Source organism: Urocitellus parryii, chromosome 2, assembly GCF_045843805.1.
Source record: "Urocitellus parryii isolate mUroPar1 chromosome 2, mUroPar1.hap1, whole genome shotgun sequence".
Taxonomy (NCBI): Eukaryota; Metazoa; Chordata; class Mammalia; order Rodentia; family Sciuridae; genus Urocitellus; species Urocitellus parryii.
The window spans coordinates 88,565,786-88,709,964 of record NC_135532.1 but is presented as its reverse complement, the minus strand read 5'-3'; the positions used below and the strand labels follow the sequence as shown (position 1 = coordinate 88,709,964).

General features: G+C 37.4%; 1 protein-coding gene across 1 annotated transcript; it reads left to right on the top strand.

Moving 5' to 3' along the window:
• Positions 1-58,245: 58,245 nt before the first annotated feature.
• On the top strand, positions 58,246-106,751 carry LOC144253383 (potassium-transporting ATPase alpha chain 2-like). Its single transcript, XM_077795485.1, is given in 18 exon segments — positions 58,246-58,312; positions 63,259-63,317; positions 88,935-89,132; positions 90,431-90,629; positions 90,789-90,898; positions 92,319-92,453; positions 96,633-96,825; positions 98,991-99,166; positions 99,871-100,007; positions 101,874-102,022; positions 102,744-102,914; positions 103,003-103,157; positions 104,683-104,806; positions 104,997-105,142; positions 105,589-105,722; positions 105,871-105,972; positions 106,399-106,490; positions 106,723-106,751. Coding segments are annotated over 18 exon segments (2,376 nt in total).
• Positions 106,752-144,179: the final 37,428 nt, after the last annotated feature.

Here is a 144,179-nt window from a genome sequence, read left to right as displayed (position 1 = left end):
CTCATCATCTATTTTACCTCTGAATATTCTTGCATTGTCTCACGCTTGAGCTTTTGGGGGGCACCTCATACTAAACCCTCACAGTTGTGGTCAGATTCAGGCCTGCTATAGGAAGGGGTAGACTTTCTGGTTACTCTGTCTTAAACAAAGTCAACCAAAATTAAACCTTGGGGAAAAGAAGAATTGATCCCAGAGGCCATCTAGAGGTAGGGCCAATTGAAGATCACTTTGTTCATATGAGCAATTTTAAGATTTTTCAACAATTTATACCTATTGCTTAAGAGCAAAGAGTTTAGAGTGGAATGGGCATGGGTTAGGAACTTACCACTACTTGTTACGATTATTCAGTATTGTTGAACCTCAGTTTTCCCATCTAAAATTATGAAGGCACTAATTATAATTAGTATGTTAGATATTATAAACATTCAACAAGGTAACTAATATTGGTTTGTGGCTGAAAACCTATTCCAAAGCTTTCTGCTGACCTTAGAAACAAGCAAAATATACTGATTAAATGTTTTTTTTTTTTTTATGTGTTTGAATCTCTTTGATTTTTCCATTTAGAATAGTCAGTATTTTACTTGTAGTCCCGAGTTGAAATTTGATGGTTAAAATGGAGATAAATGAGTAAATGGGAGAATAAATGTAAATGGCACCATAATTGTCTTAGGTATGGATTAAATTCACAGCAGAACTGTTGGCTTGAGGTAATTAAAAAAGTATTTAAGAGTTAGGAATTCTTTTTTATCTTGTAAATATCACTCAGTGGGTTGATTTAATTATAAAAACAGAAGTTTTGCAATCAGCATTATCTCCCCCCATAATTTACTTCTGTTGGCATTTTAAAGAAGGGCACCAAGTTTATCCTGCTGGACAATTATCATAGAACTAGCCAGAGTTGGAAAGGAAAGTAGTTCTGACACTTGGTTAAAGATACATACATAAAGACAACGGCCATGGACATCCATTATAAAATAGAAGTCTAGGCATACTTTCATGGTCTGACATGCTCATTTTCCACTCCTTTTCCACACAATGATGCTCTTATAATTTAAAATGGTTTGGAAAAGGAAAGAGTGAAAAGGAAATAATAGATGACTCTCCGAATCCCATAAAAAAATGAAGCTTAGATCTCAGAATGATTGTTGGTGACAAGAACACCAGTAAGAGTATAGCTTTTAAAGATGCATCATTATCTTTACTTACTTGCTTAATATAAAAATATTTTTTGTGGAAAAGAGAAAGGCATCCATTAAAAATGATGGCCTTTTAATAGATCTAAGCAAGTTAAATCTTATTTAAGCCATTTAAACTTCAAAGATACCAGCAAAAAAAATTTTATTGATTGTTTAGTGTTATAATAAGCAATGTATTTTCTGTCATATTTATGACTTGGTACAGGATTCAGAGATATATACATGTCAGGGATGGGAAGGACTTTAAAAGCCATCTATTTCAATAGTGTATGTGCAATGTGTTTTTATGTTTTCTATTCTGTGTAAATTAGAATGCCATACCAGGCTTCTTCTTTTGTTCTCTCTCTCTCTCTCTCTCTCTCTCTCTCTCTCTCTCCATACACACATACAATTTCTATATCCATTATATTGTACTTGCTACAAAATTTTACTACTGTAAAGCATTGTAGAAGTTTACACTGGAGGTTTATTTTCTGTCATATGACTTGGTCATATAGTTTATACCAAATCTTTGATTAGGAGTAGACATCCAATTACAGCAGTGGTTTTGTACATATTTCAGAATTTCATTTTATTGCCACAGTGATTGGCAACAGGCAGGGATGCCAGATGCCTTGACAATCTTGCTCAAAAAAGAATCATACTGCTTCTCATAAAATATTTGAATGACTCATTGGATTTGTGTGTAAGTGTGAAACATGTTTATAATTGTCTGAGTTCAGATTTAATTTCATTTTACTTATAAGCACAAAGTGTGGTTTCCACAGTTCTAGTATACTCTGAGTTTTCCAGGAAGACAACTCATGCGAATTGACAGTGTTTTGCTTTAGTTTGCTAAGAACTTCTCCAAGAGATGCTCAGCATTTGAGAAAATGACATGCCCAAAGGCAGCACTGTTTGTGGCATTTAAGTTAAGAATACAAAACAGACATTCATTGTGCATGCAAGCTGTGCTGGTGCATTTCCATGACTCTAATTGTGGGTTCAAGCATCTGGATACTTTGATATGTCCTTTAATATGGTTTTGAAGTGGTTTTTATATTGAAAAGCATATACTTTTATTTGCTATAATGAATATTCTTTTTATGTCTCTTATTATTAAACTTATTGACCTTAGATATTATGTTGATTTTTAAATTATGTGTATAGATAGGTTGTACTTCCCATAAATTTTAATCCATAGATGATATATAACTTGGTATAACTTATAATAGTTAAAAGGGAACTGACAAGACATAGTAATAAAATGAGGAGGATTTGTCTTGGATACAGCTGAGAAGATCTGATATAGAAGGTGGTCCTCTGTGGGGTCTCACTATAACTTCTAACACAATTAGAATTATGGGCAATGCATTACTTCTGTGTCATTGTGCAGTAGTATTGCCACAAACTTAGTGGCACATGTGTCATCTCACAGTGTCTTGGATCAGGGTTTAGCTGGAATCTCTGAAAGGCTGCAATCAAGACATGACAAGGGCTACAGTCTAATCTCTAAGCTAGACTGTGGAAGAATCTGCTTCCTGCCCGATGGGGTCTTGTCAGAATGTCCATCCCTGAGGCCTGTGGGACTTTGGACCTCAGTTCTTACTATTTGCTGTCTGTAGGCCATGGGAACCTCTCCAATATGGCCACTTGCTTCAGTGTGTCTACTAAGGGAGACAGTCTGTAGGCAGGACAGACATTGAAATCTTATGGAAGACAATCACGCAATTAACATCAGCATTGTTGTATTCCATTGGTGAGAATCAAGTTACAGATCCTAGCCCTACTCACAGGCAGGGGATTCCCTAAAGACATAACTCTGAGAATACAGGGATAACTGGGGGACATTAAAGGGTTTGTTTAACAGAGCCAGCTTTCAGTGGCAGTGTTGGGTAGAGGGGATAAACTCTTTGGATGTAAGTGGTGGCTAATAGATTTTATACTATTAATTTTTATAGTATTATAGTATTATTATAGTGTAATTCTAAGCTTATTTTTCTTGTCATTTTGAAGCCCATTATACTCAGGGAAGAGAGAAAACTAGCCTACTAGAACAGAATCTGCTTACTTCTTAGGTAACAATGTCCTTGCTAATATCAGGTATGTATATATGATGGAGCTTTCTATGGTGTTAAAGTACAGTGACACAGAAGTAAATTTTCTTAATTTCATGCAGTTCAAGGTTTTTTTTCATCCACATGACCCAACTAGTTCCTGGGTTGTTTAAAGTTTGAGCCAGGGTCAGATCTGGAAGAGGGAGAGAACATTTTAAAAGCCCAATACAGCCACTATGTAAGTATTTATTGAATATCTCATGTGCTTGTCATTGTTATATACACAGGCAGAGGCTGAGATTCTGCTGCCACAAAGTTTATGGTATATACTGGAATACATACATGTTGAACTAATCTAAGGTCTGAAGTCACTATATTAGCCTTTGGGGGTCTTCTGTAAGAAGGGTGGAATAGTCTATGTGGGAAAAATATGGGTAGAACACATATTCTTTTGGAAGAACACAGCTATTGATTAAAATTACACTTCCGTTGTGTGATCAGTACTAATACTACTGATTCTCTATTTCTGCAAGCAAAAAACTGGGTCTAACATCTTTACCTCACAGATTTTTTTTTGTGATGATATAAAAGCATCCAGTGCATATGGGTTTGAATATGAAATCCCTTTATTCTTTCTCACCCTTCAATAAAGCGGACCATTATAAATTATCTATGCTATTTTGCTACTCAACCTGCTCCACAAAGTTATATAAAAGTAAAAAAATGCCAAATATTTAAATAATCACATGGAATACAATGTCTTCAGTTATGTATGGTTCATCTATATGTTGTCATTATAAGGACCCACAATCATTCTCAAGAGTTTCTTCTTTATTACTTTACAGTGGTAGCACATTCTAATTGCCCAGTGACACAAAAGTCTTAAATGACTCAAAGGAGTATTTCTGCTTGATAGTATTAATAATGCTATCTTTGAAAATACATGAATATACTTAGCCATTTTGAACTAATCTAAGGTATGAAGTCACAAAGATCATGCTGGTGGAAGGATGGACGGTGAGTGGAGTCCACAAACATGTATCAACTTAGAAAATCCACTTACTTATTTTTAATGCTATCTCATTCATTCAAAACACTTCTAGGTTTCTGTTCCAGGTTCTGAGTACTCGGAGAATACTTAAAGATTACGCATGTAATGTTTGATAAATCCAGATGATAAATTTCTCTGGGGAAGTGTGACTTTTTTTTAGAGGTCATCCTTTTATCTGAAGCAAAAGCAGAGGAGCCCAATTAAGTAATTTTATTCATTAAGAACTTGTGCAATAATTTCTACTTTCTCTTTCAGTAGGCAGTGAGGAAAGTAGGTTAATATGAAATGAAATATTCTTATATCCTGCTGTTCAGTAGGTCAGAGGGTATTGGAAACGTCACTTAACATCTCTGTTGTTTTGAAATTCCCATTTTCCATGACTTGAATTCTTTGATATAAAGAAATTCTATTCATTACAGGAATGCTTTACAATTTAAATTTGTATTTAAATGCCTTACAATTTATATTTGACTAGAGGGACTCTGTAGAATTTGTGATTCAGTATTTCTTGGCATCTTTGTTGGGTGTGTATTTAATTTGTCTATATGCCTGTCTCTCTTGTTAGCTTATAGTCCCCAGAGAGAGAGGTCCTCAGTTTGTGCATTTACCAGTTGATCAGTAAGTGATTTCTTAGTTATTACTTAGATTTTGAGAATTAAAAGACTCCTATTTCCTACTGATACCCACATTCACATATTAATAATAATATATCATCTTGGTTTTTGTTTCTTTGAAATATGAGGAATGCTTTCCTACAAATTTCAAGGGCAGCCCATTTGGCCCTAGCAATTATTTCTTTTGAGATCTTGTGCAAAATAAACTTCAGTATTTTGATACCTTTTGGGCCTTTAAGGGAGTAATACATAAAGAAAGCTACAAGTCAAAGAAATTGTGAAAACTCTCTTTAGGAATCAATGTGGTAGTTATAGTTCTTGAAGTGTTCTAACCAAAGAGCCAACAAGCATCCCTAATCTCTGATAGAGAAAGCAGCTCCCATAAGGAAGTGTATGTGTGCCACTGCATCCTGACCCAGAGCCAGGGCTCTGCCTGAGCTTCAGTTCCCACAAGACACCTTCATGCACTTTCCCGTTTTCCCACCTCCAAGCCAGTGATCACTCCCTTCTTTCTGCCTTTATTTCCTGTCCTAATTGCATTAAGTTAGTTATCTGTGAAGTATACCTGAAAATAACAAGAACACCCTAAGCTCATCTGAAGCACCTAGCATATGGGGGTAGTCTTGTATTTATTTTATATTTTCCCAATTTATGGCTTACTATTTAATTCTTTATAATTTCTCATGGAATACATAGATTGGCCATTACATTTACTCAATTTTGTGTGTATTTGGGATAATGCAGTTGACATTTTTTTTCCATTGTCTTAGGAAGTCAATGATACCATTGACTAGAACCAAAAAGAAGACAAGACTGAGGACTTTAGTAGGAATTGCTAAAAGGAAGGAAATAGAGTATAAATGAAAAAGGGGGCTTTATAAAGTAATTTTAGAGTAACTATACCTTTGTGAAGTGTGCCACTTTACCACCTTATTTACCAAAGCATGGAGGATATGGAGTTTTTTGGTGATCTAATCTCAAGTAAATAAGGAACAAATAAAAAGAAATTATGTCTTTCTTTCTAAAATATGTTGTCAGCAACTGAATTTAATGCAAACCAATAGATGCAGATTCTTGGAGCACAGTGTGATTTTGATAAGGTCCAACTAAGTATCAAGTCAGAAATGGACATCACATGCTATGAAGTTATCCATTCTAAACAAATGAATTTAAGATAATTGGCTTCTAAAATATTTTTAGGTATCTCAGAAGGTATAGTTGTGGGAAGAACAATGCAGTAATTGAATAGATTCTGAAGAATATGATAGTAGAACAAGAATCTGGAATGTAAGGACATAAGGTCCCATTGTTTATAAAATAGATTTAGATGCAGAGGAGATCATGGTGTGGAAAACCTTCAGAACCACTGCATAATAAAAAATCCTCACAGCCAAATTTTAAGCGATTTTTTTTGTTATAAAGAGAGTTGACTTAATAAATTCCTGATGAGAATTTGGTTTATTCAAATAAAACGTCCATATTCATTTTGAGAGAAAAGATGATGCCCACAGGTTCACCCTACATTGGCAAATATGTATGATGAATAGGTAAGGACAGAAGTGCCAATAAGGAGCAGGAGACCGTTTTCACCATCAGCATCCAGAGTCATGCCTATCAGCAGAGTCACCTGGGTAGTCATGCTCTGACCTTTGCAAGTCCCAGGGAAACTCAAGTCTTTCTTATGCAACTCTGCTTTGTGGTTGAAACATATTAAATAAATTTACCAAACATATTTCCTAGTTTTTGTTCCCAAGCTGACATCAAATTCCTGGGCTCAAGTGATTCTCTTGCTTCAGTCTCCTGAGTAGCTGAAACAACAGGTGTATGCCATTCTGCTCTGGATCCTACAAAGCATATTTTCAATATGCCTTTATATTATTAAGGGTTCTTGAATTTCTGAGATGATAAATTAGGGCTAATTTGTTAAGAGTAGAAAGTAATACCCATAATATCATCTGGTTGAGCTGGAGTCGGAGCATATACCAAGAGAGGGGATATACCTAGAAACTTGACTGGTTATTTGAAATAATAAACATAGTTTCATTAGTAAATGCAATTGTTTTGGCTTGGGAGATGAGTAATAATTAGTGAGAAAATAAATATCAAATATTCATTTATATTCCTCAGGAAGGCAGAATATTAAAAATTTTTTCCAAGTCTGGACGTAATTGAACAGCTGTGCCAACCTTAATTTAGCATCACTTGGGGACTACCAAAAATAATAGTGTGGAAGAATATTTTAAGGTTTTGTTTGTGTGGTAGAAGAAAAATATTCTCATTATTAATGGTATGGAAAAATGTAGAAACTTAGAGTGAAGTAAATAACTACCCACTATTTAATCTCCAGAGATGATCATTGACAATAATTTATTGTATTTTCTTCCAGGTTTATTGCTTACATAATTAAATATAGGTATTTATGTCTTAAATATATGTGAAATAATTAAGTTTTTGTGTGATTACAAAATAAATTCAAGTTCAGTTTTTGAGAAGCGTAAGGTGACTATGAGAAATGTATAGAGCATTAGATTTCTAGAAAACAGTAAAAATATTTGAAGCTACTGACAATTGAGCTTTATAAATGAGTAAGAACATCAGCTCCAGCCATAAATTAATTGGATTCCTTTGAATGTGTGTTCCATGTGTATCTCACAACTAACTCTGGAGTCATCTTTTAAAGAGAGGCCTCAGATATATTCTGAGAGGGAGCAGCATTCTAATAGGTGGTTAGTGTGAAATAGGCATCATCAATGACTTGCATGTCTGCTCTGGGCCACTGTTCTTGGCTCTGGAAAGCCAATGAAATGAGGAACCTATCACCAAGCTTTTGGCTCTTCTTGTCTGTTAACCCTAAACAAAAAAACTCAGACCTCAGTGGGCTTTTCTTTCTGCTGTGGATTCCACGGAGATATTCTCGGTCTAGTGAATCACAGTCCCACCTCTTGGATTTTCATTCTCTCTGATTGATTTCTGCACAATAGTTTGCCTCTTTTCCTATCATGGTAATTACTTAGGAGAGACTTCCATATTTTCTTGGGTTTAGATCTGCTTGGGAAAGAAAAGTTAATCAGCAAAGGGATTTCTTTGGTATGTTCCATATAATACGAGGAGGACTCCTGTTGGCTAGTTTTATCTGTAACTCCTGTTACAGAGAAGGCTGAAAGTAAGCCTCCAGATGAGTGAGATAGCAGACCATTTCCCCATGATACAGCCCCACAATCTGTGAGACAAAATTAGTAATGACAATCATCCACAGAAGATAAGACAAAGACAGACTGAATGTAAAGCATTTTAGAAGGTTCCAGGTCTTCATGGAATGTTGGGGAGCAGGAGGGAGAGAGAATGCAGCCCTATATAATGAATACATTAGATAAATTTTCAATTATCATTATTTGGATTTTATTCCCCAACTTGGGAATACATATTTAGGGATGGTGTGAATATTAGGTAGAGTGGAAATCATTGAACCCTTAGTTGAAAGCTACCCCAGTTTCTGGCTTGCCCTCTAATTATACATGTAGAAAAGATCACTGCCAGCAGTGCTAGCAATAAGGACAGAGATGTTTGAGACAAAATTAAGAGGGTAGCCCAGAAATTGGAGCAGTCCTAAGTTGAATCTTCAAAATGATTAAGCTTTAGAAAATATGAATTCTGAGACGTTAGGGCTTTTGGGTCATGTTAATGATGGGAGTCAAATATGTGAAAGATTGTTATTGGGAGGATGCTGACCATTTTGTCTCAACTAAACTGGGGATAGAAATAGATATAGATATAAAATAGCAGTGTATGGAATTTAGATTAGGTAAAGAAAATATGTTCTGATAATCATACTTGTTTTTTTTTTTTTATTGGTCGTTCATAACATTACATAGTTCTTAATACATCATATTACACGGTTTGATTCAAGTGGATTATGAACTCCCGCTTTTACCCCGTATACAAATTGCTGTATCACATCAGTTACCCTTCCATTGATTGACATATTGCCTTTCTAGTGTCTGATGTATTCTGCTGTCTGTCCTATTGTCTACTATCCCCCCTCCCCTCCCCTCCCCTCCCCTCCCCTTTTCTCTCTCTACCCCTTCTACTGTAGATCATGTCTTCCATTTGTATTCTCTTGACTTACCCCTCCTTACCTCTTATATGACATTTTGTATAACCCTGAGGATCGCCTTCCATTTCCATGCAATTTCCCTTCTCACTCCCTTTCCCTCCCACCTCTCATCCCAGTTTACTGTAAATATTCTTCTCAAGCTCTTCGTCCCTACCCTGTCCTTGTTTACACCCCTTATATCAAAGGAGTCATTTGGTATTTGTTTTTTAAAGATTGACTAGCTTCACTTAGCATAATCTGCTCTAATGCCATCCATTTCCCTCCAAATTCTATAATTTTGTCATTTTTTAATGCAGAGTAATACTCCATAGTGTATAAATGCCACATTTTTTTTATCCATTCATCTATTGAAGGGCATCTAGGCTGGTTCCACAGTCTTGCTATCGTGAATTGAGCTGCTATGAACATCGATGTAGCAGTGTCCCTGTAGCATGCTCTTGTTAGGGCTTTAGGGAATAGACCGAGAAGGGGAATAGCTGGGTCAAATGGTGGTTCCATTCCCAGCTTTCCAAGAAATCTCCATACTGATTTCCAAATTGGCTGCACCAATTTGCAGTCCCACCAGCAATGAACAAGAGTGCCCTTTTCCCCGCATCCTCTCCAGCACTTATTGTTGTTTGACTTCCTAATGGCTGCCAGTCTTACTGGAGTGAGATGGTATCTTAGGGTAGTTTTGATTTGCATTTCTCTGACTGCTAGCGATGGTGAGCATTTTTTCATGTACTTGTTGATTGATTGTATGTCCTCCTCTGAGAAGTGTCTGTTCAGGTCCTTGGCCCATTTATTGATTGGGTTATTTGTTATCTTATTGTCTAATTTTTTGAGTTCTTTGTATATTCTGGTTATTAGGGCTCTATCTGAAGTGTGTGGAGTAAAGATTTGTTCCCAGGATGTAGGCTCCCTATTTATCTCTCTTATTGTTTCTTTTGCTGAGAAAAAACTTTTTAGTTTGAGTAAGTCCCATTTGTTGATTCTATTTGTTAACTCTAGCGCTATGGGTGTCCTATTGAGGAATTTGGAGCCCGATCCCACAGCGTGTAGATCATAACCAACTTTTTCTTCTATCAGATGCCGTGTCTCTGATTTAATATCAAGCTCCTTGATCCATTTTGAGTTAACTTTTGTGCACGGCGAGAGATAGGGATTCAGATTCATTTTGGTGCAAATGGATTTCCAGTTTTCCCAGCACCATTTGTTGAAGATGCTATCCTTCCTCCATTGCATGCTTTTAGCCCCTTTATCAAAAATAAGATAGTTGTAGTTTTGTGGATTGGTTACTGTGTCCTCTATTCTGTACCATTGGTCCACCCGCCTGTTTTGGTACCAGTACCATGCTGTTTTTGTTACTATTGCTCTGTAGTATAGTTTGAAGTCTGGTATCGCTATACCGCCTGATTCACACTTCCTGCTTAGTATTGTTTTTGCTATTCTGGGTCTTTTATTATTCCATATGAATTTCATGATTCTTTTATCTATTTCTACAAGATATGCTGTTGGGATTTTGATTGGCATTGCATTGAACTTATAGAGAACTTTTGGTAATATCGCCATTTTGATGATGTTAGTTCTGCCTATCCATGAGCAGGGTATGTTTTTCCATCTTCTAAGGTCTTCTTCTATGTCTTTCTTTAGGGTTCTGTAATTTTCATTGTATAAATCTTTCACCTCTTTTGTTAGGTTGATTCCCAAGTATTTTATTTTTTGGGGGGATATTGTGAATGGAGTAGTTGTCCTCATTTCCGTTTCAGAGGATTTGTCGCTGATATACAGGAATGCCTTTGATTTATGCGTGTTGATCTTATATCCTGCCACTTTGCTGAATTCATTTATTAGCTCTAATAGCTTCTTTGTAGACCCTTTTGGGTCTGCTAGGTATAGAATCATATCATCTGCAAATAGTGATAATTTAATTTCTTCTTTTCCTATTTTTATGCCTTTAATTTCTTTTGACTGTCTAATTGCTCTGGCCAGTGTTTCGAGGACTATGTTGAACAGAAGTGGTGAGAGAGGGCATCCCTGTCTTGTACCAGATCTTAGAGGGAATGCCTTCAATTTTTCTCCATTCAGAATGATGCTGGCCTGTGGCTTATCATAGATTGCTTTTACAATGTTGAGGTATGATCCTGTTATCCCTAATTTTTCTAGCGTTTTGAACATAAAGGGATGCTGTACTTTGTCGAATGCTTTTTCTGCATCTATTGAGATGATCATATGGTTCTTATTTTTAAGTCTATTGATGTGGTGAATAACATTTATTGATTTCCGTATATTAAACCAGCCTTGCATCCCAGGGATGAATCCTACTTGATCATGATGTATAATTTTTTTGATATGTATTTGAATCCGATTCGCCAGAATTTTATTGAGGATTTTTGCATCAAGGTTCATTAGAGATATTGGTCTGTAGTTTTCTTTCTTTGAAGTGTCTTTGTCTAGTTTCGGAATCAGGGTGATGTTGGCCTCGTAGAACGAATTTGGAAGTTCTCCCTCTTTTTCTATTTCCTGAAATAGCTTGAAAAGTATTGGTGTTAGTTCCTCTTTAAAGGTTTTGTAAAACTCTGCTGTATACCCATCCGGTCCTGGGCTTTTCTTAGTTGGTAGTCTTTTGATGGTTTCTTCTATTTCCTCTATTGTTATTGGTCTGTTTAGGTTGTCTATATCCTCCTGGCTCAATCTGGGCAGATCATAGGACTCAAGGAATTTATCTATGCCTTCACTATCTTCTATTTTATTGGAGTATAAGGATTCAAAGTAATTTCTGATTATCTTCTGTATTTCTGAAGTGTCTGTTGTGATATTGCCTTTTTCATCCCGTATGCTAGTAATTTGGGTTCTCTCTCTTCTTCTCTTCGTTAGCATGGCTAAGGGTCTGTCAATTTTATTTATTTTTTCAAAGAACCAGCTTTTAGTTTTGTCAATTTTTTCAATTGTTTCTTTTGTTTCAATTTCATTAATTTCTGCTCTGATTTTAATTATTTCTTGCCTTCTACTTCTTTTGCTGTTGTTTTGCTCTTCTTTTTCTAGGATTTTGAGATGAAGTATGAGATCATTTATTTGTTGGTTTTTTCTTTTTTTGAGGAATGAACTCCAAGCAATGAATTTTCCTCTTAGAACTGCTTTCAATGTGTCCCATAGATTCCGATATGTTGTGTCTGTGTTTTCATTTAACTCTAGGAATTTTTTAATTTCCTCCTTGATGTCTTCTAAAACCCATTGATCACTCAGCAACCTATTGTTCATTCTCCAGGTGATGCTTGCTTTTTCCTTTCTTCTTTTATCATTGATTTTCAGTTTCATTCCATTATGATCAGATAAGATGCATGGTATTATCTCTACCCCTTTGTATTGTCTAAGAGTTGCCCTGTGACATAGTATATGGTCTATTTTTGAGAAGGTTCCATGTGCTGCTGAGAAAAAAGTGTAGCTACTTGATGTTGGGTGGTATAGTCTATATATGTCAATTAAGTCTAGGTTGTTAATTGTGTTATTGAGTTCTATAGTTTCCTTATTTAACTTTTGTTTGGAAGATCTGTCCAGTGGTGAGAGAGGTGTGTTGAAGTCTCCCATGATTATTGTATGTTGGTCTATTAGACTCTTGAACTTGAGAAGAGTTTGCTTGATGAATACAGCTGCACCATTATTTGGGGCATATATATTTATGATTGTTATGTCTTGTTGGTGTATGGTTCCCTTGAGCAGTATGAAGTGTCCTTCTATATCCCTTTTGATTAGCTTTGGCTTGAAATCTATTTTATTAGATATGAGTATGGACACTCCTGCTTGTTTCCGCGGTCCATATGAGTGATATGATTTTTCCCAACCTTTCACCTTCAGTCTATGTATATCTTTTCCTATCAAATGTGTCTCCTGTAGACAGCATATTGTTGGGTCTTGTTTTTTGATCCATTCTACTAGCCTGTGTCTCTTAAATGGTGAGTTTAAGCCATTAACATTTAGGGTTATTATTGAGATATGGTTTGTTCTTCTATCCATATTTGTTTATTGATGTTACTAAACCTGATTTGTTATCCTCTTTGACTACTTTCCCCCCTTTACTGTCCTACCTCCCATTGTTGGTTTTCAATGTTGTTTTCCATTTCCTCTTCCTGTAATGTTTTGCCAAGGATTTTTTGAAGAGATGGTTTTCTAGCTGCGAATTCTTTTAACTTTTGTTTATTGTGGAAGGTTTTAATTTCATCTTCTAACCTGAAGCTTAATTTCGCCGGATACACGATTCTTGGTTGGAGCCCATTGTCTTTCAGTGTTTGAAATATGTTATTCCAGGATCTTCTAGCTTTCAGAGTCTGTGTTGAGAGATCAGCTGTTATCCTGATTGGTTTACCCCTAAATGTAATCTGCTTTCTTTCTCTTGCAGCTTTTAAAATTCTCTCCTTATTCTGTATGTTGGACATCTTCATTATAATGTGTCTAGGTGTGGATCTCTTATGATTTTGCACATTCGGCGTCCTGTAGGCTTCTAGGATTTGGGATTCTGTCTCAATCTTCAATTCTGGGAAGTTTTCTCGTATTATTTCACTGAATAGACTGTTTATTCCTTTGGAATGGAGCTCTGTGCCTTCCTGTATCCCAATGAGTCTTAAATTTGGTCTTTTGATATTGTCCCATAATTCTTGGATGTTCTGCTCATGGTTTCTTAGCAGACTTGCTGAGCTGTCTATGTTGTTTTCCAGTTGAAATACTTTGTCTTCATTGTCTGATGTTCTCTCTTCTAAGTGATCTACTCTGCTGGTAGTATTCTCAATTGAGTTTTTAAGTTGGTTTATTGTTTCCTGCATTTCTAGAATTTCAATTTGTTTGTTTTTTATTACCTCTATCTCCCTGTGAAATTGATCTTTTACTTCCTGGATTTGTTTGTCAATGTGATCTTTCATTGTCTGATTTTGCTGTCTCATGTCTTCCTTGAGACTCCAGATCATCTGAAGCATATATATCCTGAACTCTTTATCTGATATTCCATCTGTTGCAGCTATTACCTCTTCTAAAGTTGAGTTGACCTGCATTGCTTGTGGTCCTTTCTTTCCTTGTCTTTTCATACTGCTCGCGTTTCTTTCTGCTTGGTGCAACTGTTGTGTTTTGAAATTTACCCCCTATTTATTTATGTTGCTCTTGTATACTTGAAAAGTCTCCCTTGCAGGTGCGGGCGGCGGCTGTGCCCCTACTCCAATTGGGGTGACGTGTCTACCACGCTGGCGGCTCTCTGGGCCTGTTCCGGGAGTGGAAGGCGGCTCTGCTCTGTCCCTATTCCAATTGGGGTGTCGTGACTACAATGCTGGCAGGTCGCTGGGCCTGTTCCGGGCGTGGGCGGTGGGCTTGGCTGGCGGGATTCCACCTAATGGCAGTCCCTAACCTCCCTGCTTGCTAATTAATGGCTTCTCTGAGGCGCCACGCCTTCTGTAGCTGCGGGGCAGGCCGCGCGAATCAGTTGGCCTGGATCTCCGGGGTCCTGCTGCTGGCTGTTTTGATGTTACAAGCTGTTGGAGAGTGGTGGTGTATTCTTCAGCTTTCCCGGATGGTGGCCGCTGACTGCCTGGATGGAGTGTCCGCTTTTTTGATGTTGCACTCTGAAGGAGAGTGGCGGTGTATCCTTCAGCTTTCCCGGATTGTGGCCGCTGACTGCCTGGGTGGAGTGTCCGCTGTGGGGGATGGGACTGTACCGCTTCCTTCCCCTTCTGAGAACCTGTGCTCGGCCCAAGGGTCCGTGTGGGCTTGGCTGGTGGGATTCCACCTAATGGCCTTCCCTAACCTCCCTGCTTGCCAATTAATGGCTTCACTGAGGCGCCACTCCTTCTGTAGCCGCAGGGCAGGCCACGCGAATCAGTTGGCCTGGATCTCCGGGGCCCTGCTGCAGGCTGCTGGGATCCCTGGCACTCTATCACTTTGATTTTTTCTGCTTGCCCCTCCCCCAGCGCTGGCTAGCCAGGTTTCCTTTTGGCTGCTACTGGGAGGAGGGGTTGGAGGTCAGGTGTCTCTGGTTTCCCCCTAGTCTGTATGGAGGCTCAGCTTGATACTCCCTCTCCCGGCAAGCCTAGGAGAGATTTTATGCGAATTCCCGCTGTCTGGGGGGTGAGCTGAATGACACCGACCTGTTTTGATGTCGCACTCTGAAGGAGAGTGGCGGTGTATCCTTCAGCTTTCCCGGATGGTGGCCGCTGACTGCCTCGGCGGAGTGTCCGCTGTGGGGGATGGGACTGTACCGCTTCCTTCCCCTTCTGAGAACCTGTGCTCGGCCCAAGGGTCCGTGTGGGCTTGGCTGGTGGGATTCCACCTAATGGCCTTCCCTAACCTCCCTGCTTGCCAATTAATGGCTTCACTGAGGCGCCACGCCTTCTGTAGCCGCAGGGCAGGCCACGCGAATCAGTTGGCCTGGATCTCCGGGGCCCTGCTGCAGGCTGCTGGGATCCCTGGCACTCTATCACTTTGATTTTTTCTGCTTGCCCAATCATACTTGTTAAATGTTAGAATATATATCCCAAGTAGGTTGTCAAATCATTCCACTGAAATTATTCTAATCATTTGTATTTAGAAATATCAGGATAATGAACACACACACATATAAATATTAGGAAATATATATTTATGTGTATGTTTACATGTGCATACATGCACACACACAAGCTAAAAGATAGACTGTTGACCTCAATAGCCTTACTAAGCGTGTCCTTTTATTATTTTGGAACTCACAATCAAGTGCCTTTTAGATACTGTTGTAGAAGGCTTAAGTATGTGAACAATAGCCCAAAGCACTGGGCAGTATTAGTCACAAGTTTTACCCTATGTCAATACAGAAGGGGTTGCCTGCCATTTGGCAGAAGAAAAGATAATAGGCAGTGTTAAACCTTCTTTCTTTATTTTCCAAATTAGGACAGTTTGGAAGTTCACCATTTCCAATTTTTTTTTCTTTTGTTGACTGCAAAGAACGTCAAGTCAAGCCAGCAGCATGTTGCTGAGAGCAGCGGTGTGTTTCACCACTGACAACTTTCGGCTGGGCTTTTTGAGACTCCCAGGAATCTGAACTGTCTTCTCTTGTATAGGTCAGTGCAATTTTTTCTTCATTTTTTTTATTTTAAAAAGCAAAACAGGTCAATTACTTTTCAAATATTTACACCTTGTAAGTGGATAAAACTCCCAAATCTTTTTTTATTCACACAAAGGAAAACAATCAGCAACAGTAATCTATCAAAAGATAGTTTAAAAAGTTCTTAGATGCCCTAGGATCTTTTGGTAGGACATTTTATATATTCCTATCATTAATAAGTCTGTAATCAGCATTTTGTGTCTCTTTCCCATTGCTAAAAATTCCTTTTAGACTAACATTCATACTTCCTTCTGTTGAAAAGCATTAAAATGTGTGTAGAATATAAGAGGAAACCCTAAAGCTCTGTATTTACACAAAAGAAACTCAGGTTTATTACAGTGAAACATTTCATATTATTCCATTTCATATTCTTTCCAAAGGGAAAGCCTAGCCACAATAAATAGATGCCACAAAATTATAATAAAATGAAATGTTTAATAGTTGAAGTATAAGGCCTTATTATGATTATGTTCACTTGTAATAATACAACAAGAGCTAAAAAAAAATCTATGGATATCTTCAACCATTCCTCAGTTTAAACAAGAAGCCTAGACCTAGAAAAGTAGCATCATTTCCCAACTTATACAAATTCAGCATCTTTTTATAACATTATTCTAAATTGATTTTATTCCTCCACATAGATTGCTGTCACTTTTCTAAAATTAGTTTGTAGGTAGGTACACCCTTTATTAAGAGAACTTACTAACCACATAGTCTTAATTTGAAAAAAAAAATTTTCAAGTTCAAGTTCATGGACTGAATTAAACATGTGTCTACTTTTCCTTCCTGAATTCCATGGAAATTGCAGTAAAGGCAAAGAAAAGAATGTATTTCTGAACATAATAAGAAACCTATTCTGAGAGCTGAAACAGGAAGATGTGGCTTTTGATAAGGCTGAGGAGGCTTCAGGGAGGAGTTGGTCTGTGCATTCAGGTCAGCAGGTGTAGCAAGGGCAGGCTTACAAAGCTGAAAAACAGAAATCGAAGTGTTGACTACAAGTCTGAAGAAGGGTTCATGTTGAGATCTTTCCACACCCATGCATGTAACTACAGCTCTTACCCACAGAAGTAAAGCAGGAGACTCTCTCAGAGGAATCTACATAATCTGTATATGAGGCCTACACTTTCTAGTATGTTGGCTGGTAACCAAGCTTAACACTGTACCCTGGTTCTGGCAGTTGAAGAGACCTTTGCTGGTTTACGAATTTATGTGTAGGACCTAAAGCAAAGCACATCATGGAGAAAAAGTCTGGGAAGTAATAGACAGATTGCCAACAACTTGCATCAGTCAGCCCAATCATTCATACACTGGACAACAGAAACCAGCAATAGAAAATAAAAAATCAAAGTAAACAACCCTAGAACAGAATTTCTCAACCTTTGCACTATGGAGTTTATGGATTAGATTTTTTATTATTGTTATGGAGAGGTGTTCTGTATATTGCAGGATATTTAGCAGCATTTTTGGCCTCTATCCAGGAGATGCCAGTAGCATGCAATGCCACAGTGTGCAAAATGAGACAAAGATGCCTTGATATTTAGACAAAGATGTTGCCAAATCTCCTGAGGGACAAAATCAGCACTGGTTGCTAGCCATTGGAAGTCCACATCATTTATTGGAAAGTCCACACCATTAATTACATTTCCAATAAATGGTGTGGACTTCCAATGGAAATAGGAGAGATTTATCAAAGGGATATTTAAAAATATCCAAATTGATATCCTCAGAGATATTAAAGAAATTATAATCTCTAAAACAAAAAATTTCTGATATGAAAATGGAGACATCAAAATTAGAAACAATTCATAGAATATTAAAGTATAATTAACAAAATTTTGCAAAAAAAGAAATTCAAGGATGTTTTCCAGAAGGAAAAAGGAAAAAAAAGTAAAATATGAGAAAAGAAACAAAGAGAATCAATTTAGGAAGCCAAATTTTGTTTAACATGAGTTCTAAAAATCAAAGACAAAGAAGAAAAAATAATCTTGACATTTTCTAGAGTTGAAAAAATGAACATGTCCTCAATATGAAGGGGTAAAAATCATATTGAGAATGCTGAGTAATAAAAGACCCACAACCAGACCTATTCCAATGGTATTTTAGAATATCCCAGCTAATGAGAAGATCCTAAAGTTCTTTTTACTAGTGCATAATAATTTTAGAGAGAACTGGCACAAATAATTTCAACCCCCAGTATCTTCCCTTGCCCTAAAAGTTTTGAAAAAGAAAAAACATAAATAGACTTTCTGTCATGGGAATATAAATACTCAGGTTTTCAGTCTACATCTCAAAATGTCATAAGATAGTGGAACAGTGTCCTCAAAGTGAATACAGAAGCAACCCCAGTGTAGGTAGTCCCCAATTTATGGTGGTTCCATGGTGCAGAAATGAGGCCCATTCAGTAGAGACCCTAATTTGATTTGAGTTTGTTCTTTTCCCAGGCTAGTGCTATATCCTAAATGATCCTCCCCAGGGGTGCAGCTCCCTGGCAGCCAAAGGATCACAAGGGGTAACCATTGATGTTCTAGAGTGCACTGGTTGCTAAGTTGTTTGGTAGGTTAGGTGTATAAATTCACTTTTGTGTTGCAGTGTGTTTATCAAGTTATAATACCATTAAGTCAAAGAGCATTTGTTCCACGTGAAATCAGGAACTCAGAAATAGACCTAAATAAATACATGCTCAAGTGACTTTTGACAAAGGTACAGAAGCCCAGAAAAAAAGATTACATTTCCAATAAATGGTGCTGGACTTCCAATGGCAAACACAAAAACAAAACAAAACAAAACAAAAACAAAAAACATCTTTACCCGAGTCTCCTACCTTCCACAAAATCCAACTCAAAAGAGATCACTGACTTAAGTGTAAAATATGATACTCTAAATACCTTCAAAAAAAAGCAAGAGAAAACAAATCTTCCTGATCCAGGGCTGGACAAGGAATAGTATAATACATGTATAGAAAAACTAATAGATTGTGTTTCATAAAGTTAAAAAAATTGCCGTCCAAAAGACCCTTGGAAAGGATGAATAGATAAACTACATATTTGGAGAAAATATTTACAACCCCATGGTTGACCTAGGACTAGTATTTCCAAACTCAAGAGTAAACTAAAACCATTAAAAATATGTACAGAAGATGGGAAAAACACATAAGGTAATAATATTTCACCAAAGAGGATTTATAGGTGGTTAAAAAGTACATGAAAAGATACTAAAATTGTTAGACCTTAGGGAAATGTAAATTAAACCCACATGACCATCAGAATAGCTAAAATAAGAAGATGAGTGACAAAACCAAATGCTGGCAATGATGGGGAAAAACTGGATCACTCATACATTGCTGGTGGAATATAAAATTGTACAGACACTCTGGAAAAAATTTTGTCAATTTATAAAAATACTAAATGTTAAGCTACCATATAACTCGGCAATTGCATCCCTGTTCCAGAGAAATGAAAATCTATGTTCACATGAAAACTTGTACACAAATGTTCATATTCCAGTAACTCTATTTATAATAGTTGCTAACTATAAATAGCTCTGATGTCCTCCAATGAGGGAATGGGTAAGTACATGGTGATATATTGATATCATGGAAGAATACTCAGATAAAAAAAGAACTGGCTATTGATACAGGCAGTGATTAGGATGAGTTGCCCTGTGGTGAGAGAATTGCCCAGACAGAGAAAATGAGAAAGGCCAGTCCCCAAAGCTTATAACATGTATAATTGCGTTTTTGTAACATTTCTGAAACAGCAAGAGTAAAGAAATGCCAAACATACTTGTGGTTGCCAGGGATTAGCTAAAGGATGGCAGAGGGAGGGAGGGAGTTGTGGTTATAAAAATGCAACGTGAGGAATTGACGGTAAGAATGTCAGTCTCTTGAATATGATAGCATATTAGTTTTATAAGATGCTTCATTGGAGAAACTGGGTAAGGGATGCATGAGATGTATGTTATTTGTTACAATGGCCTATGAAGCTATAATTATCTCGAAATGAAAAGTTTAATTTAAAAATTTAATACCGCTTTATTTCATCATTTATCATTCTGCTCCTAGTTTAAATAGCAATTTCAGGATGCTCTACATAAGGAGTCTGTCAGCCACTGAAAACATTTCAGTTATCTATCTTGCCTTCTTTCAAAGTTCTTGTTTGGGTTCTGTTTTAGTGATCTCTTAGAAAAAAAATAGTACTAATGTAAATCTAGGTTCTCTTCCCTAATTTAGGGTAACTTTCCAATATCTGCAGATAATTTGACATATACATACATAAAATAATGTGAAATTCTTGCATAAAAGTACAGTAGTTTACAGGGAAAGTAGTTAATATATATTAGTAAATCAGTTCTTTGATTAAAGAAAATGACATTGAATTCAGATAAAAAACAAAATAAATTTAACATAAAAAGCACCACGTGTATCAAAAATTGAAAAAGTTTTTCCATTTCTCTCTAGGGATTGGGAAATGCCCCTTTATTTTTCTCTTGTGTTGCTATGTAACATTTAATTACTGGATCTTTAGCAGTCACGGAGATATAGAAAGTGTTGAAAGGCAAACTTCTAATAAATTTTATACTTTATCACTGCCTCCCTGGAAAACACAATTCAGGAAAGATATGAGTTTCTCTTAAATTAACAATTTATCCAATGTAGTTATGAATTCAACTGAACTTCTGTAAAACTTTTTATTATGGAATTTGTTTCCAAATACACACTTATATAAAATTTACTTGAAATAATCATTAATTTCTGGTAAATAGAATATTTTGGGTACAATAAAAATTCCCGCAAGTAATATTTTCTTTTGTACTGGGGATTGACCCAGCAGCACTTAACCAGTGAGCCACATCCCCAGACCTTTTATATTTTTTAGTTTAAGACAGGATCTCACTAAGTTGCTTCTGATTTTGAACTTGTGATCCTCCTGCCTCAGGCTTCCCAAGCCACTGGAATTGTAGGCATGTGCCACTGTGCCTGGCTAACACAAGTAATTTCAAAAGATGATTTAAAGGTATAATATTTAGAGTAGTGTGATATCAAACAAAGACTAGAGGGGAAGCACTGGGGGTGTAACTCTGGAAGAGTATTTGCTTAAAATGTGTGAGGCCCTGGATTTAAACCCAGAACCAAACAATCGACAAGAATAGAGGAGAAAATAACAATGAGAGTATAAATAGCTCAGAAAGAGACCCTTCTATGTATAAAAGCAATATACTATATTAATTTTTATGTTATTTGATTAACATTTTGATAAAGTTAATAATGTAACAAAGTGTATTAAATACTGTTGTATACTGTAGGAAAGAAAGAATCAATGAATCATTAAGTAGAAGATGTTGAAGCAAATGAATAACAATTTGGAAGATAATAAATTTAGACCTTGTTATTTTGTCATCCACCAGAATAAATTTCAGATGGATTTAAGGGTTAAATTTTCCCTCCTTCCACAAAAACCCTAACCCTCCCCCACACAGATATCTGGAGATAAATGTATTTCCCCTATAACAGAATCAAAGAAGTCTTTCAAAGCATTAAAATAAAGGGGGAAATGTAAAGAGAAATATTAATAATTTTGCTACACAAATGATAAATATTTTGTATGTTAAAATCACTAATGTATTAAATACTTCTGTTAGTGATATGTCCTAGAGGATAAAATATTAGGCATATTCATGGTCATATGTGATAAATCATGAATGAATCTTATATATCTAATATATTAAATATAAAATATCTTCCAAGTGAAGAAAGAAGTTAAAAGTAAAAGAGACATACATTGATAATTTATAAAATACTTTTAAACAATAAAAAATTTTGAAATATTCAACTACTTAGTAAATAAAGAAATATCAATTAAAATAAAATAACTTTTTCTACTATTAGAATGATCTTTTTATTTTTTAAAGACTAGTATCTAACCTGCACTCTAGAAAGAGTAGTTTGTTTAATATGACATATAGGAATATAAATTCTTTTGGAAAAAGTTTTTAGAAATAAAATCTTTGTGGCCTTAACATTATTTATTTTTCTTTTAAAATCAGAATGCATATAAAATCTGAGTACTAGTTTGTTACGGCAATATTTGTACTGATGCTACATGATTAATATTTCTATAACTAGCGGGAAATATAGAACAAAATGTTAAAGGCTTTTGTTATTTTGCAGCTAATGTTTACAAAATCCCTTTGCATGCAGTCAACGCTTTGCACACAAAGAAATTAATCCCAGTGTTCTTAATAATGAAGACAAATGATCATCAGTAGAGAAATGTTTAAATTACAACCTCACATACTCATAGAATTTTATTCAAGCCTTCTAATTATGTTTTTGAAATGTTTATTTTAATAATATGGAAAATAGTTATGGTATAATGCTGTGTGCTAAATGATTAAACAGTTGATATATGTTAAAAGCTGCAGAAAAATATGGTAAATTGTTAACAAAGTTCACCATTGAAATAATGATTTCATTTTCTTCCTTATTGTTTTAATACTCCAGGTTTTCAACTATAAACATCCAACAACCATAATCAGAAAAAAATTTTTTTTTTAAATTTCAGAAGGCTTATATATAGCACCAGAAACATTTGCAAACTTATTTAGCTAATGTAGTTAATAAAACTACAATAGTGTTTACAACACCAGCTTTGTCCTTGTCTGTAGTATTTTGGCACTTGTCTTGGATTCAGCATCATTAACTACCACAACTAAAAGATGCATTTATACAAAGGGAGAAATGGGAGTTTAAGGTCCCCTGTTTATGGTATGGAGTCTGACAGATTCTGATATGTTTGTGCATTGTATCTGTATTTTCATTTTCATTGATTTTTTGTTCTAAGATTTTTACTGCTAAAACCAGATCCCCAAAGAAGTCAGGATTTTTTTATTACCCACAACTTGGCAGGAGGCAGAATGTCTGCAATTACTCTTTCTGCTTCTAACTGACTTTGAATCCTGTCCTTTTGGCTTATGCACCTGGCTGTCAGCCAGGAGAAGGCAAAAAACTCTATCTGTTGGTTTTCAAATGTCATTTCCCCTTTGGCTTTGTTGATGGTAAAATTCTGCCTTTGCATCTGAAATTGGAAACTCTTCTAATCCTGAAGTCTGAGTGTAATTCATTGGAGGGCTTTCTCTTATCTGTGTCTAGGATCAACATTTAGTCTGATCTTCATTTATATCTCTGTGAACAACTCAAAGACTTTTACCTTTAGTTCAGTGCCCCAATTTTGTCCCTAGTTCTGCATGTGCTGTCATTAACTGTCAGTTCTTAATTATATCCACACGTGAATTAAGGCCAGAAGCAGCAGGATCTGGGTTTTCTCTTCCCCTTTGAGTGTCTGACCCTTAGATAGTTCTTCCTTCTGTTCAGTTTTGGTTGGCCCTCCGTTTAGATTTGTAGCCATACCCAGTCAAGACATTCTTTGGCATAGGAAGAAGGTAATTATTTCTGATGTGATCATTTTCCCAGCAGTTAGAATTCCCCTTTTATATATTTATTCACACTTACCCCACTGAAAGAATTAAAAGAAGAGCTGTTATGCTATTAATAGGAGTATTTTGCAATGTATATATGCTTAAAAGTTCACAGTGACTTTGATATGCCTATTCTTAATTCTCACAACACTTGCCACATGTTTTTGCTCATTTTTCACATGAAAAAACTGAAGTTTAATAAAGTTAATTTTCCCCCCAGGCTACCCAGCCAAGATTCACTAACTCTTCTCTCTCCAAATTCAGCATTCATTCACTAGACTAGAGCTACTTTGAATGACTATATGGAATTAATTTCAGTGGGATGTATTTTGAGGATAATGGTAATGCTTTCATCAACTTCCATAGGGCTTTTTCATTTTTATTTATTCACACACAGGTGTGTGTGTGTGTGTGTGTGTGTGTGTGTATCCCATTTTTGTGCAGATTTTTTTTTAAAGGAGAAGGAATCAAGTTCTCTGTAATCCTCCTAACCCCTATTTCTTAAAAATACAGTTCAAGCTCTTTAAGTAAGTAAAAACAACCTGGCTTCAAGCTACTGAACCATGCCCAACTATTGCCATTTACCTTTGTGCACACTGTAATACTACTGTATTGAATTTTCCCTTGCTGTCTGAACATGTTCTGCCTAATATGCCCTCATCTTTAATTGTCACCTGATTGGTGAGCTCCTACCTCAGCGGTTCTCATATTTCAGGTACAATAGATTCACTTGGAGGATTTGCTAAGATGTACATTCTTGAACTCCATCGCTACCATTCCTGATCTGGTTTGGGATCCCAGGAGTTGGATTTTTAAGCATTTGTCCCATCCCCTTGTGGTCCTATTGCTGCTACTTTGGCAACAAACCTTAAGAAGCATTATTCTGCTTATTCAGGAAGACCCCAACTGAATTGGTCTGCAAATACTTTTCTTGCTACAGGCATATTTAATTGTTCCTTCCTCTGTGCTTTTGTATCTGATCTGATATAACATGCCATATTTTTTGATAGCTGTGAGTGTCTTCTGTACTTCACTGTCTTCTTCCTTACAAGGGATAAGACTCGTTCTTCTTGTGTGTAGATCCTCATGGGCTAACATAATCTTAGGAACTCCCTGAGAATGTGAATGCATAAATAATGTTCATTCAAAGTCGCTTGTGTAGAATGAATTCTTTGTTTCACTGGTTTTCCTTTTGATTATGTCTTTGTTTCCACATCAAACTCTTCTCTTTCTGAGCAAACTGGAAAAGGAAAAGTAGTAACTACTATTTTCCAGGTCTCACCCCCCCCACACACACACCCACATCCACACACACATACACATATATACATTCACAGAGTAATTCTATGTCATGTTTATGACATCCCCATTTTAAAGATAAAGAAACTGAGGCTCAAAAAATTAAGCATTTTATTTATATTTTATGACTGTAACGTGGTGCAAAATAAGATCTGAATTTAGAATTTTCTTATTCCAAAACCTGTACCATTCTGTTGCCTCTAAAATTAGCTCTCATTTGTCTCATGACATGTTAAGGTGATGGGACAAGTGGCATATCTCCAGATAAAATAAAAGGTGACCTCCATGTTGGCAGGAGATGGTTTCTGCTGTCCTCTTTCTTCCTACTCTTTGCTTTTGGGTTCAATTCCTAAATTACTGTCAGTATTACAATCCTTCCTACCCTGTCTCTCCTTCATTTTCTGTAGATCATCAAAGAAGTAGCTCCAAATGTCTTCACTTACACAGCTTTTCCAAAACATGCTCATAATTCCTAGATCCATAAAGTTTATTTTCTTTCTTACACAAATAGAAGAATTAGGCAAAGATATGCTTAGAAGATGTTAAAAACATCTTCCTTATTACAAACTCATTTTTGATTTTTAGTAAGTAATTTTATTGGTAGCTGAGGAAAGTTGGAAATAATTTTCAAACATCATCAAGATTGAAAGTTTATTTTTGAATCTTTTTGTTTATGTATGCATTTTATATGTCATATCACCTTAATTCTCTCTTTGCTGATCTTTCTTTTCTTCCTTCCCAAAGAATTAAGTTCTCCTAGGAACGTTGAATTTTTCTTACCACAGGTTAGACAACATAGATGTGATTTGAAAGGTCATTTGGTCTTTTTTACACTGTTTTCAAAATGATTCTCTCCTTTGGAATAACAATGGATGCTCATTTAAATAATAAACAGATTTGAATTTGTTGGTAACCAATTCATTTTGTTCATTCATAAATGGAGATTTCATATTTCATATCCATTAGTGGGAAGCTAAAATGTATGGCCTTATATCATATGAACTTTTAGTTTAGGATCTTATATGTATTCATTTGAAAAAGACAAAATATGTCTTTTAAAAAGCAACAAATATATTTCAGTATTCTTTGTGTGTATATGGGGGGGTTGGCACTGTAGGATGAACTTTAAATTAGATGAAAGGAAGAGAATGCAAGATTTATTTTTAAATCTATATTGATCTAATTCCCAAGATTTTATTCCCAAGATTGCACAAATGGTATTATGCATTTGTGAATTCTCTTAGGTAATGCAGTACTGGTGGCTGCAATTTGGAAATAAAATTCTAAAGTGGTGTCCCAAGTCTCTTCTTTTCACATTATCTGTCCATTGGCTAAATTAGAATATCAGAGATTATTTATTTATTTGATGTATTCTCTATTTCCATTGTGTAAACCTCAGTCTACATGTGGATATATTTGTAAAATTTTCCAAGCTTAAGTTGAGTTATAGGAAAAAAAAGAGAAATATAAACAAAATCTACCAAAATTCATCCCCTATTTTTTAGAAGCACTCAACAAAGAAGCTTCCTATTCTGAAAACAAATAAAATTGGTTTAAAGTTATTATACTAGATCAGCTGGTGAATAGATCTAGTGAAAATAGAAGAGAAATAATTAGGAAGAATGTCTGAGGTAAACTGGAGACTGTTCTTTTTCCTGACTGGTCTTTGGTTTCTCTCCAAATCTTGATCTGGTATCTCTAATGGGCCTTGGAGGCAAGCACATGCTAGACAATTCATTGATTTTTGTTGTTTATACACATTCTGAGTCTACATGGTTGGCTTTGTTTTTCAGTTGCATTGAATGTAGAGTAAATTTGAAGCAGCAAGTGAGTGAGTGGTGAATCTAGACACAGTGAGAAACAGTTAAGAATGTTGTTTGAGATTCCTCACCAGTTAGAAAGGAAATGATGGGGCTGGGGATGTGGCTCAAGCGGTAATGCGCTCGCCTGGCATGAGCGGGGCGCTGGGTTCCATCCTCAGCACCACATAAAATAAAGATGTTGTGTCTGCCGAAAACTGAAAAATAAATATTAAAAAAAGTTTTCAGTTTTCTCTCTCTCTCTCAAAAAAAAAAAAGAAAGGAAATGATGCTGCTATGATGCCATGAAATTCTAAAATGTTAACAGACTGCTAAAATACCAAAAAAAAAAAAAAAGCAAAACTTGCAGAAGAAGTAATTGCGGCTTTTAAGGTTAAGCCACATGTTCAAGATGGTTCTGTTGAAAAGGTAAATTATATGTAAATAAAAATTGCTCATACAGTCGTAAAATAAAGCAAATGTGAATAATGTAAAAAAGAATGCTGTTTGATGACAAAGAACACAAAATTAGAAATAAGGGACAAACTAACATCACTAATATTGGCTTTATAGTCATGGTATTAGAGTAATTAAGTTATTAACTCTAACATTAATATTCTCATCCTCAGTTAGTAATAAGAAATAGATACCCCATACAAAAAAACCGAAGTAAGCTGAAAACACACTCAAGCCCCACCCCACCCCCCAAAAAAACCCAAACATATACACATGATATGGTAGAATTCATTATAAGGACACCTAAGAGCTCTCAAATTAAAAGCACTTTATTGTAAGTCAAGAGTTTTTCATTTCCACTGTAATCCCCTGATAGAGGTTTTAAGGATAGCATTATACTAAGACACTGGCAAAGTTTTCTTACAAATTGATGAGTATAAAAATCAGTGAACTTACAGAAAACAAATCTATCCTTTTGGTTGTCATGAGCTCTAGGACAGAGATTTTATCAGACATGATCAAAAAAATTGGACAGGTCATATAACAAGTTTGAACTTGCCAAAAAATTTTTATAGAAGAAACAGATGTCATCTTCTTTTGTAAACTACATCCTGAATATATCCCATCCTGACTGCTTCCCAGCATCTATGAACTCCCACTCCACCCCCTTTTCCCCTTCACGAGCAAGCCAACCTGCCTAGCTGTGTATTTTTAATCACTTTCTATAGCAGTCAAGAGTTCACCATCAGAGAACCTGTTGTAGTGCCTCTTATCTTTCGATGCCTGTTCTTGCTAAACAGATTTAAGATAAGAACAACTGGCAGTAAGTGCCCTTCCTGAAATCAGAGGTCAGAAACATTGCTGTTGAAGCCCTAGCAAACTGTTTTAGAAAACATTTGAAATCTTAGTAATATTTAAATTCCAAATATAAGTTTTTCTTTCTCTTTTCAGAAATTTCAGTTTTTAGGAATCATTTATCCTTAGCATATTCCTTAGTGTATATCCAAAGATTTAAAATCAGCCTAGTAGAGTAATAGCCATATCAATATTTTAGCAGTTCAGTTCACAAGAGCCCAGCTATGGAAACAATCCAGGTGTCCTTCAATGGATGAATGGATAAAGAAAATGTGATTAACATATACTATGGAGTATTACATGGCCATAAAGAAGAATGAAATTATGGCATTTGCTGGTAAATGGATGGAACTGGAAACTGTCATGCTGAATGAAATAAGCCAGTTCCAAAAATCAAAGGTTGAATGTTTGCTTGAATGTATGGAAGCTAATCCACAATTTGGCAATAAAAAAGAGAGAGAATGGAAATTAATAAGTAAATGGCAACTCTTGCTTGTAAGTAAGTGTTAATTTAAGAAATAACCTTTTTAATTGAGGAAAACCTTTGTGCTCTTGGGGTGTGCTGGTGAAAGAACTAGGAGTGGAGAAAACTCAAGGTTCACTCTGTGGTGATATTCATGAAGGTGAACGATGATCTGTCCCCTGGGAGAGGACTTCAGATAGTTCTTATGATTCTACATGTCACAGTGCCTTGGATCACTGCTGAAGGAAATTGTCTCCAGGCATTTTTTTAAGTGACTGCATTATTTCAATATCACACCTAACTGGATTGGCAAGAATGGCCTAGAATGTTAAAAAGGAAAAGGTGAGGAGGGAAGAATGAAGGGCAGTGTGACAGAAGCATTTGGTCTCAGTTCCTGAGTATGAAGCAGAAAAAAAGGTATTGACATGGTTAACCACACTCTGCCCTCTCTTAAACTTCACAGTGTCACATCAAAGGCCACAGATCCATTTGAACACATGCTTTTAAAAACTGTTAAATAATCTCTGTGCCCCTTTAGATTGTGAATGGTCTACATAACTGCACAGAGTAAATGAACATTAGAAGAATGAGCCCACAGGTGAGACCTGTCTGGTAAAGAATCCATGATCCTGAAGTGACTTCAGCTTTTCAAAAGCCTCAGCAACTTCTTTAAGTTAATGTTTTATAGGACCGAATGAAGTTTCACGAAGATACTTCTACTTTCTTCTCGATAACAATTTCTGGTTATCATGATTCTTTTATGAAAATGTTGCAGAATTTTTTTTTCCCAAATGAAGTTTTTGATTCATATATTTGTCACTGACAATTCTGTGCAGATATTATCATCTGTTCTCTTCTCTTTCCTACTTCATCAAAGTTCCTTTCTGCTAACTACGTGTGAAGACTCTTCAAATGACACAACTATAATTAGGGAAGGTGTGAATAATTATTTACAGATATCTATGTTGTATTTAAAGCTTTACTAGTTAAAGTGTGTTATTTAAAAAAAAAAAGTGTTAAGGGTTTGACTCTCCTCCCCTGCAATCAGCATAGTACAAATTTAGTTAAGGAACAAAATTAAGCTGAAAAATAGTGAAACAGTTAGGAGCTATATAAACTCTGTGACCTGAAAGTAAAAGAGAATAAACTCCATAGAGGAAGGATGAACTGTGTTTCCTAGCCAGGAATACCTTCAGTAGGAATGGGTATTAAAAATGGGAAAGGTGTACAAATAAGAATAGACCCCAGGGTAATTTAATTGAGGATGGATTAATTTATCACTTAAGATTCATTATGATGTTGGTTCATCTTATATATCTCATCTCTGATTGCAAAGTAATCCATAATTAGCAGTTATTGCTGTATGTGCTTCTAGGCAACAATTTATACATAAAAAAACATTTCAGCAAAAACTTTGCTTGCCCTAAAGTTTCAAAAGTTAAAAACTTACCCACCTGTCATTATTAGAGAAAGTGCAAAAAATGAGACATTACTATGAAAAAGGGTAAGTGCAAGGTCATTTGGCTGAAAAAGGACTAATTAAAATATATTTCTTACAGAATTTAGTGTACAAGTTTTATATTCCTCTGGCCAGAATCCAGAAATATGTTTCTTTGTAGATTTTAACACACATGTTTTTAGTTTTTATAATAAAAATGTATCCTGATGTCTAATTTATGTTGTAGTAGATTATGTTTTCCAAAATGGACTCACCAATAAATCCCGTTTCGTATGACCTTCTTATAGGTGATGTTGAAACTCATCCATTGAGAGTTATCCCCTTCCGTTGGATGTGGGCCAACTCAGTGACTCAGTTTAGTCCAATAGAATGCTTCAGAAAAAATGCTGTAGTCTATGTTTCAAAAGGAAATTGAACTTTTACCTAGTTCTCTGACTCAGAAAGCTTGATTTTGGGACCTAGCCACTGTAGTTTGAAAAGGTCCAAACAAACCTGTGTAAAGAAATTACATAGAAAGACCCACATGGAGAGGAACTGGGGATCTAACTGACCTTTAGTGTCTGTGACCACAGAATTTACTAGTTTAATAGCACTAAATTATTAATTATTGGCAATAGCACTAAATTATTAGTAATTCGATACATAACCATAGTAACTAGAAAATTTGTTAACCACGTTTTTAAAGGGGTTTTTAAACTTTATTAGAATAGATACTTTATATTCATCACTACTATCATTAGTATAGTATTAACTTTCAATATAGAAGTTTATATGCCTAATCTATAATAATAATAATAGTGGTAGTAGAAAAATAATTTTGCTAAGTGGTAAAATAGACACAAAATAAAAGGAAAATCCTACAAGTCCAATAACTCCAAGAGAAAGTTTTAAATTTCATTAGCCCCCAGGAAAATAAGAAATAAAACCACAACATGATATAACTTCATACCAATCAGTAGGAAAAGGTTAGACATTATCATGTTTTATATGTAGATTGGGAACAATAAGGTCTTTCGTATACAATCAGTAGTCCGATATTCATTGGTAAAATTATTTTACAAAGCAGTTTAGCGGTTTCTAGTAAGTATCCAGAGAACATAGTTCTGAGGGAGAGATTCCAGTTTCCACAGCCTATACTAAAATACTTGCTTTTTAGTTCTATGAATTCCCTTTGATTCCTGCTAGTCTGCTCATTTTCTACAAATGTCTAATTTCCCTGGCTTCTTAATCATGGACCTGGAGACCTGTGAGGTTGATTATCTACTGGAAGGTACTGTCTCCTGTGCTGTCCACTGTGCTGGATACTAAGGCGTCAAAAGGAACTTCACCTTTGTGTATAAGTAGAAAGAGTCAATCAAAAATAAATAAGTGAACATCAGGAAAGTCAGTGGAGTCGAAGCAGGACAGGGGGAGGGAGGAGAGGAGGGAAAGAGGGCAACAAAGGGGACTAAAATTAAATTATATGCACGTGTCATTTTGTTAGAATGAACCCAACTACTATCTATAACTATAATGCCCCAATTAAAAAAAAAGAAAGAAAGGAAGAAATGACTTGATCTTTGGCCTCAAAACTTCTGCAATGAGTGATAGACAAGTATCAGAAGTGTTAGGGGTGGTAGGACTCGCCACAGGGGTGTAGCCTTCTTTTTTTTTTTTTTTTGTAGTGACCTCTGGGGCCTTGTGCATGCTGCACAAGCACTCTACCACGGATCACACCCCTAGCTCATAACTTTTGTTCTCTTTCTTTGGTTTTATCACAGAGTTGAGACTTAATTCTGTAATCCATGCATTTTCAATGGGCATGTTATCACTTCCAAGGGGTAGAAAACAAACTCTTATGGGGGAAAGTGTCAAAAAACTTATATATTATAATGGCTTTCCAATATGTTTATAAACAACCCTTCCTGACAAATTTGTTTCTTGGTACTTAATTTCTCTGATGGGGAGGAAGGGCCATGTTTGACATATTGAGAAACACCTGCTGTATGCCAGCCAAGGTGTGTCCCCTACCTGCTCTGTGTTTCTTTCTCAAAGGCCTTTTTTAAATCGGTAAGGTGTCCAAGTTAAAAGAAACCACTGGATTTCATCTTCACTTAAGTATGTTAAACAGTCACAGGAGCACATGCTTTATGTTTTCAGGAAGACTCATGTTGGTAAAGCTCATTGTGGGAACTGTGACTCTAGCCTGGGCAGGAATCAAGTCTGTCCTAGCAACTCTGCTCTTGTGTTAAAGCAAATAATAGCAGGGTGAGGCCTCCAGCATGTAGCCAAACCGAAATGTTTCCATCAGTCCTTAATGAAGATGATCTGACTTCTTCTTGTAGGGATCATTACACTGAGCTTTAGGTTAGTGATAGGCCTCATCTATTGTCTTAGTCTGTTTTGTGCTGCTGTAACAGAATACCCAAGACTAGGTAATTTATAATGAACAGGAATTTATTTGCTCACAGTTCTGGAGGCTGGGAAGATCTAGTGAGAACCTTCTTGCTATGTCATAACATGGTGGAAAGGCAAAGAGTGTGAAAAAGACAGTGTACATGTGAAAATGGGGACAAGGGGGCATGCATGAGGTACCAGTTCCCATGGGATTACTGTATTAGTCCATTAATGAGGGTGGAGCCTTCATGACCTAATTATCTTAAAGGCCTCAATTCCCAGTAAAACTTACAATGTCGATTAAATCCTAACATGACTTTTGTAGAGTACAGACACTCAAACGGGAGCATCTGTGAAATGTATATACTTTTACATCTATTTTTCCTCTGGGTGCAATTAACTTCTTAAAAATATTCTTCTTAAAACAGAAATGTCAGGGGGAAAGAATCTCTTTTACTTTTCTTAAAAAACCTCTTTACAGTTGTATAGAAAAACAACAACAAACAAACAAAAATCCAGTAGATTAAGGCAAGTTATTTGCAAAACAATTTGAAATATCTGATTTTATGCTTTCTAAAAAGCACATATATTATGAAAAGGGAAAGAACAAGGCATCCAGATCAGCTCTGATTTGATCTTTTCATCTGTATGACAGTAACATGAAAGTCTTTAGTGTTTCCAGTGTCAAAGGCTCTGAGTTGCTCAGGAGGCAAAGCTTCCCCTTCTGAGAACATCAAACTGCTATGTATGTTTCTGTCACTTTGTTAGTAAAAGCACATTTATTCAAAAAAAAATTTTTTTTAAGTTTGGACGTATACTGTTTACCAAGGGCAATATGGCAGCTGTTTCTCATTAGAAGGTGGATACTTTATTAATAGGTAGCATAGTTTGCTCTCAAGTTTATGTTCCTGATTTCAAATAAATCATTCATTGTTTCTCAATGTCAACAAAATGGGAGTCTCGGTAGTCTGCACCGTGAGCTCAGTTGGAGTAAACTTCACTGTTATTTGAGGTGGGATATCATTTGTTTTGTATAAATGAACACTTCCTCTTTATTCTTTGTAGGTATTGAAAAGCATCATTAAGTTAAAATGCTTGTCATTAAAGTATTAACATTCTATACAGATTCTAATTTTACATCAGCTACCTAGTAGACTCAAAGATTATTTGTTTGCTGGGAGTGGTGGTGTACATCTATAATCCCAGTGTGTCAACAAGCTGAATCAGTAGGATTGTGAGTTCAAAGCTGGTCTCAGTAATTTAGCAAGGCCCTGAGCAACTCAGTGAGACCCTGTCTCTAAATGAAATACAAAATAGGGTTGGGTATGTGACTCAGTGGTTGAGTGCCTCTGGGTTCAATCCCTGGTACCCACCCACCCACCCCCAAACTGCCAACAACAACAACAACAAAAAGGCTGGGGAGGTTGCTCAGTGGCAAGCACCCCCTGGGTTCAATCCCTGGTACCAAAAAACCAAAACAAACAAAAGAAAATTATGTGTTCATTGATCAACTAAGTACAATATATTTGCCTCTTAGCAAGTGTTTAAAAAAAAAACAAATTTCTGTTAGTTGTGTAAATATTGCAAAATTTGCATAGAAAATTGAATCTATGTACTTATTGCTCTATATGTTTAAAATGTCTTAAATGATGAATGGCACAGATGTGTCACTACATCCTTGAAACAAAGACTGCTTGGCAATTCCCCTCTTAACCTTGGTCCATGAAACTTGACTTCTTTAAGAAAATGAAAAGACAAGGAATATTATCTTCTTATAAATCAAAATGGTAACATTATTTTCCCATTTTTTAAAATCTCAACTGCTTCATAGAAAAATATTATGGGATTAATTTTGAAGCAAACCAAAAATTACTTTTGATGGTTAACGTAGTCCTAGTGGGTGCTCCAGGGTGGCACAAGACAAGGAGGCATCTGTAGTGATCACATTTGTTGCCTGTTTGCCTCCTTTGTGACAGCACTTGGTACACGAAAGAGACAGTACCTGTGGGTAATTCTTTGTGAAATGATTGTGAAAGTTTAGAGGAAGAAATCTAGTTATGGCTTTGGTGGGTCTAGATTCTGTTAGAAGATGCCAGAGTAAATGACTTCTGTTACACATCCATTTTGCCACCTGAATAACTACACACCTGACTTTTGCTTCTTGATTAAGTTTAAGTCTGTGATAACACTGAGTTTGTCTTTATTGGGCATTCTTAATACTAACTCAGCCAGTCCTATATGCCATGAATAATAGGATATGTCAGGGCTTTGGCATCAGAGAGACCAGGCTTTGAAAAAAAAAAGCCCCATTACCAACACAGGTAATGTGCCTAGCTCAAGGCCTTATACAGATATACATCCATATATCTGTAATTACTGTATCACATTCTTTACTATCATTATCGTCAATAACCATAATATTTATGTATCTTACCCCTTAATCTATAACCAGTAAGGGATTTGAATAAGCTCCTACCTATGCCCATACCCCTAAATATTACTATACCCTTTAAGGGATGGGCTACTGTATTAGCCTCTCTTTCCCTTATAACAGATTATCACACTGCTTATCAGCTTAAAATAATAACCATTTATTATCTCAAAGTTGCTATGGATCAAGAATACAGTAATAGTTTCACTGGGTGTTTCTAGTTCAAGGTTTCTCATGAGGTTATAGTCAAACAATTGTGCAGGACTACTGTCTTTGAAGACTTAGCTGAGACAGGATGACTCACTTCTAAGCTCACTTATGTGGCTGTTGGCAGGAGACTTTAGTCCCTTGCCATGCAAGACTCTTTACGACATGGCCTCTCTCAGAGCAAGCGATGCATGCGTGTATAGAAGAGACAGGAGAGGGGGACAGAGACCATTTGCCTGTTACCATCTCAGAAGTGATAAACCATCTTTTATTGTTTGAGCCCTGGTGCCATGTAGGAGAAGACAACACAGGCTGTGGATGCTGGAGAGGGAGATTTGGGGGGTGCACCTTGGAGGTGGTTAGGATAGCTACACTTCTTGTGGTGTTCCTCTTTTTGCAGGCTGTATTCAGTTTACCTATGAGTGAAAAGGAGATAAGTTACCTTGCCTAAACTTTTAAAATATCCCAGTATATTTTTTATCATGTGCACTTACTTTCTTTTTACATCTCAATGTTCATACTGAGCAGTACTATCAAGAAAGAATTATCTTCCACTTTAATGTAAGGAAAAACTCCCTAGTGTAATAAAAACAAAATAATCTTTCACCATCCCTTTCTGGTGTGTGACATGCAGTGAGATATAACTTCACTGCTCTGTTAGAATATTCTATTCTCTGTGGAGGACCATGTTTTTTAAAAAAGTTGCTCTTTTAGCTTTTGCCACAAAAAATAAAAACCCATCTCTGTGAAGTTTGTCAAGTAAAATGGACACAAATATAGCTCAAAGGCTAAAGAAAAAAGAAATAAAGCTACAATCTCAGTCTGTGAAAAGGAGATAAGTTAGAATAAAACTGTTGCAAAAATGTCCAGCAAAAGTAGGCTGCTTTTTAGGAGGGAAATGGGGTAAAGTCAGAGGATGAAATACATAGTAAAGAGCTTAGGGATCCCAAGGGGGGAAAAGACACCAACCTCAGGACATTTTTATGCAAAGTATTTTCAGTATTTTGAGAACAGCTAGAAGGAAAACCAGGTATACACAGAGATTTAGGGCACTATGAAGGCAAAGCTTTCCAATGTACTCTCAGGAGTCTCGTGAACAGAAACAATCTCCAACTTAAGTGACAATGGGAGAATATGAATTCCTGATGGGAGATGCCACAGGAAGATCAACCCTTGTTTTTTTTCCCCAGCCATTGCCACAAGGAAAACACTGGGAATTGATAATATTAAATTGACATGTCCCTTTAGGCAAAGCAGTAGGTACATTTTTTTTTAAATATCCAGATTCCTTCAGCCAGAAAACAACATGTGTGTTAGTATGCAGGCTTTTTAAAAATCCCAAGCAAGAGGGTTATGCAAAAGCATGTTTGAATTTTGCCTCTGATCCCCACTAACTATGACATTTTGGAAGTTTAATTTGGCCTTTCAAAACATACATTTCCTCATATGTCCAACACAAATAAGCATTGACACAGTGTAGTTGCTTCATAAATTGTAGCTATTATTAATAGAGAGTGCTTTTTTACCCCAGATGAATTTGATTCCTATATTTTAGGAATTGAAGTTCTATGTAAAATAGTAGATTCTATAATACATTTATATCTTAACTTTGGAGAAATGAAAAATAAAATTCAATGGACTGGGGTTGTGGCTCAGAGGTAGAGTGCTTGCCTAGCATGCATGAGGTACTGGGTTCTATTCTCAGCACCACATAAAAATAAAATAAGGGTATTGTGTCCACCTACAACTAAAAAATAAATACTTAAAAAATTTAAAAAATACAACTTTAGCTACAATGATATAAACAGTGCTTAATAATTCCTTTGGATTATTTTTTGATTACACATGAACATCCTAATTATTTATAGACTCTTTGTCTTGTGATGAAAGTATTTATCCAACTGCAAACTATTTGAAGGCAGGAACTCTCTGTCATTCATCACATCCTATTTTTCTCCTAACCCAACATGCTTTGCAACAAATGTTTGTCAGTTTAAATTGAAGAATACTGAGGGAGTTACTAGAATCTAGTTCTGGAACAATTATCTTATTTTCCTTCCTAATCCACATCCATTTTATTTACACAGATCTTCAAAAAGCCTACAAGGACCTAATTAAGCCATTAATGGATCACTTAACTTTTTGCATTTGATAATTTATTGGGACTCGCTGATCTTTCTCTGCTCATTAGCACCTCTTTCTGAAATAGAAGAGGAAATAGGGTTGAAATGCCAACTTATCAATTCTTAAACCCATGCAAAATCTTAAGTGTAGGAGAAAACATTGAATTTGATCAAAAGTGATTGTTTTCCATTACTTACATCATCTGTTTCTAATCATGTTATTTAATGCAGACTTGTCACTGTATCACTTCTTTGGGGGAAATCTTATTAGACCTCCACTTGTGCATTTGGGAGGTGTCACTGGCAACAGTGCTTTGTGGACAATACGTGTGGGGCTTTCAGCTGTGTCTGGTCATGTCACTGAGAGCTGATACCAACAGTTGCTACCTACATTTAAAAATGTCAAATTCATATCTGTTACCTCCAAAATTTTTGTTTAGTAGTTTTAAAGGATCTTCTGTATGGTTGTACATCAAAGTACAAAGCCAAAATATTACATCTGTTTTATTTCAATTTTTCTGTTATATATTTATATGGTATAATATGTGTGTTACTTTATTTAGTGCTGATTTCATTTATAAACATTACACAAATATGAAAAAAAGGCAAATTAAGTCATTCAGTAATTATTCATTGAATAACCATGATGTGCTGGTGTCTTTCCCAAACACTGTGGATTATAGAAAGAGAAGACTAGTTTGGTCCTCATGCTCAGACAGCTGCTCATTCAAGTAGAAATAGTAAACACATAAGTTGTAACCTAACTTAAGCTGTAAAAGTCATCTCACCTGAGTTAGTATGTGTTTGGTGTACTGGTTAGGTGAACAGTTGTCCTCCTCAGCCTTCCACTACAGCAAATATTGGCACTGTTTGCTTTCAATATCCAAAAATGGAGATTTAATTCTGTTTTAGAACAGCAAGTGGTAGTATGACACTACAAATTTTATTTCTACATTCAACTATGAAGAAAGTATGCTCCACTTTCTTTAGTAAGTCATTGGGAGAAATGAGACAATATTGCCTCTCTATTGTAGGACATTCAATAGCTTTCTTCAAGGGTGTTTAACTATATATATATATTTTTTTTTCACTTGAACTTCATAACAACCCTCTATGTGGGGCAAGGAAGAACTTTTAGAGATGAAGACATCAGAGCTCTGGGACGTTCAGTGACTGCCAGCTGGCAAGTCCCGGAGGCCTTGACCAGACCGTCTGACTTGACCTTCAGAGCTATTCCTCACTAATGCACAACAGTTGCCCAAGAAAACAGGCTACACATAAAACAGCCCTGAATATAAGTTCCTGTCGAGTTTGGCTAACAGATAGGTAGATTGGTAGTTAAAATATTGTTTGCCTTAATTCAATAGTACGTCTCTGAATGGGAATTTATTCTTTCTCATTAATATTTTTAGCTGAAAATTCATAAGCCATGTTACAGCCCTCCTCTTACATACCCATGGGCAATGGCAGTGAAAGAGGGGAGCTATTTTTATAAACACTGAAAACAGACCCATGGCTGACACCAGTGGTTGTGGGTGGCTGTGACTTTCAGAAACCTTGATGAGACTTTTCATGGTAAGATCTTGTGTCAAAATGTATGGTCCATGTGTAGAAGAGAGACTCCTTGTCATCATGCTATTCTCAGTAACATCCTTTGGTGCTTCTCTTGTGCATCTCTTAAGTGCACCTAATCCACTCTAGGCACTGCTCTTGGTACTGAGATTAGGAGTGGACGTGGCAGATGTAGCACTTAGGGAGATTACACTGGTGGAAGAAAATGGGCTGCTAAAATGCAAACTAAAAATCAATGATTTAATTATTTGCAGATTGTGATAAGTGTAAGAAAGCAACAGACTATCATGATAAAAATGAAGGAAGCCAGCTTATTTCAATAGAACGGCTAAGAAGAGCCTCTTTGAGGAGCTCATGTGAACACAGAGAACAAAAGGATAGAATGACACACAAAAAAAGAATGTTTCAGGCTACCGGACAACCAGAACCCAAACAATCAGGCAGGAAAAGAGCTGTGTCTCCTACTTATCATTAAAGCATAGAAAAGGGAGGAGGGGATGGAATGAGAGAGAAATGGAAAAAAAAGCAGGATCTGGATTATGCCAGAATTTAGGTCCTCACTGTTATGAAGTGCAGTCAAAATCTATGAGAGGATTTTAAACAGTGCAAAGTGGTCAGGATTTTAAACAGACTGCAAAGTAGTCTGACCTGTGTTTTTCAGAGTTCATCCTATTTGACCTGTGTTGGAGAGATAGTCAAAAGACAAGTTAGGAGGGTGCTGTAATCGTCTAGTGAAGAGATGGTGATGGTAAAGGCTCCAGAGTTCCACTTTAGAAATGTTACTTTTGAGATGCTCAAGGGACACGTAAGTGGAAAATGTCAAGTATCTGATGTATATAAAAGTGTAGAGCTTAGATGAGACATCTGGGTCAGAGATATTTTGGAATTTTGAGCAAGTATGTGATGTGTAAATCTCTGAGGATATAAATTAAGAAGATAGTCTAGGGTCAAACTTTGAGGTACTCTACTTTTAAAGATAAGACATAAAGTAAAAAGATAAAATTATGAGCATGGAAAAGTGTAAATTTTTTGTCAAAGAGTTTCTCTTAAAAAGGAATTCATGAATACTGCTGAAAAGGCAGATTTATTGACAGAACTAGTCTCATGATTACTGCATCATTAAGGGGTGTAGAGTACTTTCTTCACTATCCTTAATACATTTCTGTTCATCTTACTTCATGCCATCCATAGGCAGGAATCTGAAGCCCTGAAAGCCAATATGAACCCATTGCCCAAGCAATGTCCACACCTCTTTTGTGTGGTATTCACCAATAGCTGAGTTTTGTGCAGTTATTTGTTGTGTGCCTTATGATAATGAGAGAGAATAATGTTCAAAGAGTAGAAGAAGCAATATCATATTTAGACATGGGTTCAGACTTTATTCATTTATGAGGACTTGAGTTCAGTAATTGATCTGTGACATCCTATTTTCTAGTTAAGGAGAAAGAGCTTTTAACTAACAATCATAGAGTCTTGAGTTGAAATCCCAGCTCCACTGGTTTAGCAGTTGCTCCAACATGGGCTCATCACTCAATCACCTTGAGCCCTAATTCCTTTATGAAAATCATTCTTATAAAATGATCTACTTGTAAAGGTCGAAATGATGTGACTTAAGACATAGAAAAGACATGCAATGAATGGCATTTCATTTTTATTAGAAGTACTATATTAGGAACAAACACAGGGTCAAATGCAATTGTATAGAAAAACACTTTGTTATCTGTAAAACACCATTCATAAAATGTGTTGATATGTTTGTGACTGATACCTGTTTTCTGTTGGGTTTTTAATATTAGACGCACCATCTTACTTTCTGGTTCAGATCAGATCTAAGAGCTGTGGGCGAGTTGGTGGGTAGCCAGGAAAGATTATGGCTAACAGAGCTTAGGCAGAGGAGCAGATGTGAAGTGCAGGTGGCTGGTGGTGTAGAAGCTGGGACAGCTGCTCTAGGGATAATATCCAGGGAAGAACACAATGCGATGAGGGGGCATCCACAGGCAAAAGGAAGTAGACACTTTCTGAGAAGTTGGATATAGAATGCTACAGTATGACTCAGAAAAGTACAGAGCATTAAAAATGTTCTTTCTTGGTTTGGAATAGGGTAGACTAGAATGAATTGGCCTGTTATTCAGGAGATGCACTTGGTACAAGAAGGTCGGAAAACAAAATGATGTAAATATTTCAATAGATAATGTACAGTTTTCTCTCATGCACCCTCTTTTCTTTCCCCCTCCAGAGAAGAAAACAAATATCCATGAGACTGAAAAGCCTGTCATGCATGTCTGCTGCAGGGATGCCACCATTTACACTCATTTTCCATTATTTAACTATAGTGTAAAGCCTCATGTATCTTGCTTATTTTTCCTTTTTAAAAATATTTCTGGGTTATATTTTCATCAATGAAACTCACCTTTTTGGCAGTTGTGCTATTTTAATGAGAGGTAGTTAACTAGATTTAGCCATCATTTATTGAACACTTAAAATCAGTCTCTGTAATAAGCTCTATTCAAACATTTTTTTATCATTTAATCTAATATAAACCCTTTAGAAAATAAGTATCATTTCTTTTTTTCTCATCGGGTCAATGAGGTTTAAAGAGGTTAATGTACTTCCTCGGGTTCCTATAGCTAGAATGGAATGGGTTCATGATTCCAAATAGGTTTGTCAGCATCCAAAAGCCTTATTTAAACCACTGTGGTAGAAAATAATTCCCCATTTCTTTGTAAGATCAGTACATTATTCTTCTGTGTTCTATTTATAAATGAACAGGTGTTTTCTGTCCTCTTTGTTGAGATTATTTTTTCAAAGTAGGAGGAAGGGAAGGAAAAGGCATCCATTGGCCACACATATCATGTGCCATATGTCTTTGCAAATATTTTCTCATGATCCTTAAAATAAAACCCCAAATGAGTGTTTTTATCCCTGTCTTGCAAATGAGGAAACTGTTGAGTTAACTCAAGTTTGCCCAATTTCCCTGATTGCTTATTTACTTCCTATCCATCATATCTATCCAGAAAATAGGTCACCCACAGAACAAGGAAGATGAAGACATGGTATCTGTTCTCAAGAGCCTAATATCTTACTGAAGAAAACATACATACAAATAGAATACAGTAAGTAGATAGACAAGAGTATGTTTAGTGTTGGTTTGGGAACAGTGGGGCCAAACACCAGCCTGAAAGAACAAAGAAGGCATCCACCATACTTATTATGCCTTGTCTTTTCCAGAACATAGCAAAGGTTGAATGCAAAGGAAAAAAAAAGCCAAAATCCAGTAGTATATCATAGTGACCCACTAACTGAAATTCTGGCTAATGCATCTCTCATCCCATTTCTAAGCACTTCTCTATTTGTCCAAATGGGGTATGACCGCTTTCTTCCTGATGTTTCTCTCCCCAGAAGAAGCATCTTATTTTTAAATAAGGTATATCCTTCCTGAAAATGGAGGTTTTCTTCCTCATGATACATTGAGCTACATGGATACAGAACTCTTAAGACTTCTTTTTTTTTAGCCTTGATTAACTTTTCTATATTATGCAAAACTCCAGTAAACACTCAGTAGTATTATATATCATCTCTTCTCTTGTACTTCTGCACAGGTTTTGTTCTTTGAAGTCTTGTGTTGCTTTTTTAATTCTCACTTAAAAAACTTGAAATTTCCAAGTAAAGGAATTTTCTTTTTTTTAGTTTCTTATTTTTTATTGATTTTTTTTAAATAAATGAGAGTGGAATGCATTATAATTCTTATTACATATATGCAGTACAATTTTTTATAATTCGTGTCTTCATATATGTACTTTGGATAATGATGTCCATCACGTTTCTGATCAGTGTTTTGAAGCTGATTGCTGTCTGAGATTTAATTTTTGGACTTTACTAGATGTAGCAAGATGCCTAATGCCAGCAATGAGATGTCTAGACTTTATTGTGGTTAGACTTTCAATCCACTGTAGATCACCTAATGGTGTGGTAAATGTGAAATGGTAAATTTCTGAGGATTTGATTTAACTTAGAGATTTTAAGGGACCTATACATTGTGTTGAGTTTACTTTTATGAAAGCAGTAAATGAATAAAATTACTCATTTTAAAATAAACCAACTTATTTTTATATATTTATCATTTTCTTTAATAATACTGCTTTGCATTATTTCTTTGATTTTCAAGATTTTGAAGAATCAGTCTCAGAGCTTTATTTCTTTACTTTCAATTGCAATTCAGTTATTTTGTCTAAAACCTGAAAGAATTAGTATGGTCAGATTTTAGCATAATACAATCTGTTTGGTTGCTTGGCTGATGATAGTTTCTTTTCTTTTTGGTATTAATTTGCTTCTTTCAAAAATCATCATATGGTAGAAATTATAAAAAATTTCCCACAATTTTCAGTTTCATATTAATGATATAAAAATAATTTGTTTAGACCATTTTTCATAATTTATTAAATTTCTAAGTCATTAATTCTATTCAGATTGTTCCTTTTATGAAATAGCTTAAAGTCACTTAGAAATTGAGAGTATTAGATATTTAAAGTTATTATAATATCTGCCATTCATCAGGAGACTAGTGATTCAAAAACTCTGTTTTTAGTTAATTTTAATTAAAAACACTTCTACTCAAAATACTGCTCAATGTCCAAATAATTGCTTACATTGCATATAGTTATTTCTGCTAAGGACAAAATAGCTAAGACCATAAATTATGATGGCAGGCACATAGTTTGCTGACAGAACTATATAAAATATTGTTTTCATCCTCATGTCAGCTCTGGTACATTCATCTCTACATTAATTCCTTGGGGGACCTTGTATAAGTTATTGTTTTAAAACATCCCCATCACACTGAGCTCTGTCAGCTTACCTTTTCCTCACTGACCATATTACTCCTCTGAAAGAACAGATAGAAACTGAGAGTTATGTCTCAAACAGCACTGGGATCAGCAGTGCCAAAATAATTACAGAGAGTCCAAATATTGATAGTCATGAACCAATTTAGTTTAAATTGGATATTTCATAATTGTACACCTGCAATATTACAAGGTAGTTATAAAAAGTACAGAATTTATTTCTGTAAACATATGCTTATTTTGTATCCCTTACAAGCTGTTTCGTAGATCTCTGATCCAAAAAGTTCATTAGTACCAATGACATGATAACAGAGTAGTTTATACTGTTGAGCATCTCATTTTACCAGTTTACACTCTATCTATGTATTTATTTATCTATATCTATATAATATAATGTTTCTATGATTATAGGTTTTGACCTTGCTTTAGTATCCTTTTCCATTTTAAAATGTTATTGTTTTCCAGGAACACATTAAATAGTAAAGATCTTTTAAATAAGCATTTTAAATGGTTGATTTTTTCCTACCAAAATGCCGCAGTCCGGCTACAGCAAAATAACCCGGGGGGGGGGGGGAGGGTGACAAGCAACTTGTGTACATTGATACAGCAGGAGTGGGAGCCGTTTATTGTAGGACAGGAGGGGTATATATACATTACACACAGCTTATCTTAATTAACATAAACTAGATACAGCAGTCAACCAATAAGGAATCTAATAAAGAAGGCAGGTGTTGTTATTCTTAGTTGGCAATCTTTTAAATTTTTTGTCACTTTGTCATTGAAGTATTAGATCCAAAAGAAGTCAACTATATTCAGTACAGCTTCTGTATTTTGAAAAAGTGCATGTGTTTGCGTATTCTGTAATAGCTATAATCTATGTATTTATAGGAAATCTGATTTCAAATAAATTTTAAGGCAACAACTTTAAATGTGACATATTAAATAAGCATCCACTTAATAATAGCAAAATATTTCAAATGACACATATGTGATTTGGTGCTAACCTGCTTCACCACTTTAGCATGTGTTTGGACAACACTGAGCATCTTCATAGCACAAGGCAGAGGCTGCACACTTCACAGGGTAGGATTCTAAAGATAATAGTTCTTATTCTCAAAAATCTTATATGGAAGAAACAAGACAAGTGAACGAATCCATGAAATACAAGGTAGGGTAGGTAAAGGTCTCAAAAGCAGTATTATACAAGCTAGGGGGCAGAGAATAAAAAAAAACATTAAATTTGAAATTAAGGATTTCTATATAAATATTAACTATTTATATAAATATTTCTATATAAATATATATAAATACAAATATTTCTATATAAATATTTATATAATATATAAATATATATATATAAAGCCAAATGCACAATTTTACCCACTTGGTCTGCTATTTTGCTTTCATTTTACTTAGCGTATATTAGTACTGTGACACCTGCCCTACTAACAGCACTATTCAAAGTATGTAAATATTTCAAAAATTTGTCAACAATTGAAACTACATTTGTGCTTTAAAAATATGATGTATGAATATGTTCTAAATAATGACAACTATTTTAAGCCCCAATATTTTAATTCACAAGGAATATCCTGATAGGTTTTTTGTAGCCATAAATATTCATTATTAATGCACGTATGGTATCTTTCATTCAGTAGTACCAAAATCCAAAACACATGGAGTTGTCTGGCATTGCTCTGTTGCCAAAAATTGTGATGTGACTCTGATGTAACCTGGTTTGTCTGAGTAACTCCAAATGGTTTTTCAGACTCGCTCAGGGCCCATCTGGGTCCTAGGAAGCCTTATGCTAACATGGCTATAATCCCAGACTCTGGTGATAGACTGCCTGGGTTCTTTTTTCTTTTTTCTTTTTTTTTTCTTTTGTAGGGTCTCTCTATGTTGCCTAGCCTGGTCTCAATCTTGTGAGTTCAAATGATCCTCCTGCCTCAACCTCCCAAGTAGCTGGGACTATAGATAATGTGCCATAGTATCTGTCTTGACTAGTTTGAAATCCAGACTCCCCTGCTCATTATTTTTGTGATCTGGGTAATTTTTCCTGTTTTTCATCTGTAAAATAATGTACATTATCTCTGAAGGTTGTTATGAGAATATTCTAAAAAATACAGGTAAAAATGAGTTGTTACAGTGTTCAGTAAGCAGTAAGTTCTCAATTACTTGCCATTCAAAAAAAAAAAAGAATAGGAGGTATAGACAGACATAAAAAGCTTATTCCTGAAAGCATTCTTCCCACCATATTTTAAAAATTCCTCTCAGGTTTCTATACTTAGTAAAAGTAGATGACATTTTGATCTTACTAAATTTACAAAATTATTTTTAGAGTGTTAACAGAGAATCCAATAATGTGGAATTTTCTGGTATAAAATTATAATGTATAAGACTTGCCCACCAAGGCATGCAGTAATGTTTTCTAATGCCCCACTACTAAATAATGCTTTCCTGACATATGTGAAGTACAACAATTCTCCAAGTTTGGAGACATATCTAATTTAAGTGCAAATCTCACTATTCCCTGAAAGTCACCAGAATATAAAGGATAACAAATCAAATCCATCCAGCTTATAATGTCTGTTGGCAGAAGGACACAGATGGGCAGCTGTGTCCACAGCTATACTGCCTGGGTGACTGGTGCCAGTTCCCTTAAGCATTCCAGCTGAGTCTTCACCCACCCACCCTATATGATATCAAGGGGGTTCTTCTTCACATACAGGCAATGTGGTAAAACCTCAAGAGATAGAGATTGCTTGAGCATATATGTACACGTACACACACAGACACATACACACAGACACACACACACACACACACATACACACACACACAGATGTGTACTTCTTGATTATTTGACTTGGGGCATCAGTAAGACCATGTCAGAGCCAGTCCTTCTCTGTGACCTCTATTTGAATCAGCAGACTGTGATCTCTGCAGAATTTCAGATTAATTATAGCAACAAAAGAACCTCCCTAAAATATAAAATGTAGACTTGGTCATTAGTTCATTTTGCATGCTGTGAAAACTATATTTGGCATCATTAACAGCTGTCTGCATGGAATGTTCAGCACTAAAATATGATTGGTGAACACTTGGAATTTTATTTCCTGGTATTGCTTGCAATTATGGAGATTTTGATAGGTCAATTCCCATCTCATCTAAACCCTGAACTAAGAATTAAAGTGGCCTATAATATGCATGGCCCCTTCTCTTTGAGACCTCACTAATTTTCTTGGTTTTTATTTTTTTTATTCTATGCAGGAAAAGAAATTTCCCTTTTAGTTGATATTTCCCTGAATACACATCATGATCACTTGCCATTTCCTAAGTGATTCAAGCAGCAATCTTATTTTAGAATATTTCCACTGAAACAGGCCCCGGAAGTTCAGTGTTGATTTTAAAAAGAATTCTGATGACCTCTTGACAAACTCTACCTAAATCAGGAGCATGTAAACTTGGCAAAGTGGGGATAGGAGGTTTGCATCCAGGATATTTATTTATATTCACCCTGTGGTTGCCTTGTGATTATGATGGCTGTGCTGGTAGCTAAGCAGAGGCAATAGCATGAGCTGTGATAGCATCGGGAAATCTGAATGAACATGGTATGGGAGATAAGTATGGGTCACAGCCAGAGTTAAAAAGAGAAACCCTAAAAGAGAAACTTCTTGGTTTCTAATGAATCCTTCCACCATGGTTATTTTCAGGCACCCAACATGATTTACTAAATGTGGAGTTAAGAAAAGATGCATAGAAAATATCAGAGGGACACCCCTTCCATGAATTCCTCCTCCATGGGTTGTGGGTTAAGTGATTTTTCCTTTCCTTTCCCGCCCCCCAAAGGATTTTACACTATGGTAAAATAAATGCCATTCAATTATTGATAGGTCACTGCCCTTGATAGAATAAAAATTAAGGCTTCTTCTGGGTTTACCTTTATGATTGTGGCTTTGATCTATATGTGGAAATGCTGAGCTAGAACAACAAAGAGGGGAGTGACCAGAAAGTGTGCTGTTAGGCAAGTAGCTAACTGGATGAGGTAGGAGTAGAAAGTCCAAGTTCTAGTTGATTGCCAATAACTATCTAGGAGATTTTGGACAAATCACTTAATAGCTCAACATTCATCAGTTTTTGAATGATATGATGGTGAACGAGCAGCTATTTTGCCTTTAGCTTAAGAGAGCTTATAGCTTAATTTCATTAAGCTTAAGAAAACTGATAGCTTAGTAGGAACGGGGGAAAACAGGTCACAAAAATTAATGAGATGAGAACTAGCATACACCTTAGGAAACATATACGAGGAAAGTGGAACCTGATCTTTCAGCATCCAGGAAAGCTTCTGGGAAGAGGCAAGTGTGTACTGAACAAGGGAAAATGGCTATATTTATGTAATTTAAAGCTATGTTGGAAGGTCTATAAACATTAGGAACATTTATGTCTTTCTGGTGGAAAATAATGCTTTGAAACCTAATTTGCTATTATTGTAACAATAATTAGACTTTTAAACTAGATTTTTAAATTATCTAAATCTGATGTAGTTATTGGTGTACAATACATTTATTCTACTCACATTTGGTAGAGCTTCTTAATTTTATAGTTTTATATATTTATCAGAATTTGAAAATAGTTGGCTGATATATATATATATATATATATATATATATATATATATATATACAAATATTTTTTGATCTCTAGTCCCTCCTCTCTATATATTACTTTTGGGATTCTAATCACTTGTATGCTACTTCTTTATACCTTCACTTTATGTTCTTTTCTAGTTTTTCTCCGTGCTTATATCCAAATATTTTTATCCTGAGTTTTTTCCTTATTCACTAATTCTGTGTCAATTTGATACTAAGCCTATTTATTGAGTTTTAAATTTCTGTTATATAATTTCTCAGTCTAAATTTTCTATTTTATTCTTTTTTATTGATTTCAATTAGCAAGTGAAATTCTCCATTATGTCATCAGTTTTATTAAACACATTAATGAAAATTATTTATTTTAAAATCCAGGTGTAACTGCTGGATTTAAGCTATCTGGTAGTTCTATATCTAGCATCTTTCTTTCTGGGATTTTGGTCGTTTGATCTTGTGTGTTTGTATGCTTAGTAATTTTGGGTTAGGTATAAGATATTATGTATTGAAAAAAAATTTAAAGGCTCTAGATGATGACATATTATCTGAGAAAAGATTGTCCCTTCTTCTGAAAGGAATTAAAGTAAGAATAGGGGACGGGGTTGTGGCTCAGCAGTAGTGCACTCACCTAGCATTGTGAGGCCCTGAGTTCGATTCTCAACCCCACATAAAAATAAGTAATAAAATAAAGGTATTGTGTCCAACTACAACTAAAAAAATAAATATTTTTAAAAAGTAAGAATAGGATGAGTTTGCTCCAAAAAGACTGAAATGACTCAAAGTATTTCAGTCTTTGTGAGAGCTTCCTTTTTTTTGAGTTTACCCTCTTTCCTAGGACATGGTCCTTCACAAGTCTCAGTTGAAAGGCTAGATCCTTTTCTTTTATGGGTCTAAATTCAGTTTTTTGTCTCTCAGTTCCATGATACCTCTGAACACTACAAGCTGCTGCTTCCTGCTCACCTTCTCTCTGCCCTATACTACTTATGAACAGACAATTGCCTGAAGTCAAATGCAAATCCCTTCTTTCTGGATCTCAATCTGATCTGTCAAGTTGCAGCTGTCTTAATCATTCCCAAATGCCTTTGGATAATATTTTCCCCCTACATTTATAGTTATTTTTGTTGTATTAATATGATATAAGCTACTCTGGCATAGCTGGAAGCAGAAATCTTGCCACTAAAGGATATTAAACATTGTAATGATGTGGTCTCATTTGCATTTTAGAAAGATTTCTCTGAAAAACAATACCCTAGTCTGTGCCATGAAAGATTTTGATAGAAAATGTTCTCTAAGGTCCTATTCAGCTCCACCATTCTGCAAGTATTGAGAGTATTAATAGTATGTCAAGCCATTATTTCAAGCTGTAAAAGCCTTTAAGTATTAATAATGTTAGAAAAGACCAGAACCTGGTGGAAAAGACCAAGAAGAAGACTATCATCTTTGGTGTTTTCTCATGGACCTCTTCACTATTCTTTTCAGCCTCCACAAGTGTCCATTCTTTCTTTCTGGGGCCTGGTATTTGGGCATACAGACTATTTTCCAGGTACACTGAATACTCTTTTCTCATCTGGTGATACCCCACTCCACACTTTCTTCTGGAGTGTTTAGTACTGTAGAATTAAGATGTACACTCCTTTTTCTAACATATTTTCAAAAGTCCTGGTCCCTCAATATGATTATTTCATTAAACAAATTCTCTCTAAATAATAAAAACTCTTATTTAATATCACATCCCCATAGCAAAGAGTGTGTACATTACAGAGTTTGCAGGATCTGGTTTTGTGACAAAAAATCCAAATAACATTTCTGGCTCTATTGAAGAGGTATATGTGAGTCAGGGACCTTTTCTGGTATTTTAAAATTTCTACTTCAAAGTGCTATTGACGGCTCAGCCAACATTTACCTTTGGTTCTGGGACTGAGACAAACTAAGAGGATATCGTTGTAGATGACTTAGGACCTTAGGAGATAAAGAAAAACACAAGCCCCAAACCAAATGTTGATTGTATTCCTCGGTTTAAATGGAACTATGAATTTTCTTACAGAAACTGTCTTTTTTTTAAAGTTAAAAAAGCTTAATGTTTCATAACAGAAACAATATTTGTTATACGAAAATGGAAAAATGGAAAAACAAGAAAAGCAACTGTGGTTCTTTCAGTAAACCTGGATAGAATTTTGAAATTTTCAACTTGTGTTTTCTATACTTTTCTACATTATTAGACTCATTCATAATATAGGCTTTGGAAATTTTTGCTTTAAAAACTTATTTAAATTACACATATTTTCCACTATTGTAATCTCTGAGTAAGCACTATTTTAATGCTGTGTGTGATAGATATCCAAATAAGAAATTTATATATATCTATACATTAAATTTATATACATTTATAAAATATATTTGCGATACTACCTGTTCTCTTAAAGTATTTAACTACTTCCTTATTGTTGGATTTATTTTGTATCATTAATAATGTTCTATGTAGAAAATATTTTCAAAGAAATTTGCCATAAATTGCCAAAAGAAGACATTTAGTTTCCTGTTATCTCATCACTACTTTTGATAACACACCTAAATTTTGTTTTCCTATATTTCATTTGCTCCCTTCTTATTATTTGTAAAATGTGTGTAGATATCTTATTTGGCATATCATCCCTTCACCACTCCTATTTGTTGATCTTCTCATTGTTATTTATAGGCTTGTCAGGCCTTCTGAGATAGTCATCTCCTATAACCAAAACCTCTTTTGACCTTAGACTACATATTTCATCATTTCCATCTTCCCCTGCAATGCATCCCTCTAGGATCTGCCCATTTCTTGTTTGCTGTCAGTGTGCCTTTAACATTCTATATCTGACAGGCTGATGGCTTTCCTGGTCAGCAGGATAGATGTATAGACTGGGGAATGAAATAGTGCGTTCAGGTGAAGATTTCTGGCCAGTAGGTGCCTGTGACCAGGCCGATCTTGAGTATCATCAGGGATGTGAGTATCCTGATTTCATAATCAAAAGAAGTGTCATTACTACTCACCAAATTGGGAAGTAACCTCAGTTAACTTGTAAAAGAGTTAAAAGTCAAAGAAAAGGTTGAACTTTTTTAATTTGCTGATTGCCAAAATGTTTAAAAGATCATTCCTTAATTAACTGGTATTAAAGAAATTCCTTTGATTCTAATAACTGTGAGCCACAATGGGGCCTAGAAAACCTAGCAAGTCAGTACAGTTTCTAGAACCTAGTAGACAGTTTTTCATTACCAAGAATTCCAAGTGTGATACAGTCATTAAGCAAAGTAATTCGTAGTATTCTAAATGTCTGTGGCTTTTTTTCCTTTGCCTTATGAACCACTTTGGGTGATTGTTTTGTGATTGTTGTTTTCTAAACGATGCCATCATGGAGGCATCAATAGCTAGCTATTCTAAACCCTTAGCGTCTGGGAATAGTGAATGTTAGTTAAGGTGATAAGGTTATTCTGACATTTTCAGGCAGAACAACTTAGAAATTGATATCTGTTTTGGAGCCAACTTGCTGTGTGACCTTTTATAATTCCCTCAGCTTTACTGAAATTTATGTTTTCTTAAGTATACAGCCATGATAGCGTGGCTTTTTCCAGGGCATCTTGCTGGCTAATTTGATAAATTTGAATCATACTGTATGAATGAAGAGTCATTTGTGGCAATTGCTCTTTTCCAAACGTTCCGTTGCTTTGAATGCCCTATCTGAATACTAGATTGCTTCTCCAGATGTTATGGGCTCAGGTTTCCTTCTGGTGAATTTGATTGTTGATTCCTGCCTATGTTTCTCAGGATTTGTATAATTTCTCTGTCTTAGGTAAGGTTTTTATAAATGCTCAATGCTTTAGAGTTTGGATTCGATTCAGATAGGGGATATTTCCAAAGGACTCCTGCTCATCTACTTCCTCCCTGGAGAATGGTGAGAAACAGCTCTCTCTCCTCCTCTGATAGGGTGAGGGCTACTATTGTTTTTTTCTCTCCTAATATATTGAGTATATTGACCTCTCACCTAAACCTTAGGTCAAAGGGAGAAGCAATGATTGTTTTTAATTGGATGATTGCTTCCATATGCTTCCCTTCTGGTAGGATACTCTATAAAAGAATGTCCCCACCTCTCATAAGAAAAAAAAGGAACTGAAAAAAGAAGGCCTGTGCATGGCACAAATGTCCAGGCTTGATGACAGACATCCCATAATATGAATTTTAGTCTCTTCCCATACTAATTGTGTGACCTTGGGCAAGCTACTTAACTCATTAGGGCCTCAATATCCTATACTGTGAAATGATTGTGATCATTATTACTAGTATAGATAAGAGTCAGCCTTTTTATTTGGTTGTGAAAAAATCACATAATTGACTCAAGGTGTTTTGACTAGTGTCTGTTATATATTATGTACTTTATAAATATTATCTGAAAAAATAAAAACATTAAAAAACACACAAAGAATGTAGCCTCTGTGCCCCAACATGTGGAAGAGTAAACTTACTCTTTTGTGTCTAGGATTTTTAATGTCTTACTCCAGAAAGTCACTATGGAGGAGTAGCTATGTCTACCCCCACTGTGGATTTAAGGCGCTATTCTGGCAGTCAGGTCTAAGGGTGGCTTCACTGTTGTCACTTACTCGGTAGCTGTAGTGAAAGTGTAGATTCTCTCTGTAATTACTCTCAATAGTTCTGTATGTTTCCTGCAAAGTGGCACTGCTGTAAAAGAACTCCCAGAAAACTGGGAAGCAATTTCCAGAGTTGTCAGTCTGTTGAGTCAAGGAGGGCTTCAGTAACCAATTCATCAAAAGAGATGCAGCATTTACACCTTCCCATGAAGGCATAATGGACCGAAGTAGACACCTGAAAGTGTTCTTGAACCCATTTTTATTTGCTTCCAGTGAAGTCTTGAGGTAACTAATTTTTATTTGCTCATTAAAGTTTACCAATAACAGCAGGTGCTGTAGATCTCAGGTTCCTGAACTTTGGGCCAAAGGTAATTTGTGAATAATACTGACTTATTCCACTGTGAGCAATTCTTGATCTTGGATACTTTCAGTATCTTCCACTTGATGCTTTACTTAAAGAAAGACTCAGAAGCACAAAATTTAGGCAAGGATCTGAAGTAGTTTCAAGAGTTATAGAACTAGCTACCAGACAATATTGTTGAAAGGCAAAGTGACAATTTTGGATGATAGAACTATAGAACAAAGCAGTTTGTTGAATCATTCTTGTGCTTTTCCTTTGAAATAACCTTATTCAATGATCTTAGGAGAATTATAATATCCCTGCCTTGGATGTGTGTTTCTGAGAATTGCTTTAAAACAACTTTTAGGAGTGATACTTATTAGGTATTTTCTTTGGTCCTTACTTGAAAAGATACTTTCTATAGAACTTTTTTTTAAAAAATTTTGCTCCTTTAAATTCCTCATTTTTCACATTATATATTTTCTTATGTAAAAGAAACCTGTGGAGAGCACATGGCTAGACTCTCATTTCTGGACCAAGATCTGCATTTATCTCAAAATTGAAATGCTGGAGTTTCTTAGCTTTGAAGTAGCTAGAGGGAGTGTGTGTGTGTAACTCTGAATTACTTGTTTAAATGTAGTATCATACTCCATAACTGTAAACTCTGGAAAGAAACTGTCATTACAAAACTCTGGAAAGTAACTGTTTTTCATAATACAAAATATGTTCTCATGTATAAATTTGCTTTTTGAATTCTATTTCTTTTGGTTTGAGTCAAAGAATTTACAAAATATTTTTGTGGTTTGGAAAGTTATTTAGATTTTGTATAAAATTGTATGTAAAATTTTAAATCTAGATTTTAGATAAGAAGTACTCGCTTAACAGTAGAAAATGCTAACTTCTCTGCAACCATTCAATATTTTTGCGTCTTGTTTATGACAATCTGCTTGTGTTTTTCTTAAAAATATTTAACATTTCTGTATCTTTCATAATAATGCTTTATGTATATTAATTTATTTGATCCCCATAAAGACCATGTGGAGTATTATTATTATCTTCATTTAAAAATCAAGGAAATCTAAGAAGCTGTTCTCATAGAAGTAGAGGATACAACAATGGTTACCAAAAAGTTGAGAGAGTAAAGGGAGAGGAGAGATTAGTTTACGGATACAGTTACAATTAGATGGGAAGAATCAGTTCTGGTGTTCTATTACACAGTGAGGTGACCATAGTTAACAATGATTTAATGTGCATTTCAAAATGAATAGAAAAGGGAATTTTGAATGGCAGCACCATAAAGAAATGATGAATGTTTGAGGTGAAAGATATCTTAGTTACCCTGATTCAATTGTTATGTAATAGATACATGCATCAGAGTAGCACATTTTTCCCCATAATATGCATATATCAGTGCAATTTTTAAAATAATGAAAAATAAACAAGGAAACTAAGGCCCAGAGAGATAATGTGAATTGTCTAAGATCACAAAATCAGAAAATGTTAAGAACTAAGAAAACAGTCTTTACATTATTAAATACTTTAGTAGAATGAGTCTTATTATTTAGAATTGGTACAAATTGGTCTAAACACTAATAAAAATGATTTTATATTTTCTATGCATATATAGTTTCAATTTTAAGTAAATATCAATTATTACTATTTAAAGTATACTTAGAATAAACGGTAAACTTTTACATTCCTAAATTTAATTATTTAATACCAGCCTCAGAATTGGGGGCCTGAAAGTGGCTGTGACAGGAAGAATATAGTCAAGTGTCCAGTCGCACAGAGCTAACTCTGCTCACAGCTAGAATATGTCTCATACAAGTTTTATCAAGTATCAAAGAGATCAGAACTACAAAGAAAACTGTGTGTGCTGCAACCTGAAACCCATTCACATGAACATTTTTTATAGATCTGTGTGTGTATGTATCTGCATCTAATGAGTTAAGAATTAATTACCTTGGTGTGGGAAATTAGAATTTTAATAAACCTTATTTTTTTTCTTTTTTATAATACCAGGGATTGAACTTGGGGACACTTAACTACTGAGCCATATCCTAAGCCCATTTTTGTATTTTATTTAGAGACAGGGTCTCACTGAATTGCTTTGTGCCTTGCTAGATTGCTGAAGTCCCTGATATTTTTTCTTTTTCAGCTTTGAACTTGCGATCCTCCTGCCTCAGCCCCCATTTCCAGCTGCTGAGATTATAGGCATACATCACAGTGCCTAGTTTAATAAACCTCTTTGACATATATGTTAAATAAGCTGCAAAAGAGAGACGTGTTATTAATCTTCATGTACCTTATGTCACCTTGCTTACAAGGAAAAAATTTTATTACAAATATTCATAGATGTTCTATAGGTATGTATATAGTATGTCTGCACACACATCCACACTCTCCCCACACACACAAACCACACATGTTTGGCCTTATGTATCTATGGGTTCTGCATCTGTAGACTTAACCAAGTATAGATTGAAAACATTAAGAAAAATATTGTCTGAATTAAACATGTACAGACTGTTTTCCATGTCATGATTCTCAAAACAATTCAATAATATTTACATTGTAGTAATATAAATAATCTAGAGATTATTTAAAGTATATGGAGGGATGTGCATGGGCTCTACGCAAATACCACACCATTTTATATGAGGGACTTGAGCATCTGTGGCTTTTAGTATCTTTGGAGAGTCCTGAAACCGATTCTTTGCAGATACTGAGTTATGATTGCATAGGCATTTATTTTCTTGACTCTTTCTCCATACACAAACGCATATCTTTTTTTACAGTACTAATTTTATTATCATGAAAATTGGTTTTTATATCCAGAAAAAGAAAGGGCAGCCAGATTTCATCTCTATAGCTAAGTTATCTATAGACTTGCTGAGAGCTATTATTTAGTGAACTTTATGCATCAAGACCTGAGCTGTTTTATACACACACACACTCTCTCTCTCTCTCTCTCTCTCTCTCTCTCTCTCTCTCACACACACACACACACACACACACACACACACACACACGTTAAGCTTCATGATGGCCGAGGCCTTTATTAATTTTTTTTTCACTGATATACTAAGCACTTAATGGCACCTGGCACATGTGGGCTTCAGCATATGCCTGCAAAATTGAATCCAAAAATCTTTATCAGGTAGCTCTCATTATTTATAATCTGATAGATAAAAATAACTGAGGCTAGAGGGCATGGATTAATGACCATGTGGCAGAGAGGGTCACATGACAGAAACAGGAGTTTGACCTTTGTTGGTCTCTCTCCAGTGTCATCTGTGACTCTCATCTCTCTGTAGAGGCCCTTGGGAGTCAGAGAGGAACATTTTCTGGGGGTCCTTTAGGTTATAAGCATCCCTGATCTTTTAATGACTACAAAATTTTTGTTGAATTCAGAGTTCTAGGTGTTTTTTTTTTCCTCTTATGTTGAACTGCCCAGTGAGGTTCCATGAGAGCCTTGGTCTGTTGCTTTGCTGGATACTTCCTAATACGTTGTTTTCAGCTCAACACTTCCCTCTGCTCTTTAACTTCAGTATATGCCCTTGCTGAAGAAAGAAGAGGATATTAGCACACAGGTCATAAAAGTAAAGGAGCAGTAATGAGAAATGGCAAAAGGAATGGAGAAGGAGAGTAGAAGATAGAAAACAAAAGAAATGAATAGGATTTTCATGGCTTTTAAACAGTATTATGGTAAAATTTCTTCCCCCACAGGCAAAAGACAAAAGGCAAAAAGCAATGGCAAAGAATCTTTTAAAATTTATTTTGTTGCTTATATTTAAATATTAGGCATGTAGTAGTAAACAACAAATGTTTATCTGTTAAATTGAGTAACCAGAGTGTCCTAAAAGCTTAACCAAACCCAGAAGGGTTTTTAGTGGCCTAAAACCAGAAAGAGAGTCATACATATTTCAAAAGTTTTTATTTTAAAATATTTTATGATTTCACAGTTCAGAGGCTTCTCAAAAACTGGTACCCAGCCAGGTATAAGCTTTCAACTTTCTATTCCCTTTTGCAAGCACTACAATTTCTAGTAACCTTTGAGTTTTTTTTTCCTTTTTCCTCAGTTAACATCACAAATCTGCATTTAAACCTCCATTGTCTTGTTTTAGGAGAAATAAAGTAACCCTTCCCCCAAAGTGGCCAGATTTGTAAAACTCTGTAATAGCTGTCTGATTTACATAAGCTCTACTCGAAACATTTCTCAAAATATAAAACTCACTCATTTTATTCTAATGCCCTAAAGAATAGCTAAATTAAATAGGCTCTGAATTTAAGGCCTAAGTAATAGTGCATTTTAGGATTACAACAGCCAACATTGGTATATTCTGAGTGTCCATAATATACAGTACATAATTAGGTATTTTAAGAAGATCCTTTCAGGCTTTGGATAATTACAAATAAACACAAAAAGGCCAAATCACTCATTAAATCCGGGATCTGAATGGTTGTAAATGTAACTTTTGCATATATATAAGTTGTATTGCAAGTTGTCATAAGAACTTCAATCTTGTGTAAAATGTCTTTATCATCAAGTAAATGTAGTCGTTAAAACTTAACCTTTTTTGTTAAACATTTTACGGGTGACATAACTTAAGATAAATTTAAGAATCATGCTTAAGGAATTTTAAAAATAAAAAGGTAAAAAGGTCTTCTCAGAACACTTTGGTCAATTGGTTCCAAATACTTTTTCAATGACAACATAGAAGGGCTTTTAGGTGAGCTTCCATGAGCTTCTATATCTGCCTGTTTTCAGTAGCACTGTATGTTCCCATCTAGATGGACTTTCATTCTGGTTTATCCACTCACTTTTTTTCCCTTTCTGGAATTTAAAAAAAAAAAATAGAACAGGCTTAAACAAATATATGTAAATGCTGAGAACTTTACTCTGTTGGTTTGATGAAACAGGTTGTCACCTAGAGAAATTTTAAGAAATGATGAAACATTTAATAGTATTCAAAGGGAAAATGAAAAAGATATCTTTTAGGTTTCAAAACAAAAGGCATTTTAAATTTTAGGGATAGACAAAAATGCAGAGGTAAAAGAGGCAAGAACTATTAAGCTCAACTAAATTGAAATAATGAATTAGAGATGTTTTGGGTGAAAAATTGAGAAATAAGATTAGTGAAGAAATGAAGAAAGGGGCAATGGGAGGGTGGCGGGATGATGGACACTTGCTACCGTGTTCAAGTTCTTAATACAGTGGATAAACAGAGTGCAGCAATTTGTACAGGTAACTGATTCCATGAATCCATATAATTAATTTGGTTGAATGCAAGGTGAGGGAATGTCCAATTGTATCACAGACTTAATGAGAAGATATCCACAGGGAAGCTATAAGGATTTCATGTTGTGTGGCACTCCTAGTCCACATACTGAGCCTACCTTACTGTCTTCACAACTTGATTTCCATTTCTTCAGATTCCCCGAAGAAGCTGTTTATATCAATTTTCACTCTTTTTTATGACTATTATGTGTTCAACAAAATGGTACCCTTTCTTCAGTTCTAGCTCAACTGATTGTAATCAGCATTCACTTTTCCTTTTACCTTACCTGGAACATAGGATTAGCACTATGAAGAGTGGCACTGACTTTTTCTCTTTCCTATGTGCTATTTTTGTCTCTACCCTAATCAGAAACTCTGAGTTCAAAGAACAACCTTGAAGACAGAACTAATGGCTTAGATAGTTCTTGTCTGTCTTTACAAAGAAAGAAACTTTGTAAAATGGAAACGACAGTGGTACTGGGTGTATACTGTGAGTCACACAGTTTTAGCATTTTATTATGTATCACTCATTTAATTATGTTAAGGATCATATGCGGTACACACCATTATGATCATCATTTTGCAAATTAAATGGCTGATAAACAGAAGAGTGGTTTGCAGCAGGCACACACATACTAAGAAACACTGATGGGATTCAATACCAGACCTCTGGTTCCAGCTCTTCACTTTCCATGTTAGGATGGAAGTGGAATAGACTCTCCTACCACCTCTCCCTCCATTCCAGGGCTCTTATTTATTCTGACTTTGTACTACCATAATTCTTTTTTTAATTGATTTTATTTTTTAAATACATGACAGCAGAATGCATTACAATTCTTATTATACATATGAAGCACAATTTTCATATCTCTGTATATAAAGTATGTTCACACCTGTACTAACATAATTCTTTGTTTTTTTTAAAGAGAGAGTGAGACAGGGAGAGAGAGAGAGAGAATTTTTTAATATTTATTTTTTATTTATTGGTGGACACAACATCTTTGTTTGTATGTGGTGCTGAGGATCGAACCTGGGCCGCACACATGCCGGATGGACACACTACCGCTTGAGCCACATCCCTGCCCCTTAACATAATTCTTATACTAGTCAATAGGAAAAGAGAAGAAATACAAGTGTTTACTCACTTCAGTTTTGTGTGACAGATCCTGTTTAGGTAGATACAACTGGTGCACTCTAACCCTTTCCCCAGAGAGCAAGTCATGATGTTATACTAAATGATTAATGAAGTGATATAAAGACTCAATTATCGGTATGTGAATTAATGAATCAACAGAGAAATTCATGGTTATGCATTTTGAATCTTATTCTTTCCATGGGGAACCAGCTATATGTAGTGTTTAGTTGAGTGGTTTTAGGTCACAGAATGATTGGGAGTCAAATCACCATTTAGATTTCCAAATGTGTCAAGTGGAGAGTTAACTTGTCAAAACTGCTGTAGTACCAGTTCTTTTCCAACATACTCCTTGTCTTGAATTCTTTGGAAATAGTGTGCATTATAATTCATCAGAAATGATTTAGATGTATTTCTGTCCAGAGACAGAGGGATGGATTAAATAACATTCCCTGAGGTCCCTTTTGCCTTAGAGTAAATGCTCTTTATCATTCTAAGCTTCTTACTCTAAGTAATATTTGAACTTGATCCTCTGGATTCCCCAGAACAATTCATGATACTGTTTCCTTAGTGAAGTACTTGGATTTTTTTCCCTATTATTCAAGCTGCCTTCTCTTTTTAACTTCATGTGTTCTTTTACATTTTGATGCTTCGATTTTTACCATCACAGCTTCTTCTTTAGTTCCAGAGTTTATAGACAGTCACTGGGATTTCCTCTGAGTCCTTTAGCCAAATCATCCATACTTTGCTTTCTAATCTTCTGTTATAACAGTCTTCCTGTTACTTATCTCTCTCCTCTTACCCGTTCAATTTGTTCCAGATTTTCTGGTAGAGAGTCTCCTATGACCGAAAGCAGTATTCCAGGTGCAACCACTTGAGAATTGAATAGAAAGAATCACTTGCACTTCTTTTCACTGCAATGTCTTTCCATCTATAATTCAAAGTAGTTCTTGCACTAGGGCTGCAATTTTGCAGAAAACTCACCTGGATGGCAATAACTTTCTCTTCCAACAAGTCCTCCTCAGAAGATCGCTTCTCCAGGTTATTTTTTTTTCCTTCCTGTATATATCTGTATTTTCATTCATTTTCCCCTAGTGTAGAAGCTGGCCTTTTCCCAATCTAACTCTCATTTTGTAATTTGAGCCCAAGATCTGTAACTCCTCTCAGCCCATCTGTATTACTTCTCTGTCCTTCCTAATGTTTTGCAACATTCCCTAGCTTACTGTCATCTGTGGATTTCATTAGCATGCTGTTTACTTTGATCTGAAGATCATTAATAAAGATGAATAAACAAGAGAAGGTCTTATACAGACACTGTGGAATTTCTCTAGAGTTCTCCCACAACTTGATGCCCATTATTTTATTCCTTTTGTTTTTTGGCCAGTTCTTCATTCAGTTCCCTCTCTGAGTGGCCTGTTCTCACATCCAAGTGACTGCATTTATAATGTGTGATTTTTCTACCACACTTTGTAATCATCTAAACAATTCAGCAGGTTTGTCTGACACCATTTACTCCTTATTAAATCCAAGTTTTATTAGCAGTTTCCATTATCTTCTAGGTTGGAGAATTCCGTGTAACAGTGTATATGCCCCCGCCCCAGTTCCAATAATTTGTTAGTGACTTATAACCTTGGTGTTAGATGGGAAGTGTTCAAAGAGGAGAGAGAGATTCGGGGTCTTTATGATTGTTCTTGGGAAATCAACATAGTGTATACATGTGTACATAAGGAGTTAACAATGATCTTTCTTCCAAAAGATAGAAATCAGTTGTCTCTGATTTTGAAGGATGATTTTTATCTAACTAATATTGAAAAATAAAATGACTAGATTTTAAAAACTGAGAAGAACCACACTTGTATTTAGAGAATATCTTCTGATATACTTGGCATAGTGATAAGATGTGATGAATCTTACTCCTCGTGATTGCATTACCTCTGAGAGGCAGATATTTTGAGGTACAGCACTAACCCACAGGGTGTGTCATGAGGATTCCAAAAAGGCATCCCTCCAAAAGATGCAGCCCTGGCTTGAGAGCTGCTGCAGGCTGCATTTAAGGATCTACTGGTTCCTTAGGCAAGACATATTTATTTGTATGTGGCACAGTCTCCCCAAATGTACATAACAGCCCCCAACACATTATTTTCTCCATTTAAGTGAAGAAGAATAAGAGACTCGTAAAAGTTAGATTTAGAATTGGTGAATGTAATTTCTTCCACATTTCAATCAGTTTTTTGTTGCTGTGAATAAAAGACCTGACAAGAACAACTTGAAAAAGAAGAAAAGATTATTTTGGCTTCTGGCTTCAGAGGTTTAGTCTGGTTGGTCGACTCCATGGCTGTGGGCCTGAGGTGATGCAGAAGAACATCATGACAGAAGGGCTTGGCCTAGGAAAGCAGATCAGGTCTTGGCAACCAGAAGCAGATAGAAAGTTCTGCTCAACAGGGACAAATATAGAATCCCCAAAGACACACCCCTAGGGATGTACTTCCTTTAGCCACACCTTGCCTGCCTACAGGGAAATGAATCCATCCAGTGGTCAACCCACTGATTCAATTACAACTCTCATAACCTAGTCATCTCACCTCTGAAAACTTTTACATTCTCTCATCCATGAGATTTGGAGGAACCCTCATAGGTCATCCACAGTGCTCCGTGCCACACTGCTTCTCTGCAGGTTGAATAAAGAGATGCCTAACTAATGCTTCTGCAATTCTATGTGAAATTCAAACAACACTTTGTGCACTTCTCTTCCAAGAGAATGAAAATAATGTTCATTTCTGTTGTGTTTTTGTTCCATTCATTATTATTCTTTACTGCAGGATCTAGAAAAGATCATGGAGAAGAAGTAATTATTCCCTGGGTTGGAAGATTATGTTCACTATCTTTACAGTCTTGTTGAACCGTGCTCACCTCTACCTGTTGTTTGGGTTCATTCAACACTGCTGAGGGCCATTACCAAGTAGGTATTGACGCATCGTAATCCTTGCCAGTGTACCCCATGTTAAATGGACTTGCCTTGGAAATTTGCTGCGACCTTGCTTGTGTGTTTGAGAAAGATGACCCTGCTCAAGGTGATCAAGGGTGGATCCAGGTTTGAGGAAGTATCCTGCAGGTTTGAGGAAGTATCCCAGTCCTTGGGTTTAGGGTGTTCCCGGTTTAAGGCGTTTCCCGGTTTAAGAATATGGGTTTTAGGGAAGTTGAGGTTGAAGATTATTGCTGCTGGGATTAGGGTGTTCCTGCTGCTTGTTCCCATTGAGTTCTCCTGAGATTCAAATGGGATTTGGAAAAAGCCTCGTGGAGTAGGTGAATTGTGCAGGCAGATTGAGACTGCCCCTGAATGTGTGTGGAGGCTGGTGTGAGATCAGGAATAAAGAATTGCTGTTTGAACCTACAAAGCTGTGTGGTGGCTCGTGATTCAGTGCCAGCCGAGACATTGGCACTTGGCATTTGGCACAACACATCTACCAGAACACACCTTGATGACCTTAATCCTGATCAATTTAATGAAATAATTTGCAAAATAAAAACTAACACTTAAGGAATACTTGGAATACTTTGTCTCTTTGACTTAAAAATATTAGATATGTTTATCAAGGAGTAAATATTTGGCCAACTGGAATGTGTGTGCATACATAAGGAAAGACAGACATATATGTATATTACAATTTATATAAAGGAAATATAATTTCTACTTATTTACCTAAGCATCTTTTTTTTCCTCTTGTTACCATTTTCATTGTCTTTAAGCACTGTTTTTATTGAAATGTGTCTTCCACTTTAGCTATAGAGCTTTTCCTTGTGAACAATGTAGTTTTCTTGCTCAACAACTCTGACATTCAGGTAAATGGAAAGGAAATGGATGTGGGAGTTGTGTGTTCATAATGCCACTTTGCCATCCTGAAATCTATGCAGATAATCTACTTGGAAGGCTTTGAGCCCCAGTGGAATACGGAACCCTATAAGTATCCTGCATTGATTTACAGCACCTGCTACAGCTGCTTGGATCTTGGCAGGCTTTTTCTCTGCTGCCAAATGCTATTGCAATTGCTGGGCACATCTAGATGGAGGTCATATTTACTGGACATGTTTATAATCTGCACAGTGATCTAAACCATAGAGGGCTAATTTCCCAAAGATCAATGACTAAGGGAGGATTTCAGAGGTTATCCTCTTTATCCTATTTCCTGTGTCCTAATGAGATGGCTGAAATCTGTTTGGAATCTTTCTGATTAGAGACTCTTCTGAGAGTCAATAAAAAATATGACATTCGTATATCTAAATGAGAGGTGACTTGGCTGCCTGCTTGGTGATTCATGCTATAAGAAAGGTTTCTCTGCACCCCCTCCCCTGCCCCAGCAGGGTATGCTCTCCATGGCTGACCCGCCACAAGGTCAGGTCTGAACCAAAAGTCTTGAGAGGACTTGACCCTGCCTTTTGAATTCACAGGACTCTTTTTGTTAGGGAAATGCTTTATCTATGTTTTTCTTCTTTCTTGATCCAATTTAATTCAATGGCAGTTTAATTTAACAAAAAATATTAAGTGATTAGTGATTTTTTTTGTTGTTTTCCAATTAAGCAGAGAGAGAGACTAAAAATTTCTAAAATAGTATGTGGTACGTATCATAATGTGGATCCAAATAAGGTACTGTAAAAGCTGGTGGTAATAACTAATATTTTTTAGTACTTACTATGTGTTAGATACTGCACTTAGCATCTTCTATACATTATTCTCTTCAACCAAAGAATATATTCATGACTTGACTTCTATGATTAGACCTATTTTACAGATGAAGAAACTGAAACCTAGATATACTAAGTAACTTTCCATGTTAATAAAATCTTTCCTTAACTCCATATCCCATTGTAGCAATCACCCACTTCATTTGCCTCTTCTGGGCTAGTCTTCTGGAAACAGTTTCTATGTTGCTCATCTCTATTTCTTTACCTCTCATTTACTCTTCATCCCTTTCCATCTGGCTTTCTCCATTACCATTGAAATAAATCATTAAAGGGGCCACATTCCCTCCATATTATCAATTACAACATTTCCATTTCATGAGACTTTGCAGAAATTTTTGCCACAATTGACCACTTCCTCCTTGAAACATGAACCTCTTTGGATTTCCTGCCCCACATTCTCCTGTGTTTCCTCTGAAATCATTAGCATCATTAGTTGTTCCTTTCCATTTATTAGCACTTCTTATTTGCTTAATTTCTCATTTTTGAAGCAGTTTAGTTCTGGGTTCTGAGTCATCTTTTCTTGCCTCTGGCTTCTGTTGGTACCTTGCAGTTTTTGACAGTCTGATGAAGCTTATGGGTTTGTGTTTTTAAGTGCATAAAATACCATAGATGGCTGAGTGTGGTGGCGCATACCTGTAGTCCCAGCAGCTTGGGAGGAGAGGATTGTGAGTTCAAAGCCAGCCTCAGCAAAAGCAAGGCACTAAGCAACTCAAGGAGACCCTGTCTCTAAATAAAGTACAAAATAGGGCAGGGGGATATGGCTCAGTTATTGAGTGCCCCTGAGTTCAATCCCTTGTATCCCCCCACAGCCCCCTCAAAAAAAATACCATGGTTGTCTTAGAGTATCCTAACAGTCTAAACAAATAGTAACTCTTGTTTTTTTTTTTTTTTTTTTTTTTTTTACCCTCATGTTTTTTCCTCCAGTCTTTTCCATTCTTCATTCAGTTGCTCTAGAAAACTGGAAGTCACCTGTGATTCCCATTTATCCTCAAACATACCCTCAACTTATCCATCAGCAATTCCTGGCTATTCTATCTTCACTACAACCCAAATCTTTCCACCTTGCCCATTACCACCCTGCCATGATCCTTACCAAATGTTTGGTAAGTGAATAAAGGTTTGGAATCAGGAGGTAAAGAGTCATAGTGAATCATTAGAGGAATTTCATGATACTCCAAGTAAAATTCTAGAAAGAACAGAGGAAGTCTACAAGGGAAAGGAAGATAATGAATTTAGAAGACAGGTGGCCATAATGAAAAATACAGACAAAGAACCAAGAGTTACAAATGCCTCTCAGTGTGATTGCAGTTCCTTTAAGTTATCTTTAAGTTTCCATGTCTTTTAATAGCATTGCCTTTAGACCTTGGGTCCCATGGAGTCCTTAGGAGACTGCAAACCCCATCATTTTCAGACCCTAAGGTTGGGTATAGGAACAAAACTAAAAGGAAGATTCCTAGATTTAGCTAACAAGGAAACAGGTTTCTACAGCCATTTCTTCCCAGAGACTGGTAAGATAAATTGGTGAGAATTAGTTTGACCAAGTGGCAGCTGGAACAGTTCAATAAGTATCCCCTTGTGACCTTTCTTCACTGCTGAAAAAGCAAAGCAAAGCTGGAGTCAACCTCTCTAATGTTCTTAGTAGTTGGGTTTTTTTGTTGTTGTTTGTTTGTTTTGGCTACCGGCTCTCTCTGATTAACTGGGAATAATCCCCATCATCCTGTGATCCTGTGTAAACTGCACCCTAAATTACACAACGTTTTCTAACCTTATGGCATATGCCTTCCATGTTGGAAATGACTCCAGAGAAGGCAAAGCAGGCTGTGCGTTTTAATTGCATTTGCAAACTTGCATTCTATCAGCCCTGGGCATTTTGGCCGCTCCAGGGTCAGAATGGTGTTTTAATAACTGAGAAAAAAAAACAGAAATAAGAAGAAAGGATAGTGTGCAAACCACTTTCCAAAGTAACTTGTATTGAAGCTGCCTCAAATCTGAGTCATGGAAAATAATGGTGATTAGGTGAATGCTATACATCGCATTCAGTGACAGTTAATCCTCTTATTAACTTCACGGTAATATTTTGCTCATTTGTCAGGTTGGAGGGATTTTGTGAGAATGTTGTAGTTCCTGTCTTCCTCTGTTCATTGAGAAAGTTGGGGGAAATAGCTGCAAAAATAAGAGTTCCAGATTGAAATGCATGTGAGACTGACGTCTCCCTCGGGAGAGGGATGTTTGCTTCATGGACTTCATCTACACTTTGAATTTGGGGATCCACTCTTTGAGGTCTCCTCATCTTCCCTTCAGAGGGTTTCCTCTTCACCTGAGTGATCATCAGTCAGGGAGAAGTCTGTGGGGCAGTTCAGTGGGGTGGTATATGACATTGCCAAATGGAAAGAGAGGGAGCTCTACTCCAGCCTCATAAGCTGGAGCAGCCTGTAAAGACTTTCTGGCAGAGAGCCAGAGAGGTGATCCCTGCTCTAGGAAAAAAACCCAATAGCTGAAATTGCAGCTCTTCATCCCCTGGCTGGGCTGATTCATACAGCAGCCCTGACATTGAGTCTCAGGAGAACTGTTCTCTTCCCAGCCCAGCTAAAAATATCAAAATTCAGATTTATAATGACAAGAGCTGATAAATTTGCTGGGGAAATGCAAGCAGTGTCACTGTTGTGCTAGGAAACCTATTCTGATAAATTGATGCAGGGAAAGAAATTGCTAAACGTGGCAGAGACCCATAAGGCCACTCCCCCCAGGATGATGAGCAAATTGAGCATGGTTTCCTTGTCCTCAAAAGTTCCCCTTTTCAAACATAGTAGGAAGTAAAATGCACAAAATTTTAAAAAGGGACATAGAAAGCATTTTTTTTATCAAAAGGTTGGTATGACATAAAACTGAGTTTTATTTCCTGTCATTTTTTTTTTTCTGTTACAGCGTGATGGAGACCCTTTTAAAATCCCCTCTTGCCAAGATAAAACTCCTTCTTAAATAGCCAAATAGCCCTGAACCTAACTAGTGACCTTTGATTCAATTAGGATCTATTGATTTTTTAACTCCATAAGACACACTTTCTATATTTTTGTTTGGAATTCTAGAATCTAAGCTTGTATTACTGCCTGCCGGCCTACCATGTTTTTTTTTTTTCTTCTTTTTTTTTCTTTTTAGTTTAGTTGGCCAATAGATTCTCAGCAGGAGTATCACAGAATGCCCCCTTCATACCAACTGGCTTGACCTGGGCTTCAACTATAATTTATTAAACATCTCCTGAGTGCCTCCTAGAAATCAAGCATCATGATTGGCATTTTTCTAAAATGACAAAGGTACAGTGCACTGATAATAGGGAAGACACAGATGAGGAACTCATTATAAATCAAATTATAACCATAATAATTGGTATGTGAACAATTGCTGTGAGAACTGAACAGAGAAAACATTTCTACTAGGAAAAGACCAGACAGCTTCACTGAAGAAGTAAAATTTGTGCTTAGCCTGTTAGGATGAATGAGTGCTAGAAATTTCTGGGGGTTAGAAGAGTATATCTGACAGAAGAGTACATCTGACAGAATAGTGTAGCACTGAGGTAGGAAAAGTAGCACCTGAATTTAGTATGTAATCATAATTATTTAAGAGGTTTGAATGATTTTTTTTCCTCTCTGGGTGTTTTGTCTTTGCCAAACAACTTACAAACAACTGCTACATTTGCTCTAATTATTTTAGATCATTAACTTTGAAAATTACTGTTTGCATTATTTCCTAGCTTGGTCTTGTACCCATTCAGAGTTGGCATCTAATGAACAGGTAGATGGTACAGGTCTGGAGTTTTGCCCTTGTCAAATACTTGACCCAGACTGCAAAATGTCATGGTTGCCTTCCCTCTACAAACTTATGGACCTGAGTCCCAGTAATGATGTTCTAATGATTTAGCTTGATATTCCATCATTTGTTGAGGCATAAAGTCATGAAACAAAAGCTAACAAGATTATTACTGTCTCCTTGAATGAAGAATAAATACTGGCACTTTAATTTTATGCAGCGTTTATTCACTATGATTTTATGCATTAAAATGCTTAGGTTTTTTTTCATTCTCATCTCTTAATCTTTACCTAGGTCTGACCTCTTAACAAGGTAAATAATTTAGTATCCTAAATATAGGATACTAAGACTTAATGTAGTTAGATTTGGGGCCTCAATTTTAATAGCAAGTGAGAAAAAAAATTCCATAGAAAATAAAAGGACTTTTCCTTCTTAGATTCACTAAAAAATATAGGATACTAAGACTTAATGTAATTACAAAAGACAATAAAGCATAGATATAGCATGTTGAATTATTTAGGATAAATAGAAAGATGTCTACAATTTATTTTGAAAAATGCATCAACAGATAAAATGGATTAATGAATGTTGAGATAAATAAATGGATGGATATGTTATAAAGCATGTATAATAAAATGCTAATGGTAGAATCAAATATGAGAACATGGGTATTGATTCTAAAATTATTTTAACTTTGTGGAATGTTTGAAATTGTTACAATTAATGTTGAGGGAAAAAACAATAAAGTAGCATAGACTAAAATTGGTAAATCTGTTTGGTAAGAATTATGACATAGTTAAAATGAAGAGAAATATCTCACATTCATCAAAATATAGATGAAAATAAAGAAATAGTAGAGTCTGAGAGCCAAAGGTACACAGTGTTCCCTCACCATTAGCTTGTCAATGAATCTGTTCTCATTCTGGGAAAATAAACAGTGTACTTTAAGGGCCAGATCTTTTGTATACTCAGCAATATATAAATAATGTTTTTAGATTTTTTTCTGTATGGAAAATACTTATATTCTTCACAATTAAGGCAATATCTGCCGTCTTAGCCATTTTGACATAGAGAACTTCATATATTCTAGGCATGGTGCGAAGGATTGGGCTTCAGTGAGGAAGCACTTGAGGAAGTTTAATAATGTCAAGAAATGGATAAAGATAATAAAAAGATGATGTGATCATAGGAGGACTTAACTAGTGCTATGTCAGCCCTGAAGAGGGAGCAGTCACTGGGTTTATTGTCTCTGTGACTTGAGGTCAGTAACTTAACCTCCTGGTGTTTCAGTTATTTTCATCTATAAAATCTGGCCAACAGTATCTGTTAATCTTACTGTCTTTTAAATAACAAGATCTTAATGAATGGCCACTATAACATCTTTAACTTACAGAGTGAGATCAAAGTGGGGGAAAAATTAATGCATAAAGTGTGCTTGACAGACAACCTTCTTTCTCCCACCCCTCCCTGTGCCCATCATTGCCCTGACATGACCACTACTATAGTCATGTGCCAGAACACACATCACTTCATTCCACCTCCAACTGAGAGACAAGGACACTGAAGTGACTTGAGAGAAGTGACCTATCTCAGGTCACACAGCTTGTCAGTGTTAGAGTGAGCAGCAGGTAGGCTAATAAAGCTTTTACTGTAGAAAGAGGTTGAAGAAAGGCTATATTCCTTTAGAAATGTGATTTATGATTTCCTAAGAAGTAAGAGAAATGCTTAGAAATTGTTTTATATTGTTAGGAGAGAATGTGTTTAAGTGTAACTAAATATAATGCACTAGTAGGCTCTTAGGAATTACTGAATTGTGTTGCATTAAAATCTTCCTGACAAATTATCAGTATGACATGGTTAACTCTTGCTCTCTGGGACATTTTTCCACTAATTAAATTATTTTTTTCTTTTAATTATATATTAATATCTCCAATTTATAAAATCTGTACCTCTTAACCATATATATATATATATATATATATATATATATATATATATAGAGAGAGAGAGAGAGAGAGAGAGAGAGAGAGAGAGAGTGTTAGAGATAGCAAAGATTATGTTTTTCTGTGTAAACATGAAATGAATCTTCTAATAACTTCTCTATATTTGTATCTTATTGGACCTATGAGGCATACACATTTTGTCAATTCATAACTCTGGACTAAAGTCTCTGACTATTCTATGTATTTGAGCCAATACCCTGCACTGATTTTAAAAGCCCAGCATTTTAAAAGAGTAACCAGTGTGAGTACTGGGGTTATAGTTTATCATGTGCAGGACTCTGGGTTCAATCCCCAGCAGCACAATCAATCAATCAATCAGAGAATCAATGTTGATAAATATGATGTCATGTGAATGCATAGGCATAGGATTAACTGACAGCAAGGAAGAAAGGGAAGAAGGAGTTGACTTTCAATGAGAATCTTCTATGTGCCAGGACAATGCTCTGCAATCTACTACTTTAATTTTCACAACAGTCTTCCAGAGTACACAATGATAAGATGGTGGTGATTCTTTTAAGTTACAGAGGTAGGATTTGAACCCAAAATCTGTATGACTAAGTTCTAGTGTTTTTTTGTTTTTTTTTCCTGTTGCTTTGGCTGTTTGCCATCTGCCTCCTGAGTTTTCAACCATTAGGTGGATAAAAGATAGAAAATAAGCTGAAACTCAAATCAGTTTTCTTTTTTCTTTGTTAGTGGCTCTGACTGAATCTATTGACTAAATAAGAGTTGGAGAATAGGCATGAATTTTGATTATTCAGTCCCCTGCTGAGAACTAACTGAATCATATTATTTGTACTATGGAGAAATTAAAAAAAAAGAAGAAGAAAAAAAAAGATCTAGGTTTCTGGAATTATTATGTATGGAGTTTAAGGCAGATTTAGACATTGGAAATAATAGTTGCCAAATTTGTCAAATGCCATAACGTTCTTTTATGCATAAAAAGTGGGGATTTATTGTCAGAAAATTATAGGAGTCCTGCACTGTTCACATCAGTGAGGTTTTTATTTTGTCTTGGTTTTGGCAGGTTTCACAGAAGGATCCCTGAGAGGAGATTACATGAGACCTTGAAACAATTTTTAGTGGACACATACATACCCACTCGTAATCCTGTGTTCATGTAATCACCTGCACATACAAAGACCTCTGAATATGAGACAAGCTAGCAAAATATGGCTTACTGGGCTATGGGTCCCATTTTTCTAATTAAAATTAAAAAGTTTTTACAAGGCTTTTTACATTGTCTACTTGATCAGTGACTGCCAAAATCCATCCCAGTCAATTCATTTTAAAGCTCAGAGAGAGCTAGAGCAGAGTGTCAGGAGCAGTACTAGGAGTAGAAAGATAAATTGAGCCACACATGGAAATTTTAAATTTCTAGTATCCACATTTCCAAGAAGTAATTTCATCCAAAATTAACATCTTAAAGCATCATTAATGTAAAACATTGTTAATAAGATAGTCTCCAGTTTTTATTGCTAAGTCTTCAAAATCCAATGTATATTTTGTGCTTATTGCACACCCCAATTAATCAAACTACATTTCAAGGGCTCAATAGCCAGAATGTGGCTAGCAGCCCTCCTGTTGATTTAGTCTGGGAAGATATTCACTCATGGTGGTCATTTAGTATGTTATCTATCACTCATTATTTACTTAGAGAGGGAACATATCATTTCTATCCCATCAGAGAACTTGCGGGGCCTGGGGAGTAATATATATGGTGAGGACATCTAATACCTCTTTTTATTAAAGAACAAAATATAAGATGGGCTGGGGATGTGGCTCAAGCAGTAGCACACTTGCCTGGCATGCGTGCGGCCCGGGTGTTTGATCCTCAGCACCACATACAAACAAAGATGTTGTGTCCGCCAAGAACTAAAAAATAAAGATTAAAGAATTCATATTCTCTCTCTCTCTCTCTCTCTCTCTCTCTCTCTCTCTCTCTCTCTCTCAAAAAGAACAAGATATAAGAAAGAATAGGAATAAAACCCTATATGATGATAACCAACTTGTATAATATTGTTTTTCCTTGGCCTCTGTAACCAAAAGGGGGAAAAATGTACCACTATCAGGTATGTGCCTTATCATAGTAGAGTTCAGTTCTTCCCATCCTATGACACTATTGCATTTTTAAATTTGCCACTCATTGTTGGGTTCTGGGGTACAGAGTCTTGGAATTGTCTAAGGAGGGAGAGGCAGCCAGAGGTCCTTTAGGAACCACCTTAAGGAGAGGCTATAGTGACTAGGCCCTTGAGGTAAATGGAGATACAGTCTTGCAAGGCAGGACTTATGTAGGTGTTCACTTGAGCCCTGGCACTTGGTAGAAGTCTGTACAGAAGACAGACATGCATCCTAGCTTCAGGAAAGTATGCTTTTACCATTGTATCAGTTCTGAGATATTCTGATATGAAAAGGAAAATTAATAAAAGCCTTAGGTTTTTTCATTTGTCCTATGGCATAATCAAGTTCTTAGTCATTGTTTAACTCCTGGATGAAAATTGATCAAGAGTCCTTTAGGAAGCTAAAGACTTAGAACTAGCAGGCCAGTCATTTGGATCTGTCGTGATTATGGGTTATTGGTTCCCAACAACAAAAATTATGATTATGGGACAGCAGGCTTTTGAGCCAGGGAGACATCATCTGATCATTGCATCTGCTCCTTAGCTATTCTGTGACTTTGAAAATCACTTAATCTCCCTAAGTCTTCTTTTGTTTGCAACTGATAAATGTAAGTACTCCTTCATAGCTTTACTGTGATGAGGGTCTAAAGGCATTTATCCAAAGGATCTGGTACAGGGCCTAGCACATACTTGTTGCTCAATAAACACTAATATCTTTTCCTTAATTTCTCCGATACTTGTTTGTATTCCTCCCCCTGACTCCTGTGTCTTGAAAGGTTCTTTTGGCATATAGATTGGACTTGATTGTTCTAATTAAAATCCTACATATTGTTCTTCATTTTGAATTGACCGATACAATTAATCTGATTAGAATTATAATCCTATCAGTCTGGTTTCTAAAAATTCATTAAAAAAAATGTCTACTTACCATTTTCCAGAGGAAAGTTCTGGGAAAATAGTAGTAGATAATATATAACTATTCCCTAAAGGAGCTTTATCCTAGTCTCCTCTGTGGATCAAATTTACCAGACAACATTAACCCAGCCTTATACTGCTGAATGAAGAGAGGTTGAGAACACAAGACTAGCCTCTGGCCCCATCTCAGTGAGTCGAAGAGATACCAGATACTATATTGAGCTGAAATAATTCCAGTCCATAGTTGGTCTAAACAGCTTTATTCAGATAGATGCAAGATTAAACCTTGTGAAATACTGAGAATAGCCTGCTGGCCCTAACACATAAAAAAATTAAATCCAGGGATTTAGTAATTCCAGATGGACAACTACCATGTGGGGTTCTGCAGGTATCAGATAACATGAGAGCAGAATGGAAAGGGAACAAACATGACCCTATTTGATTGGCCTTTTGGAAGCAGTTCTTCAATGGAAGTATTGCAAACTCACCAAGAGAAAAATCACAGGATTCTTAAGGAGAGCATGACTGGGAAAGATGAAGAAGGCAGATTCAGGAGAACCACTAATGGTAGATTTGATGGAGGATATGAAAGAGAAGAAATTCATATTGCTCTGACCCACTAGGTCTCATTGTCTACTTTTAATTCTTAAGAGATAGAGGTCATTTTATTCTAGGTTATCCTCACGAGGTTGGGGTTCTTTTCTGATACTTGTTGAAACTTTGGATACAAATGGGTTCACCTAGGGAATGAGTAAAGAGGTGGACTTGGAATAGGACCTTCAGAGATGCTATACTGAAGAAGCAACTATAAGGGAGATCCATTTTCTTCTAAGTCCTATCTATAGGTCTGGATTACCTGCAAATTTTTCGCCAGCTGCTGATGGAGAACTCTTCCTCTGTTGAAGCTCAATCATCAAACCTGGGAAGCTTATTTTATTTGGCTCTTCTGAGTCATGTTAAGACTCCAGAATAATTCACTTTATTTTCCCCAAGTCTTTCATCTCTTGGGAAACTTCCAGTGACTTTGGTTTCCAGTTTAGAGAACTACTTTTGGCAGCTCATTGTAAAAGAAGTGATAATTCTCAAAGCCCAGAGTGCTAAACTCAAACTCAGTTGATGATCAGAGTCTTTCCAAATGAGGAGCTGAGCCCCAAACATCGGAGGAGACTCTTTCTCTTTCCACCCCCAGGCAAGGGAGTATTACATAAAACCACACTGATCCATTTCTGTAGCATTTGTGTTGTTAAATGATACAGTAGACATGGTAGGACTTAATAAATATCAAAAAAGAAGGTTTGCTTGCTCACCAGGCAGTTAAAATTTGTTGTACTTCTATTTTATTCTCACTTATCTTTGGTTTACTTTAGCTATTTCTATTTAGGAGAGACCTAATGATATGCTGCTCAGTGAGACTTTAAAAGGACTTTCAGTCCTTGAAATGTTTTTAATTCATTGTTTTAAGAAGCAAGATTGAGATTATCTGTGTTAAACATTTGTGTGCGCTGAGTGTGAGTTTAAATTAAAAGTAGGAATTTACTCTGAGTAGCAGGGTCTAGTACATTCATATTGGTTGAAATGTACAGAATTCACCGTGGAAATTGCTGTGAATCAGTGCCAATAGAGCAAAGAGCATTCATTGCTCTCTTGCTCTTCCTTTCTGAAGAGTTTAGAAGGTTGGAGGATAATCCAAATCAGTAAAAAAAAGAAAGACCAATTAGATTTTAGCAGAGCATTTAAAATAAATGCATTTTTTTTTACATGTTTGTGTTTTGCAACTTAATCCTCAAAGGGAAGAATGTTATCAAGAGAATATAACATCTTGCTCTGCACAGTATTAGAAAGAAATAGGTCTACATAAACTAAAAATAGAATTCTGTTGTTGGTCCCCTTCATCCTTTATTTTTCTTAAAAATTTGAAACATTTAACAAAAAAGTAATATCTTATCTACAAATAGTTTGTGTTGACTTTAAGTTGACAAAATGAAAGACGCAATGTTGTACCACTTCTTAGTAAAATACCAACGTCATATTGTCAGCTAATCCTAGTACTAATGAAAGGGATCTTATAAGATTTAGAATAACATATGTATGCTTCTCCCTCCTATGGAATCTAGGACATCCTTTCCTATCACTGCTAGTCAGAGAAGAGTTAGTTAAGATGAAATTCTTTTTATGTATAAGCCCAAGCTAAGTGAAGATAGGCTTCCATTCATCTACTAAAAGGAAAGTAGATGGTCTATTTCTTAAGACACTTACTAGCCAATTTTGGCCCTCCATACAAATATTTCATACACAATTATATTTGATACCTCAGTTTAAGTGTATTCATTTGGTGACATGTTAGAGGTAAAACACTGAATCATAAAGAAATACCATAACATTGGAACTTAATGGCCAGGAATATTCTCATTTAAGAATGAAAACATATCACTTTTAAATAAAATATTTCTAGTTTTCTGGCTTTTTAGAAGGGCCTACTGTGATTTTTAGCTAATTTACTGTGTGAAATTAAGAATAAAAATGAATGAATTCCTACGATGAAGATGGAGGAATTACGTTTTGACCCTAGAAGCAATCTAACTTTGGAGCTTGGCTTTATTTGTGCTATTATAGTTTTTCTAAACAAGGAATTGGTTATTGGAGAATATGAAGAGCTTGAAATTAAATGTAATGTGTTGTGTGTGTGAGTTGTGTGTATATAAAAGTTGTAGAAAAATATTATGGTTAAATACGCATATATTTAGGCAATTTAATCGTCATGAGCATGAGCTTGGAATCTTGGCTATTCAACTTCTTATCTGCTTAACATTGGACATGTTATTTGACCTCTTTGTGACTCCTTTTTGTCATCAGTTCAATGGAAGTAACAGTAGTACCAGCCTTTCAAAGTTGAAATGAATAGGAAAATGATATAATGCACAAAAAATAAAACAGGAAATGCATATTGGTGTCACCAAAGACATTTCTTTCAAAGGGTCAAATGAGGGATGCTTTTCTTACCAGCAAGGAGATATCCTTTATTTTCCAACTGAAATTTGAATATGGTAAAGCAAAAGAAACCATGGAGGTGTGATTCTAAGATCTTAAAGCAATTGTGATAATGTTTTCCTACTTTGAATTATGCAAATGACTGAGTCTTTTGATGAACCAGAGTGACCAGTTAGAAGCATAGACAACAATATGTAAGTTCAGAAATGCCATTAAATTTTCCAAGGAAATGTAGACCTCCACTAATCTTATATTATGTTTCAGTTTTTATGTTTTATTCCTGTTTCCTTCCAGTGGTACTTTATGGAGGCATTGCTGAGAGACACTGAACTTCAGTATGTCTGTTTTAGAATGTCTGAAAGAAAATCCCAAAGCTGGTAACTAAAATGTTTTGAAAGTCACATTTCTTTTCAAACCAAATGGGAAGAGCTATTAGAAAGGAAATAAATGATTTGTATTTTTCTAATAATAGTAGTTATAGAATTATGAAAGTTAAGAATCGAATCCTTATTTTCCAATCTTGCAAATTCTCTCCATTAGTTAATAAACTAATGCCCCTTATTAAAGTGTGCTCAGTGATGGTCTGAGAAGTCACTGAAGAGATGTAGAGTGAACTGAATCTTAGAATCAATGACCTACAAGGGACCTACAAACTCTGAGCTTTTTTTATTTTCAAGAATTATTTTTGCTGTCATTTAGTGTTCAAATCCAATCCCTTGCCTAGGGAACCAATTCGGATTAAAGAAAATTAAAAAAAACAACAACAACAAGCAATCAATATCTAATTCATTTAAGTCCTGCTTCTTCCTGGCCCTGCTGGGTATAAGCCTAGAGTTGCTGCCATCTCTGTTTTATTCAGGCACTTTGGGAAAGGAGCCATCTTTTTAGATCTATTTTCTCTCTGAAGCTTGGAAACTATATCTATATAAAAAGAGGTGACATACTAGGCCTAGCATAATAAAACCTTTTGTAAGAGAATCAATATAACTTTGGGAAGACTCATTTATATTTAAAGGAGAAAAGAGACAAAAGTAGCAGTGGTCATAACTTATCATGTAGACAGTGAAAAATGCAAGAAATTATTAAAAATTGACTACTCATTCTTATAGTCTTGCCTTCTTATTTGACTTGGAGGGATGTTCTAGATCTCTAATAAAATGTGTTATTTCTCTCCATAAATGTTCTGAGGTTTGTTTTTTAGATATTGGTTGCAATTGTTGATCAATGCCCTGAAAATTTCCTGTAGTGACCAATGGTGAAATGCATGGTCGGGTGTAACTAGTGCAGGCTGTGCCAATGAAATAGTAGGGCTAATTATCAAATATGAAAATGAACCCTGATTACATTGTCCTCATGGTCTAATCAGCAAAATGCACCAGCTAAATTATTTTCTTCCACTATTTTAAGTGAATAGATTGTGTCTTCTTCTTATTATTATTATTTTAATTAAAGTAGTTTGAATATCTGAATTTTTCATTTTGCCTTGCCTTTGAATATACTAGTACCTCAGGTACAAATAAGAAATTAACAGTTTGTGAGCCACTGAAACCAATAATGATCCCATAATGTAAATTTATCTTGTGGTTTATAAAATGCCATAATATTTCCACATGTGTGGCGACTTACAAAGTGAAGTGAGCCAATTTTTATCTATGAGGAACAGTCTTTTATTTAATCATTGACGGTATTTTACTTGTTTATTTTCAGCATGGTAAAACAATCACACAGTTTGCAATTTCACTTTCTGACCATCAAACATAATAAAATGAAACACTTTGTGCTTTTATTATACTTTTTACTATCAGAGGTTTCTGGACCATTGCTTAGAAAACCTCAGGCTGCCACTGAAGCCCTGGGAGGTCATTGGTTGAAGCTGAGAGTTTGGCAGTAGGTTTTAACTCCATAATTCCATGTGAGTTGTGCCATTTTAGTAGGTGAATTGTCTGAAGGAATTGAGATCAGGTTTTCATCCATAGGTAAGTTTGGCTTCATGGGTAACTTGAATAAAATGAATTTGAGAGAAACTGAGGTTTTATTAATTTACATATTCTCTTCTCTAAACATGCCACTGAGTGACTATGGTATCACCTCACAAGTGAGTGGTAGATTATACCAGTCTGGAATCCCAGACTTCTGGCATGAATAGCAGGATAAGTTAAACCAAAGCTGTCTAGTGTTCCAATGCATGTGACTTTCAGAATGGGACTAGTCATAGAGAAGTAGAGAATATCAGCTATCAGGCTGAGAACCACGTCAAATCTGAGGGTAGAATGTGGTCCGTGGTGCTGTGACAACAGACATCAGGTGCTAGTAAGGTTTTTGTATCATGGGAAATCTCAGGAGACATAAGAAAGTGCCAGGATAGGCAAACAGACGAAGGACAATATTTGGAGATATTAGCACCCTACGTTATCAAAGAAACAGCATAAAGAGATAGGATTGTAGAAAAGGAGTAAGTTTCAATGACTAGATTTTATATGTAGACCAATAATTTTCAGGAGCAATGATGGGCTCTTTACATGACTAGGGAAGTAATACCAGACATATTGTTAAGAAATTTATAGAAATTATTTTGTTCTATCAAAACTATTAAATAGATGCCATTAAACAGATGCTGTGTTTCCCCACAGATGGTATGAAAAACTCCATCATTATGGCCAAAGTGCAAGATCAATTGTGGACAGTGCCAAAGTAACTTGGGCTGAGTTTTTAGCCAAAAGCTTGTTAATATCTTTCTTGCCCACAGACAGAACTGGTCCTAATGAAAGGTGAACAGCTGGGCACTCAGGGGAGGCAAATGACTATAGCTAGGGAGAGAAAAAGAAGAAAAAATGCAGTATGAAGAATAATCACGATATATATGCTTCAGATGATCTGGAGTCTCAAGGAAGACATGAGACAGCAAAATCAGACAATGAAAGATCACATCGACAAACAAATCCAGGAAGTAAAAGATCAATTTCACAGGGAGATAGAGGTAATAAAAAACAAACAAATTGAAATTCTAGAAATGCAGGAAACAATAAACCAACTTAAAAACTCAATTGAGAATACTACCAGCAGAGTAGATCACTTAGAAGAGAGAACATCAGACAATGAAGACAAAGTATTTCAACTGGAAAAGAACATAGATAGCTCAGCAAGTCTGCTAAGAAACCATGAGCAGAACATCCAAGAATTATGGGACAATATCAAAAGACCAAATTTAAGAGTCATTGGGATACAGGAAGGCACAGAGCTCCATTCCAAAGGAATAAACAGTCTATTCAGTGAAATAATACGAGAAAACTTCCCAGAATTGAAGATTGAGACAGAATCCCAAATCCTAGAAGCCTACAGGACGCCGAATGTGCAAAATCATAAGAGATCCACACCTAGACACATTATAATGAAGATGTCCAACATACAGAATAAGGAGAGAATTTTAAAAGCTGCAAGAGAAAGAAAGCAGATTACATTTAGGGGTAAACCAATCAGGATAACAGCTGATCTCTCAACACAGACTCTGAAAGCTAGAAGATCCTGGAATAACATATTTCAAACGCTTAAAGAAAATGGATTCCAACCAAGAATCGTGTATCCGGCGAAATTAAGCTTCAGGTTAGAAGATGAAATTAAAACCTTCCACAATAAACAAAAGTTAAAAGAATTCGCAGCTAGAAAACCATCTCTTCAAAAAATCCTTGGCAAAACATTACAGGAAGAGGAAATGGAAAACAACATTGAAAACCAACAATGGGAGGTAGGACAGTAAAGGGGGGAAAGTAGTCAAAGAGGATAACAAATCAGGTTTAGTAACATCAATAAACAAATATGGATAGAAGAACAAACCATATCTCAATAATAACCCTAAATGTTAATGGCTTAAACTCACCATTTAAGAGACACAGGCTAGTAGAATGGATCAAAAAACAAGACCCAACAATATGCTGTCTACAGGAGACGCATTTGATAGGAAAAGATATACATAGACTGAAGGTGAAAGGTTGGGAAAAATCATATCACTCATATGGACCGCAGAAACAAGCAGGAGTGTCCATACTCATATCTAATAAAATAGATTTCAAGCCAAAGCTAATCAAAAGGGATATAGAAGGACACTTCATACTGCTCAAGGGAACCATACACCAACAAGACATAACAATCATAAATATATATGCCCCAAATAATGGTGCAGCTGTATTCATCAAGCAAACTCTTCTCAAGTTCAAGAGTCTAATAGACCAACATACAATAATCATGGGCGACTTCAACACACCTCTCTCACCACTGGACAGATCTTCCAAACAAAAGTTAAATAAGGAAACTATAGAACTCAATAACACAATTAACAACCTAGACTTAATTGACATATATAGACTATACCACCCAACATCAAGTAGCTACACTTTTTTCTCAGCAGCACATGGAACCTTCTCAAAAATAGACCATATACTATGTCACAGGGCAACTCTTAGACAATACAAAGGGGTAGAGATAATACCATGCATCTTATCTGATCATAATGGAATGAAACTGAAAATCAATGATAAAAGAAGAAAGGAAAAAGCAAGCATCACCTGGAGAATGAACAATAGGTTGCTGAGTGATCAATGGGTTTTAGAAGACATCAAGGAGGAAATTAAAAAATTCCTAGAGTTAAATGAAAACACAGACACAACATATCGGAATCTATGGGACACATTGAAAGCAGTTCTAAGAGGAAAATTCATTGCTTGGAGTTCATTCCTCAAAAAAAGAAAAAACCAACAAATAAATGATCTCATACTTCATCTCAAAATCCTAGAAAAAGAAGAGCAAAAGAAGTAGAAGGCAAGAAATAATTAAAATCAGAGCTGAAATTAATGAAATTGAAACAAAAGAAACAATTGAAAAAATTGACAAAACTAAAAGTTGGTTCTTTGAAAAAATAAATAAAATTGACAGACCCTTAGCCATGCTAACGAAGAGAAGAAGAGAGAGAACCCAAATTACTAGCATACGGGATGAAAAAGGCAATATCACAACAGATTATTCAGAAATACAGAAGATAATCAGAAATTATTTTGAATCCTTATACTCCAATAAAATAGAAGATAGTGAAGGCATAGATAAATTCCTTGAGTCCTATGATCTGCCCAGATTGAGCCAGGAGGATATAGACAACCTAAACAGACCAATAACAATAGAGGAAATAGAAGAAACCATCAAAAGACTACCAACTAAGAAAAGCCCAGGACCGGATGGGTATACAGCAGAGTTTTACAAAACCTTTAAAGAGGAACTAACACCAATACTTTTCAAGCTATTTCAGGAAATAGAAAAAGAGGGAGAACTTCCAAATTCATTCTACGAGGCCAACATCACCCTGATTCCGAAACCAGACAAAGACACATCAAAGAAGGAAAACTACAGACCAATATCTCTAATGAACCTTGACGCAAAAATCCTCAATAAAATTCTGACGAATCGGATTCAAATACATATCAAAAAAATTATACATCATGATCAAGTAGGATTCATCCCTGGGATGCAAGGCTGGTTTAATATACGGAAATCAATAAATGTTATTCACCACATCAATAGACTTAAAAATAAGAACCATATGATCATCTCAATAGATGCAGAAAAAGCATTCGACAAAGTACAGCATCCCTTTATGTTCAAAACTCTAGAAAAATTAGGGATAACTGGATCATACCTCAACATTGTAAAAGCAATCTATGATAAGCCACAGGCCAGCATCAATCTGAATGGAGAAAAATTGAAGGCATTCCCTCTAAGATCTGGTACAAGACAGGGATGCCCTCTCTCACCACTTCTGTTCAACATAGTCCTTGAAACACTGGCCAGAGCAATTAGGCAGATGAAAGAAATTAAAGGCATAAAAATAGGAACAGAAGAACTTAAATTATCACTATTTGCAGATGATATGATTCTATACCTAGCAGACCCAAAAGGGTCTACAAAGAAGCTATTAGAGCTAATAAATGAATTCAGCAAAGTGGCAGGATATAAGATCAACACGCATAAATCAAAGGCATTCCTGTATATCAGCGACAAATCCTCTGAAACGGAAATGAGGACAACTACTCCATTCACAATATCCCCCCAAAAAATAAAATACTTGGGAATCAACCTAACAAAAGAGGTGAAAGATTTATACAATGAAAATTACAGAACCCTAAAGAAAGACATAGAAGAAGACCTTAGAAGATGGAAAAATATACCCTGCTCATGGATAGGCAGAACTAACATCATCAAAATGGCGATATTACCAAAAGTCCTATATAAGTTCAATGCAATGCCAATCAAAATCCCAACAGCATATCTTGTAGAAATAGATAAAAGAATCATGAAATTCATATGGAATAATAAAAGATCCAGAATAGCAAAAACAATACTAAGCAGGAAATGTGAATCAGGCGGTATAGCGATACCAGACTTCAAACTATACTACAGAGCAATAGTAACAAAAACAGCATGGTACTGGTACCAAAACAGGCAGGTGGACCAATGGTACAGAATAGAGGACACAGTAACCAATCCACAAAACTACAACTATCTTATTTTTGATAAAGGGGCTAAACGCATGCAATGGAGGAAGGATAGCATCTTCAACAAATGGTGCTGGGAAAACTGGAAATCCATTTGCACCAAAATGAATCTGAATCCCTATCTCTCGCAGTGCACAAAAGTTAACTCAAAATGGATCAAGGAGCTTGATATTAAATCAGAGACACGGCATCTGATAGAAGAAAAAGTTGGTTATGATCTACACGCTGTGGGATCGGGCTCCAAATTCCTCAATAGGACACCCATAGCGCTAGAGTTAACAAATAGAATCAACAAATGGGACTTACTCAAACTAAAAAGTTTTTTCTCAGCAAAAGAAACAATAAGAGAGATAAATAGGGAGCCTACATCCTGGGAACAAATCTTTACTCCACACACTTCAGATAGAGCCCTAATAACCAGAATATACAAAGAACTCAAAAAATTAGACAATAAGATAACAAATAACCCAATCAATAAATGGGCCAAGGACCTGAACAGACACTTCTCAGAGGAGGACATACAATCAATCAACAAGTACATGAAAAAATGCTCACCATCGCTAGCAGTCAGAGAAATGCAAATCAAAACTACCCTAAGATACCATCTCACTCCATTACTGGCAGCCATTAGGAAGTCAAATAACAATAAGTGCTGGAGAGGATGCGGGGAAAAGGGCACTCTTGTTCATTGCTGGTGGGACTGCAAATTGGTGCAGCCAATTTGGAAGGCAGTATGGAGATTTCTCGGAAAGCTGGGAATGGAACCACCATTTGACCCAGCTATTCCCCTTCTCGGTCTATTCCCTAAAGCTCTAACAAGAGCATGCCACAGGGACACTGCTACATCGATGTTCATAGCAGCTCAATTCATGATAGCAAGACTGTGGAACCAGCCTAGATGCCCTTCAATAGATGAATGGATAAAAAAATGTGGCATTTATATACTATGGAGTATTATTCTGCATTAAAAAATGACAAAATCATAGAATTTGGAGGGAAATGGATGGCATTAGAGCAGATTATGCTAAGTGAAGCTAGTCAATCTTTAAAAAACAAATACCAAATGACTCCTTTGGTATAAGGGGAGTAAACAAGGACAGGGTAGGGATGAAGAGCTTGAGAAGAAGATTTACATTAAACAGGGATGAGAGGTGGGAGGGAAAGGGAGTGAGAAGGGAAATTATTTGGAAATGGAAGGCGATCCTCAGGGTTATACAAAATGTCATATAAGAGGAAAGGAGGGGTAAGACAAGATAATACAAATGGAAGAAATGATTTACAGTAGAAGGGGTAGTAAAGAGAGAAAAGGGGAGGGGAGGGGAGGGGAGGGGGGATAGTAGAGAATAGGACAGACAGCAGAATACATCAGACACTAGAAAGGCAATATGTCAATCAATGGAAGGGTAACTGATGTGATACAGCAATCTGTATATTTGGTAAAAGCGGGAGTTCATAATCCACTTGAATCAAACCGTGTAATATGATGTATTAAGAACTATGTAATGTTATGAACGACCAATAAAAAAAAAAGTCACATAATGAAGAGTGATAAAATGGATGTGAAACAACTGAAACTTGTGTGCCCTCCTGGTGACAAAGTGCACTGGTGCCAATGCTTTGGAAAACAGTTTGGAATTACCTGGTAAAGTCAAGCATTCACATATTCATTACCTAGCAAGTCCCTGCCTGGGTAAATACCCAGAAATGGCTACCCATTTGCACTAGCAGACAAGCACAAGAACGTTCATGGCAGAATTATTTTTAATAATAGAAACCAAGAAGAAACAGAATGTCCAATGACTGATGAGATAAGCATGCCCAAGCAATAGGGCAGAACAGTTAAACTGATAATCAGGTTCCCAAGAACAAAGGTGATATTTATTCACAATATCTGAGATTCAAAGCACAGGTAATGATCCATCTCAATAGAGCCCTGGACAATCCAAGGACAGCCACATGCAGTGACAGGTAGGCTAGTGTGGGACTGAGCATGAAAATCACATAGCAGAACACTTAACAGTATGATTCCTGTATATAAAAATGAGAACATGCAAAATTAACCAACATATACTGTGCAAGGCTTGGAAATATACACAGGAAAGCAATGGAATAATAGCTGTAAAATTCAAGATAGAGGTTAGCTCAGAGGGATCAGGATTAGATTCAATGGGGAAGAACACTCAGGGGACTTCTTCAACTCCATGTTGGGCACACACAAGGGTGACCATGGTATTATTATTCTTTATAACTTACATATATTTCTTAAATATCCTTTTATATATATTAATAATGAGAAGCAATTTTTTAAAAGCATTCATGAATTACAAAAGAAAACCTGAATCCTGATTTCAGGTTTTATTACCAGGATGACTTTGAGATCTTGCTTTGCTCTGTAAAACGGGGGTGATAACTACCTCAAGATTTTTGAAAGGAGAAAATATACAAAACTAAACCCATATGGGTAGGGTGGGGATTTTCTTCTAGTATCTCCTTAAACACCCGTGTTGGACAGATACTCCATTTTTCACGGACTCTAGAGTGAAAAGTAGCTATTTTGTTCTGATTCATTTTATCAGTCAGAAACTCCATCCTAAGCCGCTCACTTAAGCATCCTTTCCACAATAAGAAATGCAATCTCCAATATTTGTTCTCTTCTCTCTCCAAATTAGAGCAGCAATAGGAATGCAAAACAAAGAAACTGGTACTTACCGAGTACATCTCAGGAGGAAAAGTGGGACCCTGGGAGAGAATGGAAAGAAATTGCATAATTGTGCTCCTTCAAGACTCCAAATCCATTCAAATTACATTACATAATAGTATATGCCTAACTTTAATTGAGATGCCAACTCTAAATTGGTTGTAAGTGGTTATAGTTTAAATGGTTTGAGGATTTAGTTTATGAGCATTACAAGTTCTTCTAGTCTGAACCTTTCATTTGCAATGAAAGGTGAATTCATAGATAATAGTGTGCTAGTGTGCCCCCCCCCAAAAAAAAAGACCTAAACATGTTTGGCAACTGGAATGTGTTCTTCAGTTTTGAGTGTAATTTCCATTCTTTCCTTAGTAATACCAAATGGTTGGACTGGGTTTCTTCGTTTCATTTTGGTTCTGCTTTTTATAAAAGGACTGCAGATAAGTGACAGAAATGAGACAGAGGGAAGGACCCTCAGATACCTTCTTCTACTGTGTGAGACTCAGTTAGGAGCCTGTCTCATAAAACCCCGTTCTGTTAAATGGAGACAGAAGGAAAAGTGAAAGCATATTCTAAAATCTGCCAGCCAGAGAGTTCATGTTCTCTTACCTCATTAAAACCACTGTAGTCGGGGAATATAAGACTAATTATTCCAGTTTCACAAATGGTCATGGACTTAATGACCTAATCGAGATCTCACAGCTAGAATTAAAATGAACATCTGTCCACACATGATAGAAAATAAGTAACAAATGTCTATAATCCCTAGAAATTCTGATTTCAGTAGTCTTTAAAACTTGATTGGGAGATTCTAAATATATAACCAAGGTGGAAAAAAACACTGTCAATTGCAACCCTAACCATGAAGGAAAATGAGAGCTAGTCATTACCATTCTCAACATTTTCACCAAAATATCTGGCCTTCCTACGAAGAATCTCAATTTTAAGCCCCATAATAATTTGTTAACCTGTTTTCTTTTTGACTATATCTCCAACACCTAAAACAGTGTCTGAAACAAGTAGACACTAAGTGTTTAAAGGGGCAAATAAATAAACACTCCTGGGTTTTATTCCACAAGGACACTTCAAGTGCTAGTCTGTGCCAGTACTATCCTAGTTATGGGGATTCAGTACTGATCCAGTGTAAGGATACGGAATGTCCCTTTTACAGCATGTGTTCCACCATAAATATAATGCAGGCTACCTAACACAACTTTTCTAATAGCCACGTTAAAAAGTAAAAAGAGACAGGTGCAATTAACAATATATTTTACTTAACATATTCAGAATACTAGTTTAATATGATTGATCCAAAATTATTTTTACAAATTCCTTAAGGTATTAATTGATATGTTATAAAATTCACCCAATTCTTAAATAACATTTAATAAGTTATTTTACACTCATCCAAGTCTTCGAGATCTGCTGTATATTTCACATTCACAGAACATCTCCATCTGGACCCGCCACACACCAAGGGCTCCATAGCCTCATATGGCCAGTGGCTACCATGTTGGGCAGTCCTATTGTGGAGGGTGAGACAAGCAATAAACATGTAACTGAGAAGGGTAGGAAAGGAAAGCCTGTGTAAAGAAGTGAAGACAGCAATTGAATGATTTAAAGGATTTAAGAAAAATAAGAAATAAAGTAGATACTTTAGTAGGTACCTGCACTCACAATGCAGAAAAGAGAAATTGTGTCTTTAGCACATTTCTGGATGTACTTTGTCACACCTATTTAATTGTCAGGGATGCTGAAGAGTCATATCCTAAATTAACAGCACTCTCTTCCCCATGGCCTTCTCCCAGGTTCTCCTCCTGGCATGACCCAACCTGATATTTGGTGTCCTGACAGCTCCTCAAATTCCAGAAATCAGCTGCAAGCCAATGTTGTTTTCTTTGAAGAGAGAAGCAGGAAAAACAGTGTCCTCCAGCTTACTAGCTGAGAGGCCCGAGGTTCAGAGGGAGTATCTGCTGCTTCTCCCAGAAGTTAGGATAAACTATAACACAGAGCATATCCTAAAGTGCATTGAGGACCACTGTGAGAGTTCTTTGATCCTCATAAGCTAAGCAGAAAAGATGGAGAATCTCTACCAGCGTTGAGGCCAAAGGGAAGGCGGCTCTCTAGTGGTCATGTTACACATTTCAGTCAAATGAATGGGGGCACTGTGAAACGAATCCCTTATAACTAGATGGAGGACTGCACCATTGTCTTCAGGACAAATGAAATCAATTTTTTTTAAATCCCTTGGCTAAATTATTACCAAGTTACATATTTAAAATATTTTAATCTGGGATGTAGCGCAGTGTACAGTACTCACCCAGAACAAGGTCCTAGGTTCAACCGCTAGCATAGCAAAAAATAATAATAATTAAATATTCGATTAATAATATGATCTTTGTTTATAATATATACTACTAAATACTGAAAATGGAAATTATGGTTAATGTGCTTAAATATTCAAAATGCTTTTTTAACACGTGGTTGGGGCAATTGATATGCTAAGATTCACAGCCCTTCATTTCCAGTGTTATCATAAGTGAAGGGATTATAATTCATATGATTCACTTTTATCCACCAATTAATGTCATATGTGTCCACTGAATCTTAGAATTTCACATGCAGAGGACAGTTATTGATGTATTTGTACTTCCTTACTCAATCCTATTAAATTCAAAGGGATAACAAATCCTTTGGGGAATGCCAATTGATGGTGAAAAGATGATTATTTAAATCCCACCAGAATATTTAGCAATGTAAAGACCATAGTTACAAGTTTAAATACTAGTTAAAAATGATACTGGGAGCTGGGCATGGTGGCGTATGCCTGTAATCCCAGTGGTTTAGGAGGCTGGGGCAGGAGGATCACAAGTTAAAAGCCAGCCTCAGCAATTTATTTAGTGAGGCCCTAAGCAATTTAGTGAGAACTTGTCTCATAAACAAATAAAGGCCTGGGGGTGTGGTTCAGTGGTTGAGCCCTCCTGGGTTCAATCTTTAGTACCAAAAAGGAAAAAAAAAAGATACTATGAACTTGCTGATAGTTATTGTAAAATACAACATATTTTATTTTTTATTCCTGTCATTATAGCTACAGAAAATTTGCTTTCCTTAAAATTAACTTAAATGCATAAAGAACTTTTTAGAACAACATTTAGCAGAGTTGGTACTACTAATCAGAGGCACAGAATAGAGTGGGTACATATATGGATTTGAATTCTGTCCTCCAGACTTAGTGATCTAGTTAACCTTGCTCAGTTTCCCCACCTGCAAAATTAGAATAAAAGCACCTGTCTCTAAGCGTTCATGCAAGAGTCATTTGACCACTCAATAAATGAGTTCAAGAAGATTTTAAGACAAAAGAAGAAGAATATGAAAAAAAGAAAAACTGCAAGTTGCAAAACTCATGAAGATTTTGCTAAACTAAAATTATGACTTATTCATTCTGAGGTTGTAAAACTCTAAAATTTAATAGAATGTTGTATTTATTATATTATCATGTTTTGCTTTAGATTTACTGTGTCAAATATTTTAAGGTAATTTTCATCAAAAGAAAAATGTTTTAGATACTAATAATATTTGTACATACAAATTGCAAAATAAACTCTTGTTATTGCATGTGGTAAAGGCTCCTTTATCCCCATGACCTTCTTCCTCCGGCACAGCTTGTCCACACTGATGACCTACAGGGAAGCCTCCCTTATAGGAATAATGACCCTCTCCAATGGATACATAGTGGCTCTCCTGTGCAGGCACAAGAGGCAATCCCGGCGTCTCCACAGCACCAGCCTGTCTCCAGTGTCATCTTCCTCATTGGCATCATTGTGGCCAATGTTCCTGAGGGCCTCCTGGCCACTGTCACTGTGAGTCCACACTGTTAGGCAGCCTGCATTTCCATAGTGTTGGCACCTACCATTGCTGCTGGGGAGGCTCCTACCCACAAACTACAGCCCCCTTTCAACAACATATCCTCCCTACCAGGGACCACCATGGAACATTCTGAATAGACTGTTTCTTACAGGAACTGATTGAGACTACCATTTACAGGTTTTTCTAGACCCCTAAATGCTTTCCCCACATTTCTTTAAAACAACAACAAAAATCTTCCTTGGTAGTTTCCACAACCTAGGAATTGGACACATTCTCTCTTCCTTCTCTCAGGCCAAAAAAAAAAAAAAAAAAAAAATCCTCTATTTCTTTTCTGTAGAAGAATTCAGCCCTGTTCTTCTTGTCTCTCCCTGTGTTAAGGACCCTCTCATTCAGTCCTCAGATAAAAGGCTCCTCCCAGTCTGTGTCTTGGAGGCCCACAGGGTGGGGAGGAGGAATTCACAGTCCCATTGTATAATTACAATGGCCTATGTTGCCCTGGCCAAAGACTGAGAGAAGATGTTTCAAGTCTCTTGTGACTCTAGGAGATAATAATTTGAAGAAAGTAAAAAAAAAAAAAAAAAAAAAAAAAAAAAAAAACCACTTTGAGATCTGGAGGTTTCAAAGGATCTTTAAAATAAGGAGCTTGTAAAATGTAACACTGGGGCTAGCACTGTAGTCAGTGGTAGAATACTTGCCTAGTACTTGTGAAACCCTGGGTTCAATCCCCCACTACCTTAAAGAAAAAAAAAACACAGATGTTTCTTAAGGTCCCAAAGCAACATGTGAGTCCTTGAGGACAACCTCTTTGGCCTATAATAGTCAAGGTCACTCTTACCCATTCATGCTCATGAGTGACAAGGGCTAGGTGGCTAAAGTTTCCCCACCCCCCCACTCCATCCCCCAGTGCTGGGGATCAAATCTAGGGCTTCTGCCTGTTAGGTAAGTGCTTTACCACTGAACTATACCCCAGCCCTCCACATTCCACTTTGGAATGTTCCCAAACTGCAGCCATGCAGTCTGTCTGCTATCTGTGGGCCCCCAGAAGCATTTTCTTCAAGGAATGAAGGAACAAGAATACTATCCCATATTTAATTTAAGAAAAAATATTGTGGCTTATAAGGCTTTTGATAGTTTTTAACTCATTAGATAAACCTTGCTGCATTGCCAACTATATCTTTGGTCTAAAAATTTTCCAGCTCTCTCCTAAAATCCCAATTATACCCTAACTTCTGTGATTGAACCTGAATTCAAAATGATTATTCCCAAAGCCTCCTTTGCTCTTTCCTTTCAGGTTACCCTGTCACTAACAGCAAAACGGATGGCCAAGAAGAACTGCCTGGTGAAGAACCTAGAGGCAGTAGAGACCCTCGGCTCTACCTCCATCATCTGCTCAGACAAGACCGGAACCCTGACCCAGAACAGGATGACGGTGGCCCATTTGTGGTTCAATAACCAGATCTTCGTGGCTGACACAAGTGAAAACTAATCAAGTGAGTTTTCTAGAGGGTTTATTCAGACCCAAATCCATAGACTCAAGCAGAGGGACTGGCTGAGGATAGCAGCCAGTCTCAAACAGGGTGTGAAGGGTGTGACTTGGGCATGAAAGGCCCAGCATTCACAGTGACCACTGGTCTTTCTCTGTGTTCCAGACCAAGCCTTTGACCAAAGCTCTGGAACATGGGCCTCCTTATCCAAAATAATAACATTGTGTAATCGAGCTGAGTTCAGACCAGGACAAGAAAGTGTCCCCATCATGAAGGTAAAGCTGCTACAGCTCTTGGTCTAAGCCAGTGCAAGATCACTTTTTCTGTTCTCTTGGGCACTTGATATAATTTCTCTAGCTGTGTGAAGTTTGCACTAGTGAGAGCAGATCCCAACTCATAGACAGACATAAAGTTTTCTTCACTCTATCTAGTTATGAGAAATCACAGATGATCTCAGGATACTGGTTTAGGACCTTTTGAAAATTTTCTTATTCCAGAAAATGAACGTGTCTTTAAGTTGCTTTCCTAACTTTTTTACAAGCTAAGTGAAAATAAACAAAGTTTTGTTTTGTTTTTATTATATAAATGCCATTCACTAAAGTTTAAAGTGTAATTGAATGGAAATAAAGGGACTGATCTTAATATATGTCCGCTTGACTAGAATGTGGTGGCAAATGGAGTGCCAAGAATATTGGAATATTTGAAATATAAAATAAACTCTGGGCACCATGGCACATGCCTGTAATCCCAGCAACTCAGGAGGCTAAAGCAGGAGGATCACAAGTTTGAGACCAGCCTTACAACTTAGTGAGACCCTATCTCAAAATTAAAAATGAAAGAGGCATATAGCTCAGTGACAAAATGCCTCTAGGTTCAATTCCCAAGTCTGCAAATAAATAAAAAATAAAGTAAAATAAAACTCTTTTTTCCTCTTTCCCTTTTCCCCATCTTTCTCCCTTCCTCATTCTCTTCTCCTTCTCCTCCTCCCTCTTCCCCCTTTTCCTTCTCTCTCTTGCCTTCTTACTTCTTCCCTTCTTTCTTTTCTCTTTTCCATCTCAGTGAGCCACTGAATCTGTTTTCCTGGCTTTTCCATTTGCCAACTTTTCTTCACTGATTATTCCACTTTCTCGTATTTTTGGTGTGTTTATCACAATACCTTGCATCTAAATAGCTGGACCAACCTCTTCATGGGCTTTGCTGATTCTAGTTAATTCCTTCCCATGCTGTTCATTTTCACATGCCTCTAATTTTCCTCAAATATTGAATGTATCATCACCTAACTTTGCTAAAAATCTTCCTGTGATTCCCTATTTTCTACTTCTTGAGTCTAGATTTCAGCTTGCCTTTCATGGACCTCCAAATCTTGCCACACCTTCCTATGTCCAACCGTACCTCCAACACTCACAATGCAACCTTCACTGTCCACTGTGGTATAGCTCAAATCCTCCAGTCCTCATAAAGCTCCCACTTATTTGAAATTTTCTAGTACTGGTAGGTGACAGCACTGTTTTACACTCTTACCATGGTCTTGATTCAGTTATTGATGGTCACATGATAGCCTTTTCTCTTCAGCTAGATGGTAAGCTTAGTCAAGAGACATGTTAGTTCATGTGCTAAAGGCATGTAGGTTCATTAAACACAGTCACACAAGAACCAGAGAATTTGCTGTAAATATTTATTTCTTTTGGTTCCCAGAAAGTCGTGGTTGGAGATGCCTCAGAAACTGCTCTTTTGAAATTCTCAGAGGTCATTTTGGGTGATGTGATGGAAATTAGAAAAAGAAACCGCAAAGTAGCTGAAATCCCTTTTAACTCTACAAACAAATTTCAGGTGAGTTTTTCCTCACAACTGGCAATATTTGTTATCACTGCAACAACACTTCTACTTGCATGTATTCATTGGTTAACCCACAATTTGAATGATATCTGCTTTTAAAAATAGTCTTTGGGATTCAGGGTCAGAGCATCTGGTAAGCCCAAGTCAATGTTCCTTTGTTAGCCTCCTTACTTTCCCTGAAATAGAGAAAAACAGAAAGGCAAAGACATGATCAGGGTCTGCTGCTTCTGTAAATGATCCATCTATATTACAAATTGTGTGTGTGTGTGTGTGTGTGTGTTTCAAACACACACCATTTCCACCTTTTGCACAAAGGATACACACAAAGGATCAATGAGAGATGGGAAAAGTGGGTAAAACTAACATTTATTGCTTAACTAGTACCCTTACTAGATCCTATGTACCCTCAAGTTTTACAACCAAGGATTCAATGAACCATGGATCAAAAACAATTGGGAACAAAAAAATTACACAGACTATGTCTTGTCATTATTCCCAAAACAATAGCATGTAGCAGCTGTTTACTTAACATGTATATTAGGTTAGGTAGTATAAGTCATCTAGAGTGCAGAGAATGGGCAGATGTGCATAGGTTTTATGCAAATACTAGATCTTCTTTTTTGGAGGGTACCAGGAATTAAACTCAGTAGCACTCAAACAATGAATCACATCCCCAGCCCTATTTTGTATTTTCTAATTTAGAGACAAGGTTTCACTGAGTTGCTTAACACCTTGCTTTTTGCTGAGGCTGGACGATCCTCCTGTCTCCCAAGCTGCTAAGATTACGGTCGTGTGCCACCATGCATGGCAAGATCATTTTATATGAAAGACTTGAGCATTTGTGGATTTTGGTATCCCAGGGAGTACTGAAATTAATCCCTTAAAGATAAGTCTGACTCCAAAGTCCATGCATTTTCTACTACACATAGGCTTTGCCCTAAGGAAAATAAGACTCCTCAGATGACTAGTCACATTGTTTTCTGGTTCTAGCCCATAGGCCACTGGTAGGTATTTTCTTTCTAACCACTGCTCAGGAAAAACTTGGCCATCCTTGTTTAATTGTTCTACATTACTCCAGGGATGGCCAACAATCAGCCATCTTCATCAGCCATCTTCATCCTGTTCAGACAAATGACTCTTTGTACCCCAAGGTCCTGTTACACATGAGAGAATCCCAACCTAAGATGGATGGATCAATACTTGGGTTTTATGTATACAGTGAAGTAGTCATATGTTGCTTAATGATGGGGATACAATCTTCTAAGAAATGTGTTGTTAGATGATTTCATCATTGTGCAATCATCACAGAGTATACCTACACAAACCTACTACACACCTAAGTTATATGGTAGAGCCTGTTGCTCCTAGGCTACAAACCTGTAAAGCATGTTACCATGCTGAATACTGTAGGCAACCCCAACACATGTAAGTACTTGTGTATTTAAACACATCTGAATGGTAAAAATATTAGGCAGTAAGAAATTTTAGCTCCATTATAATCTAAGGGACCATTATGATATATGTAGTCTCTCCCTGAGTGAAACATCATTGTGTGGCACATTGTGTGGCATACTATGTATGAATAGGATAACCATATGTTTATAGAAATTTCTGATGATTATCTATCCACCTTTGTTTGGATGAAATTTAGGCTTGATGAAGAACTATTTGTGTCACAAACATCTTCTTTGTGGCTAGTAGCTAGTCATGGTTAGCTAACTAGACAACTAACAAAAATGTGTATGATATTAAAGCCAGAAAATTATCTCTTATTTGAAACTTAAGTGAAAATAGAAGGAGTAATGATCATAAGATAACAGCAGTACTAGTAGCTAGTTTGTGCTAATTTCTACATGTATTCAATCATTCATTTTCATAATGACTTTACAAGGTAAGTAGAGGATGAGGAAATTAAGGTATAAAGGATTGGAACACAGCTAGAGAGGGCCAGAGTCAAGATTTCAAGCGGGGCTAGGTAGTCCATCCTGGAAAAGTCAAGGCTAGGTGATCTTTTAAGTAGAAATAAGACTCAGAATGTTCCTGAGGTGCCATCTACCACAGTAAAGGCATTTTCTGCCATGAGAAATGAGAGCAGGTTCCATGAGGCCTCATGTATAATACATTGGAATAGAAAGTGAAGCTGGGACCAGAAAGGGGGAAGAGGGCCTATGTGAGCTCCCACTGTAAAGGTCAGCCCAGGTCAATATTGGGGGCCATTAGTGCAACACTGTATACAGAGCTTTAGTCATTGTAGCATTGGAGTTCTATATGTATCATTCAATGGAAGCAAAGAAAGTGGAAAATCTGTATCTTATTGATCTTTGAATAGCCATACTCCAAACAGACTGTCCATGAGAATTTTTTTTTAAATCATCATCTCTGTTAAGTTGCTTAGGGCCTTACTATGTTTCTTTGCTGAGGCTGGCCATGATCCTGTGACTTTCCTGCCTCAGCTTCCTAGGTTGCTGGGATTACACCACACCCTACTCCATGAGGATATTGTTTAGGGCACATTGGAAAATTAAGAAAATGCTTCATAGTTTTCTATAAAGATGAATGCATGTAATTGAAAAGATTATTCTTTACATCCTCCATGATTCAGGACAGGTACTCTAGAACCTGCTAGCTTGGGTTTAAATGCCAGCCCAGTACCTACTCATATGTGAACTTGAGCATATCATTGAACCTTCTCTGAATCTCAGTTTCCACCTTCACACATGGTGATAAAAATAGTGCTCAGGGCCTTAGGGTTTTTTGTTAGTTTGCTTGCAGTGTTAAGATTTGAACCTGGGGCTTCGTGCATGCTAAGCAGATGCTCTGCCAGTGAACTATAACACCCACCCTGCCACATCTTTTGGGAAATGACAGTGATAATAGTTGGGAGTATTTTTTGGTTTGAGTTGGGGTGGGTTGGGTTTTGGTTGGTTGGTTGCTGTTGCTGTTGTTTTAATGTCTTTACTTGACCACAAGGAAAAATAATAATTTTTAAAAGCTGGCAACCTATTTGCCTTTCTTTTTCCAATTGAACTCATCTTTACTATCTCTGAGGCCAAGATCTACTGATGTGGAATCAATTCTTGAACTCAAAATGGTAGCATTTTTCTTTGTATTTTCTACCAAAGACTGCAAATTTCAAAAGCTACCTGGGGCTTGGGGAGCAGAGTTTCCTGAGGCCAACTACAGTGGCACATACCTATAATTTTCCAGCAACTCAGGAGGATATGGCAGAAGGATCACAAGTTCCAGGCCAGCCTCAGCAATTTAGCAAGGCCTTAAGCAACTTAGTGAGACCCTGTCTTAATATATAACATAAAAAGAGATGGGGATAACCTGGGGGTAATGACACACACCTATAATCCCAGCAACTTGGAAGGCTAAGGCAGGAGGATCACAAGTTCAAGGCCAGCTTCAGCAATTTAGAGAAGTCCTAAGCAATTTAAGAGAAATCCTGTCTCAAAATACAAAATAAAAAGGGTTGGGGTTGTAGCTCAGTGGTAAAGTGCACCTGGGCTCAATCACTGGTACCAAAAATAAAAAAGGGGCTGAGGATATATAGCTCAGTGGTAAAGTACCCCTGGGTTCAATCCCCGGTACCAAAAGTGGAGGTGCTAGGGATGAAGTTCAGTGGTAAAGTACCTCTGGGTTCAATCCCCAGTACCAAAAAAATAAATTAAAAAAAAAATTCCTGCTGCTCCCAGAGCTCAGGTCTGAAAGATACTTATCTGCTCACCAGAGGCTAGGAAAGATGGTAAGACACAGAGACTCTGAACTTCAGACTCTCAAGAGCTCCCTGGGAGAGCTTGTTCCAGAAGGAGAGCCACATCTGGCCTCCTTAATGCAGTCAGTGTCTGTCTGAAAGACAAGCTTCACTTAGTTTGGAATCCAACTCACTGTGCCCCTCTGAGCCAGGGTCAAGTCTAGGATTCTGCATATTAATTGAACACAAAAATAAAAAGGATAGGATATGCCTGGGGATGTCATTATTCCTCTCCCTCCTTTATACTTTAAAGACACATGGAAAGAAAGGAGTGTGTTTCCCCTTCTTGTCCTATTATTAGTTGGAAGAGCCATGGTAAAGATGCTTTCTCTAACATGACCATGGTAAAGATGCTTTATCAAAAATCAGAAGAGCCATGGTAAAGATGCTTTATCTTACAATTCATGACCTCCCAGCTCTCCATACATGAGACAGAGGACCCCAACGACAAGCGCTTCCTCATGGTGATGAAAGGGGCTCCTGAGAGGATCTTGGAGAAGTGCAGCACTATAATGATCAATGGTCAGGAGCAGCCACTGGACAAAAGCACTGCTGCGGAATTCCATACAGCCTACATGGAGCTGGGTGGGCTGGGCGAGCGTGTGTTGGGTGAGTACAGGCCATAGGACCCCTGTCCCTCTCCCAGGAGGTATGGAATAGGCGGCCTCATGAGCTAACAGTAGTGTGGTATCACATGGGTCATATAGTCATATAAAGAAGGACACAAAAGGCTAGGGCTGTACCTCAGTGGCAGAGCACATTTGTGAAACACTGCCTCTCATGTTTGATCCCCAGCACTGCAAAAAATATACACATATATGATAAACAGGATGTAACATATAAAAATGTGATGACACCAAGGAGAATGGAGTCACTTGTAGACAAGCAAAATCAAAGACTTTATGGAAAGAGTCACATTTCAAAACTGGACCTTGAATGGTGGTATTCAGAGAGGTGGGGGAGAGTATCCATGTAGAAGAAACAACAAAGGCCAAGCAGAGGTAGAAAGAGATAGGATTTATGCATGCAGGATGAAGCTACCCAATTCCTACAGACGTGCAGGGTAAATGAGATGGTGCAGGTATGTGAAGAAGGGCTGGAAAATAGATTGGAGATCATGATATGGAGCCCTTGAATATGTTGCAAAGAATTGGGGTTTCATCCTGCAGTGAGTAAAGAACACCCTAGTCTTGAAGCAAGGGGGAGCTGGTTAGAGTTAACAATACTTCTTAAGGATAATCTTTGGTGGTAGTAAGGAGACCTAAACCTCAACAGGAGGTGACTGTACTCATTCAGGTAAAAGGGGGTGGGAATTTGATGCAAGGCTACAGGAATGCAAAGGAGAGGTCAGGTGCCAGAGCCTTCGTGGAGGCAGAGTGGTTAAGATTTAGTAATAGATTAGACAAGAATACTGACAAAAAATGATTTAGCCTTCCATTTTGCAAGTCGGATTAAAAGTAATGCCAGTAACTGAGATAGGACATGTTAGTGGTGGAAGGAACCTTAAAAATAGAGCCACTGTGGTAAATGAAGGGGTTTCATGGGAGACAATGTGGTTCATTGTCAGAATCATGGATTGACCCAATGGCACCTCCTGTTCAGAACCACATAATGATGAATTCAAGGAAACAGAAGCTCACAGTTGAAGGATAAGGTTCATTAATCACAGGAAAATGCTTACCAATAGATGTGGAATCCATGGAATGTGTTTCTAAAAGGTATATGAGTTTGTAAAGCAGATAAATCACTAACAGCTCATTTGTATATTTTAAGTATGCCCTCAGTAACCCACAGCACCAAGTAATCTTTTCAACACAGGGTTAGTCCCTATCTGATAGAGTCACTCTGAGATCCTCATGTTTGACCACTCAAAGTCTGGTTTACTGAAGTGTGTAAAGCAGCGGGCCATGCTGAGAACTAATTTGGTGTAAAAGCCAAGGAGAGGGTCACCCAAATATAGGTCACCAGATACAGGAATGCCTCTCTACCCCAACCTGAGACAGGCTAATGCCTAGGAGACAAGGATGGGTCTACCCCATTTCTAATGGCTTTTCTGTTGTACTGTGTGTGTGTGTATGTGTGTGCGCGCGCGTGCGCATGCTGGTGGTGCTGAGATTGAATGTGGGGCCTCACACATTCTAAGCAGGCACTCTGCCACTGAGCTGTACCCCAGCCCTCTTGTACTTATCTTAATGAAGGACTAGACTTCTTAACACTCCCCTGACACCCTGAGTTCTTTCCTCATTTTGTGCAGTAGCATGTATTGGTTTCTCTATAGAAAATGGCCTGCCAACCCCTGGGAAATCTCTCCTGACTCTCTAGATATCTGAAGTGTTGCTCTACTCTGTAATCCATAGCATGTCTTTTGATGATTTGTCTCTTTAGTGCTCTGTTGGCCCACTAAATGGAGACATCAGAATAAAATGCTATCCATTTTATTTGTCTTGGTCTTTAGATCTCTAGAACATAGCATAGAACCAATTGAACACACACTAAATTATTTTTGAATGAAATGTGTCTTTCCTAAAGAAAATATATATTATGGAATTGAAGGATTTAAATGATTCTGGTATATGACTACTTTATTGGTAAAGTAGTCAAGGATTGAGAATGTATGGACATGTTTGCCCTTTCCTTTTATTGTTCTTGTTTGTTTTTTGGTGCTGAGAATTTAACCCACACACTCTACCACTGAGCTACATGCCCCCAGGCCCCCTTTCCTTTTGTCATTCCTTATCCAGTTTCATTGACTTCCAAATTCATGTCCATTCCAGGTTTCTGTCATCTCTACCTGCCAGCAGACAAATTTCCAGAAACCTACTCATTTGATATAGACACCATTAACTTTCCTACCTCCAACCTCTGTTTTGTGGGGCTCTTGTCGATGATAGATCCCCCTCGGTCTACTGTGCCAGATGCAGTTACCAAATGCCGGAGTGCAGGGATCAAGGTGGGAGTTATTTTCCTGATTCAAAAAGCCCTCCATTTATGTTGCAACACTTTATCAGAATATTGTTGTAGGATATGGTCAGTATTTAGGTCTACTCAAGTAAATGTCATAATGCCCCCTTTTTGAGTCCCTATCTTCACTGTGTTCAGATTTCAGTAACTATCTCATAAAAGCAAAATTATTGTATCTATGTGGAATGAACCACCACAGAAACTATGGCAAGAAGAATCTCCCAGTGCCATGAATTAACCATGTCTTGCCCTAGACCATGATAGATAATAAAAGATTTTACTAGTCTTGAGGTTTAGCCTCCATAATCCATTTATTGTCATGATATTTAAGCCAAAATATGAATTCTATTACCATACTACCATATTAGTATCAAGACTGCTGAAGCTGCTCAGGGCTGTCTCAAATAGACATCTATAGGCCTCCTCACAAATAAAGTGACATGGAAGTAGAAGAGTGTCCTCCAATGTCAGAGGAAGAAATCTAAGAAGCCCAGGAGCAAAGGTAGACTCAATGGGATCCGTGTGTCCTTCATAGTACTTGTATCTTAGATCAAAATTGTCCATAGGGAAAACAATACTATTGCTAACAATATTCTACCTAGTCCTGGCAGAGTAGGTGACATGGAACCATTGTCCCTACTTTGGCCAGCCAAATTCCTCATTATCCACAAGTCATTGTTATCTGTGTTCTAGGTTATTATGGTTACAGGTGATCATCCCATCACAGCCAAAGCTATTGCCAAGAGTGTAGGGATTATTTCAGCCAACAGTGAAACAGTGGAAGACATTGCAAAACGCCTCAACATTGCTGTGGAGCAAGTTGACAAACGGTAAGCACAGAACCAATATCACAAATTCTTACCCATGGGGTCTTTTTTGGTTCTGGAGCAGATCACCTTTTTGCCAAACACTGTCTCAGGGTAATGCTGGACTGATTTGATCTATAATTCACATATTCATTCATTCATTTCAATTTTTATTATGTATCTGTGCCAGGCACACTATCGATACCATGAGAATGAACCTTGATGTATTCTTTGTCTGAAATTTCAAAATTCAATGAAATATAGCATGTGTAGCTTAACAACAGGGAAAAGTTCTAAGAAATGCAGTTTTATCATTGTATAAACCTCAGAGTATACTTGAGTCCAGGAGTTCAAGACTAGACTGGGCAACATAGCAAGACCTCATCTCAAAAAATTAAAATTATAGGATTATACATTTTCATACAAATTGCCACACTGAACAGCAGAATGAAGTGAATACTTTTGTGAATGTTTTATTTTATCCCCTTCTTTACCTCTGACTTTATGAAGATATAATAATATAGTTTGGCAGCTGTAAAAGGGCAAGAAAACATTCTTTCCTTTCCACCTTACCTTGTTGTTTTTTACAAGCAGTTATGTAGACTTGTGGTTTGAGTCAAGTGCTAGAATTGCAGTATTTAGCACCAAGAGGGGAAAAACAAACTTTGAAAAACTAAAAATTTACATAAATTTAAAGAAAAAGGCAGATTTGAGATTTGAAGGCTAAAATGTGGAGTTTCAGTCAAGAGAAACTGAGGTGAGAGATGCCTATTCCTACAAGGAAGATCTGTGCATTCCTTGGGGCAGTGGAGGTATAGGGTCTCCATTTGGTAGGCTGGGGAGGAGAGCCAAGAGGAGGTAAAATTCAACCACTCAGGCCACACACACTGGCCTTCCTGACAATTCAAGTTAAGAATTCTGGAGTCTTCCAGGACCATGGTAGAAAATTCCTGAAGAATTTAGCTAAGGAGTGGTACAGTCAAATATTTATAATCAAGAATCCCTAAAGTCAGATTCATTGGCACAGGCCTGTAACCCCAGACACTCAGGAGGCTGAGGCAGGAGAATCACAAGTTGGAGGCCAGCCTCAGCAACTTAATAAGACTCAGTTTCAAATTAAAAAAATTTTAAATCCCTGTTATAATATCTAGCTGGGGATACAGGCTTATGTCACCATGCCCTGCAGAACCTTATTTGTATAGTCAGCAGACAATAATTTTGCTCAAAGAAGACTTCCTGGGGCTGGGGATGTGGTTCAAGTGGTAGCGCGCCCGCCTGGCATGCGCGAGGCACTGGGTTCAATCCTCAACACCACATAAAAATAAAAATAAAGATATTGTGTCCACCTAAAACTAAAAAAAAGACTTCCTCCTACAGAGCACATTGCACACAGTAGCCTTCTATAAACCTGAAATAACAGCAAAGAATTATTACCTATGTGTATTGATACAAGAGAATTTCAGGACACATTTTTTATTTTTATTTTATTAATTTATTTATTTATTGTGGAGTTAGGAACTAAACCCAGGGCCTCATTCATTATAAGGAAGAACTCCACCACCCTGAACAGGCAGATTTTTTACTTTCCTTTTCCTTGCCCACAACCCCATGAAGCACCACTTCCTATCCATTCCTGCAAAGAAAAGGCTACTTGGCATTTGATTCCTAGGATACCAGGAAATGGCCTTATTTTTTAGCCTCAGTTTACTATTTTGAAATGGAGACCAAAGTGTCCCTAGTACCTATCATCAGTAAGACCTCACTAGACATCAAGTGTCAGAGATGTTATATTCTATGTGATGACATTAAAGAAGCTTACTGTTACCCATAACAGTGTTTCAACCTAAGATCTGGCTTTGTGCCTCACTTACTTTCTTCTGGCCCTTGTAGGGATGCTAAAGCTGCTGTGGTGACTGGCATGGAGCTGAAGGATATGAGCCCAGAACAGCTGGATGAGCTCTTAGCCAACTACCCAGAAATTGTCTTTGCCCGAACATCCCCTCAACAGAAGCTGATCATTGTGGAGGGTTGTCAGAGGCAGATGGGTGGATGACTGACCAAACCCATCCTGTCCATGGGCAAATGCAGAGCAGAGATCAAATGGGCTGACACCCTGTCCTCTTTGGAAACCCTCTCATGGCCACATATTCTCCATCTCTCTGCATTTTATCATGAGTACCTGGGGTTTCTGACAGCCAGGCATTTGCACTGTGGTAGGTGTGGATGTAGAAAATTTAGAAGTGTAAAAATATATCACAAAATATGTGATACAGTCATGCCTTAATATCCCTGGGGATTCTTGAGGACCTTTTTTCATTTGCACCTACATACTTCCCATATACTTTAAATCTTTAGATTTCTTCAAATATCTAAATACAATGTAAGTGCTATGAAAATAGTTGTATACCATATTGTTTAGGGAACCATGACAAGAAAAGATTCCATGCATGTTCTGTTTCCAATATTTTCTATTCTCAGTTGGTTGAATCTGCAGATATGGAACCCACCAGTATGGTGGGCCAACTGTGCAAGACACCTCTGTTTACTTGTCACACATATTGGTTTTTGTTTGGTTTTGTTTTTTCATGTAAACACACCTTGTTTGGAGCTCCTTGATCTTGTTTCTGAGATTTCCCATCTTTATTTTTCTTCCCAATGGACCCTTCATTACAGCTCAAATTGAAAGGCAGGCCATGTTTTTCTTGTTCCTCCTATGGCCCCTTAGTCCTACTCTGTCTCGTTTTTTCACTGGGTACCCATAGGATGCAGTTGTTGCTGTGACAGGAGATGGAGTAAATGATTCTCCAGCTCTAAAGAAAGCAGACATTGGGATTGCCATGGGGATAGCAGGTTCTGATGCTGCCAAAAATGCAGCCGACATGGTCTTGCTGGATGACAACTTTGCATCTATTGTCACAGGAGTGGAGGAAGGTGAGTGAGAGTCTCGGGGTGTCTTCCCAAGGACTGGAGTTGCCTGGGGGACTAGAAGCAAGTCCTATAATGAGACATCTTTGTCTAGGCCGCCTGATTTTTGACAACCTAAAGAAGACTATTGCGTATACCCTGACCAAGAACATTGCTGAACTTTGCCCCTTTTTGATCTACATCATTGTTGGGCTCCCTCTTCCCATTGGCACCATCACCATCCTGTTCATTGACCTGGGCACAGACATTGTAAGTGGCACTAAAAGGAATAGAGTCTGATAACCGCCCCAGGGGATATAAAGTTCAGGGTTGTTTCTTTCAAGGGCCATGAGATAGACAATAATAGTCAGTGCTCTTAAACTTCCCTGCAATGGGTTCTGAAGTTCTGCATTACTAACAAGCTCTCAGGTGACACCAGTTCTGCTAGTCCACAGACCACACTCCAAAGCAAGAGACTTAGGACATTTGTCAAGTGTTTGGAAATTAAAACCACTTCACTCTGGGGGATGTAACTTAGTGGTAGAGTGCTTGCCTCACATGCACAAGGCTCTGTATTCAACCCCAGCCAAAATAAATAAATAAATACCACTTTACTCCTTGTAGAACTTTTCAAGAAAAGAGTCTTGGGGTTAGGGATGTAGCTTAGTGGTAGAGCACCTCTCACCAAAAAAGACATGAGTCTTGACCCTCCAAAAAATTATGCCATTGATCAGATCCAGTCCATGTCCCTCCCTATTTGGGCAAGGTAAAATAACCACCCAAGTAAACAGTTCCTGTCTTTGTTAGTTAAGGGGCTTCCATATCAGATTCTTTATCTATACACACAGTACAAAGGAACAATTATTAAGACTTATAAAGCTTTATCCAACAATACTGCCACCTAAATTTTCCCATCTTCTAGTATGTATCCATTTAAACAAAGCTTTGTGAAAGTCCCCTATGTGAGTCTGACTTACTGAGACAAGAAGAAACAGAAACAGAGAAAAAGCTAGATGCACAACACAAAATAGGCCTGTAAATTGCCTCCTTCCCCATCTCATTCTATATAGTACTCAAGTATAATACCTGCATCTCAGAGAAACTAGAGTTGTCTTTACCTTTGGGGGTAGTCGAGGTCCCCACAGTAGATAGATCATTTTCCAAGCCCTTTAAGTTTGCTCATTTTTCTCTACTGCAGTGGTTCTCCAAGTGTAATACTTGTTAGAAATGCAAATTCTCTGATCCAAAACTTGACTTCCTAAATCAAGAAGTCTGGAGATGGTGTCCAAGAATCTGTCTTTTAACTGGTCCACTGTGGTGGGACCTGTGAGAGGACCAATATTCTAGCATATTGCTTTGGGATCTAGCTGCACACCAAAGAGGGAAAGGTGGTACAGGAAATTGTCCCTGGAGATGAAAAGTAGTTTATGATTTATAATAATAATTGTTTAGAACTAATTATAATATTTAACAATGATTACTATTTAGAACTATTATTTAGAACTAATTATAATATTAAACAATGATTATTATTTATAATAATCATTGTTTAGAACACATTATGTAATGATGAAAAATAGAATGATTTTTTAAAGCCAGCTCTTCTTAAAACCATACAGTCTGAATTCCAACTGTTGCCTCTATTGCCTACACCCTGAATGGACTAGTTCCACATCCCCACCACCACCATCTAGCAGATCCCTACCTTTGCTAGGCCATAGCTATTACCATCACTTTATGGGTAGACAGAGCATTCATTCCAGTATTAAGCTTCCTGGGCCTTCTCCCCCTTTAGATTCCCTCCATTGCTTTGGCATATGAGAAAGCTGAAAGTGACATTATGAACAGGAAGCCTCGCCACAAGAAGAAAGACAGATTGGTAAACGAGCAACTTGCCGTCTACTCTTACCTGCACATTGGTATGATGAGGGAATTTCTTCCTTGTCACACAGGGCCCTCCCTAGAGAATTCATTTGAGTCCTAAGCACAGGAAGAATGTGTTTTTTCCTTTGGGGTGGGGTTGGATGGCAAGAGAGGCTGAGAGGAGTCTCAGGACAAGCAAGGTAATTCTCTGAGGTCATCATATGTCTGTATCTCTCACTCCTTCAGGTCTCATGCAAGCCCTGGGAGCTTTCCTTGTATATTTCACTGTCTATGCACAAGAAGGCTTTTGGCCCACCTCTCTCATTAACCTACGGGTAGAATGGGAAAAAGATGATATGAATGACTTAGAAGACAGCTATGGACAGGAATGGGTAAGTTGAGAGCTCTGCCATCATCACTTAGTTATTACCTCCTTCCAAAGCCCTTCCTGAACCAAGATAGAACCTATATTTTCCCAAACAGCCTTGAAACAAATTTTAGAAGCTGCTTAGTTAATAGTGTTGGTGGTTCCTCACTGACACTGGTTTAGCCATTGCTGAGACTTAGCCACATTTCTCAAACTAAACCAAAAGTTTGCTTTTTTAGTTGTCAATGGTGCACAAGTACAACTAGTCCAACAGTTGGGCCAAATAAGTTTCTATCTTTTTCTATTTACCTGATTCAAGGAAAAAGATATTTCTTTCCAAACACAAGGAGGTTGTCCACCCTCAATCTGGCTGAGTTTGGGGAAGGAGTCAAGCTTTATAGAAGGGCAGTGGAATCCCCCTGAAATTCCCCCTCAAGGCCTCACATCTCATCTTTCTCTGCCCATTGACAGACAAGGTACCAGAGGAAATACTTAGAGTGGACAGGATACACAGCCTTCTTTGTTGGCATCATGATCCAGCAAATAGCAGATCTGATCATCAGGAAAACTCGGAGAAATTCTATCTTCCAACAGGGGCTCTTCAGGTACTTCCTGTCCCTGACCTCATATATATAACCCACCTATGGCCAGACTGTAATGCACAAGGTGCTGACTCCAGTGGCATGATCTGCTGGGTACATGATCATGGAGCCACTGGAATTCAGAATCCATTTGCTTTTGTGTGTGTTGCAGAAATAAAGTCATCTGGGTGGGAATCGCCTCACAGATCATCATCGCACTGATCCTGTCCTATGGCCTTGGGAGCGTCACAGCCCTGAGTTTTACTACGCTTAGGTGAGTTTGGCTTTAACAGCATAGAGCAAAGAACCAGCCCCTGTTCTAAGTTGTTCTAAACAAACACTAGGATTCTCACCAGCTCTTCCCAATAAAGTCTTTCCAAAGAAGTCAAACTGATTCCATGCTCTAAGAGCCCAGCCCTTGACCTACCTATTTTCCAAAAGAAGAAATGGGTTTTTCAGGCCTCACTAAGTCATCTCCACCCTCATCCAACAGGTTGTGTCAAAGGCAGATGTTGCTTTTAGCAGTCATAGTAAAGGTTAAATAAGGAGTTTTCCAGGTCTATGTTGTATGATTCAGTGGATTTGTAATTCTTTTTAGTAAGGTAAGGAAAATGAAGATGAAGCTGCCCTACTCATTGGCCAGGGACTGGACTATCCCTTCGAATAAACTAGGGCTCATCTTCCTCCTCTCTGTTTTCAGGCCTCAGTATTGGTTCGTGGCTATACCACATGCCATCTTGATTTGGGTGTATGATGAAGTGCGAAAACTCTTCATCAGGCTCTACCCTGGAAGTGAGTAATGATGTGGTTTTCTTCTCTCTCTCTCTCTCTCTCTCTCTCTCTCTCTCTCTCTCTCTCTCTCTCTCTCTCTCTCTCATGCTGTGGATTGAATCCAGGGCCTCATGCATGCTAGCAAGCTCCCTACCATTAAGCTATACCTCTGGGCCAGCAATATGATTTTTTAACCTCTATACCTCTTTCCACAGGCTTTCCATTTATTTATTTATTTTTTCTACCTCTACAGGCTGGTGGGATAAGAACATGTGCTATTAAGACCACATCACTCTCCAAGTTTCCCAATAGCATATTGGGAATATTCTTCATCTTCTGGCTACTCACTGGGAGATCTCTTGCAGTACAGACATCATCAAATCTCAAGAGAGACTTTCATATAGAAACTATGTGAAACATACTCATGTTTTGTACTTTAAATCTGATTCAACTGTTTATATAGAATTTTCATCTCTATCTCAATCTCCTTAATTTAAAATATGTGAACTTTTAGGTAGTGGTATAAGGAAAAACATGTTTATATGTATATAAAGTTCACTGTTAAATAGTCTAGTGTAACCCGGTATCTGCTGGGGTCTGCCTTAAACCAGGATAGGATTACCTCACTCACTCACCCTATAAAGGCACAATGACACCCCCCTTCCGAGATTTCTGTGAATCCTACCAAGAACATAGGCTCATGGTCACCATGCTCGCAAAAGGCTAACTTAGCTGAATGTTTGTGGGAGGTCATAGTGGTAGCAGGCATACATCACAGCAGCACAGATGACCTCAGTTTTGACTCTGAGATCTCCTTCAGTTTGTGACCATTTCCCTGGCCTTGTCACCCTATCCTGCCTCCTGTCACCTTCTCAGCCCTTTCATGTCCCACCCAGAACCCTCTCTATCATCTCCTCCAAACCAAAGCTCCAAGTCCATTTTGTATATCTTAACTCAGAATTCTCAACTCATCAAAGGGAACTTTATTTACCAGGATTAAACCTCAGCAGAGACCACTGTGGATTAAATAGTAATATTTATTTCTTAAAAAACAGCCTCCAGACTCTCTGGCAATGATTTTATGTCAGTCATGTTTTGGTTGTAATTTAGATATATTCATGTGTGACTCACATCATGTTAACAGGTCTGAAGAGGCCTGACGTTTTAGTAAAAAATGTTTTCTAAAACTAGATCTCATTGTGGTGTTCTAATTTAATTTGAGTTTTTCTAGGATGCAGAGCACAGAACACAAAAAAGATGCAATATGATTTCCTTTTATTTATTTAGTTTTTCTCGCTCTTTCCAATCATTTTACTTATCCATGGAAGGTAAGATTTTCCTTCTGAACATTTTCTACATATACTTGCACTCTAGCCTGTGCTTCCATGCTGCCCACAACTCTTAGTCGAGACTCATTTCAGCAGTGGCACCCTAGGGAAAGTCATTTTCACAGCCTTTTCATCCATCACATACCCAGAACTAACTGATTTGATTGAACCTAAAAATTACATTTGGTTAAACTCTTTCCTAATGGTCTCTCCCCTAGTCTTTGACAGGAGGGCATCTGCTGCTGATGGCTCTAGGCTGATAGCTCTGGAACTGGGAAAGGGAAACTTAGAAACACATGTTCTCATGATTCACTTTTAGGAACATGAAAGAAGTAAGGGAGCCATCATAATTTTATGTAAATAGATTATAATGTCCAATGTGTATTGTGTGTGTTAATGGTGACATTAAGCTAAAATAATGTCACCATTCTCATGGCTCTTAATCTCTAGGTTCAGCCACAATTATCGTGAGGTTAATCTCCCATTAGTAGTTCAGTGAGCTGGAAACCCTTTCCAGGGTAGTTGGGGCAGTGTAGGATTGCCTCATTCCAGTTCCAACAACGCAGTTAAGGCTTTCCAGGCTTCAGCTATGAATAATTTGTCATTTCTTTTTCCTGCCAGGTTGCCTGTAACACTTGGCAGCTCTTTGTCCTGCCAGAGCCAGCAGGAGGTTATTAACATGGCACAAAACTATAAAACTTACCTTGGAGCCTGTGCAGTGGCGCATACCTGTAATCCCAGCAAGTCAGGAAATGGCTGAGGCAGAAGGATTGGAAGTTTGAGGCCAAATTCAGCAATATAGTGAGACTCTGTCTCAAAGTAAAAAATAAAAAGAACTGGGTTTGTAGGTCACTGTTAAAGCACTCCTAGTTTCAATCAAGGGAGGGAGGGAGGGAAGAAGGGAAGGAAGGAAGGAAGGAAGGAAGGAAGGAGAAAGAAAACTTTATTTGGGATAGGAGTAAGCTTAAAAAGATTTAAATTTGAAGAAGATTCTTAGCAGGAACTCTATCTAGAATTACTTTTATATGTTCAGTTACCTATTCTTGCAAAATATTTGTAAAATGAACAAATAATTAACTTAAGGAATCCCATAAATGAGATGCGTATAACAAGTAGCTTTATGAAGTTGCAGACTGAAAAAGGAGATAAAATCCTGTCTTAGGGTTCTGTTTTATTTTGTTTTCAGGGTATAGTAATTAATTACTACAGAAAGGACTAGCTTTTAGAAAAAATAATAATAAGCCAGATATGGTAGCTCATGCCTGTAATCCCAGTGGGAAGCTGAAGCAGGATGATCACTAGTTCAAAGCCAGCCTCAGCAATTTAGCAAGGCACTAAGCAACTTAGCAAAACCCTGTCTCAAATAAATTTTTTTTTTTAAAAAAAAGGACTGGAGATGTGGCTCAATAGTTAAGCACCCCTGGGTTACTCTCCAGTACCAAGAAGAATAAAGTTAATTTAAACCTAGGTGTGGCAAAGTAACTCAAAGATATAAAGACTTAATTTATACACATGTACTTTTTTGTTGGTACTGAGGATTGACCAAGTCACTAGGATTACAGGCATGTATCACCATACCCAACCCACATTTACTTTTTAAAACTTTTTGTTTGTTCTGATTATAAAATTGTAGCTCACTTAAGAAAATTTGGAAGGGTGTGTACCTATATTCCCAGGAACATTCAGAAGGCCAAGGCATGAGGATTGTTCCAGGAGTTCCCAGCCAGCCTGGGCAACAGAGATCCTTCCTTTAAAAAAAAAGAAGAAGAAGAAGAAGGAGAAGGAGAAGAGAAAATAGAAAGAAAATATGCAATAAACAAGAGTAAAAAGAAAATTAAAATCATGAATTTCACTAGTTGTTACTATACATAAATGAAAGAATAGTTCTTTCTTTGGGTTTTTTCCTATGCATATGTTTAGGCAAAATTTAAATATACTCTTCTGCCTTTTTATTTAACATTGAAAATTATGTTAATGGGGCCAGGGGTGTAGTTCAGTGGTAGAGACTTGCATAGTATGCATGAGGCCCTGGGTTCAATCTCCAGCAGCGGAAGAAAAATGTAAAAAAGAAAGAATGCTAATGACTCTGTGGTATACTATATTGAGAGTGTTCTAACTATATAAATGTATTTCTACTATTCATCTTTCTTTAAAAGGCTGAACCTTATCCCTAAATCTTTTACCACATCTCCAATTATTTTTTATAGATTTCTCAGAAATGAAATTAAAAACATTTTAAGGCTCTCATTGCACATTGCCAAATTTATCTTCAGATAAGCTATGCCAATTTACTTTCCCAACAGTAATAATAAAAAGAACATTTATCTTGTCTGACATTAGGATATGAAAGATCTGTCAATTATAAGAGATTTTCATTCATTCAGCAAAGATGTAGGAAGTGCTCCTGTATAACCTTAGAACATAGCAAGGAGCAAGACAGAATGGGACTGGGGAGTTAGCTCAATGGTAGAATGCTTATCTAGCATGTGCTGAAGCTCTGAGCTCAATCCCCAGCATCATCACCACCAAAAAAGATAAAAGGTATCATGAAGCTAGCGCTCCAGTAAAAGAACAGGAGAAAATATGATAAACTGTAATAAAGAATCTGGCAAAGACATACAAGGCTCAGATAGTTATAGGATCGGTTGGAGGTGAGTAAGCCTGTTTAAAAAGGATGGTCAGGAAAGCCCTTATTCCAGAGGCAAATGAGAATTAGTATAAATGGAAGAGGTTCCCAGAAAGGAAATCGAGACCTCAACTCAGCCATAGAGGGTTATTGACTTATACCACAGAGAGGAATTTCAGGGTGCCTAAGAAGAGGAACAAGAAATTTTTGTTTTGCTTTGTTTTTTTAGGAAAGGGAGGAAATTTATTTAGAAAAACAAACAAAAGCAGGATATATACTCAAGAGGAGAGGGAGTGCAGGCACTCCAGAGCTAGATCTGCTTCAGCAGCCTCCAGCTTCTTTTAAAGAAAACAGAGACCAGGAAATTCATAAGGGGTGGCATCAGCCTAATGAACTGGATTCCTTTGATTGTGGTGCACAAAGTACGCCTACTGGTCTGGTTCTTTTCAAAATCTTCAGGTTAACATTATCTAGTAAAAATATAACACTTGGACAATACCCATATCATGGGTTCTCTAGGCTTCTTTTAATCAGTCTAAAAATACATTCTGGCCAGGCTGTGGTGGCACACACCTGTAATCCTAGTGACTTGGGAGGCTGAGGCAGACAGATTTCAAGTTCAAGGCCAGTGTGGGCAACTTACTGAGACTCTGTCTCAAAATTAAAAGGGCTGGGGATGAAGCTCAAAGGCAGAGCACCCTTGGATTCCATCTCCAGTACCTCAAAAAATAAAATAAATAAAAATACCTCCTGTAATCTAACAAAGTATACAGGCACTAATTAACTGTACTCTAATATTTACTAGACCTTTTAAGGATTCAGGCCTGGAGGAAAACAGGTCTGGGGATTGAAAGCAAAGGCATTCATAGAGTTTTTAGATTTAAAGCTATGGTCTGTCTTTCCATTTCTGTCTTCTTTCTACCTATCCTTATTTTTTCTATCCAACCTCAGGAGCAGCCACTGCTAAGAGCAGAGAGAATTCTAGGACAAGGAGAGAGCATGCCTCAAAGCTCTGGGAGGACAGAGTATGACCCAGCAGAAACAGGAACAGCAATGGGAAGCTGGAGAAAATAGGAGGCATTTTATAGGTCTCAAAGAACATGTGATTCAGTTGGATTTCATTAGAAATAAGCTATTGAAGATGATTCATAAAGGCAGGGTCCTGATCACAGTTGATTTGTTAAAATTAATTTGGCCTCTGCATAGGATAGAGGAAGAATGGAGGCAAGGGGTGAGTACATCATCCAGGATAGCCATGATTTCACCTAGGTTGTGGTGAAGAATGTGGAACCACTAGGAAAGGCAGCTGGCTGTGTGAGCAAGTGTGTGTGTTTGTGTGTACCTTAAACTGGATAAACAGATTCCTATGGAGTAATTTTGTAAGGAAGATCACCTGTAGATGATTCCAGACATGTTCAACTCAATTCTCCAAAAGGCTAAGCACTATCCTGACTGACCACATCATGATCAAGATGGGAGAAAGAAGACATTGAAGAAAATACAGAAGTCCCCCTTATCCATGAGGGATGTGTTCCAGAATCTCCAGTGCATGCCTCTGATAAAAGAAAAATTCTGAAATTCCTAAATTTAATTGCAAGGACCTGATAATGGAAGGGAGGAGAGTTGGAAGAGGTTAACCAGTAACCAAGCTACAGGCTAAGAACAAAAGACCATTTCACCTTCTTGAAGGTATGTTAAAATCTTAATTCAAATCCCATCAACTCCCCATCTCATCCTGCTTACAACCCCAACCAATCCAGAAGCAACATTACCTCTACTAATGGAAGGCTCTCCTCCTATCTCAAAGGTTTCCTTTCATATAAGCAGGCCCCTCTTATATCAATGGAGGATCAATTTATGCCTTCCTTCCCCAAATTTTCATTATTTAAAAAAATGCTAACTTAAGTCTTTGTTGGGAACATCTAGTGTTTCTAGATGTTTAAAAGTGCACAACACATGGGAAAAGTAGAGAGCTAAAGCCCATGTTTTGTTACTACATAGGAATGGTTGCCATTTAGGGGAATGGAATTGTTGAACTTGATGTCTTGGAGGGTAGGTTGAAGGTTCACTGGGTGGGGGGTGGGGGAAGGAGAAAGTATGCATAGAGAAGCAATCGGTGCCCCTTACATTAGTTCAGATTGTCTAGCCATTATTATATGTGCATTTTAGTTCATCTTGCTGGGTATTAAAGGTTAAGTCCTAATGCCCAAAGTTTGTTAACAGTAGCAAAATAATCCCCATACAAATATCCTTTTGTTAGTTTTAGGAAGAACTGTCTTTTGAGAGTGACCCTTGTTAATCCACCTTTTGGAGCTAGGGGTAGTCCTGAATTTAGTCACTGGAATGGTGAAGACAGAGAAGAGGAAGGGGGAGTTGAAGTGATCTTTGCTAGTATATCTATATTGGAAGACAAGTTTAGATTATAACCATATATCTATATGTGCATTTTTGGTAAATTGTGTTTTTGTGCACAAAGTTCATACTTCATTTCACAATATCTAAGCTTTCTAGATGCCTGAGGTGACAATGAATCATAAAAAGTAGTGCTAGTGAATTAGCCAACTTGTAAATATCTTTTTGTTACAATTGATAGAAAAGATGCATCTTGGACATGGAATTGCTTTATCTCTGAGCATTGTGTATCAGGACTTGTTCATTAGGCTGGCAGCAGAGGGGCACAGGGAAAGATGGGAGCAAGTGCTCAAAGATTTACGTTTTGATGTGAGCCACTGGTGTGTGTGTGCATCTTCTTCTGGCTATACTATAATAATATTTTAATTCACTGGGAACATGCATTCTTGCTAATATTTTAGTAGTAGAAATCTGGTAATGAAACAAGCTTGGTGTATTCAGTTGCTGTTTCATTTTAAACTGAGCATTAAGGGAATAAATTGTTTTAGTTGTAACTCTGCCAATATGTCTATCTAGTGGCCTGTTGCCAATTCTGTCTTCAGTAAATTTTTTGTCCCCAAGAAAGGATAACAGATTGAGTTGGTGTTGTATATTCTTGGTTATCAAAAAATACTCATGTAGCTTCAGGATTTTGAATTGGTTAATATTCATGATGTGTGGAAAAGCATGATATACACCACTATCTCAATCACACAAAATGGGATATTGTGTATATATGCACACAACCTAGAGGGACACGTCCAACTAAGCTTCTTGTAACTGGATGACTTTGTTCTTTGCTTGTTTTTTTATTTTACCTGTAATATACAATTTACTTTTTAAAAATAAAAATTATTTTTAAAACCTGAAAAAAAAATGCTCAAGGGTGTAGTTCAGTGGTGGATCCCTTGCCTGGCACCCATTAGGCCCTGGTTTCCATCCCTAATACTGGAAGAAAATAAGGACAACAGTATCAGTAGCTGATAATCTATTAAATTCTTATTAGGTGCTGGCCACTGTAGTAACTTAAAAGCATGATCCCATTAATGCTTACAACCACCCTCTTGACTGGTCAGCTGGCAACAGTGTCAGCTTTGCCCCTGGATAAGGAAAATGAGCCCTAGGAGTCAGTGGGTTACCCAGTTTCAAAGAACATCCCTACAACTCTACATTCTGTTTTATAGCAGGATATAAAGAACTGATAGCAATGCACATTTATTCTCTGTAGATATGAAAATGAATCCAGTTCCATGGAGGCCAATCATCTCTCCCCTGGAAAATCCAGTTCTGCTCTCTTTGCACAATCTCCCCACATTCCTTGATTGCAGATAAACATGTTGCTTCTTGGCTTCTTTGAACTGATCAGAACCACTGCTTTAAATAACAAGCTTAAATAAGTCTATCACTTGTTCACTTTATATCTGTTTGAGAGTCATGATTTTACCTTTTCTTTTTTTTAAAAAAAGTATCCTTTTACAATGAAAACAGGAAGAAAGCCATCATTCTATCCTCACTTAGGAGCACTCTGAGTCTCTCCATAGAGCTGCTGCCTACTATGTTACTGGCAGCCTAGCCCAGCGACCCTGGCTGGATTCTGGCTGGCTAAATTCAGCCACCAGCCTGCATAACAAATAGGCAAAAGATGGAAAAAGGAAAAATAAGTTTTATGCCATTCAATTAAACTGGGGAGAAGCTGCTTCTCTCCATGAGCCTTACAGAAGCAATTTCAACTTACAGAAACAAAAGCAGGTGATATACATACATAGATTTAGTTGGTCTGAAGAGGGGACAAAAGGCTACAAACACATATGCAGATTTAGTTGAGCAGTGCTAGACAGGCTGGGGCAGGGGGCAATCTCTACCTTCTTTTTTTTAAAATATTTCTTTAGTTGTAGATGGACAAAATATCTTTACTTTATTCATTCATTTTTATGTGGTGCTGAGGACAGAACCCAGTGCCTCACATGTGTGAGGCAAGTGCTCTACCACGAGCTACAACCCCAGCCCCATCCATCTTCTTTGATGCCCCTCAGGTTGGGGGGTTGCAGCCCTTCAGCTTCCATTCTCAGCATAAGAAAGTTATTCTTAATTAATTAAGACAGCGTCCCCCAAATTCACTCTGTTTCAGCTGGACAAGGCCAAGGGTACCCAGCCAGAGCCCAATCCCTGAATTGAGATTGTGGTGTATATCACCCTGCTCTACAGTTTATCTACTGTTTGGTACTTTTGCTTCTTATGCTGTTTCTTCCACATCAGACCAGTTCTCAGCAGGCTCCTTTCTCCCCTGATCAATTATCTCTTCCTGACCCTCCCCTCTAATATAATGGAGCCAATCTAGAGGATTTTATTATCTTCATCCAGAGGTTCTAAAGTAAAAGTTTAATAGAAGTTTAAGGCAAAAAAAGACTGATTCTTTCAAGGGGATAAAAAGTCAGGCACAGTGGTACATGCCTGTAATCTTAACAATTTGGGAGACTGAGACAGGAGGATTGCAAATTTGAGGCCAGCCCCAGCAATTTAGTGAGACCCTGTCTCAAAAAATAGAAAGGGAAACTAGATGCCCTTCGATAGATGAATGGATAAAGAAACTGTGGTAAGAAACACAATGGAATATTACTTAGCATTAAAAGAGAATAAAATTATGGCATCTGCAGGTAAATTGATGGAGTTGGAGAATATCATGCTAAGTGAAGTAAGCCAATCCCAAAAAACCAAAGGCAGAATGTTCTCTCTGATAAGCGGATGCTGATCCATAATATGGGGTCAGGGAGAAGAATGGAGGAACTCTGATTGGAAAAGGGGGAAGAAGGAGATGGGGAATGGGGGCAGGAAAGATGTTGGAATGAGATGGACATCATTACCCTAGGTACATGTATGACTACAATATATGGTGGGACTCTTCATCATGTACAATCAGAGAAGTGAAAAGTTGTGCTCCATTTGTATACAATGAATCAAAATGCATTCTGCTACCATGTATAACTAATTAGAACAAATATAAATAAGTAAATAAATAAATAAAAGGGTTGGGGATGTAGTTCAGTGGTAAAGTGACCTGGGTTCAATCCCCAGTACCAAAAGAAAAAGAAGAAGAAAAAAGAGAATTATTTTGAAGATAAATTCATATGTTGTAGAGAAAAAGCATTTCGGTTCTAGAATTTACTTGGGATTTTTGTTGTGGTGGTAGTGGTTGTTTACATTTTGTATTTTTTTTTAAATCTTATTTATTTTTTGCTGTGCCAGGAATTGAACCCAGGGCCTCACACATACGAAGCACACCTTCCACTGAGCTACATTCCCAGCCCAATTTTAAATATATATTGTTAAAATCCCAAATGTGTTAAAAGACAGTTTTTAAAATTGACATTTCAATCAGAGAATTTTGAACAAAGCAGATTCCTTCCATGTCAATGGGTTTCATCCCATCAATTGAAAGTCTGAATAGAATAAAAAGACCAGCCTCCCCTAATCGAGAGTTTTCTAGTCGACTACCTAGGAATGGAACTGCGCCACTAGCTCTCCTAGGTCTCCAGCCAGCTCCCTCGTGCTGCACATTTTGGACTTTTCAACCTTAATAATCATGTGTGTCAATCTTATCTTTCTTTATATACATATCCTATTGGTTCTGCCTCTCTGGAAGACCCTAGGTATGGAAATGCACTAAGGCTTACCATCCAGTTTTGTTCATACTTTGGCAGAAACCTTCTTGCTTACCAGTCCTTCAGAGTTTGAGGTGCAATGCCAAGGCCTAATGCACCAGCTACATATCAGCTCTGGCCCTGGGCAAACCAGGAACCTTTCCATCATTGATTGGGATATACCCACACCCTCTAATAGGCCCCACTCCATCATGGGGAAGTAAAGACCCTTGCCCACCAGATGACAGCAGAATACATGCCAGGGAGCCAGGCATGAGAAGGTGGGATTTCAACCGAAGGGATAAGGAAGAGGAAGGGCAGGCAATCCTTGTAAGCCAACTCCCTCCAAGGCAAAGTCACAAGAGGGCAGAAAAACCCATGGCCTAGATCCAGCATGCCACCTTGGGGGTGGAGGAGAGCTACAGTATCTGTTGACTAAACCCAATAAAGTCAGAAATAAATTGTCCACAGCAAAGATGTGCAGAAAGTCACCTCACATAAGGAGATGGTGATGCTCAAGAACGTGTCAGTTAAAAAGAGGCTGTCAGCAACAGAGACAAAGAAAAGGAATAGACCCCTTTTCAGTGTGTATCCACCTAAGCCCTGTGAAAGGGAGGGGCCTAGTCCCACTGAGTCATGAAAATGGCATCTCCAGAAGGCCTCATCTTCATTTGTGGACAGATATGTCAGGCCCACTACTGAGTCACTGAGTCACATAGACACATCTGCCTACTCTAATTCCACACACGATAGTCAACATTCTGATATGTTTTGCAACCAAGAGAAGAAGGCCTGGCTGGGGGATGTAAGGAACTTGTATGCTCTTGGCAATAACCTCATATTGTAACTAACTAAGCTGGCCTCTGGTTTGTACACCTGAGCCTCCATGAGTCCAGTTGTGGTGGAATCAGCCTCTGTGAAACCATCAACTCCTCAGAGAAACTACCCTAATAGGACCCTGCTCCTTCCCTCAAAGTTCAAGATTTGCAAACTAAGCTGGTTCAGGCTCCCCAGTGCCACTTGTGGGGGTGTGTTGGAAGTATGTAAGGATGACATTCAGGAGGAAATAAAAGCAAGAAGTACCAAGCCCTTGGGACCCGTGAGGATGAAGCTTGGATATACCAAGTGCCTGGAAGATTCCCAGGACCCTCCTGCAGCTCAGAAGGTGTTTTCTGGCATTGTGGGAACATCTTATGTCATCACATTTTCCCACAAAGGCCCTTCACCATGTAACCTAACCCATTGACACAAGCCTGGAATCTGCTTCTCAGGAGGCTGAGCAGCCTCCAGCTGAGACCTTGGTGCTTACTGCTGGCTTGCTGGAAATGCTTCTCCCAAATGTCTCTGGGCTTCTTTCTCACTTGCTTTTCTTAGATCTGCCAACCACTACACACACTCAAATACCCTTCACCCCAACATTCGCTTCTCTCTTCCCTTTTGCCTCTCCCCACGGCAGTTCTCAGAATCTGACATGCTCCATGTTTTGTGTGCTGATCTATCTGATTACCTAGTTCTCCATCAACAAACCCTGAACACAAACTTTAACAGGAACTGGTCTCCTGCTAAAGCTGCACAGTGAAGGAAGAACTAGAGAAAGTGGAACAGACAGCAATGAGAACATTAGTCAAGAAAAAAACTTAGAATGATGGAAAAACCTGTGTTCAGGAGGTAGAAGGGAAGGGGATGGGCCAAGTCTGGAATCTGTGATAAAGCTATCCCCAGTGGAAAAGTGTCCTGGGCTTTAGAGTCAGACAGAGCTAAGTTGATATATTTTCTGCTGTTTATTTCTCATGGTTTTCATTATGTTGTTCTTAAAATAGAGATGATACCTACTTCATGGACAGTTGAATCAGCTATGAAGCATAATACACCCAAAACCTTTTAGTTCCCACTCCTTTCTTTTTTTTTTCACTCTAAATCAGCAAGTGCAGATCTATCCCCCCCTAATTTCTTTATTAACACTTGTAGACACATATAATAATTTTAATAAATGGGGTCATATTATACTATGTATTTTCACATGCAATTTTTTTTTTGGTACCAGGGATTGAACCCAGGGGCATTTAACAACTAAGCCACATACCCAGTGGCCCTTTTTTATATTTTATTTATAGACAAGGTCTTGCTGAGTTGCTTAGGGCCAAGGCTAGCTTTGAACTTGTGATCCTCCTGCCTCAGCACTCTGAGCCACTGGGATTACAGGCGTGAGCCACTGGGCCCAACTTCACATACAATCTTTTTTTTTTTTTTTCTCTTTCTACCCCACTCGCCCCCAGTACTGGGGGTTGAACCTGGGAGTGCTTTACCAATGAGCTGCATACACATCCCTTTTTTCTTTTTCTTTGTATTTTTTTTTTCCAATTTTTGATACAGGGATTCATTAAGTTGCCCAGGCTCCTCTTGCCTCAGCCTCCTGAGTTGAGATTATATGAATGTGTAACAGGCCCCAGTTTATTTTTCTTTTTGGATTGCTTCTTCCTACCTCTCCTCCAGCCTGCATCACCCCCACTATGGATAACCTATATTAGCAAATTAGCATGTAATCTTCCTCCTTTTTCCCCATGTTCCAATAATCACAAAGAAATAAAAATCCCCAGGGCAGTAATAATCTGAAAGCACTGAGAATAAAGCAAATGTTACTCATGCAAATATGTAGAAAGTAGTTTGACAAATACATGTGATGCCCTAATGTCTGCATTCACCAGAGTCATTTCAGAAAATCCTACTGTTGATTATTACAGAGGTAACAGCCTCTACACACTTTTCCTCAAGAGGAGATAGAACACATTTAGTCAATGACCAGACTAAGAGGAATAGTACTCTCTGGTTCTTGTATATTCCTCACAGAGACTAGAATAGTTTTAGACAAATAATGGATTCTCAATTCAGATGCTCCTGGACTTAAAATAGGAACCCCTACCAATAAACCCATTGTAAATTGAAAATATTTTAAGTTTAAAATGCATTTAAAGGGTCTGGGATGTGGCTCAGTGGTAGAGCGCTTGCCTAGCATGTATGAGGCATTGGGTTCAATTCTCAGCACCACATAAAAAAATATATTGTGTCCACATACAGCTAAAAATATATTTTAAAATGCAATCAAAATCCCAATGATTCAGGAGGTTGAGGCAGAAGCCCACCTGGGTAACTTAGTGAGACCCTGTCTCAAAATGAACAAAATAGAAAAGGCTGAGGTTATAGCTTAGTATAGCATAGTACCCCTGAGTTCAATCCCCAGTAATACCCCCTGCCAAAAAAATGCATTTAATATACCTAATCAATAGAACATTATGGCTTAGGCTAACCTACCTTAAATGTGCTCAATACATTCCTATTAGCCTGCACGTGGGCAAAATCATGTAACACAAAGTCTATTTTATACCACAGTGTTGAATAGCTCATATAATTTATTGAATACTGTACTGAAAATGAAAAATAGAATGTTTTATGGGTACTTACCATTAGTATAAAAAGCAGGAGACACTCATGGGTATTTCATAGACATTTTATGGGATGCAAAAACAAAAAACAGAACATCCAAAAATTCTGTCAATACTGCCACTGTCCAGCATCATGAGACAGATCGGACCATGTACATATCACTAGCTGGTGAAATATCAAAATTCAAAATATTGTATGGTTTCTACTGAATGTCATTATAAAGTCAAAAAATAAGTTGAACCCCTGCGAATTGATTTCATATTCATCAAAGGAGTGAACAAATAAGAAAGTAAGCTGAGCCATCTTTGGCCCTATTAATGACCAAAGATACATTAATAAGCAGTCACAATGAAAATTATGGTTTGTAGTTTGAGCACACAGATAAATTATCTCTGTCCTTTGTATTTTCAAACTTCATTGGCAAAGTAGGGCCTCCTTTCCTTCCCCTACTGCCCTGTCCTTCAGATTGACTCAGTTTCCCCACCCCCACTGTATCTCCTTTCACCAGTCTGGCCGCCCCTCCTCATCTTTGTCATGCTTGGTCTCTCAACAGCCTTTTAGATCATATTCTAGAAATGTCTTTCACCTTGTCTTTCATCTCGAGTTCAAAGCCAGCCTCAGCAAAAGCAAGGTGCTAAGCAACTCAGTGAGACCCTGTCTCTATATAAATACAGAATAGGGCTGGGAATGTGGCTCAGTGGTCGAGTGCCCCTTCATTCAATCCCCAGTACCCCCTCCCTGCAAAAGAGAGTCTTTAATCATCCTTGGCAAGAAAGTTGCATTACAGATAAAGTGCAAAATCTGAAGAGAAAAAATGCCAAGTGCCCGGTTTCTGTTCTCACGACTAAAAGGCTCAGGGGTCACTCCAGTTAAACTGGGCTAATTGGGCTGCACGAAATAACCACACAAGAGACACAAATACCTTTTTCTTTGGGGTTGCTGTGATGGCTCCTCTGACCTTAAGAGTCCACAGAAAGAGAGAGTGAGAGCATGCGTTGACCCCTTTTATTGAGGAGAAGCTATTCAAATGAGACAAGGGGTCAGGTTTTAGGGGGCTGAGTCTAGCTTCATGATGTCCACTGTCAGCAGGTTGACTGACACCTGGGTAGGCCACACCCAAGGGCACAGTAAGAGAAAGGGACACACACAAGGCACTTCCATGGAAGATTCTATCCTAAACAGGGCAAGGGGTTAGATTACAAAGGAACAGGTGAGCATAGCTTCACCCATGCACGAGACACTGATCCTAGAACCCAAGAAGGGTGGGGAAAGCTCTGCCACATTTCTGTGACTGAGCACCTCAGCACCCAGCTGGGGAGTGTGACACAGTCACGTGCAAGGTTGGTCTCCCACAGCCAAGGAGGTCTTTCTGACTCTTGAAATCCACCAAGGATCTTTCCAAGTGCCTGTTTTCCCAACCTAAATATCATTAGTCTGATAAGAAAATTAAGCACTAATGAAAATCATGACAGACCGTTAGTTAACCTAAAATATTCTAGAATCTTCTGTATTAGAAGATGACTATACCATTTGAAAATTTTTAAAAAAAAGATGCTATTAGTAATTATGCCCAGAGAAGAAACATAAACCAGTGTGTTCTGGGCCAAATTAGTATGCAGACCATCCTATGTATTAGGAAGCATGACCTGGCAGGAAAATCTCAGTCCTGCAGGCAGAACTTCCTGTTTAAACTTATTTATGGATAAGTCATTGAATCATTCTGTGCCTCAGTTTCCTCACATGTAAGATAGAGCAGACACAAAACAAAGGAAACAAGGCTACTTTCAAATTTATTACTGTTTGATGTTTACCAGGAGATCTGGTTCCACCTCCTGCAGTCTTTACCAATCAGATGTTTAATACCTCCTTCATGTTAGTAGGGGAGTTTTTGACCCTATTTTAATCCTCTCAGGAACTATCACAGTAATCATCCTATTCAGGGTGGCTTCATCTTCAAGTAAATTTATGTTAATGCAAGTTCTGAGGTCAGTCACCAGGCAGACTTCATCTTAGTGCACACGCACTGTCAATGAAATTTTCATTATGAAATACATCGACAAACCTATGGCCATAAATCCTAACTGTACAATGATCCCAGTTAACCCTGTCACTGGTCTTTCCTTCTTGACATATCTCTTAATCTGCTCCTTTGTTTCTCCCTGTTTATTCTCACAGTTAGTACACCTGATATTTTTCTATAAGTTATTTGATTATTCATTAGCCTTAAAAGAATTTAAAGAAAACCTGTTATCCTGCCATGTTATTGGTTTGTATTTCACTACTCATTACTGACTACAACCTAACACCAACTACTTGAGAGGCTGGACAATGTAGCAAGATATTATCTCAAAATCAAATTTTAAAATGGGCTAGGGAGATATGCCCAAGGCCCTGGGTTCTAAGCCCAGTATAAGAAGAAAGAAGGAAGGAAGGAAGAAAGAGAAGGAGGGAGGGAGGAAGAAAGAAAGAGGAAAGGAATAAAACAATGGTAAATCATCAACACAGGTACAGAGCCCTACCATATGCCAAGAACTATGTTAGGCACTCATAGTATGGTTTTATTTGGTGTTTATTATAAACCCATTGCACACAAATGACATCAGTGGGAGACGGAAGCAAACCTCAGATCAGTAAGATTTCCTTTATTCTGCAGCAAAGTCAATCTATCAGGCATGGGAGGGCTTCATTTTCTGGGTATGGAAATGGCCCCAGGGTTACAGAAAGAGTCTGAGTTTTATAGTTTACAATGAGTGTGAATTAATCATTAGAGTCTGTAGACATGCTGTTTGGACAATCAGGGACCTAGTTGTCCAGGTTAAAATTTTAACTCAGGAAGGCAGTTGTAAAATGTTTGAAACTCATTGTCACTGGGAAAAGCTCACAACCCAGTGTTCACTGCTTATCTTCCTTCCTCTGGTACTCATTTTTACCTAGAGCTTCACTATTTGCTTTTCTCCTTTCAGGACACATCTATAATACTAAAGGGTAGATAGAAGACCAGGGCCCAACATTTCAGTGTTCACCTCCTTCTTTCAGGACCCATTGTGATTGGTTTGCTTTTGGAGGAGATGCTGAGTATGAACCGGGAAGTGTTGAAAGTTTGCTTTTTCCCTCAGTGCCCACTGTGACTGGGAAAGGAGGTACTGGGGGAGGTTTAACGTTTGTCTAATTTCCCTCCCTCCTCTTGAGCCACACCATTATTCCATATTTCCTGGGGAATTGCCTTATAGGAATATTATTTTCCATAGCCTTTCACTTATTATTTGCCAGGCACAGTTCTAAGTACTCATATATGTTAATTCATTAATCTTTGCAACAATCTCAAGAAATAGAAATATTATTATTGTTATTTTTATTATTATTATTCCATTTTTAAAAAATTTTTTTGCAGTACTAGAGATTGAACCCAGGGTTGCTATACTACTGTGATACATATCCAGCCCCCATCTTTTTTGAGATAGGGTCTCACTAAATTCAAATGAATGGTTTTATATAGTTGGGTTTTTTTCCCCCTTGGGGGAAGGGTTCCTAGAGGTTAAATCCAAGGAGTCATGTAGGCTATGGCATGTATACTACCAGTGGGGTACAGCCCCAGCAGGTCTTTTTTTTAATATTTTTATTTCTTTTTTAGTTGTAGTTGGACACAGTACCTTAATTTGATTTACTTATTTTTATGTTGTGCTGAAGATTGAACCCAGGGCCTCACACATGCTAGACAAGTACTCTTCCAGCCGCCCCCCAGGAGGTCTTACACAAGATTTTAAATCCCATTTAGTTTTACAAGAATTAAAGGAAAATGGAAATTAAAAGAAAAGGCAGGCTTACCTTCCATTTTGTAGGAAGGAAAGCCAAGACCCTGAGAAATTAGCTCTGGTTTCCAAAGTTCTGCACCCAGACCTCTCTGAGACCCCTCATGCTTCACACTGACCAACTCCTGAAAGGCAATTCTATGTTCCACCAAAAAGCAGAGTTGGTGACACTATGGCTTGATGGGGAGCTTCATTTCCATGACTCACCTACGTAATGTGAGTGCTGATGCAGTCTGCGAGCAGGCCTAGGAAACAAAGTCCAGGGAGTAGCTGCCTCAGTTGCCATGGCCCTTTTCATCCTGTTCATCTTTGCAAGTGAATGCTGCCCCTGGCCATAGCCCTGAATTCTTTCCACTCATTAACATTTTTGGAAACATGGAAGGTCAAATGTCAGTTGAGAATAACTCTAAAATTTTATGTTTGTTAACAATGGATGTTCACAAAGCCCTTTCACATTTCAGCTTCATAATAAGATCATGCCCTGAGATATGGTCAGGGCGGTTCACAGATGAAAATGAATCCTGGAAAGATTGATTTGCCTAATGTCACACAGATAATCAGTGACAGAATTATGTTTATCTGCCTGTTAAAATAGTCTTTCTTTCGTATGACCCCAGTGAATACCTCCTTCAAAATTCTTTAAAGATGGGGTGACTAGGGCTAGGAATGTAGCTCAGTGGTAAAGCGACCATGTACAAAGCCCTGAGTTCAATTCCTCTTACCACCAAAAGAAGACACGGAAACTAAACCAGAAACTGAGTAGGTTGGGAAGTCAGTGAGCCCTCATCTTTGTTCACATGTCCACTGGATCCTCCATGACTATTTGCTATAGTTTGAGCAGTGGTTCAAGGTAGGACCCCATTTTGCAGATGAGGAAACAAAGGCTCAGAGAAGTGTTTCTACCTTGCTCCAAGGTCACATTTGTCAAACCCCAAGGCTTCCTATTATACTGCCCTGCCCCTATGGCCCTGTATTTCCTTTCCCAATAAGCAATATTCCTGGGAAAGTGAGTCCCCAGGCTATGAGGATAATATCACCTTATCCTGGAGCTAAACAACCCAAAACTGAAGCTCTTCTACTCATTGCTACTAACTGCTTTTTACAGCATAGACAAAAAGTAATTAGATTATGCAGTTTCCCATTTGACAAAAACCAGAATTTTAGCATATCTACAACACACAGATGTGCCTTTGACCACATCTCCAGCTTTATGGTTCCTACAAAGCTTTTTCTTACCTACCTGCTTCCACATCTAATCTCCTGAGGGAAGAAGGTCAGTATGATGTTGTAAGGGGAGCAATAGGTTGGTATTATTACTGGCAGCCTAACCCAGCTACCCTGGCTATATCCAGCTGGCTGAATTTGGCAACCAGCCTACATAAGAAATATGCAAAAGATGGAGAAAGGAAAATGAACTTTATAAAAACTGTGAAGAAGCATTCATTTTTTATTTTTCCATCTTTTGCCTACTTATACAGGGCAGCAGAAATCCAGACATCTGGGATCTAGCCAAGGTCCCTAGGCTAGGTGGCAGGTAACAGAATGGAGACCATGTACTGAGACTAAAATGCCACCTGTGGCTAGCCAATCCTGTAAAATGAAACTTTTGAAACAATAAGCTTATTCTATGTTACTTCAAAGCTGACTTTGAATAAGACCTATTTTCTACCTAAGTGACTTTGAATATTTCTGGAGCAGCAAGCCAAGCCTAGACTCTTCCCCATCCCTACCTCCACCTTGGGCAGTACTGGTACTGTCCAGTAACAGTATAATATGATGGTCATCTCTGGGAACATGCAGTCTCAAAAGATACAACTAACCCATGAGAAACAAGGATCAATAAAAGAGAGTTTCACTAAGTGCTGAAAAGAACTTGCAGATAAGGACAGAGATGGCTATTGGGAACTTGAGGGCATCTGTAGTTACTGAGTACAGTGGTGAAGAACATGTAAGACACTACTTTCACTAAAATGAGGCTAGTAAGTGCAGGAATGAGTGTTTTCATAAAATTCTTTTGATTAGGTAAGATGTTGTGGAAGTCAGAAAACATAGGACTCTAACTTGGCCTCAAGAAAATCAGAGGGTAGGGATGGAGGTATAGCTCAGTGGCAGAGTGCTTAACCAGCATGTTAGGCCCCAGGAAGACTTAAGAACTTCTAAGAAGAAAAAGAAGTCTAAGAATCCCATTTCCACAGCTGAGGATATAGCTCAGTGGTAGAAAATGTGCCTAGCATGTGTGAGGCCTGAGATTTCATCCCCAGCACCAGAAGAAAAAAAATATCCCATTTTCCTCAAGGGCAGGGTAGTGAGCCTGAACATACTGCCCCATTAGGCCATCCCGCCCCCCCTTGTTTCCATAATTCTCAAACCTCTCTTCACCCTAACAGGTTTAAACATTCCTTCTTTCATTTCTTCATGAAGTCATCATCAAAGCTGATGTCATCTCTATCAGAATCATAACCCAGGCTGGTGAACCATGTGTAATGTGGCATATCTAACTACATTCAGAGCAAAAAATGATCACCACAAAATACCTCAAAGAGAGGAGGATGGACACTCTTTCCACCACAGAGGAGGGTATGTCAGCATTTGGCAAGGAGAGATTATCAGTACCCTGTGTACATCTCCCCACCAGGTGCAAGTATGCAGCTCCAGCGACACCTGTGGGCAGAAATTCCTGGCATCCAAGGATTGAGCCATCGGGGACAGTATGGAAGAATTCTGGGTCTGTCTGAAACAAGAGACTATATTTTTCTATTAAAAGTCTACCTTATAACAAAGCAGACAGAGGCTGTGCTTGGACTGATGCTGCCCTTCTGAGATTTCATAAGGGTATGAACTTGCCTCACTGCAACAATCTCTGGAAACCTGTTTAGGCAGAGTGAATGAAAACCTTGGAATAGAAAGGACTAGAAAGATGGATGTGGGCCACAGAAGAATGAGATGACAAAACTTCTGTTCTATAAGGCAAGTACAGTATAAAGACCAGTGACATTCAGTAGCAGGACAGCTGTTCCTTGGGATTCTCTCAAAGAATAAATAATGGAAGAGTCAATGAGGACTGGAGCATTGGAGTCCAGAAGGAACATGAATGAGACCATGCATGGATTTCAACACCCTGCTGCCCTCTAGGGAGACTCACATGCATCAGGTCCTCGGTCCCTGCTTCAACTATTAGTTAGAATTTGGAAGAGCTCAAAGTGGGTCTGTTTATCAAGAAAGGACACTGCAGCCTCATTCAGTCCCCTAACTCCTTATAGCAGCAAGGGTAAAGTGGTTATTATTACTACAAAAAGCCCCTAAATATCTCTTGAAGCAGCAATGTTATTTCTTTTCTTAGAAATTTCATGTTGATACAGTCCATTTCTGTTGTAATTCCCAAAGTACAGTATTCTACATGTAAACATACAAATTGGTGTGGTAAATTGTCTGTGTATGTTGTGGAAGTCAGTATATACAGGTCTTTAACTTGGCCCCAAGAAAATCATAGTGGTAGGGCTAGAGGTATAGCTCAGTGGCAGAGTGTTTGACCAGCATGTTAGGCTCCAGGTTAAATCCCTAACACTAAAATTCTTTTGATTTTAGAGGTGGGGGTTGGGGGGTGGGAGGGGAGTGGGGAGAGGAAGGAAGGAAGAAAGGGAGGGAGGAGCTATATCCTAAACAAGGAGGACAAACACAGGATAAGGAGTAAGAATGCAGGATATTCCACTATCCTTTGGATTCTAAGAGGGAAGAAAAGTCAGTCAGCTCTTTAAATAGTTGGGAATCAGGACTCCTTTGGAATATATATGGAAAATAGCAACTAATAAAGAAACCCAACTCCATATGTCATATGGGTCTGGCGCCATCTGGTGAATTTTGAGAGCATGGCATGCTGACTGGTGCTGTCAGTGCATTCTCCTTACTGCCAAGACATGGCATGTAGTGAGACAACATGTGAGCATTACTTTAGCACTACATGCTACTGGAAACATGCTGTGTATGCTGCAAATGTTAGATAATAAAATATTTTAATTACAACCAGATACTTTTGAAACACTGAATCTTCCCACTTCCAATATTTTAGGAAGATATAAATATTGGCTCTGGGAGGTCCTGGCTCCTTTCACAGTGTTAAGAAAGTTCTAGGAACACAAGAGGAAGGGAAATTTGAAATTCTTTTTGGCCATAAAGACTCTGAAATTACTGACTTTTATTCTAATGTTAGGTAGGAGATACTTTATGGAGAAAGGATAGATAGAAAAGGAATAAGAGTTAATGCCCCTAGGCTTCAGTTCACTTAAGACTCTGCCTGAAGCCCCTTCTTGTGAGAGGAATCTGGGCTAGATTGGCCAAAAGAGAAATTCAAGCTAGATTGCCAAAAGGGAAATTCAAGATCAGGGAAAATCCCTCATCTTGGACATGTACAATAGCCCAAGGGACTGACCTAAAGTTAAGTTGTTGGTAGTTAACATATTATTACCAATGTGGTTTGCTCTCCCTCTGTGCATTTTCATGGAGGTGGGGAAGAAACTTATATATGGACAGTAGAGAAGAAACTATGGTGAATCAAGCTGTCAATCAAGGAGCCATTCAATCCCAGATCCACCCAGAGAATGGGAGGACTAGTACAGCCCAATAAAAGTGAGTTCCACTGTGTATGTTACCAAAAGCTCATCCTTGTCCCTGATACCAATCCAAAAATGGTGACATGGTATTCAGGAAAAGGAAAAACTATTGCTTTGCTAGCAAAGGAAAACCACACTCCTGTCCCAGAGGCTGCAACTCTGCCCATCAGGATGAACAGAGGGCTTTTTAAAAGGTGATTCAAAGGCTACATTTGAGGCATGCTTTGACTGGAGGGGTGCCAGGTGTTCCCTGACAGGAGTGTGGGGGGTGTGAAATTCAATTACTATTTGAGAGAGGGAGAGGAGGAAAAAACATTCAAAGCATGATGTGGAGCACTGTTACATTTCCCTACTGTTGATTTCTCTCTTGCACTTTGATGGAAAAATGAGCACCAACATCTCCAAGCTGCTTCCTGCTGAGAGAGGGTGAAGTTGTGGGGAAGTGACCTTGTTCTGTATCAAGTGGGGCATGGACATCAAGGACTTTTAGCATCAGGCAGTCCAGAGGTCTATGGTGGCAATTGATGGGTGATTAAACAAGGCAATCATAGGGCAGGAATCATGCTAGGAAAAAAATAAACAAGACAACAAAGGATTGGTTTGGGGGGTTTGTTCGTTTGTTTGTAAACAAGTAGCACAAAAGCATTTAGCATTTCAGCTAGTTTCTGAAACTTAAGGTGGAGCTGGGCGAGTGGTGAATGCCTATAATCCTAATGCTCAGGAGTTTGAGACATGAGGATCATGAGTTCAAAACCAGCCTCAACAATGGTGAAGTGCTTAGCAACTCAGTGAGATCCTGTTTCTAAATAAAATATAAAATAGGACTGGGGATGTGGCTCAGTAGTTCAGTACCCCTGAGTTCAGTCCCTGGAACCAAAAAAAAAAAAAAATAACTTAATGTGGGATCCAACATGCAATTGATTTGTGAGTAGGAACCATTTAAGGCTTTAGAAACATTAGCAGAGTTTTTAGAACCATATATACAACATTTAGTTTTTGTGATAGCACAGGAGTCCCCTTCAGATGTAGTTAAAATATCTAATGTCTTATTTCTATAAAATAGCTTTCTCATTAGCATTACCTCTGTGTTTAGTAGAGGGATCTCTTTAGTTGTGTCATTTAGGGCTCTCTTGGTAAAGTTGCTTAGGGCTTTTGTGTGCCACATTGCATCTTTTAGACCAATCTGAGGGATACATATTGGGGCTAGATAATCATACCAGTGAAAAGCAGATCAATTTTATCTATGTAGGAGGTTAGGAAGATTTATAGATCTATAAGATCAAACTCAGATTAACTCAGTACAAATTTGTGACTCTGGAGTCCTTTGTGATAGTTATTACTAAGCATTCCCATATGAGAATCTTTTCTTTATATCCTCCAGATTTACTTACTTTTGGTAGAGCTGATGTAAGTGTACATCTCAAGTTACATTAAAAGAACCATTGTCTTTTCTTTTAAATGTCCATGTATGACTGTGCTTTGGTTATACTTCTACTGCCAGGTGTTTAAGATCAAGTTGGTCAAAATTGACTTCTTTATTTTTTTAATTCTTAGGATCAGCTGAGATTACTCAGTGGTCACTCTTGGGAACATGTAAGAAGCCTCTTCACTATACTTTAGTCTTCCTCTACCTGTTGCCAGAATGGGTCAGTGTCTTGCTGACCATATAAGGCTTCCTTTGGAAGCATCAGGGACATTTCCCTCTCTAATGACCTTCCTCTTTGCAGAATGTGCACTTGTTGGCTTCCTATTCTCTAGAGTCCTCTCAATCCCCCTGGTTAGGTGGTTGGGTGATTTACTGAAGTTGCTGGGTTCTTAGAGGGGTCCCATTGTTCCCTGGGTCCTGGCTGACCTTAGAGGGAGAAAACCAAAGTATTTGTTGCTTTTTCCTTGGTCCTTTTACTTCTATGACTTTAGTCTCCAATTTTTGGGTTTTTAACATCCAGCAGGCCAGTTTTACCAATCTTAAAGTGGGAGAAATGGGTTATAATTCAATGTCTATAATTTTACAATTATTCCTTTAATTTAATTGGGGTATTAGTGCTGGAAGTCAGCATTGTATCTTATCTGTCCTCTAGGTGATGACTTATTGTCTTAAATTAACTCAGGTTGTTCTGTTATATGTAGTACTTTTGCAAAACACTAACAGGCAACAGTTATAAAATTTTACAAGGAAAAATACAAAATGAACACTAATGTATTTTTGTTATCTATTCAGTCTCTACAAAGACCCACATATTTATCAAGTCAATTACACACAAGTTTTACTTTCTTTTAAAATCTTTTACAAACCTAACTCTACCTTTTAAAATTTATTCAAACCTTTGTTTTATATTATAGCCCCATTTATTTTGAGATCATAGTAATTTTTATATTTTAAAAAAAAATCTAACTTTTGAACACAACTTTAAATAAGCTTAATTGTAGCCTATTTTGGAGCCATCTTACCATGGAGAAGAAGAGCTTAGCCTATTAATAAGTCTTAAGTGTTTTATTTCTGAAACTAGTCTTTGCCTGTTTTGTTAAGTACCATTCTACAAAGTTCTTATATACTGTTTTCTGAGTCTATCTGAATATCAGTTAACATAAGACAACATTACTTCTGAAACACAAATCAAACAGAATGGCTAAGAGAGTTCTTAACTTCCTTTTTATGGAAAAAGTGGCAAAATGTCTTCATGTTCCACATTGTAAACCTTTGAACAAATCAGGCTCTCCTTATTATCTTCAAAAAATACATTTAAATCCTCATCCCAGTATAAAGACTGAGATCAAATTTTATGTATAACTTATTAATAACAGGTTACCTTTATTCAGTTACAAAACACTAAATGGCATAAATAAATATCAACCAAATGTATTATTCTATATAAATCTGAAGGAGATTGTTGATACAATTTTAGTTTGAGAATTCCAATTTAATTCTGTGCTTTCCTAAGTTTTACATTTTAAAAGAATTTACACAGGTATCCTTATATAAACTTTTTTTTTTTGGTTGTTGCTTTTTTTTTTTTGGCTCTAGGGATTGAACCCAGGGGTGCTTAACCACTGAGCCATATTTCCAGACCTTTTAATTGTTTTTTTTGAGACAGGGCCTTGCTAAGTTTCTTTTTATTATTATTATTATTATTATTATTATTGATTGTTCAAAACATTACCAAGCTCATGATATATCATCTTTCATACATTTGACTCAATTGGGTTATGAACTCCCATTTTTACCCCAAATACAAATTGCAGAATCACATCAGTTACACACTCACTTTTTTCCATAATGGCATATTAGTGACTGTTGTATTCTGCTACCTTTCCTATCCCCTACTATCCCCCCACCCCTCCCCTCCCATCTTCCCTCTCTACCTCATCTGCTGTTGTTCAATTCTCTCCCTTGTCCCCCCCCCGTTTTCCCTCACAACCTCTTCTATGTGATTTTGTGTAACATTGAGGGTCTCCTACCATTTCCATATGCTTTCCCTTCTCTCTCCCTTTCTCTACCCCCACTCGTCTTTGTTTAATGTTAATCTTTTCCTCATGCTCTTCCTTCCTGTTCTGTTCTTAGTTGCTCTCTTTATATCAAAGAAGACATTTGGCATTTGTTTTTTAAGGATTGGCTAGCTTCGCTTAGCATAATCTGTTCTAATCTTGCTAAGTTTCTTGAGGCCTCAATAAATTGCTGAAGCTGGCCTCAAACTTGTAATCCTCCTGCCTCAGCCTCCTGAGTTGCTGGGATTATAGGCATGTGCCACCATGCCCAGATTATCTAAATTTGACTTTTAAAGTAAAATTCAGAATCCAAAGTGAAGGATATGGAAAACAACAACCCCCAGAGGAAAAGGAAAACAATAACCCCCAAAGAGAAAGGAGGACAATGGGTCCCTGTGGAGAGAAAGAAAAAAATGGGCTCTAAAATTTCACAAATTCCCATTCTACAACTATTTTCCTGACTGCCCAATCAACACATTCAGCTATAATTAAGTCTCTAATGATTAAGTCACACTAAACATTCTGGTATGATTAATTCTCATTTAAACCCTATAAAAATAAAACCCCCTCTCGTAACCAGTTGCCATTTTCTCTCCTGAAAAATGTGCCATTCTACTGCTTAATAAAGAAAGCTTGCCAGGCATAGTAGTGCACATCTGTAATTTTAGCAGCTTGGGAGGCCGAGACAGAAGGATCATGAGTTCAAAACCAGCCTCAGCAAAAATGAGGTGCTAAGCAACTCAGTGAGACCCTGTCTCTAAGTAAAATACAAAAAAAGGGCTGGGGATGTGGCTCAGTAGTCAAGTGCCCCTCTGAAGTTCAATCCCTAGAAAGAAAGAAAGATTGCTGATCCATTGAGGTCTGTTGCCCCCTTTTCAGTTATTTTTGCTTTCACACAACAACTATAATTATAGGTCTCCATAGCACTAACAAAAATCAAATGATAGCCTTAACTTTCTTATATATTTAGCAAAGTATTAATGATGAGAAACAGTCAAAACAAACAGATGTAAGCCAGGTTTTTAAAATGGCAATGTGGCCCTTATGTGTCAGATATAATGTATAAAGGCAAGTATTTATTGGTTACCTTGCCTGCAAATCTACATAAACATTTATTTTATAAACTTTTATGTAACATTTAGATAAGACTCAGATAAACATATTTAGTTTCAGATGTACACATATCTGTAGTCACATATACATAGGGTGTCAACTATATTGTAATAACCTAAAATAACAGCTGTTTATGTGAGAAATAGAAAGTTCAGTGGTCCATTTTACAAATATAGTATTTAGCTTTAATTGTAGCCATTTTGAACTTCCCAACTTGTATATATTCATAGCCATTTTAACTATAGCCCTTTTCTTTGCCCTCTCCAACTTTGAAATTAGCCAATTGTGCATAGATTTTAACCCTGAGACCTCCTATCAGAGCAAGGGGTACTGCTGCATTTGGATAAAAACAGGAAGATGGCCCACTGAAGTGTACTTGCTTGCCAGACTTTCTTTGGTAGCACACCATTCTGCAGAAGTAAAGTTTGCCTTAACAAGCTACTTTTGAGGACATGTTTTATTCCTTGCAGCACCCTAGCATTTCCAACAACTAACCAGTTACATAGTAATCATTTAAAAAAACCTTTAAAACATGTACAAACTCTAATTCCTTTAAGACTTAGTTTCCCTAAGTAATAAAACCTAACAGACACATGAAAAATATCTTGATACATAAGAGATCAATGTTTTAGACTTTGCTTCATATTCATGCATTAAAATTGATTGTTAGAAAAACCCTTACATAACTTTGACTGTGCTAAATTTTAGCTAACTTAATCGTATACACAAACTTTTTGAGATCTATCTTCCACAAACCTTCTGAAATTTAGACATTCTACAACTTTATATCCTTAGTTTTTCCTTTCTTTCATCTTGGACTTTAGCACAAAAATATTACTTTGCCATACAAAGTACTTTCTCATCCAGAAACATTTCTTTTCCTTCTAAATTTCCATATTCAAATATATTTTCATACCTATAATTTTCTTGTATTTCTTTACTAGTTTTCAGACCCTTTATTTAATTCATATTCTGAAACAACCTTTATGAATGCTAATTTACACAACAAATTTCATTCTAGGAGAGGGATTGAACAATCTGACATATACAAAAAATTGTACCTTAATCTTTTTCTTCCCCCAAGTTGCATTCAAAGTGTTGGAGCACAGGATATTATTGAATCTAACCTCTCTCCCTTGTCATTATTACAATATCAACAACTTTGAGTTTCCCACTGTCAATTGTATGCAGAAGTTCTTTGGAGACCTTTTTCTTATAATAGGCATACTGATGTACAATAGAAGAGGCTCTTTCCAGTGTTTTTTTTTTTTTTTGAAGATCCCTTTGTAAAGGCTAACAACAAAACATGGGTTGATTTAATTTATGTTCCTCCCAGGCATTATATATTGTAAAGGCATCATCAACTAGCTGTGAAAAGTTCATGTCAATTTGTCCCCTCTGTCCATTGAAGCTTTCTTTTTTTTTTTTTAAATGTCCATGGCACTGTCCAATGAAGGTCACACTGACCATATTGAGACTGTTAGGAATCTCTCTCTGCAGAAACTAACAGGTACAAGACTCCAGGAGGACCTTATACTCCCACTCTGTGTGCAACAGTCAGGCTCCACCCAGAGCCTAGCCAAATGGGGTGTCCTGTTAAATCTTAAAAGAGGAAATCATTCCTGTCCCCAGGACATAATCCAACTGTGCTAGAACCCATTTCTGTGTTCTTTGTGACCAGCAGCTTGTAAGAATGGCCTTAGGCCTTAGCCTAAAAAACTCCATTTTAAAACTCTGTCATGTTGCCCTTGCCCCATAAGGCTAGAGGCAAGAAAATCAGGGTGGGGACCACCAGACCAGATGTGTTAACCCCAGGGCAAATGACATCACTGAGAAATCTGGTGGCAGCTGATAGGGATTGAAAGGGTGGTCAGAGGCCTCAAAATTTAGTATAAATAATGGAGCAAATGAACAGAAATTCAGCCAGCCAACACTGATGCCTTCATGCCAGAGAGCCTGATGAGGACTTGGACTGACATTTCTAATCATTTGCCTGATTCTCTGTATCTTCTTAATGGCTCTCAAACTCTACAGCCACATCTTGACCCTGATGATAACGGCAACTTCTCCCTATGACCCTCTCTTCAACTGGCTGTCACCTCCACCCTAGGAGAAGCCTGCCTCAGTCCCTGACCTGATCACCAAGGTCTAAGTGAGGGTGCATCTGCTGGACCTAGAGCCTAAGGCTTGAGATTTTAGACCTGGCACTTGAGCTTAGCATACAGAGGGATGTCTGTCATGGACTATCATGATTAAGAGTGTTTGCAGTGTTTAGAATCAAGCTAGAATTGTTTGCTGTTAATTGATTATGTCTTTGTAGTGGCTAGCATTAAGGATTGTCATTTTTCTTGATTAAGAACCTATGGAGGGGCTGGGGATGTGGCTCAAGCGGTAGCGCGCTCGCCTGGCATGCGTGCGGCCCGGGTTCGATCCTCAGCACCACATATAAAGATGTTGTATCCGCCAAGAACTAAAAAATAAATATTAAAAAAAATTCTCTCTCTCTCTCTCTCTCTCTCTCTCTCTCTCTCTCTCTCTCCCTCTCTCTCTCCCCCACTATCTATTTAAAAAAAATAAAGAACCTATGGAGTGGGGCTGGGGTTGTGGCTCAGTGGTAGAACATTCACCTAGCACATATGAGGCCCTGGGTTCAATCGTTAGCATCACATAAAAATAAATAAATAAAATTAAGGTATTATGTCCAACTACAACTATAAAAAAAAAAAAAAGAACCTGGACGGAAGGCTCGGCGCTCACTTGGCGCAGTCGGAAGGCGGCACAGAACACAGAGGCTTTGCTTGTGGGTCACCAGACTGAGCTCTGGACACAGCACAAGGTTACCCCAGCACCCTCCACCTCACCAAACACCTTGCAAGGGTAACAGACAGAATCCATCTTGGAAAACCTTACTTGCCATCTATCGGTGGGCGTGGCTACCAGCGCAGTTCTGCAGGCCGATCAGGTTCCCGGTTTGCAACTCCCCCACCTCCAGCTGTGATAACTCAAAATTTTTCCCACAAGCTTTTTGGGGGTGTAGCTATCAATGCAGAACAGCAACTGTACAGGCACCTGGTTTCCAACTCAGAGACTAAGAGTAGGGAGGCTCCAGTTAGAAGCTCAATCCCTCTCACACTGGCTACTTCCACCACCCTGAATGCAGAGACTCAAGCCAGGAATAGACAACTTCACCTACTGGAAGAAAATAAAGCAGAGTTCTGAGAGATTTTTTCTTTCTTTCTTTCTTTTCTCACTCTTCTCATCCATTCTCCTTTACCTTTCCCCCTCTGGTCCTCACAACCTCAACATACATGAGACAAAGAGCTTTGCATAAAATTGGACTTTAAGAACTGAATCACCAGAATAATATAATATAGAGGAATTGCATAGGCCCCACCTCACCCCCTCCTTTATTTTTTCTTATTTTCTTTCTTCCCCTCTTTCTTTCTTTCCTTGTTATTTTTTTCTATTTTCTTTTTTTTCTTCTTTTTTCTTCCTCCCTCTATCCCACTTTCAACATCCTAACTTTCACTATTTATACATAGGGTAATTTTCTAAATACAGATAAGAAGTTTGAACTTATATATTCTTTTTTAATTACCCCTGTCTATTCATTAGAGTTCTCCTCCAAATTTGCTAAGTTAGATTAATCCCATACCCTCACTCCTTTCCCCCTTAACATTATGTCCTACGCCTGACCCTCAGTTCTCTATACACCACCAAAAATGGCATGCCTTTTATGAAACTAAATAATAATTGAAGCCAACATCTGGAGACATAGAGTCTAATTATAAATGTATTAATAATGAAAACTTGCTCATAGATGATTTGTAATTGATATTTGGAACTGTTAACATTGTTTTTCTCCACAAAAGAGATATTTTTGGAACTATATAAGAGCAATATAAATATATAGGGGGAAAATATTAACACAACAGTCACACAGAGCTGGAAAGAAACATGAGCATAAGAAAAGTCAAGAAAAGAAAGGACCACAAACAATGCAGGACAAGTCAACATTAGAAGAGGTAACATCTGCAGCAGAGGAATGTCAGATAAAGATTTCAGGATATACATGGATCAGATGATCTAGAGACTTAAGAAAGACATTAGAAAGCAAATGCAGACAATGAAAGTTCACTTTGACAATGAATTACATAAACAAATCCAAGAAGCAAAAGATCAACTCTACAGGGAGATAGAGGTTATACAAAAAAAAAAAAAAAAAAACAGAAATCCTGGAAATGAAGGAAATTATAAACCAAATTAAAAACTCAAATGAGAGTATCACCAGTAGAGTAGACCAATTAGAAGTCAGAACATCAGACAACAAAGACAAAATATATCATCTCAAAAAGAACCTAAACAACTCAGAAAAGCTGATAAGAAACCATGAGCAGAACATCCAAGAAATCTGGGATACTATAAAAAGACCAAATTTAAGAGTTATTGGGATAGAGGAAGATATAGCAGTCCAAACCAAAGGAATGAGCAATCTGTTCAATGAAATAATTTTAGAAAACTTTCCAGACATGAAGAATGAAACAGAAATCCAAATCCTAGAAGCCAACAGGACACCGAATGTACAAAACCACAATAGACCAACACCAAGACACATTATAATGAAAATGTCCAACATACAGAACAAGGAGAGAATTTTAAAAGCTACAAGAGAAAGGAGGTAGATTACATTTAGGGGTAAACCAATTAGGTTAACAGCTGATTTTTCATCACAGACGCTGAAGAAAGATCCTGGGAACAATGTATTTCAAATGCTGAAAGATAATGGGTTCCAACAAAGAATCTTTTTTTTTTTTTAAAGTCTTTTTTTTTTTTATTGGTCGTTCATAACATTACATAGTTCTTAATACATCATATTACACAGTTTGATTCATGTGGATTATGAACTCCCCCTTTAACCCCATTTACAAATTGCTGTATCATATCAGTTTCCCTTCCATTGCTTGACATATTGCCTTTCTAGTGTCTGATGTATTCTGCTGTCTGTCCTATTCTCTACTATCCCCCCTCCCCTCCCCTCCCCTCCCCTCCCCTTTTCTTTCTCTACCCCTTCTACTGTAAATCATTTCTTCCATTTGTATTATCTTGTCTTGCCCCTCCTTTCCTCTTATATGACATTTTGTATAACCCTGAGGATCGCCTTCCATTTCCATGCAATTTCCCTTCTCACTCCCTTTCCCTCCCACCTCTCATCCCTGTTTAATGTAAATCTTCTTCTCAAGCTCTTCGTCCCTACCCTGTCCTTGTTTACTCCCCTTATATCAAAGGAGTCATTTGGTATTTGTTTTTTAAAGATTGACTAGCTTCACTTAGCATAATCTGCTCTAATGCCATCCATTTTCCTCCAAATTCTATGATTTTGTCATTTTTTAATGCAGAATAATACTCCATAGTATATAAATGCCACATTTTTTTTATCCATTCATCTATTGAAGGGCATCTAGGCTGATTCCACAGTCTTGCTATCGTGAATTGAGCTGCTATGAACATCGATGTAGCAGTGTCCCTGTAGCATGCTCTTGTTAGGGCTTTAGGGAATAGACCGAGAAGGGGAATAGCTGGGTCAAATGGTGGTTCCATTCCCAGCTTTCCGAGAAATCTCCATACTGCTTTCCAAATTGGCTGCACCAATTTGCAGTCCCACCAGCAATGAACAAGAGTGCACTTTTCCCCACATCCTCTCCAGCACTTATTGTTGTTTGACTTCCTAATGGCTGCCAGTCTTACTGGAGTGAGATGGTATCTTAGGGTAGTTTTGATTTGCATTTCTCTGACTGCTAGCGATGGTGAGCATTTTTTCATGTACTTGTTGATTGATTGTATGTCCTCCTCTGAGAAGTGTCTGTTCAGGTCCTTGGCCCATTTATTGATTGGGTTATTTGTTATCTTATTGTCTAATTTTTTGAGTTCTTTGTATATTCTGGTTATTAGGGCTCTATCTGAAGTGTGTGGAGTAAAGATTTGTTCCCAGGATGTAGGCTCCCTGTTTATCTCTCTTATTGTTTCTTTTGCTGAGAAAAAACTTTTTAGTTTGAGTAAGTCCCATTTGTTGATTCTATTTGTTAACTCTAGCGCTATGGGTGTCCTATTGAGGAATTTGGAGCCCGACCCCACAGCATGTAGGTCGTAGCCAACTTTTTCTTCTATCAGATGCCATGTCTCTGATTTAATATCAAGCTCCTTGATCCATTTTGAGTTAACTTTTGTGCACGGCGAGAGATAGGGATTCAGATTCATTTTGGTGCAAATGGATTTCCAGTTTTCCCAGCACCATTTGTTGAAGATGCTATCTTTCCTCCATTGCATGCTTTTAGCCCCTTTATCAAAAATAAGATAGTTGTAGTTTTGTGGATTGGTTACTGTGTCCTCAATTCTGTACCATTGGTCCACCCGCCTGTTTTGGTACCAGTACCATGCTGTTTTTGTTACTATTGCTCTGTAGTATAGTTTAAAGTCTGGTATCGCTATACCGCCTGATTCACACTTCCTGCTTAGTATTGTTTTTGCTATTCTGGGTCTTTTATTATTCCATATGAATTTCATGATTCTTTTATCGATTTCTACAAGATATGCTGTTGGGATTTTGATTGGCATTGCATTGAACTTATATAGGACTTTTGGTAATATCGCCATTTTGATGATGTTAGTTCTGCCTATCCATGAGCAGGGTATATTTTTCCATCTTCTAAGGTCTTCTTCTATGTCTTTCTTTAGGGTTCTGTAATTTTCATTGTATAAATCTTTCACCTCTTTTGTTAGGTTGATTCCCAAGTATTTTATTTTTTTGGGGGATATTGTGAATGGAGTAGTTGTCCTCATTTCCGTTTCGGAGGATTTGTCGCTGATATACAGGAATGCCTTTGATTTATGCGTGTTGATCTTATATCCTGCCACTTTGCTGAATTCATTTATTAGCTCTAATAGCTTCTTTGTAGACCCTTTTGGGTCTGCTCGGTATAGAATCATATCATCTGCAAATAGTGATAATTTAAGTTCTTCTTTTCCTATTTTTATGCCTTTAATTTCTTTCGTCTGCCTTATTGCTCTGGCCAGTGTTTCGAGGACTATGTTGAACAGAAGTGGTGAGAGAGGGCATCCCTGTCTTGTACCAGATCTTAGAGGGAATGCCTTCAATTTTTCTCCATTCAGAATGATGCTGGCCTGTGGCTTATCATAGATTGCTTTTACAATGTTGAGGTATGATCCAGTTATCCCTAATATTTCTAGAGTTTTGAACATAAAGGGATGCTGTACTTTGTCGAAAGCTTTTTCTGCATCTATGGAGATGATCATATGGTTCTTATTTTTAAGTCTATTGATGTGGTGGATAACATTTATTGATTTCCGTATATTGAACCAACCTTGCATACCAGGGATGAATCCTACTTGATCATGGTGTATAATTTTTTTGATATGTATTTGAATCCGATTCGCCAGAATTTTATTGAGGATTTTTGCATCAAGGTTCATTAGAGATATTGGTCTGTAGTTTTCTTTCTTTGAAGTGTCTTTGTCTGGTTTCGGAATCAGGGTGATGTTGGCCTCGTAGAATGAATTTGGAAGTTCTCCCTCTTTTTCTATTTCCTGAAATAGCTTGAAAAGTATTGGTGTTAGTTCCTCTTTAAAGGTTTTGTAAAACTCTGCTGTATACCCATCCGGTCCTGGGCTTTTCTTAGTTGGTAGTCTTTTGATGGTTTCTTCTATTTCCTCTATTGTTATTGGTCTGTTTAGGTTGTCTATATCCTCCTGGCTCAATCTGGGCAGATCATAAGACTCAAGGAATTTATCTATGCCTTCACTATCTTCTATTTTATTGGAGTATAAGGATTCAAAGTAATTTCTGATTATCTTCTGTATTTCTGAAGTGTCTGTTGTGATATTGCCTTTTTCATCCCGTATGCTAGTAATTTGGGTTCTCTCTCTTCTTCTCTTCGTTAGCATGGCTAAGGGTCTGTCAATTTTATTTATTTTTTCAAAGAACCAGCTTTTAGTTTTGTCAATTTTTTCAATTGTTTCTTTTGTTTCAATTTCATTAATTTCAGCTCTGATTTTAATTATTTCTTGCCTTCTACTTCTTTTGCTGTTGTTTTGCTCTTCTTTTTCTAGGATTTTGAGATGAAGTATGAGATCATTTATTTGTTGGTTTTTTCTTTTTTTGAGGAATGAACTCCAAGCAATGAATTTTCCTCTTAGAACTGCTTTCAATGTGTCCCAAAGATTCCGATATGTTGTGTCTGTGTTTTCATTTAACTCTAGCAATTTTTTAATTTCCTCCTTGATGTCTTCTAATACCCATTGATCACTCAGCAACCTATTGTTCATTCTCCAGGTGATGCTTGATTTTTCCTTTCTTCTTTTATCATTGATTTTCAGTTTCATTCCATTATGATCAGACAAGATGCATGGTATTATCTCTACCTCTTTGTATTGTCTAAGAGTTGTCCTGTGACATAGTATATGGTCTATTTTTGAGAAGGTTCCATGTGCTGCTGAGAAAAAAGTGTAGCAACTTGATGTTGGGTGGTATAGTCTATATATGTCAATTAAGTCTAGGTTGTTAATTGTGTTATTGAGTTCTATAGTTTCCTTATTTAACTTTTGTTTGGAAGATCTGTCCAGTGGTGAGAGAGGTGTGTTGAAGTCTCCCATGATTATTGTATGGTGGTCTATTAGACTCTTGAACTTGAGAAGAGTTTGCTTGATGAACACGGCTGCACCATTATTTGGGGCATATATATTTATGATTGTTATGTCTTGTTGGTGTATGGTTCCCTTGAGCAGTATGAAGTGTCCTTCTTTATCCCTTTTGATTAGCTTTGGCTTGAAATCTATTTTATTAGATATGAGTATGGACACTCCTGCTTGTTTCCGTGGTCCATATGAGTGATATGATTTTTCCCAACCTTTCACCTTCAGTCTATGTACATCTTTTCCTATCAAATGCGTCTCCTGTAGACAGCATATTGTTGGGTCTTGTTTTGTGATCCATTCTACTAGCCTGTGTCTCTTAATTGGTGAGTTTTAGCCATTAACATTTAGGGTTATTATTGAGATATGGTTTGTTCTTCTATCCATATTTGTTTATTGATGTTACTAAACCTGATTTGTTATCCTCTTTGACTACTTTCCCCCCTTTACTGTCCAACCTCCCATTGTTGGTTATCAATGTTATTTTCCATTTCCTCTTCCTGTAATGTTTTGCCAAGGATTTTTTGAAGAGATGGTTTTCTAGCTGCGAATTCTTTTAACTTTTGTTTATCATGGAAGGTTTTAATTTCATCTTCTAACCTGAAGCTTAATTTCGCCGGATACACGATTCTTGGTTGGAATCCATTTTCTTTAAGCGTTTGAAATATGTTATTCCAGGATCTTCTAGCTTTTAGAGTCTGTGTTGAGAGATCAGCTGTTATCCTGATTGGTTTACCCCTAAATGTAATCTGCTTCCTTTCCCTTGTAGCTTTTAAAATTCTCTCCTTATTCTGTATGTTGGACATCTTCATTATAATGTGTCTAGGTGTGGATCTCTTATGATTTTGCACATTCGGCGTCCTGTAGGCTTCTAGGATTTGGGATTCTGTCTCATTCTTCAAGTCTGGGAAGTTTTCTTGTATTATTTCACTGAATAGATTGCTTAATCCTTTGGTTTGGAGCTCTGTGCCTTCCTGTATCCCAATGAATCTTAAGTTTGGTCTTTTGATATTATCCCATAGCTCTTGAATGTGCTGCTCATGGTTTCTTAGTAGACTTGCTGAGCTATCTATGTTCTTTTCAAGTTGAAATACTCTGTCTTCATTGTCTGATGTTCTATCTTCTAAGTGATCCACTCTGCTGGTAGTATTCTCAATTGAGTTTTTAAGTTGGTTTATTGTTTCCTGCACTTCTAGTATTTCTATTTGTTTGTTTTTTATTACCTCTATCTCCCTGTGAAATTGATCTTTTACTTCCTGGATTTGTTTGTCGATGTGATCTTTCATTGTCTGATTTTGCTGTCTCATGTCTTCCTTGAGACTCCAGATCATCTGAAGCATGTATGTCCTGAGCTCTCTATCTGACATTCCATCTGTTGCAGCTATTACCTCTTCTAAAGTTGAGTTGACCTGCATTGCCTGTGGTCCTTTCTTTCCTTGTCGTTTCATACCGCTGGCGTTTCTTTCTGCTTGGTGAAATTGTTGTGTCTTTGATATTTTCCCTCTATTTATTTATATTGCTCTTGTATAGTTGGAAAATCACTCTTGCAGGGCAGGTAGTGGTTGTGATCCTCCTCCAATTAGTGTGAACCATCTACCATGCTGGCAGGCCCTAGGTCTGCTTTGCTGGTCGGTCAAAGGTCCACCTACTCAGCAGGCGCCAGGGGCACCTGTGTCACTCCGTAGGTTGCTGGGCCTAACCTCCCGATGGGTTGCAGGTTCGCCTCGTTTGCAGGCTCTGGGGGAGGGGCCGGTTCCGCCCCTCAGCAGGCTTTGGGCCCGCTCTGCTGTTGTTCACAGTCCCCCGCCTACCTGCAGACACTGGGGGAGGGGACGGGCCTAGCCCTCAGCCGTCCGCCGGACCTGTCCTAGTGGGTCCGGGCCGCGATCCCTGCAGGCGCGTGTATCTGCTGTCACTTGGCTGGTTGCTGGGCCTGACCCGCCTGCCCGTGGCTTGCAGGTTCGCCTCGCTTGCAGGCACTGGGGGAGGGGCCGGTTCCGCCCCTCAGCAGGCTTTGGGCCCGCTCTGCTGTTGTTCACAGTCCCCCGCCTACCTGCAGACACTGGGGGAGGGGACGGGCCTTGCCCTCAGCTGTCCACCGGACCTGTCCTAGTGGGTCCGGTCTGCGTTCCCCGCAGGCGCGTGTAACTGCTGTCTCTTGGCTGGTTGCTGGGCCTGACCCGCCCGCCCGTGGCTTGCAGGTTCGCCTCGATTCCCAACAAAGAATCTTGTATCCAGCAAAATTAAGCTTCAGGTTTGACAATGAAATAAAAACTTTCCACGATAAACAAAAGTTAAAAGAATTTGCAGCTAGAAAACCAGCTCTGCAAATCATCTTGGGCAAAACATTACACGAAGAGGAAATGAAAAACAACAACGAAAATCAACAGTGGGAAGTAGTACAGTAAGGAGAAAAAATTAATCAAAGAGGAAGAACAAATCAAGTTAAATAACAAAAATAAATAAACATGGGTGGAAGTACACACCATATCTCAATAGTAACCCTAAATGTTAATGGCTTAAACTCACCAATCAAAAGTAATAGGCTAGTAGACTGGATTAAAAAAA